The following is a 121,896-nucleotide window of genomic DNA, read 5'->3' on the forward strand; positions in this document are numbered from 1 at the left end:
TCGTGGCACTCACCCTTTATATATTTATAAACATTAATAAGGTCACCCCTCAGTCTCCTCTTCTCCAAACTAAAGAGACCCAGCTCCCTCAGCCTTTCTTCATAAGGGAGGTGCTCCACTCCCTTAACCATATTCGTTGCCCTACGCTGGACCCTCTCCAGCAGTTCACTGTCCTTCTTGAACTGAGGGGCCCAGAACTGGACACAATATTCCAGATGGGGTCTCACCAGGGCGGAGTAGAGGGGAAGGAGAACCTCTCTTGATCTACTAACCACTTGTAATAATCCCCTTGTAATACACCCCAGGATGCCATTGGCCTTCCTGGCCACAAGGGCACAGTGCTGGCTCATGGTCATCCTGTTGTCCACCAGGACCCCCAGGTCCCTTTCCCCTACACTGCTCTCTAATATGTAATTTCCCAACCTATACTGGAACCTGGGGTTGTTCCTGCCCAGATGCAGGACTCTACACTTTCCCTTGTTAAATTTCATTAGGTTATTTCCTGCCCAACTCTCCAGCCTGTCCAGGTCCCGCTGGATGGCAGCACAGCCTTCTGGCGTGTCAGCCACCCCTCCCAGCTTAGTGTCATCCGCAAACTTGCTGATAGTACACTCTATTCCCTCGTCTAAATCGTTAATGAATATATTGAATAATAATAGCCCCAGTACTGACCCCTGAGGCACTCTAGATACTGGAGTCTAGTGTACATACTGAATACTAGATACTAGAATACTGAATACTGATACTGAATACTGATACTAGATACTGAAGTCTAGTGTACATAATAGTGTGAATGTTCTGTTATTGTTTCTATTATCTTTTTTTTTCAGCACTCTTTTCCTGCCTTCTCCTTTCCCTTTCTTCAGTGTATATTTCCTGTGACTTCATTGTTACTTTGGGGCTTGAAGAGATTGTTTCTTTCATTTGCCTTTCAGCCATAGGGTGCAATTACGTTTCAAAATAGTTAAGAGCCAACAATGAGGTTTTAGGATGTGATGAGATGTGTTTCTCCAGAAAGTAGATTTCAAGGTACCAGAAAGTTTGGCAGAATCATACATTGTCAGCAATCAGAGGGAATGTATTCTCCCAGAAAGATCGACTCAGTTTGACAGGTAAATGATGCACACAAAATTGAAAAAGAATTATGGCCTTGGTGAGCCTGTTCAGGCAGCAGCCTTCAAGGAAATCACTGTGTGGAAAAGCTCTTCTATTGCAGAATTGCAGTCTAATAATTAAAATTATTTTTGCCTACTTATTGTGTTACAGGAACAAGTGAAAAATCATTCTCTGATCGCATTCTCTACATCAGCCTGGAGATTCGGTGCGTTCCCCTTCAGTCATCTTCTTTTTAAGTAAGAGAAGCCTAATCTGTTTCTTCTCTGATGCTGCTTGAAGCCATTTTGTGTCTCTCATCAACAGTGTCACCTAAACTTTCCTAGTTCTGAAGAAGAAAGGGCATAGCAACAGGATCACTAAGACGACAAGTGGATTCAAGGTGTTAACATATTATCTAAGTACACTGTGGCACAACTGTATTTTCTTAACATCTTCTAACATCCTTTGGGCTTTTTTGGCCTCTGCAGGGCACTGTGTAGGATGAGGAAGGCTCATGCGTCCAGTCTAGACCTTTTTGGAAGGTCTTTGAGTTTTACTGCCACAGTCTGAAAAGACCATAAAGAAACAATAGGCAAAGTTTTTGGCAGCTTGGAGAATAGTGGTTCTAGGGGTGGTGAAAATTCTGCTCTAGGAAGACATCTGAATGAGGTTCATGAGGGGAAAGAGGGAAAAACTAAACAAAGCCTCTTTGGTTTGGGCTAACATAGCATGGAACACAAGATCCTGAATATGAATCAAAAGCTTGAGTCTACCTCAGGCTACTCCTCAGGCCTTAAGTAAAGCTACGGTCCCAAATTGTCCTGTTTAGACTGCTGCTGCCAGAGCATGCTTGGGCCAAAGAGCACTATGGGATCAAGGATGGCCGGCACAACTCTGGTTCTTACATCTGCACTGTGGTATGTCCTGGAGGGACCTGACATGTATTAATATATGTTGTCTCCTTTTCTGCGGCTTTAGGAACATGGAAAAAATGATCCTTTTCATGCTGCTTGGTGCAGCTCCCTCACAGAGGTCAGTACAAACATTTTTTCTAAGCACTTAAAATATATAAAGTCTGATATTTCTGTTGCTAGAGGATTAGATAAGCTTCAGCAAATTGTCATGACCACCTTTTCTCCCCAGGCCTGCAGTGTCTTGGAGATTCTCATTTCAGAGGGCTGGTGTCTTCTGAAATGGGCAGCCTGAGCAGAGTAGCTGTGGCTGTGCTGCTTTCACTATAAGAATTGCATTACTTTGAATGTGCTGAATTTCCTTTTGGTTTAAATTCTGGAAAGTTAAGAGAAAAAGGAGGGGCTTCCTCTTAAGATTTTGTTTTCCTTCATCAACCAAGTTTATGTTGAACTGCCTTTGGACAAATACTTCCTGAAAGTCAGTAGTTGAAGTCCATGGTGTTGCATAGGGATAAGTGAAGGCAGTTTCTGATTAGTCTGCATTACAGGGTGTGCAAAGGGGACAGACACAGTCTGAAGTCTCAAATCACAAGTTACATTTGTATTTCTTTGCTTGTAAATGAAGTATATTTGACATGGAATTGGTGGGACAACAAGCATGGTGCTTACCTGCTGTTATGCAGCACAGTGGAACTAAACCCTCATACTCAGAAATCACAAATAGAGCCCGAAAAAACTCTTAACGCTGGTGTAAACTCGATGAGATGTGGCATTGTAGCCTACATATTGTGAATTGCATTTATTTGCTAATCATCTTTATGAATTCAGGGGTCAAACATTTTAATATCTTTCTGTAACCCCGTGGTCTAGAAAGGTACTTATTTTTCCTTTTTTTCTTTAAAATCAAAGGTGGAAATCTGATGTAATTGCCTGAGTTGCAGCTATAAAAGGGAAAGATTGCTCTGAGATTAAGAGTGCTGTCGCTATAGCTGGTGATACTACAGATTAGTGTCTGAGAAGTGCTAGTCCAGGCCCCTCCTCAGCCTTCTGGAAAACCCATGTCTTTGATTCCTCTTTCCAGTTTTGTTTCATGAGACTTCTCTCTTCTGGTTGGTCTATCAGCAACAATATACTTTATCCTGAGGACCCGGCATCCCTTTAAGCTGCAACACTTGACATACTTTAAACAAGTATCACTGCTGTGATTATGTTGTCATTATGATATGACCTTTTAGCCAAATACCCAGGGTAATGTCTAGGGCTCCTTCTGTGGAATAAAGGAAACTGTGGCTCCATCTCCATCCCAGGACTTGTGTCTCTAGGAAGGATGGCTGAATCTTTTCTAGTCATTCATACAGCTTTCCTCTTACTCCTTACTTCTCCCCAGCCCCAAAATACAAAGAGCCTGTTTTCAGATGTCCCACTGTTTTTTACTCATGCCAGTGCTGCTCTGGATGCACATCACTGGTACCTGGAGCGAAGGATGTTCTCTGTCAGTCTGCGTGGCCAGATCCCATTACGTTCTGCAGGGACTGCAGCAGTCCCTGCTTTGGCCAAAGATACAGCAAAGTCAGTTCCTCTCTCTAGCAGCTGGATTTACTAAAAGCTCAGGGTGAGATGAGTTCTGTTTTTATGACACCTGCTCAACACACTCTATAAATGAGCTAACTGAGAAACTCAGAACAAAAAAGAGCCTGTGAGCTAGTTTCTCTTCAGACAGACCTGTAGTCTTGCAGAACACAACCTTTTCCCCTGTCTTCTCAGTGAAACCCAAGCCTCCTGTCTTGGCTCAAATCTTTTCTTTTGTACAGTCAGAGTGACCTCCCACCTGAGGCTTGCCTGCCCCATTTGTAAGCCCTTAAATAATGATAATGCACACAACTTCCTCCCAAACAAGAGAACTTGTCAGATGAACCATGGGTAAAAGCACAATCATTTATACGAATGATGCTATTCAGGGGTATTGTTTCTCTTTCTCCTCAGTGGAAGGAAAAAGATTCTTGCCTCCCTCCCCACCAAATCTTATAAAGGCAGTGTCAGTGCAGTACTAGGTTTATTCAGACTCAAGGTCACTCTGCTGTAGATGTACTATATACTAAGGATGCAGCTCACAAAACCTCACTGTGTACCAGTGTCTCTTCAAGATCACATCAGAGATGGCCTGGAGAGGGGGCTAGATCAGACAGACCTTCCCTTGCTGCAACATTGCATGTGGTTCTCTTGCACTGTGTCGTAGCTAGTTTTTGCCTGGCTCTAAAGTTTACTCATACTTTATGTGAGTGTGGTGTATCTAATACAAGAAGTCTCTAATTTGAGTTGAGAATTAGCTAACCATCTGTGGAAAATTCTTCATGGAGGAAACAATCACAATGCGTTCCAGCTTCTCTTAGAGACTGTGGCTTCTGGTATCATTTTGGAGTGGGCAGCAGGAAATTACAGTGAATCTGTTACACATTGAAATCCCTCATAAGCTACAAATAATGTATATTAGAGCCCCTTCGCATCTTGGGACTGAAAGAAGGGTGTCTGCCCTGATGCACACAGTACATATAGTGGACATGCTCTAGTCTGCCAAGGGTCAGAAAGGATTGTCACTGTAAATACCTGTGCTGTTCTGCACAGTCCTTCTTTGTTTCATTGTGCCACTTCAGTTGACACAGCGTGTCATGCTTGCCATAGTGATCCTGTTGGCATCTTTTAGATTTACGTAAATTCTGATGTGGATGAATTCAGCTGCTTCCTCTTGAAAACCTTTCTCGGGTGACTTTCATGCTTCCCCCACACAGCCCTGTTCCTTGAAGTCAGTGGGAGATCTGGCTGTGGTGAAAAGTCAAGATCAGACCTGTAAATCAGATGACAAAGTGAATTAGTAGGAAATACTCTTGGGGAACAACATATTCCTCTCCCATCAGTTAAAAGCACAGGGAATGGCTCCGGAATAGCTTCCCTCAGACACATAAGAGACTATATTTCAGCAGCATAATGATCTAATAGAACTTTCTAATAGTTTGAGGACGTAAAGGCATGCTTGTACTAAATAAATTTTTCAGGCCATCTAATAAAATCAATTTCTGAAGAAGGACACGCAAATTTGTGTGTTTGCTCCAAGAATGATTTCAGACCTCTTGTGTAGCATTAGCATATCCTGTGGCAGAGCCCAGTCCCCAACAAATTGACATGCTGCATACTATGCCCAGAAATGTTTGATGTGGCTATTTGGCTATTCAAGCTTCAGGTCCTCAGCCCTAAGGGATCATATTCTGCTGTGTCCAAATATCTTAGGTATTCTGAAAGTCACCCTTATTCACTGGCTCCTCCAGAAATATCCGTGGCACATCACTGTGGAAATTATGTGCCACGTCTGTCCTTTTGTTTGCTGTGTTTATTTACTTAATATTATTCCAGCTTTCTTCCTGACTTTCTTCTCTCTTCATTGTTTCATAAGCTAGTGGTACTTAGCCTGTTGTGGGTCATAAGTCATCAAAAGGTTTCCCATGACATCATTGCAAATATAATAAAAATGCATAAAAACATGCCCACGCACGCAGAGGACCAAAGTGGAGAGATGGAAATAGTAAATGAATGTGCAGGTTTTCACTGACAGCAGTTGCAATGTTTTTGGTACTGTTTGCTCATGTGAGCTGCTCTGGCACAAGCCAATTCTTAGACTTTGTCCCCAGAAAATTAGATGGGCTTCCATTAGAAAACAGATAGAGAAATGGCCTTGCCAGTGCTGAACATCTCTGCTCATGTTGCCTGCACTTGCGGCATTTCCTGTGTTCCTCCCTTGCCCATGTTGCCATGGGTCTGCTTGTGCCACCACCCCATCTTGGGACTTTCTGTATTGCTTACAGGGCAGTGTTTGTGCAGCTGAGTGTCTTTTCATGAGCTGTTTCATCATGTTGCTTGAATCATGAACAGCAGTGGGGCTAATAAAAGAACCTTTGAATGCTCTACAGATGGAAGATGTCATACTGGGAAAATCAATCCACAGATCTGCTCTTTGATGGAATCTAGCTGCAGGCAGATGCTTTCATGTACAACAGCATCTTCCCAGACAGATTATTTCCTTGCTTACATTGTGTATAGTCATGCAAGTCCTGGGATAAGCAGCTTTGTACTGCAGCCCTTTTATAAAAACAGCTAGAGTTCCTTTCTCATCCAGTCTGCTTCCCTTTGGAGGTGTTTGGAGATGAATGAAAGAGAAAACAGACTGGCAGTGACCATCTGACTCAGTAAATCTAGTCCCAGGGTTAACAAATAGTGATTCAACAGCAGATTGCAGGAGAGACCCTTTCAAGGCATGTGAGCTGCAGCCACATCTCCACGCAGCCCCCAGTGCAATACACACTGAGATAAATGAGCAAATATCTAGCATGTCCAGTTGCTGAGAAAAGGGAGGAAGTTGTTTTGTCAGCATTTCCATCCAGTTTCCTCACAATTTTTAAGGTTAAAAAAAAAAAAAATTAGTACATCCATCTCTATTGCTAGGAGTGGAATGACAAAGATCAAATAGGAGCTCTGTTCAGGCAGCTGTGCAGAAATGGTCTGTGTTCTCATCAGAAGACAAGACACATTGAAACATGTTGTGATACTTTATTCTATTACTCATTATTGCATTTGTACCTAGAAACAGCATGAAACTCCCAACAGGCCAAGTGTTACACTTACCAAGCTCCAGAGAGCCACCATAAACAGAGAAAATGGCATCTCTTTGTACATGCAGATCTCTCATCACACACTGAAACAGTAATAAACCCAACTACCCAACTCATTACATTTTTATGAGCCTACGTTTTGGGCGGGAGTTTCTTTTTAGTGAGATTTTGTTTGGTATCCATTTCCAACAGCTAAAACTAAAAAGAGTAAATTACCATTTAATCCAACCTAAAGTGACTCAGTTACTTCTTCGAGGTTTGTTTGTTTTTCATCTCAATGCCAGTTATTGAATATTAACAGCTTTCCACAAGAGAACTTCTAGATCACAGGATCACAGAATCGACTGGGTTGGAAAAGACCTCAGAGATCATCAAGCCCAGCCCTTGGTCCATCTCCAGTCCATTGACAAGATCATGGCACTAAGTGCCATGTCCAGTCTCTGTTTAAAAACCTCCAGGGACGGCGAGTCCATCACCTCCCTGGGCAGGCCATTCCAATGCCTGACTACTCTCTCTGTAAAGAATATATTTCTAATATCCAGCCTAAATTTCCCCTGGCAGAGTTTAAGCCCATGTCCCCTTGTCCTATTGCTAACTGCCTGGGAGAAGAGACCAATCCCCACCTGGCTATAACTTCCCTTCAGGTAGTTATAGAGAGTGATGAGGTCACCTCTAAGCCTCCTCTTCTCCAGACTAAGCAACCCCAGCTCCCAGTGCCAGTTCAGAGGAAACACAGGAAAATACAGTGTAGTGTGAAGGTTTGTGAACTTTTTAAAATGAGGATTGTGGCTTGCAATGAGCATTGCCTCCTAGCACACCTTCCCAATCTATTTGCCTTTGTAATGCCCTAAACACACCTTGTGGCAATGTGAAAAGGCATTTATTTACATGGAAAAGCAACCTTGGGATAGTGCCAATATGCCTTGTCTTTGGTATGAAAAGCAAGTGGGCTTTGTCTTTAAAAAGTTTTTCCTTTTTTTAACTTTTATTTATTATTTTATTTCTCATTGTATATTTTTCTTCCTGTTTTGCTGCCCACAGCCCTGGAAGCTTATTTCCACCAGGAGATGCACCTGTGCATTACCCATGGACAAGAGAAGTTGGCTCTGCTCCACATCACGCATGAGAGGGGCTGTTAAAGAAGAACAGGCAGAGTGAAATTCCGCCTGAGGCATTTGCATTCAGCCATCCCCAAATTCCCACGTAAGTATTGCTAAAATTTAAACCAGGTATTATTATTTGGCAGTTCTGGCTGTGGGGCACAGCACTATACATATATAATAGTCTGTCCAGCTTTCTTACACAAAATTTCAGTGACTTCCTTATAACAATTTGGTCTTTTTATTGTTTTGCTGTTTGTTCTTCCAAAGTGCGGAAAGGTTATTTCACTTCAGATCTCAGAGTTAATGGCAGACAAAAGGAAGTGAGTGTGAAGTAGCTTATATGCGCACTGTGAAAACCTGGTGCCCTTTCTGTTTATAGGTCTACTTTAACTTTCATTCACTTAGTTGCTATTTTGGTATGGCAAACATTCCATCTCTCAGGGGAAGTACGTTAGCAGTATAGGTGAGCAGGATGGAGAAAACATTGGTCATGCAGACAAATATTTAATGGCCCTAGAAACCATTGCCATTCCCAGAAACCATATATAACCAAAGTGATATTGAAGTGAAGCTTCCCTTGCACAGTCATTCAGCTAATAAGCAGAGCAATGTTTCGAGGTAAACCAAAACCTTTTTAGTGACTTCATATATTTTATTAAATTTTAAATCAAAGGAATTTTGAATATTTCTGATCTCAGTGGAATAGATTTTTCTGATAAAATCAATACCCGTGGTCACTTGTGCTATGCTCTGCTTTCTGGATAGAGAGCTGGCTAACAAGCATTAAAAAGCTTTAGGTGGGATTTTTAGTCCTGGACAAGGGGTTTCCTTAGCTGTTCAGAATCTCACATATTTCTGTTACAGTGCAGCCAGGGTTGGTCGAGAGTCCATATCACCAGGCAGGCCCATAGTGCTCAGAGAGATCTGAGGTCGGGCGGGAAGGTGACCCACAGGTTGAAATCAGTGCCCTGATCAATTAAGATTATTACTTAACTTCTAACATGGCTAAACTGATATGCAACAAGTTTAATTCCCATGGTAGCACAAAGCAGAAAAGCGTGGGTTTCCAGAGGTTCGTAGACTCTTCACAAGAGAGAGAGATGAACAACTTCATGGTTGGATGGCCTATCACATTGAGCCAGGAGCTCACATTGGTTATCTCCAACTGCCCCTAACTGCTCAGCCCCAATGACCAGGCACCCATCTGCATCTGTTTGAAATAAGAGTAGTGTTTGTCTTGAAACAAGTTTATGAATAATTTTTACACAGACCTATGCTCTGGTAGCCTCTGTGACACTTCTGAAAGCAAGGGGTCGTCCCAGTACTGCTTGTTGGTGATGGTGGGACTTCAAAATAGGGGAATGCTTGGAAGTGGGTGGTTCAGAGATAAGCTGTCAGCTGTAACTAGATATCAACTACATTGCCATTGTCTGTGCTGCAGAAGGTGTGAGAGACTCTGTAAGCCCACTTTGCCAGCAGGTATGAAATTATCTGAGATAGAACTGCTGATAAAAGGGGTTCAGTCTTTGTGAGATAGGTAAGTTAGGCAGGTGTCGCTCTTGCACAAGCTGTAGCCATAGCCATACTGCATATGACAGGTGCGGTTGCAGTATAAAAGGGAAGATCGGAGTTTCACAGCAGATGGGCTGGTATGAGTCTGTTCTCAGCCCAGTATTCTGTGGACCACATTGTTAAATGGTGGACATCTGTCTCTACACACGTATTATTTTCTCTGGCCAGAGCTCTCACATCTTTCAGAGGCTAAAATCTGTTTAAGTCCTGCTCATTTCTTCAAGAGAAAATGGATAATTTCAGGTGAAGGCCAAATCCTGGCTTTGTGCTATAGCTGCCTACAGTGATTAGTGATGATGCTGTCCCTGGAGTAGGTGGAGAGTTTGCTTGTTCTATCCGCTATGCTTAAGGGTCTCTCTGCTTGAGTATATCAGTAGTCCTTGACCATACTACAGCCATACTTACAGTTAACACCTTCCTCCACATTGTCATTATTTATCAGTCATCATAGTCATAATGTCTTAGATCATTCCTTTACTTGTTCACTGGCTTGGCTGATTGATAGATGATATTCTTAAAGAACCAGAGTTGTTGGTTCCTGCTTTCTTTTCCCATTTTTATCCAATAATAGTTTTATCCACCAATACAGACCTTTTTTGCATACTGAAGTGTCTTCTCACTGAACACTTATGTTTACCTGCTGAACAGGCAGGGCTTCCTTCAGAGAAAAAGTCTGAGACATTGGCTTAAATTGAAGCAACATCATGAAGGAAAATTCTGGACATGGTCTGATGTAGCCCGTAATTCAAGGCCTTACGTGAAGCACATGTATGAGCAGGCAGAATGAAGGTTCATTGTGAATTGTGACTGCTGAGCTTGAGAACCTCAATAATACTGCAGCGCAAGCTGGGAGAGGGAACTGTACATGTGTCATCTCACTGACACTTGAAGCAGGCATTTCCAGAGAACTGTTTGCTAAACTATGGCCAATCTGAATGCTACTGAATTTAATGGGAAACCAAGAGACTTGACATGTGTCACTTACCACACGAAAAATTGCTGATATATTTGGCATGAGGACATTAGACAGCCAGGTCCAGATACTCACAGATCCTTTTATCCAACAAGAATTAAGGGTCTTACTGTCTTTGAGGATCTGGCATTTCTGCCACGATTTGGGGGTGTCCAGATGTGTTCTAACATAATGTCATGTCTCAGGAGTCACAGGAAGCTCCTGTATATTTCTTGTATGTCAGTTATTGTGGAGCTAATAGAAAGGCTAAAAAAAAAAAAAAAAAAAGAACAAAAGGAAAGAGGAGTAGAAAACTGCTTTCCTAATTCATCACCTTTACTGTCTCTTCCCTGGAGCACAGAGAGAAGTCAGCAGCAAAAATTGTGCTTTAGAAATTTCCTGGATCAGAAATGTGGAGTTTGATTCATTGCTAATAAAGAAAACCAGGAGTTATGGGAGAGCTTACCAGTTAGGGGACTCTGTAGTGCTTTGGGACAGGTACAAGCATCTGCCACAAGCATGTTTCCTTCCTATGGGAGAGGCACCTCTTGCCGCATTTTTCTCACATCTAATCCTGACTACTAATAGTCACAGGTCTTTGTTTACCAACGCTGCCTTTATAAGGTTACATGAATCATTTTAATCAGTGTTGTAGCCAGGTTAGAAACCTAGTTGTAACATAAGGCACACTGACTGCTGCTGAAGGTCTCCCTCTAGCTCAGGGTGAAAGATTTACTTCAAATGTGAACACCTGCCCTGCAACCATTTAACTGTACTCTTTATTTCAACTCAGAGTTTTGCAGGACAGTTTCTCGGCCTGTCGTATTAGCACCAGACTGCTTGGTTTCATGCTCCTTTCAGAACTTCTCCAGGTTACACTGGCATGAGGATATAGGTGCCTCCTTTACCCAACACCTATCCCCAGCTTCTACCCACCATCTAGTTCCTTGGATCTTGTGCTTGCAAAATAGTCTTTGCACCTCAGCTGGGACAAGGAGGAATTAATATCAAGCAACTCCCCTCAATCTCTCACCCCTCTTAACCCAGTTTGGGCTACAATGGCCAAAATCTGCTAGTCAGTGACTTAGTTGACTGCTATCAATACACATATTTTCTTCTGGTTATGGACACAAAATAAGAGTTCTTGTCATTTTCCTGGTAGATACTGAGGACACAAACGCAAAATGGCATTTGCTTCAAGCTATTGGTTGCTTTATGAAAAAAAAGTATACCCTTAGTGATCTTATGACCAAAAGTAGCCCCTTTCTATTTCCGTGGCAGGTCAGCCAGGCATTATGCAGGAGGTTTTTGTGGAGCCACAAGTCTCAGTTTGAAGAAAACTGAGAACCTGTTACTTCAACTTGCCTCTAATTGCATGTGGGAGTATCTGAAGAGGTGGAAAGTCTTCCACTAGATGGAACAGTAGAAGAGAGAACTTCCTTTATCCTTTTCTACAGTCAGTTTGTAGAAGCGAAGAACTTTACAAGCATATCATTCAACAGGCGTCACACTTTCTCTCCATCCTGGGGTTAAGATCTGAGGGCAGAAGGAAACATTGAGAAGAGAGCTATCCTGTGACTATAAATGAAGATGTGTACATTGATACTGACATCTCCTATGGCTTGAGCAATCCTGGACATGGGGCGAGGTCATTCACACTTTCATGTGCTAGCCAGCGAGTTGAATTCTCACACCCTTATCTATTATACTGGCTAAGGCGTCGCTCTGTTTTCTCTTCTATCTGCATAACCAGGTGTTGAGCAACTGGAATGTCATTCCAGAAATTCTGACTGGCTTGGGCGTGTGCTCCTTAAAGGAATTACTTCTGGGAATCACTCAGGAGGGCCAAACAATATAGTTTTCAAAAATTATGTTACTGTACAGTATGCATTTAAATGAATTGCATAATATAGCATTATATAGTTGTAGAGCAGCAGACTCCTCTGCCTGCTATTTCAGAAGGTTATCCATGTCCTAGGAGCTGTGTGCTATTTACATAGTTATTATGTTTATTTATAGTATGTATATGTGCCAGCAGGGAATCAGGGTTTTTTTAATATTTTCTGTTGTTTTAAAGTTGCAGCAGCACTCTTCAGCCTCCCACAGCCACATGTCTTCATAATTCAGCCCCATCATTCGTTTAACTTGGCTACAGGCAGGACACATTCTCAAATGGAAGTGACAATGCCACAGGCACAGACGTTCAGAGGGAGCAACCTTCAACAAGGTTAAACACTACTTTCTGAGCAAAACCCTGGCATTTAGAGCAAAAGACTGTATCGTTGTGAGAAAGGGGGCACAGCATGCAGGAAAGATTGGCCAGCCAGGGAGCTGCCTTCCTGCTTAGCCCCAATCTTTCTGGGTACACATATGGGGGATTCCCCCACCAAGATCAACTGCAGGGCAGTTCCCAGCCAGAGACAGAGGGCAGAATGAACCACATATCCCTCCCAGGCACCACAGCAGCATCAGAAGCCCCCCATACTGGCCCAAACAGATTAGAAGCAGCCTTTAATGGCCAAGTCTGTTGTCTGCGTTGTTGCCACACCACATGGAGTTGCCCTGGCTTTGCTTACACCGATTCAGTGTCTGAAGGCTACCTCTCAGTCACTTGTCATCTGTACTGTTTACAGGCGGGCTGGCACTTTGGCTTTCACCTGAAGCAAATTAACTCACTCTCCAGGAAGGAAAACTCACTCCTCAGAGTGAGACCTGGTTGCACAAAAGCTCCACCCTTACAAGTAGTGTGGCAGTCTTTGGCTGTTGAAGCAGCAAACCCAGAGAGAGAACAGTTGCCAGAAGGCACGTAGACATAGCTCAGAAAAACATGAAGAAGAATTCTGCCCTTTTTCTTTACTTGATAGCTTCTATTTTTAAGCTTTTTTTTCTGGTACTTTAGGGGAAGCCAAGCGATCTGACAAAGCAGCCAAGATCAGTGGGAGTCAAAGGAAGGCAAAGCTGCAAACTCTTCAGGTGTCTGTCACCAAATTGCAATGGTCATTTTGAGCACGGGTTGCTCAACAGCCAGGACACAGAGAAGTATCTTCTGAGGGAATCACCCTGTACACTTTTGCTGGCAGGGAGCAGGCAGTAGAGAGCTGTTTGCCGTTCAGTGCAGCATAGAAATGAAGAGCTCAGTCTAGCTTGTATGTACGTAGCTCCACTGGATGTTATCTGATGGCCTAGGATACAGCTGTCTTATATTATAAATATGGTCCAAAGCTTATATAAAGACAATCAAGAGCTTTTAATAGAGGCTATGGCAAAAGAAAATAAACAGGGCCTTGAAGGGGGCATAGTCAATGTTCTCTTAGCAAGACAATGGGATTTGACAGCTGCCTTGAGTCATCAGAACTGACCATACATGCAGAATACCAAAACAATTCTTTCTGCACTTGTGTGCAATATGCCAGGCTTTAGCAACTTTTGTAAAGGTTGAGATTTCCATTTTGTTTGTATGATTCTGCTTACATCTGTGGCCAGGGCTAACATAGGTGAGTGACTATGCGGTTGTCTAACCACAATGTCTGGCTCACTGCTTGTGTGGCTTCTGAGACTCCCTCTGAATATCTAACAATTTCATTGCATCTAGATCTCCCTTAAGTCTCTCCCACTTTGAGTCTTGGTGCTCAGGGCTCCCTGAGAGTTAAAGGACAACATGCCATATTTGACACTTGAGTTCCCTGTCAGTTAGGTGCAATGAGTGACCACGGCCTGCAAACCTTTCAGACTCTAGTTAAAATTAAAGCCACAACCATGTATTCTATGTGGTCCAGGAGCAAGGCAGATGCACAGCACTGGGTCTCATCCAGTTTTCGTGGAAGTGGCTGGAAAGCCTGTCCTTTGGTAAAGCTCAGCTCCACAGCTCTTAAACTGCTGTGAATTTCCTCCCTCCACCTGCAGGGCAGTAACCCTTCCAGAGGTCTCCTGAGGTTTTGCACAGGGAAAGCAATGACGAAGTGAGCTCATATCTCCTTCCAGACTATGGCCAAGTGTGCAGCACTTAAGTGACAGATTATGCTAGCGTTAGTGCCATGACTTTGTGATATCTTGAAACATGGCCCCCTTTGGAGCATTTACAAAGATAAATTCAGCTGTAACGATAAGGACAGATACTAGTTTAAAAACTGACTGGCAATCATACCTCATATAGTTACTTAGCTTACTGTACAACCGCATTTCATCGGTGTGTTATGCAACTGCTATTAGCATTAATGAATTACAAGACTAATATACTGATACTGTTCCTAGAAACAGTCTGCCCAGGAATGCACTCTTTTGAACTCGTTAGGGGAGTTGGATGAAGCAGAGGGGACCTGCATACTTTGATGCTCTGTGGGATATCTGGATCCAAATCCAGATGTGGATCTGGTCTTCAGCCATGAATTTCAAAAGTAAAAAACAAAAACAAAAACAAACAAACAAAACCACCTCTGTCTAGAAAAACTACCTCTGTCTGGGATCAGATTTGAATTCTGGTTAGGAACATCTCTCAAATGCTGATGAGTTTGATATCCAGCCTGATGTGGATATAGGGAACCAATTTAAAAGCAACTATTTAAGACCTATATGCTGAAGAGCAAAATAAAATTCATCCCCAAGAAGATAACTTGCCATGGAAATCTCATTTAATCTTTATTTTCAGTAAGATGAAAATAACTTTCAAGTTGACGTTTATAGTACTGGTGTACAGAATTACACTTAGAAGAAGCCTCCTGACTTAAAAGGAAGATCTACAAGGGCCATGAGTGTGTAGCTTCATCCATCTCTGATAGACCACTGATGTCAAGAAATTGGTATTGGTTTCTCATGACTGAACTTTGTACTTGTTGTGGGGCTAGCAAAGTAAACCTCAGCTTTCTGGGGTTGGCAGACATGAAACTGAGGTCTCAGATTTGTGTGCTCTCTCTAAAGGCTGCACTTGGGCTCACCAAGAGCTATTTGAGTGTCCAGACCAGGCAGTGGTGCAGCTGTGTACTTAGCTTCACAAACCAGTACTGATTTTGCTTGTGCAAAATGCAAACACCCTCAATTACCTGTGGAAAATCCTCACCAAGGCTTGAGATTTCTGATCTTCTTGGATGTGGCACTTCCTATCATGTGCCCTGGCAGCTGCACAGGTCTTCATTTGGAGAAGAGCCTGGAGGAAGAGGAGGAGATGATGATAGTTTTAGTTGAAAGGCAAACGGATCAAAGGCAGGTGATTAGCATCAGAGCCTCTCATCAGGACAGGGTGTCTGAGTGCAGCCTTCCCCTGTATCTCACCCCGAGAGAGACGGGTCACTCCTTTGTTTGCATCAAAGCATCTCAGGTAAGGGGCAGCCTGTGCATGGGTCACACATCAAACAAGCAGAGGCAGGAGCCCAGACAAAACATGTGGCTGAGACCAGCAAGATGCAACTGGAGATTCCCAGGACGCTCTCAGCCAAACACGAGACCTGAAAGACTGTTGGGAGGTGGTCAGGTAATCAGAGAATAAAAGCTGGGGTTCTTGAGCACATAAACAATAGAAACCACAGAACAATTGCACTTGCTCTGGAAAATGACACCTCACTTTTGGGACCAAACAGCTGGCCAGATGCTCAGGCTTTAAAGGCAGTGACTCAAAGCTAATACCAGCCCCTGATTCACTGCCTCGTGCCTAAAAGCCACGACATCCTCAGGGCTGTCACAGAGTGGTGTTGAGGAGAAAATTGTCTCGTCACATCTCTGTTGTCTGCTTTTGTGTCAAGATACTGCATCACAGGCTGCAGTGCTGAGCCTAATGCTCATCTATGGATATAGATCAGGAAAAACTTGACTGACGAATTATTCCAGAGTAAACTGGGAATGAGAAAGGAGTCTGCAGACTTCCTTCAGGTGTTCTCATACTGTTTTACCAGCCTGAGCAATCCTGTGTTCCCTAGCCAGACTGCAGAAGTGCATTTAGCTGTCTACACATAACTTGGTCTGCGGCACCCAAGGACCCTGTGCTACTTTAGGGTGCTTATAGAGATTTAAGGGCTAAGAGATAACTGGGGGATTTTCTAAAGCACCAGAGCAGGTTAGGCGCCTAGTGCTGGAGTAGGTGGTGCCTAGAGAAAACTCCTTGAGTATATCCACCACTTTTTACCTATTGCATTTGAGTTATGGGAATAATCCTCAAAAAGCCGTGCCTTAAGCACATCATCCCAGGCCTGCCTTTCTCTAATTATCTCCTTTAGGCCCCATAGGGATCATAGCCTTTTCCAGGTAGAGATTTAGCTGTTTATTGTAAATACATAGATAGGGTGCTCTGGTGTTAATCAAATTCTGCCTTCATTGCTGTCAGTGGCATCTCTGCTTTGGGGGAAGCAGAAGTGGACTACTGAGAGCGTGAAGGGGAACCTTCATCAGCATCTTTCCACCTCGCCCCTGTGCTTTTCTAGGGTGCAGTGCCAGGGATCAGATCACCCTTTCTACCATTAACTCTGGCAGTCTGTATTAATTAATGCTGTCCCTGTAGCTTTGTAGTGCATGCTTGGCACCCTAGCATTAGCCATCTGAAGAGGAGACCTCGGTGTCCGCTGATTGTCTGCTGTCAGTGGAAAGGTGGTAGGTTCACCAAGAGGGCAGTTTGTTGCCCTGTGTCAGGTAACTCCTCAAGAATGGTACTGTGAACTCTGAGGAGATGAATCTGGACAAAACAGATTGTTGTGTACGCAGAGGAGGCTGTGGACTTGCCACAAGTACTGTTTTCCTAAGATGTGCAGCGTACACAGTTTTGCAAGGTATTTGTTGTTTACAACTATTTAGAAATCATCTTGTATTCCACTGAAAGTGGAAAAAAAGTCTTCTGTAGGGCTGGGCCTGTACCTTCAGCTGCCATTTTTTATCTCTTTTCCATAGTCCTCCATACTGGGTTTAGCTGTGGGAAATATTCCCAGATCTGTATATTTATGCATAGTCAGTGTACACAGAATTGTACGTGTATGCTCAGCTCCCATTGTCAGCGAAAATAACATATGTTTAATGTTGTCTTGGGATATACGTGCTCTGAGGCACGTGTCTTTGGTCTGAAGTAAGCTCCCTCTCCACAAAAATCTGTCAAAGGAGAGTTTGACTTGTAGGTCCCACAGAAAAACCTCCATGTGCAGATGGTTTCATTCACTCGTATAGTTACTGTTCAAAGGACTGGGAAAACCTTCACTGTTTCCCAATCAAAGCAGCAGCAAAGAAATCTGCTACAATTATATCTGTCATAAACGCAGAGGAAAGAAGAAATCACAAAGAGCAGAAAGGAGAAGAGAGTTCTCCTGAAGTCCAAATGTTTGGTGTTAACACAATTTTCTTCATGCCCAATTAGAGCCTGATACTCTTTTGTATGCCAGTTTTACAGTCTTGGATGCAGCCTAAAAATAACCTGGGAGGGATTTTTTTTTTTTTTTTTTTCTCAGAGGCACAGATGAAGCTTAAAAAATGCTTCCTATGACTAGTTGCCAAACAACCACAAAACAAAACCACCCCTAAAGTTACAGGGGAAAGGGACAACTTTAGCAGAATGTAAACCTCTCTTGAGTTTTGCCCGTCTCTGGCGAAAAGAGACTGACATACTTTTCTCTCATTCTTTCTGCAGATTGGCTGCTGATGCTCTGCTCTCTAAGTAGGCCCACTCCAGCTTTGTGGAAGAGGTGAGAGTGAGTCTGCATGTACAAAACGTGTACACAACAAAAATGTGCCTGTGGTACTGTTCCATCCCAGAAAGACAGTGCTTGCCTGCCCACATTTGTATTCTTTGTGGAGCTCCTAGGATATAAAAGCAACCCTCTCTGCCAAGTAAGGAAGAAGATGATGCAAATAAAATGTGGTTAGCTGCAGGAGATAGAGAGATGTGGCCATGTGCACAGACAGCTAGGCAGAAATTCATCCTGCAGGTTCAAGCATTTAGGGCAGGGGCCACAATGTATAGTGGGCTACTTTACCTTGCTGATAATTTCTCTGCTCTACTACGCTGTCACTGCACCAGTGACAGTGAGGGACAAAAATTTCTCAAAATACTAACATTTCTTGACCTTGGCATACCAAACAAGAAACCCTCTTCAGAAAGTCTTCAGATGCACTTGTGGTGGGGCTTTTGGCCCAGGGATCCAACTGTGTAAAAAGGATGTGCTAGGGCCTCGTATATGAATTACTTCAGTCCAGATCTGCTCCTATCATGCCATGTTTGATGATATCCACTGACATAGCCACTCTGAATTTTACATAGCTTCACCCAGGTGAATGCGTCAGGGCTGTAAGGTGTATGTTTCCTCAGGTAGTGGCTAATCAAGGAAATACATGGGTTGTGATGTGAGAAAGTGCAGTAGCAGGTCTGTGGTTTCTCCAGAACCAGAAATCACTGAAAAAGGAAACAAGCTAGAGGGGTTAGGTCCAACGTTTCTGTTTTAACTGTACATTCTCTCCTCCCAGGGCAAACAGACATAGAGATGAAGACAGTGTCATTGTGCATTGAACAGGCTGTGGAAGATGAAAGATGGCAGTGAAGGCAAGTCCTCGCTTTTATCAAATCTACACTAGTAATCCTCACACCACAGTTGACTCCCTTTGGAATAACTGCACTAACAAGACCCTCCCTCCTCATACAGGACAATGACAGCAGGACTTAGAGCCATGGTTCCCAGACCTGGGGAACATCAGCTTGAAGCAGGCTGTCTTTGTGGTTGTTTCAGGTGGGAGTCTGATAATGAAGGAGCAGGAGAGTCTGCCAGAAAAAGTGCAAGGGTCATCAAACAGAGTTGTTAACCAGCTGATTGAGAAGGCTTGGGAACTGTTATTTCTGACATCACTCCTGTCATTAGTCCTCTTCTGTGGAAGTGGACAGGCCAGTTAAGCTCTTTGCAGACCAAGTGAGTTGAGTAGAAGTCTTAATTTCTGGTCTTTTCTGGGTAGTGCATTTTTTCTCTTGGTCAACAGATTGCTTAGAAAGCTAGACAGCAACACATTTAGTGAACACTCAATGATTTCCATACCTAACCCTCACCCTGCAGAGCCTATTTTGAGCTGCAACTTTGAATTTTGCCATCTGTGGTGGCAGCATGGTGGTCCCAGGAAAAGCCTGCCAACTCCCTTACTTCAGGAAGCTTTTCACAGAAGTCTCTTCCCCAAACATTGTCTATGGCTAAATTTATAGTCTAGCAGTATCACAGCATGGGGCCTCAGCAAAGGCCCTTGCATAAGTAGCAAATCTGCTGTGACTAAGTGATCAGCTGCAATTTTAGAGTGATGGTGTTTTAAAGATTAGGACGTGTTTGACTACATGGAACAAAAACAAATGTCTCCTCACTCATGGACCTATGCGGCAAATTCTTTTGCTTTGTGTCTCTTGTTTTCTTTCATGGTAATAGTTGGGCATGACTTTGTGGGTTTCCTTGTTTGTTTTTAAAGGCAATAGATGGAACTGGAAAAGGTTTTCTATGCAGGAAGCGTGAGCCTGTTGGTTTAGCTCTGAGTAAGGAGACTATAGAGTCAGAAACGTGGGGAAACCCTGTTCTGGTAGGTCCTGTACACATTCCTTCAAACTGTTTTGGTGTGTGTCCAAAAACAATGGTGGTTTATGTAAGGCGTTATGAGAGAATGACAGGAGCATGAGTATAAATCTGCCTCTCAGTAAGAAGAGAAAATATGCTTGCTATTTTGTTCTAGCTTGTTCAGGGGTAGAAAGGTTAGGCAGGCATAATACTGAGTAGTAAGGTAGGCGTTGCCAGTATCCACTGAGGAAAACAGGATGGTTTCTCACATTAGTAATCATTCCTCCTCTCATTTTAAGGTGAACAGTTCAAAACAATTCAGCTTGACAGTGCCTAAAACTTCAAGATCTTTGGGAAAGGGGTCCAGTATTATAATTCAAATTAAACTAAAATGCTTAAGAACACCTTGGATTTGAAAGGATGTGGAGGACAAGGGTGGTGTTAGCTAGGCCATTCTGGCTGCAGCTGAGCCACTTAAAGAAGCTTCTGCCCCTATAGCTCAGCACTGTCTTACCCAGATGAAAGATGTTGCCCCTTACTGGACTGATCCCTTGGGGTTGGTGCCTGATCTTGGCTCCAGGAGGAGGCAGGCTGAAAACATCCATTGCAGTCACCAGTAGGAGCCTGTCTTGACTCTAGACGCTATCCCCCAACTTCATTGTTCCATCTTCCTTGAGGAGTGAATATTGACTTTCATGGTGAAAGCATTCCCCTCTTCACAGGCATGAGTTACATCCCACATAAAGCTCTGCTTCATTCTGTGTTTACTCCCCAGACTGTCCTTTTCCCAAAACACAGCCCTCGTGGGCTCCATTTTTTGTCCTGTAGCAAATTTCCCCCCAAAAAACAGGGAGAAACTATACTACTCTCTCCTCCTACTTGCCATGTGAATGAGCAGTAATTCTGCTGATCCCAACCTCTTCCAAAGTACTAAACCCATTCCATTTGGCTTTTTGATTGAATTAGTTGTACATAAAGATCCTTTGGACTGTACTAGAGTCAGAGATGTTAGCAATACCTCCTGGGGTGTAAATCTCAACCAACCCACACCGCCACAAGTTGTCCAGGAGTTCAGTTATTCTAGCACTTTGTCATGGGGCTCTTTGCACCTTGGGCTGAAATGTCACAGTTGGTTTTGTACAGGCTCCGCACTTTGTGCCATGAGAGAGGTGCTTTTGTCGCCAGTGCTCAGCAATTCCCCAACACCTTCCACAGGGTGACTACTCCTTGCAAAGTCAAGGTGAAGACTGCCACCTACTGAGTCACCAGAGCTGCCTCCAGGTACACGTAACAGTGCCTTTGAGGTTTCTAAGCAGGCAGGCAGGCACACCGAGCCTCATTTCCAGCCCTTTGGCAACCAGTTGCTCTATTGCAACCAAATGTGAGATACACACGTCTCTTAGCACTCTGTATGCCCTTTCTGCTCATGTCACTGACCAACTCCAGAGCTCTGCAAGAAGCTGTGTTTGCATTACCCTAATCCAACAGAAACAGGGGGACATGCCAACAGTACCATAGGCACGGGTCTCAGCACAGAATTCAGCAGGACCCTTGGATCTGAATTTTTAATAAGCAGCATCAACTGCTCATCCTGTTTTTACATTTAGACACATTTCATTTGGATAGAAGGACTTTGGTATGAGTTTGCTCAATGCAGTCTTGCTTTTTTAAGAAAGAATCATCTTCGAAAGCACTGCAAGGATGTTACACCTTGTTACCAGTTCATAACAAGGGGCTCCCATGGGTGCTATTAAAAATTGCTTCTGAAAGTTATGCCCAAGACTAAATACTGGGGAAGCCAACCGCAGAGTAATTCAGATAATTACTCCTGATCTTTAAGTGCTCATGTTCTGACTAATGTGACACTTGACAGTTTGAAAGGATTGGAAAAGAAGGGCTTCTTTTCCTCCCTCTCAAAATCTTGAAACTAAAAGCATTTAGTCCCCAGGAACTCTTGCTGATCCCTGTCAGCACACACATACAAAGACCTAGAGTAATTCCTGTGTTTCCAGCTCTTCCAAATAAGTTTTTAACTCTGTGAGGAATTCATTCTACTCAGAAGGTGCCTCCTGAGAGCTGCATGCTGCCTGGTCTGATAATACAGATCATTAATTGCCTGGCTGCTGACATTTGCAGATTTCCCTTTCTGTTCCACACATATTCACGGAACTTCATACCAGTCAGGCAAATGATACTGATCTGCCAACATGGAGATTTTTCCCTGGTATTAGGATGAGGCAACAGTCCCCTTGCTCCTCTCGCATCAAATCCCACATTGGAGCAACCTTCTCTTTATTCTTGTACTTGGGTCTCTGCACACAGAAAGGTGGGTTTTATTGTAGTTAACTTTGGTAGTCTATATATTAAGCATCCCATGCCTATCCTCCTTTATAGCCAGTAGAAAGAAACATCTCCAGTAGATGATTCGTCTGGATTATTTTAGATACCTCATTTTAAATTAATTTCCCTGTGGAGGTGCCTTCTCCTTCACTATGTCAAAACAACTAACTGAAGTTTGGTACCTGTCCACTCAGTGCGAAAACATGGGGTGGGTGAACACAGCACTAGTTTCTATAGACAATTCAATACTTTAGACCTCACTGAAGTAAAAAAGGCCACAAGGGATAGACTGGCTCTATATAGCAGTGGATATTTAGCAACTGAACTCTCTAACGTGAGTGATACTAGATGCCAGATTTACTAGAAACATATTCTTAAGGCAATTAAGATCTGATTGTATAATGAATGAATTGGAGATCACCACAAAACTGAGTTTTCCACCCTTGTTTCAAGTTGCAAAGACCTGGGGTCATCTCATATAAGCATCTGTTGCAAGTACAGTTTATTGTGCCACTGCTGGGAGGATTATGATAAGGGAACAAAGCTGCAGAGTAAATTAATTAACTGGAGGGGGAGTACAATCAGGCTACAGGGTTCTCCATACCTTTCTCAGGGCTCTTGTTATTCTGGAATGTGCTCATGGCTGCTGCCATGAGCCAGAATTGACTTTGATCTGCGGCAGGCCTGCTTACAGCTGGTGGGTGTGTTAGCAGTCTTCTGTCAGGCTTCATGGAAGGCACAATTAAACCCTACTTATGTAGGAGATAGCCTTGAAACAAGAGAAGCCAGCACCCCAAGAATCACATGAGAGGACCTGCTCAAAGTTAGACTTTATGGGTGACTGAAAGGGTCTTGCTATTCAGCTTGCAATTACTGGGGAAAACATACTGTTTCTGTTTGTATTGTGAACTTCTTCAGAAAAATATGGTTTTTGTTGTTTTTTTCCAATGCCTGTTTTTAATCAATAGTCGATTAAGCTCAGACAGGTTTTTGGTTTGGTTGAATGGGACTCTAGTCTGACTACCTGCTGACAGAGGTAAGGCTGAAGAGCTCTGAGTAACATCACTGAAAAGGGAACGATAGCAAGGTACTGCCTTCGGAAACTTCAAACAAATCACTTTATCAAAGCGTGATATCACTCAGACATCACTCAGCAAGTTGCTACAGACAGCTGAACACCAAGCACATTCCAATAACTGCCTCTGAAATGAGAAGAGAACATTTATTACTCAATATTGGTCAGTATTACATCCTTCCCCTTTTGAACAGATGCGAGAAGATCTTTTTGTCTTAGCTGAGATGACAGGCCTGGAATCCACTGAAAGTTCTGGGAACTAGCAAAAATTTCTAGCAAGAAGAGCTCAACATTTTTTAAATGTGCCTAGTTATTTAGAAAAAGAAACAAATAATATTTGCAAAAGCTATGGCAGTCCAGTAAGGAGTTTGAACTTTCAGAGATGGAAACTCTGTCTCTGAAAGAGACTGACTGCTTTGTGCTCTCTTCTCCATGCAAGACCAGTCTCCACAAATTCAAACCTGAACTGACCAGAGAGGGAATCGTGGGCTGGAACTGCCCTTTGTTTCTGTGCATGCTTTCTTGTGCAGTGAGTCACAGTGCAAGGAGGAAGTCAAGGGCAGACGGGATGGACAGCCTGCCCAAGGCACAGCTCTATCCTGACTCTGGCTGCTCCTGACAGGGGACGTGAACATGAAGACCACCCTTACACACCTTCCTCTCCTCTTTGGAGAGAAATCTGCTTGAAGTTCATGTGCCAAAGTGCTTTGCAGTACAGAAACCTCACATTGCTCAGTGAAGCCACAGAAGGCCTGCAACAATGCTGCATCACAGTACAGTATCTTCAGCTTATTTTCCTAAGAAAATGAGCTTTAGCTATTGTGCAACATGTGTCTCTCTTAGTCCCCTTTTAACAACAAGCCAAATTCAGACACATATCAGGAATATCAAGGATATGGTGTTCCTGTCTGTGTCATGAATACAGCTCACTGCAAAAAGAACAAAATCCCCTAGTGCCCCCACTAAGCAGAAACAGTCAGTGCAAGCTCACCTGCAACAGCCTGCAGCATCCACCCCTAGATACTAATTCAGAAGAGACCTGGAATCATCAGTCCCTGGGGAGCAAGTGCTTTTGAACAGGCAGCACAGGGACAGTCAGAGGAGTGAAGATAAGAAAACTGTAGGAAAAAGCCTTTCTAAAGCTCAAGCCCATCCTTCCTTTAGTCTTGCTCTGATCACAGTGTTTATGCAAATATTTTGATAAACCTTAAGAAGTTGAACCAGTTGGCTGTTGATGTAAGCACTCACTGGCTGAGGGCACCCACTGGTCTGGCAGGATGAAAGCCCAGTGTGAAGCTATGATCTGGTTTAGCACCCCTGACCTGTATCAGCAACACGAACCAGAGAGAAAGCAGCAGAACTTTTCCCATCACCTTTCCCTCTGATGCCAAGACAGTGTTTTATTTACAGCTCAGGCAGCTCATCTCAGCCACAAAGCACAACTGAAAGGGGTCAAAAGAGCACAGCAAGCATGTAAAATATAAATGACTGGGCCTCATAACATTGAGACTGCACAGTAACTGTTTTATTCTAAAAAAAAAAAAAAAAAAAATTAGAGATACTTTCTTATTTATCAACTGATTTCTTGGCTTTTTGGATGCACTGAAATAATGTTTTCAATTTTTGTGTCCACAGCCCCAAGGGAATAAAACCTGTTTTAAGGGAAAAACAGCTTCATACCTTGTTGAGAAATCCACATCTTCTGGGGTCTTAAAATCTTGCCAAACTAGCAGGAACTGGTAATTCTTATTCTAATATGTCAGAGAAGGTTGCACAGATTGTCTATACACGTAATTGCACTATTCCAAGCATTTTGTGTCCTGGCCTGCTTGAAATTTACTCATGCCTGGAATAAAGTTGTCCACTTATCTCAGAGAAGCAGCTGCAAACATGGCCAATGTGTCCTGGGCATCCAAGGCCTACAAAGCCTTGACCAAAATCCTCCATCTCTAGAAGTAGACTGATATGAGGCACTTCACTAAGCCAGATTAGTTCTTCAATGCATGTCACTGGGGCCTTGTTTGTTCCCTGCGACACACGCAGAAAACCTAGTACCTTCCATTTGGAATTGGCTCACCACTAGAAATATCGGATAACCCACATGGAGCTCAGCTGTGAATTACTCATTCACGCAGATCAGGAAGTAATGCATTTTGGGCTCTGATCCTTGTGATGGCCACAGAAATCTGTAAGAGACAACATGTCTTAGGAGGCTGGTGCCCTAGTATCAGTAGAGTTGCATGAACACTACCTTTCTGTTTGTTGTTGAATCCTGCGGGAGATTTACATGTTGCACTGCATTCAAGGTGGTGCAAGCAATGCACCAGCAGTAACCTAAAGTGAGCTGAAAGCTCTGCGTGAGCAGCCCACGTAGCTGGGGTTCTCATTCACTAACTTCACAAGCAAAGAGCAGGGGCAATGTCTGAACTGTAAGGGTCCTGGACGATTGTTTAATACGTGCATTTTAGTCCATTTTGTGAGTCCTGGCAGCCTTACATATCACAGCAGCAGTTTCCTCCCTCCTCCACCAAGGTACATTTGCCTTTAAACAGCAGGCAAGATTCAAAGTAGGATGTGTAGGGTGCGTACCCCTACTTTCACTGAATGTGCTACATGTGCTATAAGACCATGAGCCAGCACTGTGCCCTTGTGGCCAGGAAGGCCAAAGGCATCCTCGGGTGTATTACAAGGGGGGTGGTTAGTAGATCGAGAGAGGTCCTCCTTCCCCTCTACTCTGCCCTGGTGAGACCCCATCTGGAATATTGTGTCCAGTTCTGGGCCCCTCAGTTCAAGAAGGACAGGGAACTGCTGGAGAGAGTCCAGCGTAGGGCAACAAAGATGATTAAGGGAGTGGAGCATCTCCCTTATGAAGAAAGGCTGAGGGAGCTGGGTCTCTTTACTTTGGAGAAGAGGAGACTGAGGGGTGACCTTATTAATGTTTATAAATATATAAAGGGTGAGTGCCACGAGGATGGAGCCAGGCTCTTCTCGGTGGCAAACAATTATAGGACAAGGGGTAATGGGATCAAGCTGGAACACAAGAGGTTTCACTTAAATTTGAGAAAAAACAACTTCTCAGTGAGGGTGACAGAGCACTGGAACAGGCTGCCCAGGGAGCTTGTGGAGTCTCCTTCCCTGGAGACATTCAAAACCCGCCTGGACATGTTCCTGTGCGACCTCACTTAGGCGTTCCTGCTCCAGCAGGGGGATTGGACTAGATGATCTTTTGAGGTCCCTTCCAATCCCAAACATACTGTAATACTGTGATACTGTGATGGGAGTGGATGTAGAGGTCATAAATCCAACTGTACATACTTTGAAGAGTTTCTCTAGAGGAGACACATTTTCTGGATCAAGTCTCTGTCCTCTTTCTCCCCCTAATTTATCAATAGCAGAAAGCAACAGCATCCTAGCTATGCATTTGGTGGGCGTAAAAGAATGACTCATTAGCTTAACAGAGAGTTATCTGGACAATAAAAACATGAATAAGAAAATGTGACCATGAGTCACCATTTGATTGTATCCCTAGGTAGAACAGATGCAGGTACCATTTTGCTAGGGACTGGTGTAGGGCAGAGTTCAAGATGGGTTCAGGGAAGGCAGGACGCTTTTTTTATAGCTTAATTACAGACCTTTAGCTGTAAGATGCAGTTGCCAAGCTCACCTGGATTCGCTTCACTAGCAGCATCACCCAAATAGGGTCAGTCTTCCTGGATGGAGAGATCTTGGAGCTACAAAACTTCATGGGCACCACCACACAACAAACAATTGCAGCTGGTTTTGGGAGTAGAGTCTCCACCTTGCAGTATGGTCTGTACCACTGCTTTGTTTGTGTTTTTCCAGGGTGTGAACTGGATTTGCAGGTGCTGCTGAAGTTGCTTTATGTGAGGCCATACAGTAGGTAGGGGCTGCAGCTGACCGGGGAGAGTTCTTGGGCTTTCTGATAAATATGAAAAGAGGACAACTAGATCTGGGGATGCAAATGTGGATGTAGGACTTCACTTCTGCATGGTTATGTTATGTTTCTTGCCTCAAGCTCAAACATGACTTCGACGAACTTGTGTGTGGCCAGTAGCAGTGGTGCTGGGGTGTCATCTACACTGGTGGTGTTAGTCCAGAATCAGTGTGCTCCCTGCATTAACACCATATTGTTTATGGTGATGCTTCCTATTGTTCACATCAGGGCAATGACATCTTTTTAGAGGATCATCTACCCCTGTCAAGCTGAGCCTAAACCCCAGGCCTACCTGAATCCCAAGCAGGAAGTAAACAGGAAGAACAATCCCCATGCAACTCTGAGCACTGGTGTTTGATATGTCTCACTTCCCCAGAGACAGCCAAATTCCCACCCTCCACAGTGATCGGGGCAACAGGACCAACAAGCAGGACCAACATGACAGTGCTGCAGGTGTTTTGACACCAAGGATTTAAGGGAGTTCACAGCAGAATAACAATCAGTACTGCTGGAAAAAATACTTTCCCCCTTTTCTAACAACTCTGGCAAAAGCCAACAACCAGTCTGAAGTTCCACACACAGGACTTGGTAATTGCATGAAATCATACAGTCACATGATGACAGGTCATAGAAGTCTTATAGGGCATATTGCTCAACCCTCTTAGCTTCTTTCTATATCTGGAGTGGCTCCTCATCCAGGGGAGATCTGCCAAGGGGGTCTAGCAAGGAAAGGCCAAACTAATATGGCTCATTGGACCAAATACTTTCAGTCATATCTCTTTATAAGATTCTTCTGTCTTGATAGAAAAACAAAGCACATGAAATTACAGGAATTACAGTGGCTGCCACTGCATCAAATTTTTCCTTTTCCTAACTGCTATCATCATATGTTGGGCACACGTTCCCAGCACTAGTCTGGAGCACACTGCTCGTGCATTCATGGGCAAAAGGGACTGCAAGCTGGCTGGGGAGAGCAGTGAACTGCCTGTCCAAGGGAACTTAAACCAGTCACGGGCAGTCCCACATTTCAAAAGCAGGGAAATTCAGGAGCACCCAAGAACCAAACTGCAAACCATATAGCAAAATTTAGCTTAACATTTACATACACGAGTGCTATGTGTGTAAATTGTAGTGTTAGTGACAACCTGTTGTGTTTTTTTTTTTTGCCCTGTGCCACACCTGTGCAATATCCAACGAGGTCAGGAAGCACTTTTATTTAGATGGTTTAATATGTATTTTAGGCTTTGTGCACAAATATAGAACTGGAAGGTAATTCCTAATGCATCAAGTCCAGCCTCAGAAGTAACAATATAATTTAATTTAAAGTAAGCTTTTCATTGTTCCCTGGAATTGTATGCCTCAAAAATTAGCAAATGTGATACTGATTTAGAGTCTTATGTGTAAGGTAACAATTCATTTTTAATGGTGCAGTTCTCCTCTCTCAGCTTGATTTTCTAGCTATTTTCTTTCTGTCTTCCATGATGGGCCCTAGTCCCCTGTGTTTGGCAGCTCATGGGCAAATTGTCTGTAAGTTGCTTGGTCTATGAAAAACAAAAGGGACATGAAATACACTTTTAATTATTATTATTTGGGAAAGTTTGTTGTTGTTGTTGTTTTTAATTTATGTACCACAAGAAGTGTTGTGGTTTGTCATTGTGGGATCTCATTCTTTCTAACTACTCAAAGAAATGGTGATAACGTTGGTAGACTGCTAGGGATCAACATTATTTGATGTCTGCCACTGGGCTGGTTTGTATATAAGGGTACAGTCTAGCTCTACTGAGACCAATACAGAAATTCATACTCACCTCCATGAGGATCTACACCAGTATTGCTAAAGACAGATTTTTTTTATGTTTCTTTTTAAAAAGATCAGGACCTAGGAACATCTATGTGAAACACGATCAACGCACAGGCAAGTAATTTGTTTGTGAACACAAATAGAAATTTAGCTGCCAAGAACTTGAGCCCGCATCACCTGTGCCCTGAGACAAGAGGGAAGAAGAAGAGGGAGAGGCCACTGCTTGTACCAGGAACATGTCCCAAAACCGGTAGGTGACCCCAGTAACTGTTGTGGCTTCTCTGGACTTCAGTCAGGCCCCTCTCTGGTCAGTGGGCACACATCAGCCCTGCAGTTGTGGACGTAAAAGAAAAATCAGGGCCCAAGCCAATCAGTTCCCCTCCTAATGCTTCTTCCTTTCTTTCCATCCTCTCCCCTAAATCCAGGTTACCCAATTCCAACATGATTTACCTCACAGCTGCCACTTCAAAATGCTTTCCTTCTGTCACCCTTGTCTGCCCTTCACTATTTTTTAACTATTCTGTCATATGCCTTGCATCTCATGACTTAATAATTTGAGACCTTGGACTAAATTTACATATATAAACAAATAAAATGATACACATCTGCAGTTGCTTTGGCCAACTGACAACTACCTGAGCAATAGCTGCATTCCTGGATCGTGACATTTAGCAGAGCAACAGGTGTGGCTTACACAAACTCCTCCTCACTGATGAGCATTTGCAGCAACCAGTGCCTTTGCTCCCCTTGGCCCTTCTCCCATGAAGATGACGCACAGTGAGAGGAAGGCCAAGAGCACCAGATCAAGTTATCTCTGCTTCTTTTTGTGCAAGCACCTTGCACCTGCTCCAGCACATGGCCCAGCAAATTCAACCAGAACTGTGGGAGTGGTTGGGAGTCTCCAGGCAGAAATTGAGATGCAGAACGATCTACGGTCGTTCACACAAGTAGCAAAGACAGGGTGTGTTCTTGCATCTTCACTGTCTCAATCCAATAACTTGCAGTGGGAAAGGAGAATTGGAAGTGTGGTATGAGAAAACAGATATATTCATGTCAAGCCCTGACTTCCTTCCCTTTGCCTTCTGCATATGGGTAAAAACCTCAGCTATGTTGTCTTTATAAACTGAGACAGATGACAGTTGTGGCCCAGGGTATCCCCTTTGTCCCTACCACATAGGGTGTTCAAGTATTTCATCTCACCTGTAAGCTTACATACAGCTTGACAAAAATACTTGTTACCATCAAGGGCCACCATCAAAGCATCCTGATACTTAAGTTTTCTGTGCGAATGTCAAAGCTTGGCTCCTGTCTTGAAAATTTTGACAGAAATGGTTCCAGATATTACAGACTCCAACTGAATGCAGCTCAGAGGCAAACAAAAATCTACTGATAGCTGTTGCACTGACAAAATCCAGACATTTCTTTATCAAGAAAAGAAAGATGTAGCTAGAGCACTGCTTAGTTTCAAGGGCACATTAAGTGCTCAGTGCTTTCTGATGAAGGATTTTGAGTAGGACCTGTGAGGAGCTGAGGTTAATAAATGATCAAACATGTATTTGTTAGTTAACATTTCTTGGCATTGTGTGAAAAATATTGGTAGCTCCTGTGGCAGAAATGAGAGTGCCCACATTTTAAGTCAGGCATGTGTTTAAACACTTGAGTCAATTAAAACTCCAGGGCAGCACAAGTTTCATTAATAATAATCCAGTGTTTCGCCACAGGATACTCTAATTGTTCCTCATCAGGAAGATGTGATCCCAGGGACAGAAAGATTAAGCTTTTAAGAAGATCAAATGATAACATTGAAAGCACTACCCTAAATGATAATGAATTGCCTGTTCATCTTGTAGACTTTGATAACAGCAACCAAAATACATGCATGTTGTGCAGCTGGTTTTGGGGACAGAGTTCTTCTGGATCACAGCAAATCACCAGATAAGAACCTATCACAGTTTGAGGAGTCACAGTACATCATGATACCAGTTCAATTTTCGTTAGACACTTGGGAGCTTTGCAACACGTTAATTAAGCTTTTCTATTGAGAAAAAAAGCATTCAGGAGCAACACAGCATCTCAACATAAGCAATGAGAAGTCTAGATGGTGGTTGTGATTTGGGAAATCCTGTGCATAGATGGTGTTGCTCCCTGATCCCAGGTGGCAACTCAAAACTTTACCCAATGTAATCTTTGCCATGGGGTAACTGTGCAGAAGGCACTGGCTGTGGAGACACCTTTGGAATTCAAACAGCAAATGAAAGCAACAGAGATCACAAGGAAGGATCAAGACTGTCTCACAAATATCTGGGGAACTTTTTCTATGTCAGGATTCATTCTCCCTACCTAATCGCTAGCCACCCTGGCCTTTTCTCTGCACTCTGCTGCTTTTGACCAGGAACTGTGCGTGAAAGATGCCTGGAACACATGTGCAGCCACACAAGAGACTTGTGTGTGGAGGAACTTCTCTGTCTTTTTCCTGACATTTAGAAAACTGCTCCCTGCCTTATTTCCTCTATCCTCTGTTGGAAAACTGACCATCCACTAGGTGCTGCAGGATGAGGTGAAGTGGGTGGATATCTGTGACATAAGTGAAATGGAAATCCAACTCCTGATCACCACAATCCCTTCTCACCATGGCCCTAGAAGGTATTTACTCCTGTTGCCTGCATGGCAGCTAAGACAAGTGGTATTTGGGACCTCAGCTCCTGTTGGTCAGCCTCTAAGGGTATGCAGGCAAGAACAGTTAAGGTTCTCACAAGCACTCTTACCCAGCAAGTTACTTCTCCAGTAGGATTTTATTCTGTATTGTATTTTCAGCTAACATGAAGAATTCTACTGCTCCTCATGTGCAGAGAGTCGTAGGCAAGAGCCATGTTATAAAGACAAAGAAGAAAGGGGAAAAAAAAAAAGGTATTTTATTGCAGTTGTGCAGATGAAAGGGAACTGAAAGCAGGGCTATGAAGCTGCTGGGAATTAGACTAATGAGCAGAGAGTTGCAGTGCATTCAGGAGCTTGGAAAGATCTCCCCAGACGTTTGTGGTGCTGTTCAGAGCAGGTTATGCAGAGAGGAGACATTCCAATGGACTGCTTACAGATCAATGGAATGAAGAAAACACCTGGTGTGGGTAGCTTCATGGGCAAAGTAATTAGCTAATATGAAAATAGAGGATAAACACATGGGAGAAGCTCATAGGAGAATATGCGACAGAAAGAAGATGAAGCAGCTTCAACCCAGATGAAGGATGATCATGGGGTCTATTCAGAGGGCTGGGCAAATAGTATCCTCTGTGTGGAGAGGATAGCCACCAGCTGCCATCTGTGTCGCCCTGAATAAAGGGGCATTCCTGTCAAACCCTCTTTGGAATTTAGCCTAATGGCAAGGCTGGGAGCAGTTGGATCAGAAACCAGCTCTGGAGCACTTAGGCTATGGCCAGTAGAGGAGCAGCTGCCTCCTGGGGTGCTGATAATGGGAGAGGCAGACCCTGGAAGCAGTAACCACCAGCAGCACCTTGGCATGTCAGCACAAAGTACTCAGGCACCTGGCTCTGTTGACTCACTGTGACAGCAAACATGCCCTTCTGCATTGAGAAAAACTTCAGGGATCAGGCCCCAAAGGCAAGCCGCTGCTGTCCCCACAGCTGTCAAGCAAGCCAGCAGCAGCCATACTGTGAACAAGGCAAGGAGATGAGCATGGAGGAAGCCAGGCAGCTCTCAGGGATCTCTCCAGACCAGTGCTGCAACAATGGAATCTGAGAGGTTTTCCCAGGGCAGGTTAAAGCCGGACAGAAGGCAACATTAAAGACAGATCCAGGAATAAAAAACCTCAGATTTACATATATTTACCTCGCCACATCATTCACAATAACACTTTGATCTTAAGTCGTCTGTTGCTATAATTACTGAAAGATTCTTGATGCAAACATACTTCCCAGTGTGGCTTGGTCACTGCAACTGGGACTTGCTAGTTCTAGCACTGACCCAAGCTTGTGTTCCCATTCTTTTATAGCAAGGGCTTCACACTGTCTGTTTTCTGACAAGTAACTATTCTTTGGATATCAAACCTTCTTGACAGCAGTCAGTTAGCCCTTTACCATGTGTATGAAGCACTCACTGTGGAAACAGGCTCTGGTATAAGGGAGAGCTATAGGCTCTTGAGACCTCATCATGGGCAGACAAACTACTAAGCCATGCCTGGGGGTAGCTCAGGATCAGACAGTTTGAGCGCTTATCTGCAGATGATCACTGCATCTTTTGATGTTCCCCTGCCGCTGTTTGGACAAGCCCATTCAGGAGCTGTTCCAGAACAGCCACTGCACTTTACATTTTTAGCAGAGTAAGACAGGATCCGATCCTATATGTAAACACACCTTCAATAAAACAGGTGCATTTTATCTTCTGCAGCTGCTTCCCTCACAGCCTGCCTCCACCAGTGAGGTCAGTCCTGCGTAGCTCCCACTGCTCCCTTGGCCTGTGGATGGCATTCCTATGGGACAGGACACAACCTGCAGGCATTTGCTTTGATGCTGCCTGCAAGCTGCAGAGGATATGCCAATGCAGGGAAGAAATTGCTGCTTCATGAAAAAGAAAGTAGGGAAATTGCTGGAAGTAAGGATAACAACAGGAGAAGACTACAACCTGTTGTGGACAAGAGAGAAAAGTGGTACTTTAGAGATGCTGTCTCCCTTGAGCTGGCATGCAATCATTAATCCAGGAGCTGGAGTTTAGTCTTAATTAAAAACAGTTGTGAACTTCAAATCATCTTCATAGACGATCCAGCACTGTCAGGTTTTGTCGTGAGATATGACTCATGCAAAATGGTTACTGTCACAGCCTTTATAAACAGCCAACACAAGGAAGAATCATCTGCACAAGCACAGCAGCATGATCTGCTAAAGGACATGTTCGCATCTGTGGAGAGTCTGCAGGGCTGGTGCTCAGACACAGGCCCATGTGTCCCTAAAGGCCACCTGAAATAAAGATAGTGTTGTTCATTCCCGAGACAGGACCAGGCCGAGATGTAAACATCTCTGGGTGCAGCATGGAAGAGAGGAAGAGGTCCACAGACACACCACTCAGACATAGGGCCTTCCTTTAGTAACCACTTGAACGTTAAAACACTTCCAGCAAAATATTTCTCTGTGTCTCAGGCTGGATATCTCCCTGTCTCAATGCAAAAGTCTTTCAGCTTCTACTAAGCATGATAAAGTGTTGCAGAGAGACTGTGCAGAGCATGGCAGCTGCTTGTACCCAGGGTGGAAAGGACAATTTGGCCTCCATTGTTTTCTGTGGTGGGGGAGGACAAGTTTTAATGAGGAGGTGGTCAGAGAGCCTGGACACTGCTGCCTTCCTAGAGTTTGGTGTGTGATATCCCACCCATTTTGAGTTAAAAATTTCCTTGGTCCTATCTGAACTTGATGCTGTTTCTCTCTTTTCATGCCAGCAGCAGGAATGACATCAGAGGCACTGAGTCATGAGTAGATGTGCCTTAGACTCTGCCACATTAGCTCAAATGCTATGCCCTCTGTTTTTTTATAGAAAACACAATCCTTCCTAAAGCATGTCTCTGTTACCGATGTTAAAGGCCACTTTACCAACATAGCCCATTGCCTACTAGTAGAGGGCTTTTATTGGTTTTATCAGTTTGCATTTTGCCATATGAGTGGTTTACTGTTTCCACCCACTATCCCTCCAGTTTCACTTGCTCCTAGGGCAGTTACAGTCAGATTATGTATGTTAGCAGTTGTCACATGGTAATTTGACTTAAGCAAATAACACGTAGCACACGGGAAATAAGAAGAGAAAATATTTATGGGAAGTGTAATTTTTGAGAAAGAGGCCACTTAGTGAAGTTTGTTTCAGATCCTTTGTTTGGAGGTTCTTCTGCTTATATGTCACATAATTTCTTAGGCAGGAGAAGGGGGAATTCCCCTGTATATGTAACTGTAAGGTTTTTTATAATAACACTGCAGAAGAGACTCAAATGGGAATACAGACTTGGAAAGGCCAGGATTTCACAAGCAGAAGATCCATGCTGAAAATTCCAAGTTAATGCTCAATGTTGCAATGGCAATGCAACTTCTAAGAAGAGCATTTTCCAGGTTTCCTGGTTTCTTTGCTGTGAATCAAAAGTAGGTCTCAGGCCCAGAAAGCCTGCAGCTTGTCCCTGTCCTTAATACATTCTTGAAACCTCAATCCTGAGCAAGTAATCTAGAGCTGGATGCGAGTTCCTCTCATTCCACCCATGGCTTGAGGGTAAATAGTTCTGGTGTTACAGCCAATCAGCCCCAGTGAGGAGGCCACGGGAACTAAGGGTAGTTGTCAGCAGTCATGTCAAGCAAATCCACAGTGATGGCAATCCAGCAAGGCCATTCACTGTACCAGGCACTTGAAACTTGAGTTCTGCTTCTCTCCCACATAACCCAAGGCAGCTCTGCCCACTAGAAATCAAAACCTATTCCTGTAGAAGATCTCAGGAGTGAGGTCCTGAGGGAAGGACTCAACATAGCACTGGACCTTCACTGCTTTCTGTTCCTCTCCTGCTTTCTGTAGATCTTCAGCCTTCCTAGGGCATCCTTAGTGCCCTTCTGCCTGTTTTCCTGCTCTGGTTGTAAGAAGACAAGAAGAATCTGTTACAGGCCCTATCTGCTCCTTCCTGATACAGCCCTTCCAACACAGCAGTTCTTCAGCCCCGCCACTCCCTTACCTCTCATCAGGTCTGTTGCCACACACAGGAGTCAAGGCCTTGCTCCCGAGAAGACAGCTCAAGCTTGTCTTCTGCATAGAAAAGAAAAAACTGAGAGTTTCAGTTCCAATCTTTACTCCTTGGGACACAAAAACACTTCCTCAAGTCAAAATGTTTTCTTGGGGCAGGAAGCTGAGATTCAAACTATAGTTTACGATCAAGTTTCAGTAGGAACATGTTCATCTTGCACATCATGGTGCACGTGTGCACCAGTGGTGACCAGGACAGGTGCATCTGCTCATCAGCCAGACTCTTGTCTTCCCAGCCACTCCCATGTGCCAGGTATTCTTCCTCTTCAGGTTTCCTTCTTATAAGGACTGCTCCTCATCCTGCCTCCAAAGACTACAATTTTCATTGATTTCTTTTGTGTTACTGTTTCCATTTCATAGTTATGTTTAATACTGTCTCAGGTATTAAATGAAATATATCATTACTGCCTTTTGACAGACTAGTATTTTCACCGTTGTCAAAATGAAAGACTCTAATGCTATGGCAACAAAGCATTTGCATTGTCAAAACAGAAAGTTCAAGTTCTTGAGGATCCCCATTCTGTGGGAAATCAGCAGCTCTGGAGTTTTGCTGGTGTCTGACCATGGGAGACCCTAGAAAGTCACTGCTGAATGAAAAGAGGCTCCAGAGACTTTAACCCTCCTGTTTTTCAGTCATCTCCAGTGACTGTTAACACAAATCATTAAATATGTGTTATATGGGTCCATTCCAATTCAACTGCAGGAGCTTTCAGAAGGAAGGAAGGAAGGAAGGAAGGAAGGAAGGAAGGAAGGAAGGAAGGAAGGAATATCTGAAATTTCTCATACCTGAAAATATTATAAATACTGTTGTACTTTGCATTAGTGTCACCAAACCGCTGAGATATTCCAAGCCAAATCTGACCTCAGTCTCTCCAAAGATCAGCCTCACTGAAGCGCATCCATGTCTAACAGTCTGGTTACCCTGGTTTCCCTGGTAGGAAAGCAAGTGGAAAAGTACTGCCAAGACAGACTTACATCACCCCCTCATCAAGGGACGATGATACAACATAGCATGGCTGGTATCCTCTATTTCTCAAGCATCCTCTGCAATAGATGGAGCTGATAAAGTGTGCCCACAGCAAATATGAGGAGGTCACAAGGAGGCATGGCTTAAGATGGCAGCACATGTGCCTGCTCCATGTATCACCGCCTCCATTGCAAAAAAAAAAAAAAAAAAAAAACCAAGATAGGATCAAAGCATCTATAAACAATTTAAGTAACCTGGGGCCTCGTGAAGGACTGTAAGGAATACTGGTTTTTAGGTCACAAAACAAGCAATTATGTGCCAAGAGGAAATTGCCTAAATATTTGCAATGCATGGTTGCTTTTCTTAATTTCACCTTCATAGTACATCAGTTAAAAAGGCTCAATTATGCTTCGAAAAGATAAATGTTTCTGTAATTATACTGGGTCCACAGTTAAGCTAAAATGTGCTCTACAGTCTGACACTTGACTATGTAAAATACTATGGGTATGGGTAAGACAGCCCAGGCAACCCTTGAGCATCCTCACCTAATGACTGCCTTTCATTTCAGTTAATTGCTGGTGTACTTTGAGAAGCACCATAGCTTTCTCAGGCTACCAAAGACCCAATGTTTCTGCCTCTGCTCCATGCCTTGATCATTTCCCAAAGTCCATCAGGGACCCCAGTCGTGGGGTGGGTGGGGTGTTACAGGAAACAGCAGAGAAATACAGTGGTGTCCTGAGCCAGAAGTTAATTTCACTGGGTGAAGAAGGGAGCATTTTAAATATCCATCGTCCTAAGAAGAAGGCAAGTGAGGTCGTATAATTGAAACAAGGCATCTCATGTAAAGGGATGTGATTCCTTTATGTTTGATTCTCACTGAACTTGAAATAGTTTGGGAAAATAGTTTGCAACGCAAAAGAAAGTTTGGCCCAAGATTCACACCGAAGGTTTTACCTGGCACACTCTGCAGCATCCACAGAAAACAGCTGCCATGTAGGAAGCTGGAAGTCACATCTTCCATCTTGTGTGTGAAAAGGGATGCAGGAAGTGTGGCATCTCCCTCCAATGTCAGCATCTAAGCAGTAAGGAGGAACTGAACCACTGAGCTCCTGTCTGGATGGCGGTTGGGGGGCTAGCAGTACAGTCCTCTCCTGGGGGCAGCAAGCCAGTGGGGTGGCAGAGCAAGAGTCTTTTCCCTCTTGTTTCTGCTCTGCCTGTTTAGTTCGTGGGTTGGGGTGGCCCATGTCCGGCCAGACGTGCACCTCACATGCTGCCCTCATTGAACGTGGGTAGTCCTGCTTCTGAAATGAGTAAGACTAACTGGGAGAGAGGTGATAAACAGCAGCCCACTCTGTTTAATTGTGACACTGGTCTTGGGAGTTGTGTAACTCTTTTCCAGCCTCTGCTTTGAGCCCTGCTGCACCAGCCTCTTTCTTCAATATTTGGTTTGTTTCTAGAGCTTTCTCATGATTCATGAGGCTATTCTGCTAGGAAACGAAGGCAGGAGAAGCCCATCTGTGGCAAAAACCCTGATGGCAGGAAGGAAGTATTCAGCAGGTGGCATTCAGAGCTCCCACTCGTAGCCAGCCCTTCCCTGCCAACAAAAAATGCTCCAGCTTTGAAGTTTATTTGGAAAGCTTTAAAAATACTTACTAATTGCCTTGACTAGATGAATTGGGATACAAAGAACACTTGCAATGTAAATATGCTCCGTTGATACACTGAGAATTAAATAACAGTACCAAGCTCATGCCTCCTGTAGAAAACATAGCTCATCACCACTACAGCCTCTGTCTCCAGAGACCTTGAGTTATTCTTTTGCCTTTTCATAGTGAGTGATTTCTGTGCTGAAAAAATTACACATGAAAATGTGTATGCTTAGTGTCTCTCTGATTGGTTTTATCTTCCATCTGTAGCACTAGCCAAAAGCTTTTCTCCCAGAGAACTCTGAAATTCACCCAGCACAGTCCATTTTTGTCAGCAGATGATTAAAATAAGTTCCCATTTCCCAAAAATAGCATATCTGGAAAGCAAAAGGAGTAGCTGGCCCTTGCAGAGATAAAGTCTTTCCCCATTCTGTTGCAGGGCCTGACCTGTGGCTGTTGGCACAGATGCATGGAGCTGGGAGCACAGCAGAGTCTCCAGGAAGACAGGGAGGTCCCATAATGCAAAAAAAAAACAGTAATGGAGCCCGATGCCAGATGCGAGAACACCCATAAAGCAGAAGATGTAAGTGATTGATTGTTTCTACAAGATAAATACCCATAATGTTAGCTGGAGCCAGTCTGGACTAACAAGGGCATGCTGGGGCAAGGGAGGTGTGTGTGTATAGGGAAATGAAAAATTGACTGCTAGAAAGAGTGTGTGGGTTTCAGAAAAGATGTGTTACCCTAACAAAGATTCTGGCCAGGTGAAATGGGATGCCAGAGGGAAAAGTATGGGGCTGTTGTTCCAGGCAGCTTCTTCCTGGTGAGTATTGGTCATGTTTACAGCTGCCTTACCTTATCTGTAAAATATGCACCTCTATCTACTGCCCTGTAATCTTTGTCAGCTTTTGAATATCTGTGAAGGAATAGGAAAGATAGGAGCAAAGACATTTTACTCCATTTTACATCCACAACCTGGTTCTACCAAGAATTTTAGCCTTCCTTCTAACTCATGGACAGAATTCCCTTTCTTCATTCCTCAGCCAGCCCTAAATGTTCTAAGACTGTGACCCAGCTGTCTATAGAGGTACTGACTGGTAGAAGTGCTCCTTTGACACCTACATCATAACAAAGTGCCATTGACTCAAGGAGAACAGAATCAGGTCTTCAGAAAGTAGAGAACCTACCAGTTAGTGGAAACTGGTCAGGGGAGGTAGCAAGGTCTGATGTTTTACTCATATGATAACATTACTCTAGAATTAAGGGAACTTTTCCTTCAGGTGTGGGCAACTTCCAGGTCCTTGCTGGGTGGGGGATTTCCTGGCTGCATTTAGTTTGTGCCTCTTCCAAAGCTTGCGGTTTGCAGAGTGGTTTGTGCCTTCCATTAACATCTGCTGGATGTTTAATTCATTTTTAATTTTACGACTGTGGAAGTGAGTCCTGACTTCTGCAACTGGCAGAATGTATCCTGGCAGCTGAGTCTGTGCTGCCTGCTTGTGCCTGCTATAAGCCAGACCATTTGCTCAGTTTTGTTTCACTGACAATTAACTTGGTAATTGGAAATGGAAACCAAATAGATATAAAGAAAAGGAGCAATGCAGGAGCATAGTTTCCAAGTTGTCTTTGTTGATTTGCCAGCAGGTTGTGCAAAGCCTTGCATTCTTTATGTAGACTCTAAAAAGCACCCTTCACCCTCCCAACTATAAAATAAAACTCATGAAATCTTCCCAATCTACACATGAAACTGCCTCAAATGTGGCCAGATTACAATGAAGGATCAAATTCCTCCAATTTCGTAAACACATGTGAGCTGCCAGTATTTGTGAGTACTCACAGACAGTGTGTATTCTGAATTCATAGGGAGTCGTCAGCTTAACCCCCCTTTTCCCCAACTCCAAATCATACAAGATCAACCAGATCAGCTACAGCAGCATTCTCTTTGGAGCAAGCATGCCACAGAAAACCACTGCCTTTCAAATGCAACCATCTGCTTCAATGAGCAGGACAGGCACTTCATCTCAGCCTATTTTTGATCAAGCAGTGTTTGCACCTTGGTGGAGCTGGAGAAACAGCATCAACTTGGAAGTGCTGCATTAATTTTTCAGTTTCAACTTCACAACCCCACAGACTGTTAACAGCTATATATAAAATACATCGGCTGTGAGTAGATACATTCAAAAAGTGGGGTTGAGAAGGGCATTTTTATTAAGGATAAACCAAAAACAAGTCAAAGAAAATACTTACCTTTTGCATCAGCCTGAAAGTATTTTTTCAACAGAGTGAAAGGAAGACTCATCAAAACTTCCTTTGCTGTTGACCAAAACATTTCCTTTTTTTCAGCCTCTAATCCTGGCTATTTTCACCATGAACGCAGAAAGTAAAAAATCCAAAGCATTTCCTTAAAAAGAAATGAAATTATATGAAAACAAAATGAAACAAAAATGAAAAGTGCCACACCCTCCTAATCCTTGACTCAGCAAATGTATTTGTCAAATCCAAGTTATAATACTAATTTCCTGAAAGTGTATTTCTTTGATTGTATCAACAATCCACCAGATTAAAATAATATTAGTTCATCCAGTGGTAGTATTTAAATACATTCTTGGCATAGTTTTTTTTCCAGTTTCATGCCACAGTAAAGATCTTTATGCTTTTTGGCAGATTTTAAACCACCGGCTTCTCAGGTCAGTGGGACCTTTTCATCAGAAGCTGTGGGTTTTGCTGTGACCCACACGTACTGGTCACCTGAGGATGTCCTGGCTGCAGTTAACGCCAGCACAGCAATATCTCTCTTTCAAGACAGATACTGAAGAGCAGCCCCTGTCAGTACGAAGTCTTTGAAATAACAGGGAAGTGCGCCCCATCCTACTGATGCTAGCGAAGATCTTAGCATGGAAGGATCTTTGAGGCATATGAAGGTATTTCATTTGACCTGCAGCCATGGCAATAAATTTTAATTAGAGTCTTAGGCAGATTAAAGGTAGAGTCATGGACGTGTACATCCATACTGAAGCAAAATCTATCTCTGAGGTACAATGTTTCCATCACATGCCATAAATCAATCTCCAGGACACATTTCAGTCCTGTTTCATAAAATATGCATTTAGTATGAATTCATATGAGGTGCTTTTTCAGTACCACCTTTTCTTGAGCTCCATTCAAAACTTTGTGTGATAATAATGATAAAAAAATGCTTCTATGAGGCCACTCTTGTAAAGAATTTTTAATAGCACAGAGAGGAGCTAGAAAGCATTAGCTAACAGTATCAACATCCTAGATACATAAATCAAAGCTGCTACATCAGATTTCTTTTTGCTAAATCCAGAGCAGGCTCACTTTGGCTAATCTGTGACTTTTCAGAAGGATAAATGAGTGCGTATATATACATATATAATGTATAATGCAATATATGTAGTTGATTTTGTTGTGTTTTTGAAAACTAGGAAGTCAGGTTTGGGAAAATACATAGTCATTCAAGTTTCCTCACTGATACCAGGTATGACTCCAAAGTTCTGGCACTTCCTTTTAGCGTTAACAGCCCTCCCCAAAGCAGAGCACAGCCCAGACAGAACAAAACTACTCAGCATGAAGCCAGAAATCCCCACAGACCAGAAGTACACCAGAGCTGCAGTTGCCCTGTGTGCCATTGCAGTCTTTAGAACTGTCAGGTCTGCAACTCTTGGGAGTCTCAGTGCTTTGAGGAGAACAAAAGCTGTGATATAGAAAGGCAAAAATGCTTCTTGTACTCTTACTCAACACTCTTCTATCAGCACAGGGTGTGCAGGATGTTAGTATGAAGCCATATCAGCTGTAAGTCTTTGTTCTGCTGGAAGTTTCTAAAGAAATCCTCCACCCTTCAGGGCTGAGACAATGGGAGAACAATTGAGTCAAAGACCAGCTCTTGGCATAGAAGTCTCCATGACGTGTGATGGATGTCTGTATGGCTGTACATGCTCAGCTTATGACAAGGCAATGTGAGGGTTGGGATGTGTCCGAGCAGCCCAGGGCTCCTGAGTGCCTTTGTTTGCACACACTGAGCAGCTTCCCCACTGCCAATGGTGATGGGACAAAATCCACACAAAACAAACACCACAGCAGAAGCTGTGATTTTACAGAATACCTCCTGCTGCCAGGATCTCACGGGAGATTGCTTGCCGTTTAGTCAGTAGACAGAGTATGTCTTTGCCCATTTGGTATTCTGCCAGGCACACTGGCTGCTGTTGCTCAGACACACTGTCTTCTGAGGTGTTACAAGAATGCAGCTTGCATTAGGCCAGCTCCTTCATCCCTACTTTGCCTTCTGCTTTGAGCCAGAAAACTCTAAGCAGGTAGGACCTCTTCTATTCTCCTCTTGTCCAGCTGAGCTGTTGGAGGGACTGGTCAGCAAGGAGCCATGCACAGGCCATGTGAATATTATTGTCCTTAGGCCACAACTGCAAGGTGGTCCCCATTTCTGTCCCCATTAGAGTGGCTTTGCCATCACACCAGCAACCCTCCCTTTTTCTTTAGACAAAAACCAGAGAGACAAAGGGTTGAAACTCTTTTGCCTTGTACTCACCTATGTCTGACAAAACTGGAAGGCTGCTGTAGAAACCACATACATGGCACATGCATGGTTTGAGACCTTGCAAGAATGAGGCCATTTAAAGTGGGGATTTCCCTCCCTCTATGTCTCTCCTGAGGGTTCTAGGACTCAGGTGTTTATTTGGGATTTAGACAGATGCAAGACATATGCACACACCTGGAAATCTGACTGGGAAACCACATTCAGAGATGTGGGGAGAAACCAAATGTTAGCTTTACTCTGCAAGAATGCTCTTCCTTCCTAGCTTGCTCCTTCCTTCCAGGCAGCACCACAGCCTGTAGCAGTTGTCAGACGTGGACACTGTATGTGAGCAGACAGAGCAGGCCCTGAGATCTTCAGGCAGCTCATGCACATTGCTGAATAACAGGTGCAACAAACATTCAGTAGCACATCTCTGCCAGCATGCTCCAAGGAAAGAGGTACTGCTTTCCCCTGGTGGCAGAGAGGACTGGATATAAGGAGCAGAAAGCAGGGATCCTCCATGCAGTTCCCCATCTCATGTTGACTTATAGCTGCTGTCCGTCCTGTCATCTTCTCAGAGATGGAAAGATGTGCTACATCATCAGTCCTGTTGCCCTGACACTTTACTTGGGAGATACTTCAGGGGAATATAGCAGCAAATCTGCAAGTAGCAGATATTTGTAGATAGGTCATTCCTGAAACAGCAGGTTCCTAGAAGCAACTGTTTTGACTAATGTCCTGTTGCAAACCATGAAGCAACAGGGAAGAAAGGGTAACTGTCACATTATCTGCTCAATCAGAAGTCGGCACAAACTTCTGATGACGAGCTGGGAGCGTCAACAGGAACATTGAAACAGGAGTTGAAGGTTGAAGAAAAACACTGTCTAGCCAGACCCATTGTAAAAGCTATGTTTCAAGGGTAAAAGCAGAAATGGGGAGGGATTTCTCACTTCATCTTTTCTGCTGTCTGCTGAGGTCAAAGCAGGAGATTACTAGAGCAAAGGGCGGATGTGACTCAAGAGTATACAACATTTCACCAGGAAATTGTCTCAAGTACCGCAGCAATCACATCAGAGCACTTCACCCACAGCACTGGGCCTTGCACGCTCTCTGTGTACAGAGCAGGACCAAGTCAGTGATTTGTACAGATGATGCAACCAGCCTGAGAGTGCACATCTAGAGCACAGCTTTAGATAAAGGGTATCTTTTTGAAGTTGTCCAATGTCTGACATAGCTGTCGTAAGTCCAGCTGCTTCTGTGAACTTGCAAAGTACACAATAAGTGCAAGTTGTGACTAACTGTCATTGACGTAGCCCTTCAATGCCACCAAGTCAGTCACAGCCAGAAAACATAGCACTGCTGGCAGGACTGCTTGATAGCATCTGTCATTCAGGGAATAGTAGTGCAGAGTCCCCATGTATGCACAGAGATATGCAGGCCATGTGCACAGTGGCACAGGCAGCTATTTGAACCTGACCTTATTTTAAAACCAAGCCAAAAAAAAAGTTGCATATACTGTATCCAGCTGCAATGGGTGTGGGGGAAATGCCACAAACACAACATACAGGTGACCAGGGGAAAGCATGATCTGCCAAGAGCTGGGAATGAACCTCCAGAGGGTCCTTGTTTACTCCATTCCCCTTTGGACATGCACTTACATGTGTGGGAAATAGGCGGACACACTGGTTGGAGAAAAGATGCCTCTAAGTCTGGTCTTGGATTAAGAATAATGTATTGAAAACGTTGTTGGAAATGAAGGTGCAATCTCCTTGCTGAAAGCTTCTAGCCTCTAGACAAAAGGTACCCGATATCCCTCTTGTACAACAGAGCAGGAAACTGGGGAGAGCAGTTGCTCTCAGTTCGTAGCAGCTGCAAGAGGAAGACAGACCTGCAAGGGCTGCCCAGAGGGTGGCAGAACTCCCAGCAATTCATGCCCCTTCAGACCTCAGTCCAAGTCCCATTAGTTTTGGCATGGCAGTCGGTCCTGTAGCCTGCAGCTACATGTGTTCAGAAATACTTTGAAAAGCAGGTAGACTGGGCCTTGCCAGGAAGAGGAGTGAGTAATTGACTAGCTGAAGCCAAGGTTTCTCAGAGTGGAAGCCTTGTATCAGTTGCCTAACCATCACCTCCTTCCTTCCCATTAAAGTGCACAGATAAAAATCAGCTCCAGACAGCTTGTGACCAAAAGTTGACTGTAGGTGTCTGAGAGATTTAAAAAAAAATCATAGAGAAAGTTTGTTCTTATCTGAGCGGATTTCCTGGAGTGATGAGTGAGCCTGGCATGTTTCTACTCTACCTTTGGCATGTGTTTGTACAGCTGGGCTTGCTGATGCAACCCTGTCCATTTCTTCTGAGAAGGGATCAGTTAACCTTAAAAATTCCCTGTTAAAGCCTGCTCTGTCCTTGCCTCTGCTGCACCAGCCAAAGCACCAGCCCCATGCACATTCACAGTGCACCCTCTGGGGCAGCTGCAATGGAAAGAACAGGGGAGAACTCACTTCCATGGAGAGCATCTTACTGCTGTCACCTTGGGGTACCCTATCTGCTGTGTTTGCATGTTGCTTTGGCCCACAGCCAACTGCCTCCTACCACAAGCAGCTTCATTAAATTGAACCTTTGGCAGCCTCATGTATTCTTGTACTTGGTTATGGCTGTGACAGGCCAGAGAAGCCCTTGCTCATTCACCAAGCATCCTAACATATACTGTCCTCTCTAGCCATGTGGGAAAATGTTTTTCTAATCAAGAGCTGTTTGACAGAACCACTCCATCTCAAAAGAAACCAAAAAACAATCCTCCCAACAAATAAACAACATTATGCATTTGAAGTTTTCAGGCAGTCCTTCCCTGATGCTTGTGTGAGCTGAGACACTGAAACATTTTGTACTGAAAAATGTGGAAGTTTAATTTTGTGAAGCACTGTTTTTATTTCCAGATTTTTTTCCCCTTTTGTATTTTAAAACAGCTTAGAAACATTTAACAAGGTATCTGAAACATTTTCACATGCTGCTCATACCCTGTGTGATCTCAAGCATGCTGATATTTCCAGTCAGATAAAGCTTTTCATTCAACCTGGGAGATTTTTTACTAACTCCATGATTTACTGAGACGTAAGTAAACAAGCAGCACTGCAGTCACCTTGCAATAAACTCAGGTACAGCAATTTAACAAAAAAGGAGCTAGTGAGAGGGGAGGAGAGAGGATGGGAGGGCAGCACAATACCCGAGCTTGTCCTCAGACCGGGAGTTAGTCGTGCCTGAGTACACACCTGCATTTCCCAGGAGCCCCACAGTCTCTTGGGAAAGGAGTAACAGAGATGCTGGTTCCATATCCACATACAGCATGACCTGCATCGCTGGAGTTTTCAGAAGCCCAGGAGAGGAAGTTGCGTGGAGGTTGAGGCAGTCACACTTCTCATCTGCAGAGGTCACACGGTGGATCAGTGGTAAAATAGGACTTTTTAACTTGGTGCAGCACTCTTCCTCTTACAATCTGTTACTTCTCCATTGAATAGTGGAAAGATGGGCATTCAGGTTTCCACATGCATCACCACAATGCTGAACTGGAGTTTGTAAGGTTTGAACCCAACCCAACACAGTGGTGGCTTCAGCCTGATACCAGATGCATACACAGGTTTCGTTCTGTCCCACCTGGGACTGACCAGCTTGTGACTGCCAGGCACAACCCTGTGGAGTTCAGCAGAAGAGACACGTTTGTTGCTTAACAAGTACACAATAGACATCTCCGGAATTCAGAGGCTACTAGGCAGGAGCATAACAACAAGTAGCCACTGCAGACATGCTGGAGCATGGAGCCCACACTAGCTGTGCTGTCCTGCAGCTGCAGGTTCACTGTGTGCATCCCTGGAGCAGGCACAGCCCTTCCTGCAGAGCCCAACCCTGGCTGTGAACAGCCAATCCCACGCCACTGTGAGTGCATTGCAGGACAGCCTCGCTGGCTGCTCTGCCTCAACAAGGCAACATGCTCCCTGCAGCTGAAGTCCAAACCTAAGTTCCACTATGAGCTCATGTTTCAAATAAACCTGTCCTCAAACTGTGCCAGCTGCTAATCCTATTTTGGGTTCAGAATTACTAGACTTGGGTAGCAGGAGAGTAAGCTACACTGTAGCTCTTACAGTTCTGTTTAAAACCAAATGCATCTGGTTAGCTTGGAAACCCTTCCACTTGCTTGGGTTTCCAGCCTGCAACTCAGGGCTGCTTTAGCTGGGTCTCTGTGCCATATGTGGGAAGACCGTGACCTCTGGTGGCCACGCTGGAGCTTGACGAGGAAAGCGTTCCCCAGGATCACTGCGGTAGGCCCAGCTGGCTACAGTGGCCGCCTAAGGACAAACAAGGTCTAACTAATTAATTATCTCAGCATCTTTCTCCCTCCTAGCTACATGAATGCCTGCCCGAGCCACTGGGAGAAGAATGCAGCCTGCAGTAAATCGCTGTCCCTTGCATCATCATTTTGGGGGCTGAAAGCACACAGATTAGAGTCTGGCGTCCTCCAGGAGGGCACGTTGAGCCACACCTTGTGACTTTGTGCTGTCATACATCATGGGTGATGACATGAAACAATATTTGGATGTGCTTTGGTCTCAGTTTAGACTGCATGTCACTGTGAGTGTTCAGCAGGCTCATACTGATAGTTTAAATTAATACGTATCTCAGGACTCCCTTAATTACTGGGGAAACCTCATTTCTCATTTGCCTTGGGACTATATGTTTATCCAGGAGCTATCCAGTGAAATGTCCAAATCCGTGATGGATTTACTGGTGTAAGTACACACCACAGAGGGAGCCTGTAGAGTTAGAGATGTGAGCATGCAGCAACCTGGCACCTCTGCCACTGAGGCAGCAGAGATCCTACCATTTTGCAACTACTTTGTGTCTTAAGCTGTGAATATGCAGACCCTTTGTTCCACTCTGCCCTTTATTCTAAAGGGAGGGGTATGACAGGCTAAAACCTGAGATAAACTAGATACAGAATGAATCAGAAAGGTCTTTCAGATAACATCCCTGGAAATATGTTAAGATACCGGTAACAAATCTGTCCGCAGGGGGAAGAGCAGGTGATCAGGAGTTCAAGAAGCAAACGCAGAGTCAGGCAAGTACCAGCAAAGTTTCTTCATAGACTTCTGTGCTTCCGCAAGTTGGCTTCCACCTGTTGGAAATCTGGGGCAAGCATGATCAAGAAGCACAGTATCATAAAGTTATTGGTTTCTTAAATAAGCAGCAGAAAGTGATCCCAGGCTTGTCCAGACCCATTTCTTATTTCTGAATTGTCATTTTAAAGTAATGTCATGTTCTGTGGCTGCTTCATGGAGCAAAGGAATTAGATAGGCACAGAAAACCCTACAGCCTTCTCAATGGGGCTACAAATTTCAGAGAGCAGTTTCTAAGGGCTGCAACTACCTATCTAGTGACAGAGATTCACCACTTGTTTCCACCAAGAGCTCCTGTGGTTTTTCAAAAATCAGTTTAGTTGGATCAGCATGCCAGATGATCTACAACATCTCATCTGGTAAAGATGAGCTGTAGATGTCACTTCCCAACACCCATTTCTGCAAAGGGTCTGTGATTAGGCTGTTTCACACAAAGCACACAGGCATAACAGTGCCATGCAGGTGCAAGATGTGATTTAGAAACTTGTCAAATGGTGTAACAGAGAGAAATAAGTAGTATGATGCTAGTCTCACCTTAAATAGCATTTGAGAGGAATAGCAAACAAATCGAATATATGTTTCACTTTACAACGGAGTTGAGCTACAGAAGAAAAGTGTACAGCTCAGCCAACCACAAGGACCTCGTTCTTGTTTTACAGTAATTGTCCTTTTGCAACTGGTATCCTTTTGCTCACAACTGCATAAGGCAGGGGGAACCCAGTCAGCTATTTATTTAAAATGGAGATGCTGTTTGGCCAACACTTGGGCACTCAGGAAGAATAGCTGAAAAGGTCCTCATTCTCCCTCCAGCATAACTTGGGAGCTGAGGGATTGCTTGGCAACTAGGTCCCCACTCAGTCTCCCATCTCTTCCCCATTCAGGCTTTCCCTTATACTTGTAATTTTAAGAAAGTGAGACCTTTTTTTTTTTTCCTAGTGAAGTATTTGCAAAAAATAATCTCTTAAGCTGAACACTTTGTTTTACTTTCTAGTAAGAAATTCACACAAATGAAGAGGGTTCCGCGATTTTTGAGCTTGCAAATCAGCATTAGGCAGAGGCTGCGTATCACAGGTAAGGCTGCTTTTGCTTCCCTGAAGTCTGTACTTTGCAAACAACTGATCCAGAAGATTGTATAGGAGCTGTCTTAAACAAATTGCAGAGACTTGCCCTGTTCAGATAATACAGCACTGGACCTTTTCTGAAAACCCTTGCACTGAAAGGATGTATATGACTGCACCCACACTGCCTGGTGGGTTATGGTATTCTACTGTTAGCATACAATAACCAGAATTAGTTGTTTCTGCTTTTCATTCCTGGTACTCTCTGCAGGTCAGCACTCCTGGGCCGCCTTTTCTGTATCAAGGTCAGTATGTGCAACAACCAAGCTAGAAACCAGGGATATATTTACCTCCTCACAATCACTTGCTTGCTTTGACAAAGAGACTATGTGGATAGGATCCAAGCCCTGCGCAGAGTGAGGAAAAATCCTCTGCATTCATGATGTCCCAGTCATGATGGGACAAGATTCCAAAGAAACAAAAATAAATCTAATTCTCACAACACAGCCAAGAATGCACAGTGAATATCCTCCAGTCAAAGGCCACCTGTTTGCCAATCATACAGTTATAATGCAGACACACCTACTAACAGCAGGAAGGTGCACCACTAGAATGGTGCAATAAAATCATCAACAAAACAGGATTTCTAAAAAGCACTTTGAACAGGCTTTTTAAAAACCTGTTTGCAATCAGTTTGTCTCCTGCACTTCCTAGACCACCTAGTTGGTTTTTCCTTCATTTTTTTTTGCCATTTCAAACATTTTGAAGTTGCTTCCAAAAGAAAGAATTTTTCAAGCATAACACTGCAGAGAATGACAACAAAAAAAAACGTTGAAGCAAACCATCTTTTTGGGAGTGGCACTGATGTCCAGGTAAGGTTGCCAGATTAACAGCTCCCAGTCAACATTAGGCCAGACCATCAATCACGTCTTGTATTTTTTCATCCTAAGTCTGTGTTTATGCTTATGAGCAAGCTGACAACTAGTATGATTCAGGTCATTATATAAAACTCATACCATAAAGTCCAGATTTAAACTTATTTTTTTCTTTAACAGATTACAGACACCATGCTTAAAGACTCTCTTTGCTTTGTGCATGAAGGAGAAACCTAGTTTTAAAGAGAATTTTCAGGGGATGATGAATATCAGCCTATATCCATGCACATAACGGGAACTAAGTACTTAAATTCTTCAGCTATTTGTAATAATGCCACCTTGTGACTGTAGTATCTGTAAGGATAACAGCATACCATTTCACCTATTTTGTGATCAGTTCTAGCACAGAAAGCTTGGGCAGAAGTTACACTTTTTATTGTTATTCCCCCTCCTAACTTCTAGCACCATACATCACTCAGTGTAGTTTGACAAGAGCTCCAAAATACCCTTGACAAAGCAAATAGCCTTCACTTCCCTCCTATGCATGAAAAACAAAATACATCAAGACACTTCATACCTTCCTTGCTGATTTTTGGGTTTGGCGGTGTGATTATTTGCTTTCTGGTGTTTGTTTGTGGGTTTTTTTGGTTTTTTGTTTGTTGTTGGTTTAGTTGTGGTTTTTTGGTTGGTTGGTTTTGGGGTTGGTTTTGTTTGGTTTTGTAATCCATGCATCTCTTGCCTTATTTCAGCTCCTCTTCTGCCATTGCTTCTCATCCTTGCCCTTTTCTCCCCAATTCCACAAAAATATGGCTAAGGACCAAGGTCAAGAGCAGAGCTTATTTGAACTACTCTTTCCAATGATTTCATATTAGACACACACCGAGAGTGTAAGGTGACTTCTATAAAGTCTTTCCTTCTTGGTCTTTCTCAAATTATCATTTAAAGAATGATTGTGTAAAAAACTCAAACAAACTCTTAGGAAGTTAAGCAGCTACTGAAGTCTACATTGTTGAAAAATGCAAAAACTAAACCAGCATCCCTATATACCCCTGTGATGAGAACCTCCAGTACATGGTATATTATTACCTTCATCTGCCACTCTAGACTGGATTTTAGACAATTTTACATGTGTATTAAAATACATTTTATTAAAACAGGACAAGATAATTAAATGAGTACTAAATGGACATACCTATTTTTATTACCAAAAAATGAAATTGATGCATTTACTATATTAAGTTTCTTTTAAAATTTCATCTTTTATTCACTTGTCAAGAGCCAATAAGTTATGTAAATCATAGTAGCTTTCATTTCCTTACTGAAGTAGTCAACAAGATTTTTACTTATTTTTACGCTGACTGGGTAGCACATTAGATCTTTAGAAAGAGTGTATTGGACTTTGTTTTTCCAAAGAGATTGTTCTTAAAAACACCATCTTGCACAGGTTTCCTTGAAACCTCTTCCACATTATTAGCACAGTATTGTGGTTCCCTCTGGGAGGTTCCAAATGCAGCCGTATCAGGTGTTGAGGCACTCCAGGCTGTACAGGTCCCTTCATGCCTAGAGAACCAGCCCAGAGGCCGACACAGCGGCCAGCACACACCACAGCCACCACCAACCATTCCACCTTGCCACTGCTCTTTCAAAGCAGCCACAAATTACACTGAAGCTCCATGCTGAAGGCAGAGGCAATTATTCTATTTGACAGATGTTAAACCAAATACTGTTGTATTTAATTATGTTAAGAGTCCTAGAAAGTTAAAACCATAGACGAATAGACAGGACTTTTGTCAATGACTGAGGCAGCAACATTGCCATCCCCATGCTTTAAACAGTGCCTGAAGCAACTTCTAAACACGTACAATTTGGGAGACTCATGTATAACTTAAACAGTGATTTTTGTTGGCTTTGCCTAACATGAACTTTTTTCAAACACTTCAGTAACTTATGACCAGTCCCACAGTTGTCATTTTCCCATCTGCTTTTCATAAGCAGATGATTTGCTTTGTATACCAATAATAGATTTTTTTTCCCCAACAGCAATGCAATCTAGTTTTCACAGTAACACACAAGAGCATTCTAGTCTTGTTCCTCTTCATCCCCATCCTCATCGTCATCCCCTTGATCTCCAGATTCAATATCATCTTCATCTTCAACCTGAAATTAAGAAAGATCTGTTGTAAACAGTAATGTCCCTTACTCTGATCCAACCTTTTGAAGGCAAGACAAATGCTGAGGGACTGAAAAATAAGCTTAAAACTAACCTAAAATTATCATGCTGTATCAGTTAGCACTTAATAAAGGCAACTGTCATCTTGTATTGTCACACAGTTTAACTTCTCTACTAAGGATGGCTGACTACTGCAAACAGCAGTCTCTGTTGAGCACCATCGGTTTTGCCCTGTAAATCTGAACAAGTTTCTTCATACACATTTCAGTTTCCCACAGAGTTGCGTGAACTAAAACCAACATTCTTGACCAAATAGGTTGAGGAGGAAAACATATCTGTAACAGTAACTGCAGCACAACAGTTGGTTATGTCCATCTTGCGGTCACACTTTCAGATGTGAGTCACAAGGATTCTTAAAGGAAACTGCCGAGAAGACAAGGCTCACAGAAACTGCCCTGACAGGCTGCAGCACTGCTTAAGACTAAAGCTTTTTGGTTATGACTCGGTATTATCTGTGGAACCATCCCTTAGGATTAGAACATGGCCATCATCTACTTTCTAGTTGGCAGCAGCAAGCCCAGGCACATGGTCAGGTATCATTCCAGACATACATTACAAGTAGCTTTCATCACAGGAGTTTGGCAAGTACCTCTCAGCATCCCTAACTCAACACTGCTTTCAAGAAGCAGTAATCATCTTTTACTGATGGATGCCAATATAAGTTCAGAAAGCAACTCTGACAGATTCAACAGCCCCCTACTTATAGAAACATGCCTCACCAGATTTACTGGATCAACTATTACCATACCCAGCCCACTCAGACCTGCCACAAACCTGAGAACTCACTTGATCCATTTTTCTGCTTACCGGTACACCAAGATCTTTCAATTTGATCTTCAGTGCAGATAGTTTCTGATCCTGGTCAGCCAAAAGCACCAGAAGATCATCCTGTTCTTTCTTTGATTCTGCCACTTCCTGCTGAAGTTTACTTTTCTCATCTTGCAATATAGCAACGGTACTACTGGATGAATCCAGGTACTCTTTTAGTGATGCTTTTTCTTCAGAAAGAGCTTTTACTTCACTCTGGCAACAGGAAAAAAAAAAATCCCACACCAAATTACACCATAAGCACGGGAACAGCTGAAACCTTGTTTCCTACCAACACGTTCCATACACTGCTTGCAACTGCTCCAGCTTCACCAAGCACCCTGTGGCCCTACTCCTACACACTTCCTTACCCAAACACCCCTTATTACCAACCAGGAGTAAGATCGGTAGAAGTCTTGAACAGTGGCTACCATCCTCCCAGCCAAACTGGATTGCTCATGTCAGAATAAAGCTATTTGCTAGGCTCTCCTTACCAACTATTTGAAGGCAGACATTTCCCAAGTGAAAATAAATGGAAGAGACACATCCAGTTTCCCTTCCATAACCTGAAACATCTACAATGCTGAAGAAACAAATTACTTATACCCCGAGCCTTTCCTGTTGTAGAAGTCTTCACTGAAGGCTGAGTATCAAGTGACTTAATTTGGTGATCCACTACCAACCTTCAATTCTTTTATTTCTTGCTCAAGTCGTCCCTTCCATTCAGAGTTCTGTGCTGCTGTTGCACTGCTGTGTCCTAACACAGGATCTGCAGTTGCATTCTGTGGAGAAGTTTGGTATCAGAGCACTGAATGCCACACATACGATGACAGCAAGCTAAGACACTACAGTCAGTTGTAGAATTTATCTTCTTACAGCATAGCCAAGATGTGACAGGTATGTATCTCCTGCACTGCAAGGCATCAGGGAACAGATCTGTGCTTCCTGGGGTCTTAAACACATATGCACATGCACACAAAAAGGCAAACACAATATGCATCCTCTATTTCACAGAAGCTGTACTGTACAGAGACTCCCCCTGACCCTCTCCAGCAGATCCTGTCTTGTACAGGCCACCAGCTTTCACTCAAGTACTTCTTACATGCCAAAGATTTTTTAATTAGGCTAAACATCCAAATTTTCTATGTGACTACTAAAAAAAAGCAATAGTTTAGTCTCAGCCAGCTCTACCCAAACTTGCTATTTCCAAACTGTGGCAGCTGTCTTTCAGCTAAAACTGCATTATGGCATTAATTGCTTCTCCAGTTATATGTGTTTAAGTCAAAGTTCTAGGAAAGGTAGACAGTCTGCAGGATGGCAGTTAAGTGGCCTGGCAACTGGCAGCAGCATAGAGCAGCTGAATGAGTCTTTGCCTCATGAGCATAAATGGCCAACATATGTGCAAGGGCATCTTAGAGCAGCTGAGACTTTAGATGGTGGAGGTTTTAAAAGCCTTCCTCTCTCAGATGATCTGTACATTAAACATTTCATGTTTTATCTGGCACAAGTCCTCTTTCTTACAATGCCAAAATTAGAGCTCTGCGCACAAGTCAAAACAAGCCAGCCACAAGCAAGAGCCTAAGTGAGTCCAGCCACCACAGACCAGCTACCCTGTCTTTATTATAGCAGAGCTGTCAAGCAGGGCACACGGGAGCTACTCTCATTATGCCTGAACACCAAACATTGTTTGCATTACCTGTGCTCCTGCAGCTCTGTAGTGGAAATGTCTGGAATGTTTTCATGCAACTCGCTGTCTAAGTGTCCTAGATGAACATTCACTGTCTAATGCCATCCACTAGTTTTGAGGACAGAATCGCATTTAGTTTTTCTCTAAGGCTTTATTAACAAATCTCTTCAACACACAGCTAAAAGCTCTGAAGCATTTGGAGGTCTGCACAGACAGATATACCTACTATTTGCCATTCAGCTGTACACAGACTTTCAAATTAGTATCCTCAGCTGTTTAGAAGAATAATGATCCCTCTAAAATACATGATATCATGCATTTGTCTCTCATGGGAGACTATTACCTTTGATTAAGGTGTAAGCTTGAAACACTGAATAGTTGGTATTCCTTGATTTAAAAATACCATAGACCAATGGCCTCACAGACAACTAATTTCACTGCAAGTTCCCCTCTTTCCTCATGAAGGATTTGTCTAGGTAACACTCTCCTTGATTTGAAACACTGTTGGAATCACTTGCTGATGCGCATTTTTAAAACAATAGCATTTTTAAAACAATAGTCTTTCCTAAAAGACAGGAAAGCAAAGTCATCAAGATTTAGTCCCCAAAGAGAAAACAAGCAAGTTTTTACTGGTACCAATACTTGTAGCTTTTGATTCTCAGTCTGAAGTTTAGAGATTTCTGCAGACTGTAGTTGTATCTGACTCCTGAGCCTTTCCAGTTCCTTTGGGAAACAAAGAAGAAACATACTTTTAAGTTAATTTGATAAAACAAGGTAATTATTCACTATTTTTTCTTAAGTTAATTGCTACCAGACCAACTGCTTCCTACTAGCATACATGAGAGGGAAGCTGTATCTTTCTCTCTCAATAAGAGCACAGCAACCATTTCTCTAGAAGCCAAAACTAGTCAGCAACAAGCACTATTTTCCACCCTGGTCTTACAAACTCTTTTCTGTAGAATGTTCAACTAAGCCACCTGTCCAAGCCTTGGTCATGTGTATAAAGGTGTTTCACACCACTAGCACTTCCATTAGCATCCTCCACCATGTTTAATCTTGGTGCAGAAACTCATTATGACTTATCAGCCCGGGCATTATTAGTTTCCTAATCACAGTATTATTTGAGTAACAGCTGCCTTAAATTATTGAACCTTCAGATATTTAAACATTTACTCTATGGGATACATCTAATACCTGGACGCTTTCATATCAATATTTAAAAGTATGTCTTCCAATGGGTAAACAGATTTTTCAAGACCAAAGCATCAGTTCATGTGTCTTTGGCTGGCTCAAACTGGCTTAGCAAAAGCAACTGATTCATTTTTGCATGCATAATCTTCATGCTCCAAGATTATTACCGTCACCACATAAACATACACCATTAAAAACATCAACATGCTCAGGAATCCATGCTCCTTCCTATCCCCAGCTACCACTGTTCACTGCAGCTTTGCTAAAATACCACAAGTTCACCTTCTGTAGTTCATTGCTGTGCTCCAAGCCACCAGATTTGCTGATCTGTGAAGACTGCTCTGTTCCCATTTCCAACTGTGAAGACTTCTGCAACAGCAACAGGAAAATCAGCCATAGAACCAGACAGACTGTGTTCTGACAACACAGTCTGACAACATATTTAAAGTTCCCAGTAGACAAGGTGCAAAAAGGATAAGAAATCCACATCATAAAGCTTTCCGATTACAACAGAGCAGCTGGATAGCCTCCTGTAAGGTGGATGTGAAAACATCTTTCACCAATTCAAATGCATAAGACACGCACACAAAATCAAAGCAGCATCATCCTGCATTTTGACAAGGAGGTCAAATGCAGGACACCCTAAGTACGTCTTAGGCATTACCCCCAGAATGCTCCTAGGAGACACCATTTTTTTCCCCACCCAAAACACGATAAAGAACACAGATTCTACAGTACAACAGGCAACTGCACAAAGTACTCTTGGGAACAACGTGAAGCAGAAAAGGCTCCTGCTCAAGCCCTCTCTCACCATCGCTCCTGTTATCAGCATGCAATAATGAGGACTTACACAGCTTGCAGCAAACTAAAATTGAAAACAGGAACTGGAAGCCACACCAAGTTCTTCTGAGACAGTTAGTACTTACTAATTTTTCAATCACAGAATCCTTTTCCCTTAACTGTCCTTGCAGCAGTTCATGCTTGGTTTTCCATTCCTCCAACTCCTCCTTCAATTTGTTAACTTCTTCTGTCTGAATGCCATTCATCTGCAATGTATCACCGTGGGAATTATGATGCTGAGTGTCCTTTCCTAAAAGACAGAGTTTATAACAAAGGTCACAAACAGGAACATCATTTTGAAGTTGGCTTCAAACACAAAGTATGTATTGACTGGCCTCCTCCGACCCCACAAGGCAATGCAAGCCATTCTAACTCAAGAACTGAAGCAGCGTGTTTAAAAATTATTTATCAAAAGTTCAAAGACCTCTAATTTACTATTCCTTCAAGGCTGTGTCTGTGTGCTGGTTTAGTCATTCAGTTCATCCAAAGTAAGTTCATAGACAGATCATTCAATACAGGAAGGACAATTGTTTCCTTACCTCTTTTAATCGTAAATAATTCCAAAGATAGAATTACTTTTTGAAATCATGTCATATACAGCTTACCACGCAACTTGACCCCAAAATTACATGAATATACTGTCCTGATTTAAACATTCCATTAGCAGTCTCTCTAATGACAGTAACAGGCCTCATATTACACACCCTGTGATATGACAATTCTTCCCTAATTCATACTTTCATTCACAGATCCAAACTTCAGTAAAGAACATGGCTAATCTGTTCCCCCTCCAAGTGTGAACATGCAATGAATATTTTGGACTAGCTTAAGAAACAAAGATGTGGAAAGCCTCTACCAGCAGTTCCCTGGGAGCAAACAGTTCCTACAGCAAGCTTCAGCTCTCACCCTTCACCAGGCACCTGATGTGACATCAGGATCAGGTCAGAAGCTGTTACTAATCCCAGTATTTCCATGTGTCTAGTTAAGTGACCTGTGGGGTCTATAGTGGTCTTCTTCAGGTGCCTGTTTTGCCAATGCACGGGCTTACGCGGCAGAGAGACCCTAGCTCATGTGCTTAAACGGATCATGCAGAAAACTGACCTGTTATTTCAAGAAACACAAAACTTGAGCACAAAGCAAGAACAAGTTACAACTCACATTTTTCAAGCTGTCCTTTTAGTTATTCCCATGCTTTACTCTGTAGTGTCAAGGCACTTAAAGCAAAACCTAGTATTTGTAGGAAATGAGGCAAGTCTGATGCTTAAACGAAATTGTTTGCAATACTCACATCACCGTGTATAAAGTGTGTTTTATCTCTCTCACAAGTTTGTATATGCTACAGAAGATACAACAGCAAGCCTGAAGTGACAGAAGGTTGTCTGCTGGAGCTGTTCTATAGCTTGCCATAAATTACACAAGCTCTGTTGCACTAGAATTTTTTTTTTAATTATTCTTTCCAGAACCTACCTAGCTGTACTTTAAGGAGATTATATTGGTCCTTATGCTGCTGGATCTGTGACACTTGCTGTGTAACTGTTGCTTGGAGCTGTTCATTTTGAGATTTTAAAATGTTAATTTGTTGTTTCAATTCTTCGAGCTCCTGGTCCTGAAAAAAAGAAAAAAATAATAATTAAAAAAAAAACCCAACACTTCAAGTAATAATGCTTTTGAATACAACAACATCAGGAAGGAAAGAACAGAAAAACCTTTACTCCACCAGTACACACTACTGGTTCATGATATTGCCAGTGTTACCTGTGAGAGATAAACAGAAAAGCCTCATGCAAACCAAGATCGCTATTTCTAGGAAAAAAGGCAGGGAGAAACAGAAGCAGCCTGTCACAGCAGACCAATGCCTTCCAAATCTTTTGGAAGAAAGCTCCAGCATCCCCTTAGCAGGGACAGCGGGAGAAAAAAAAAGGAAACACATTAAATCTGACAATAGTAATTTTTCTTCATCACACTGAAGCTGCAACACATTTGCTCCACTTCAAGAGTATTTAAAGCCTCACTGGAGGCTTCCTCATCTACTGCTGTATTTTGTGTCTATTCCATGTCCCTGGACTACAAATACCTGCTTCAGCTCCACATTAGCTAAGTTAATTAGCTTTACTCTCTAAGCTGTGGCAACAAAACAAGTTAACTACTGTTGGGGAAGAAAAATATTTGAGAGTCTAACCACAGCAAGTATACCCAGACTTCATTGACAAACTTCATTTCTTCATTCAGCCACATTTTACCTGTTATCTTTTCAAAGGTGAGAGCACAGAATTACATCTTTTTTTGAAAGGCTTCAAATACTGCAGTTCCTCATTTGAAAAGAAAAACTTAAATACAGGAAAGAGTCGATGTACCCCAGGAAAATAATTAAACTTAACCATTCTTCTAAACACTGACATTTCAGTTGAGCCAGAAATTCTTGGCTTAAGTGTTTTTATAATTGTTTCTGCATTGCTAGACTTCTTATTACTTGTTTTGGAACGTCGGGTATCAAACAGCCCTGCAGTGCCGCCAAAAGCCAGAACAAAAAACTTCTACATGCACATGTACAGTGTAACTTCCTCTTACCTGCTCTCTAATGACTTTTTTGTAGTGAGTCACAATGTTGTCATGCTGTTCCAATGTCTTCTTGACCTCCTCCTCCTTTTTATCTTCCTCACTGGACTTGTAAATAGCTTTACTTATGACACCTGTCAAAAACAGTTTGCCAGCGAAAGCCCAGTTCACATATCTCTTTTGTCCTCAAAACAGTCTCACAATTTAACTGAGTTCAGAGCATTAAAAATTCAACCTGTACTTTTAAAAAAGCAGCTGTCATAAACAAGTTTAAGAAAATTGGAAATAACAATTTCTTAATAGCAAGTTCTGCACACTTTCTGCTTTACACAGTTTCATAAAAGCAAAAGGGTCTTTTTAGTCCTTTCCCTCAAAAAAGCTGTGTTTCACTTGCATGAGGTCTCCACTATAGCTGTTGCCCAAGTAAAAGACTTAAGACTACAAGGGCAATATGCAGATGAAACATGATTGGGCAAAACCATCTTTACTGTTGCTGCTTCAAGTTTTTTTTCCTTCTCTGGACTGACAGAAGTTGGGCAACGTTATAATAATAAACAGTATGAGTTAGATGTTATGGATGATGGCAACCTCTCTCTTTTGTGAAGAACAAAAACAAGTAAATAAAGTCCCTATCATTTTCTAACAGGCCAGAAAACTCAACATTCATAATTTTTCTTAATGAATCAGTTAGAAACAGCAAATACCTATATTGCATACTTACATGAATCAAGCTCCTATGAGCATCATATGTGCTCAATACTTTAGTCTCTATGTGAGCAGAGGTAAACACACCTCTTGGACACAGTGTGATAACTCACAGCACGTATTGGAAATCATTTCACTTAAGAATATGAAGTTCTCCATTTAGTATTTTTACTAAATACTTCAACTGTGAGCCTGGGTTTATGATAATTTAAAGCTAATACTGTAACCCGTATTTGAGAATATTCCATTTTAGTATCATCACACTACTTTTAATAAGGTTACAATTAAGCGCATTTGGTAATTCAGTCATCAGTTCATCACAAACTACAGAAATGAGCATAACATCTCACCTTCCAGTTCCTTTACAAGTTTGGTAAATTCATGATCAAACATCATATGGTCTGGGCTAGAAAAACTAGGCTGTGGTTTTTGAGCAGCTCTGGAGTAAAGTTCATGTTTGCTAATAAAGCCAAGCTTCTCAATGAAGTTCTCTCTTCCAATTCTCTTCTCAATCAGCTGTTTCAGCTTCTCCCTAAAAGGAAGAGATAAATCACAGTGTAACAGCTGAAAAGAAGCAAACCCAGTCTTTCCTGAAGGTGGTTTGCCCAGTTATGACTAATTATCTGTCTCAAGTCTTAACCACACTAGATGCTTTACATTCAAGATGCAATTTTCTTTGGTGTGCCACTGACATCTGTTCTGAGCCCAAGAATATGCAGGTTAGGAGGACCTGTGCAAAAAAACTACCTGCTTTGCCTAGCTAGCCATGGGTCAGTTTTTCTGTATCCCATAAGGAACATGCATAGAAAATATTCAAAAAATAGAAATATTTTTTTTACTATGCAGGTGGTAAAATACTGGCCCAGGTTGCCCAGAGAGGTGGGTAGATGCCCCATCTTAGGCCAGGCTGGGCTCTGAGCAACCTGATCTGGTTGAAGAAATCCCTGCTCATGGCAGGAAGTTGTTGGACTGGATGAGCTTTGAAGGTCCCTTCCAACCCAAACTATTCTGTGCTTCAACTAAATATTGTTGACGGCATCACCTCAGTTAAAAGCCTCTTAAAACACCATCTGCCATTCACAGAACCTTTCCCTACTGTCCCCTTATTTCTACACCATACTTACTTCCTGTAATTTTCAAGGGAATTGTCATTATAGTAGATGGAAATGCCAAGCAAAAGTGCACACAGGCCTTGGACGAGCTGCTCCTCTTCTCCAAGGTTTTCAGCTATCTGTCCTGTGAGCTAGAGCTCTTGTTAAGGGTATTTGAGGTATTCCGTAAGCACAATACATATAACACAATTCTCCCTATATAAATTCCCAATTAAAATTATTTTCACATGAAAAAACAAGCTTAATTAGCAAGTAGGCAAAAGAGTTGATGGAATCCTCAGAAAACTAGCTCCTATTTTAAAGGACTTGAGTGGTTTCCCTGAAGCTTTTCTCATACACTGTCTGCTTAACCCAAAGCAGGTAGCTGTTCCAAAACAAACTTTCAGTTTAGACAAGGTGTCAGTTTACCCTTGTGTACTTTAGTCAGATCTTTTCCTGAAAAGCAAGCATTAGAAATAAGCTTCAACAGAAATAGGAAGCACTCTTCCTATTTCTTGGATGTCAGCATAAGTCACACTAAAAATATAAATGGGCGTGTCACAATAAAAAAACACACCGACAGAACGACATCGCTTCCCACTGTTCTTTGTTACATGCACATCTTAAAGATAGGTCAGCATACACAGAGTATTGTCAGATAGCTGATTGTATCTCTTTGCCTCAACACATTTTCTTTTCGTGTCACGCAGCATCCCTGCAAACTGACGTAAATAAATATGTGACTTGAACATGAATAATCCAAGTAATTTCTAGGCAAGCAGTTCTACTCTGCAAGCAGGTCAAGGATACAAAAGGTATATTGGCTGGATTGTGAAGGAAGTGTGTGACAGCAATTGAGCAGTTGCTTAGCCAAGTGCAAAGCAACATCAGTAGTCCAACCCTGGTCTGTACTTTGCTGCCCTGAAAAGAATAAACCCCTCCATCATTATATTTCCACAGAACTAAAAACAAACAAAAAACACACCCCAACAAACAAACAAACCAAAACCCCCAAACCAACCAACCAACCAACCAGCTGTATGGGTTCAAAACTCACACACTTTCACTCGTTTTAAAAACCACAAGTCATGTCTTTCAAAACACCCATTTGTTAGTTATACTGAACACAGATTAAGTGCTTTGATGAAACAAGTATTCATATTTAACTTTTCAGAGCAAAACAAGCAACACAGATGTGAAAAGTGACTCAATGCAAATCAGCACTGATACAGAAATCTTAACAAATTAGTTTTGCATTTATAATTAATACTAGGGTAACATGAAAGAACATACACACAACCCCAGTAAAGAAGTAACAAGGCATAAATTAAACCAGGTAAGGATTCCCTATAAAAAGAGATGCATCACTAAGACTTCCCCTGCTGACTAAAAATTGCCATGTGCTCCTATTATTGTTTTCTAAGTAACGTAAGATAATACTCAAGTGGCTTTTGATTCAGACAGTCAGCACATTAAGCCAACAAGAAGAATATTAACTGCAGTATTTGTTTTTGTTAACTAGGGAAAATGAGCTTTTATCTAAAAATTGACTGCCTTCTCAATTCTGTCCCCCTTGTCTTTGCTGCAGGTACTGTGGGCACAGCAGCATTCAAGACAGGCATACATGTCTTCCAACAGTCAACATTCAAAAGGCAACCAAGGAAAATATTCCCTGTATGGAAAACTAAATTTTAAATGCACATCTAATAAACCAGGTAAAGTAACTGGAAGATAAAGTGAAGTCTTGAAGGCAGGAAAACGCTTATAGAATGCTGGGATACCTTCAAAGGGGGGCAAGAAAATATACTGGAATGAGCAGTCACAGATCAAGACAATGGCAAAAGAGAGGTATTAATCAACAGCAAAGAGTATCTGCTGGAGAGCTATCTGCGCTTGAGACACTGAATTTCCATCCATGTCTCTGGTAACCCTTGTGCTTTAGAGCTGAAGGCAGTGTTATTTTTAACTTTAGTTAAGCATTCAAAAAACCCAACAACACCCCCCACACTAAGAAAGCCCCTGGAAGTCTTTGAATAAGCCTGTTTCCCATTGAAATAGCCAGTAAGCAGCTGTCCAGCAAGCAGCAGTCTGGCAGGCTCCCAGCTACCCCTGCGGAACACAGAACAGGCAGGAACTGAGTCCAGCAACTCTGGAAGACAATACCTAGCTCAGAAGAGACTGCCTTCAAGGACTTCCTTTTGAGTTGCTGTGATTTGCTGCAGTATACCACCATCACCAAGATGAACCATCTCCTTAAAGGAGTAGGAGAACACAGATGACAGATACTGTGGTAGTCACCTCTAATTGCTGCACACATAGGAAACGGAGCTTCTGTCCCTTTTTCCTCATGACCATCCTCATTACTGCCAGGGTCACAAGTAAACTGTGTCAGAACCACAGAGAATACAGCCATCACCACAAACTGCACAGCACCTGCCTGATGTGTTTCACTGTACTACATGCCATACTAGCAATTGTTGTTCAGTCCTTACTGTATGTTTGTCTGCAGCTTTGTTGTGACCCTCCCATGATGTTGTATAAACACAGATTATCTTCCTTGCTGCTACCCTGGCAGCTGAATAACACAACTGGTTTCCACTGATCTAGACCTCAGTGCAAGTTGCACACTCCACAAACTCTATTCTCTTTCCCCCCAACTGGCTCATTTAGCTTTCCCCATCACCACTGTGTATTTCCCCTACCCACCTCATACTTGGTAAATAGTTCATGACTTGTATGCAACACAGCACTTTCAAGTCTTTCCTCATGAGATGACATTTATTTCCAAGATAGTCTAATGACATGATATGTTTAAGAGATATTCACTATCATATAACAGGTTTATCTACAAAAGCAAGACAGGATACCAAAAGAGCTGTCTTACCACTTTTTATTATCCACAAGTTAAGGCTAAGGACTGTGTTTGCACTCCAGTCTTCAGGTTAAGCATAAATTAAGACACAAGGTCACAAATCAGAGGTCTTTCAAGCTCATACAGGAAATCATCTGCCACATCACACTGCTGTAGTGAACAGCAATAATATTGTCATGTCAAACAACTTAGCTAAAGAACCTGCTGACCACACAGGCCCTTCTTGTTATATTGAAGCCTCTAGACAGGCAATTTGCTTTGTCATTGCCATTTCACATAACTACAGGGTCACCTAGGTTGAAAGGGACCCTGGAAGTCACAGAGAGTCCACATTCCTTTAGCATAAGAGCAATGTAAAAGCACCACACCAATTCTGCCTAAATTACCTCCAGATCAGATGCAGTAACAGCCTCCTGATACTGCCAGCTATGTAACTTACCCTGCCACAGAAACCCCTTTGGGGAAACACAACCCTGACACAGCACTGGGGGATGGAGTGTCCTTGTGTCCACTGGATGGATGGAGCATCCATCCTGCACACTTGCAGCTTGACCCCACCTGCAAGTACCATTATGCAGTGGTCAGAGAAACTGCCCTTTTTCCCCCCATTCATTGCTCCTCACACCTCAGACTTGTTCAAAACTGCTGGGAATTGCTTCCCCCAGTCCTTCTGCTCTGAAGGGATGGCTATGTTCCTCAGCCTATGCTCAGCCTTAATGTCTCTAGCAAACCTGAGAAAAGGCCACTGGGCTTGACCAATTTTACCATGTTCCTCTTTCTACAAATGACACTTATGCTACACTTAATCAGTTTAATTGCTGACAGTCTGCATTTAATCCCACAGTAACCACCCATGCAACATTGCTTCCACTCTTCTGAGAGAGATGGAAGTTACTTGGAGGGACCAGAAACAGCCCAAGTGTAAGAGTTCAGACGGACTAATTACTGACAACATGGCTATGACATCCATCATCTGTGCAGAGACCTCAGTCACAGCAACTTACTGCTGTTCATCAAAAGATAGCGTCAATTCTTCTCTAACTGAACAAAAATAAATGCTGGCTTCAAACAAAACAAACGAGCAGCACTAGAAATCCATTTCCCCTCATTTACATTTACAAATAGTGGCTCTTATCATCCTGACATTATGAGCCGGTTCATACACACTGGGAATACCTGCTGTAACTGGCAGTCTTGCCTTACATCACATTGCCACACCTCGTACTTCTTAGGAGACACTGGTAGAAGCGTCACTCATTAAGATCTTGTCAGAAACACGCAGTTACTTTTGTGTGTGCTACCTGGCATTTACAGCACACATTGTCTGCCGGAAGAAATTGTACACCACATTTATTCTCAAGCACTGCATGCTATTCTGAGGTCAAACTAACAAGTTCTGCTTAAGGTTTTCCACACAGACCAAAACACCCTCTGGAAAAAAAACAAAAAAAAAAAAACAGAAAACCAAAAACAAACAACAACAACAACGAAAAACAACAAACCCCAACACAAAGCTATTTCCTCGACATTGCACAATAGCCCCTACTGAGATAGATGACAGCTCCCCATGGCTGCTGTTCTAACAATTTAGGGCTGAGAACAATAACACCATCCCTCAGGACGACTGTGATAAATGTGGTAAATAAAGCAGACAATTCCACAGCAGCAGTATTTCAAAATTGCTTTTTCTGCTGCTGATAACCACCTTAGCAGCACTTCAAGTAACACAGCCTGAAACCCTAACAACTCACTTCAGGGGTCACTTGCTAGTAATGAGATCCCTTGCTATTCACAACTAGTAGCTCCCAATGTTAAAACTTTTTGCTAGTAACTAGAACATATAAAGTGGTTGGAACACAGGTTTAACAACAGCTTTTCTTTTAGTAGTCAGGAAATAATAATCATGTTCCTACTTTAGATTGTACCAGCTGTTTCTTACAGGCCAGTCTGGGAAAACAGCATTTCTAAAAGTTTTAATTTTTCTTACAAGAAAGTACATCTGTTAGGTGAACAGATGGTGAATGAGTCTGCCCCACTGGAAAGAAAGCACCCATCCTACCCAAGATATTTAGCCCATAGTTTTGTGGAGTATCCCCAGAGAATCCCCTGGAGAAACAGAAAGAGCTTGTTACGCTAGGAAAAAACCCAAACCCAAGTGCAACACAAAGCCGTAAGTGGAAACACATCAAAAAGCTGTTAAAGAACACCTCCCCAGCAAAACCCAAGACAAGAGGAAAAGGGCTGCTTTTGGCAAGAAAATGCCAAAGCTGTGCCAAAAACATACATACCCGTCTGTCGATCTTATCACCCTGTAAGTTACACATGCATTATTTGAGAACTTTTAAGTGGAACACATTTCAGAAATGTCCCCCCAAAGTCTAAGTCCCTTGTAGTTTTTAAGACTAAAGAGCCGCAGGGAGTTTTACTGACTCAAATTTACTGTCAGCAAAAATGCCAGGAAAAGGATACAAGAGTACTGTCTGTTTTCAGGTAAAGCAGGTGAAAAGTCACATGAATGAATTCAAAATACAAGAATTCTGCCATTATTCTTACTTGCAGTAAAGTCTAATCACTGCCAGAATTACAGTAGCTCCTTATCATTACAACCATTTGGGGTACAAGTATGCATAACAGAAGTGCACATCACAAGAAAGTGTGGTCTAGGATACAGAGTTTAATTACTTGGCATTTGCAAAGCCAAGCATTAATACACTGAAAAAGTTTAAAAAAAAAAAAAAAAAGCTTTAAATAGCAAAAACCAAAAACAATCAATACATGAGCACCTGGTATTTTCAAAATGTTACAAGTTAGCAGTTACAGGCTAAATACTAACCAGGCACTTCTTCAGCAACAAAATGTGACTGGGGATCCTGCCAGTCTGCCTTTTAAATCAAGTTTAATTATAGATGCTTTAGGACCCTCTGCCTGCTGAGAGTAAGCAACATCAAGCAGCAATCACTGATGAAAAAAACAACATTTGCCGTTTTTCTCCTCCCCTTCAAGCATATGGTGCTTTAAGCAAAGCTTAAGAACTCTCATCGGGGGAGAGAATCCTCCTTCTCATTAAGCTAGCACTCGCATCTTCCTGTGATGCACCTGCAACAAGAGTAGCATTCTTCCTGGATATCCAGAGTTTTATCCCAAAGCTGGGAGCAGTCAGTGCCGTACCTGCGAGAGTATGTTGGTGCACTGCTGCAGCAGTGACACTGGTGGGTTACCGATACTCGTTGCAAGCTGAACTCTCAGGAGCTGTTCTTTCAGAGTTGCATTTTCCTGTAAAGCATGGGCCAGGGCCACAGCAGCACACCAGTTTGAGAGAGAGTCCGTGGAAAAGAGGCCCCCACAGAGCAGCTGACCAGCTGAGACAGAGTTACCTGTAGCTACCAGAATGGCCAAGAGGTCCAAGTGAGATTAAAACAAGACACAAAACCAGCAAAATATTTAAGACGTAAGCATACAGTTAAAACTCAGAAAAATGGAACTCATGAAGACTTAGGGAAATCATAAGCCAAATAATCTTGCTTGGATCTGACATTCAATTGCAGGTAAATAATTCTGCAGAAGATATCACTTGATGCATTAAACATTTGTGCTAGTTCACAACTCACTGCAGAGATGTTAGTTCTGCGTACCATCAATAGTAGATGGCAGAAGCGTTGAAACAATCTCTCCTTGTCCTTTTTGGTTTTTGTATAAAAAGCACTGGAAACAGTAGAGAACAGCACAACGTAGCACAAAAGGCTGCCTTTCATTCACCATGGACATCAAAAGCACTACAATTGCAGGCCTGTTTGGAAAGGAAAGCAAGGTCATTAGGACAAAGTTGTGAATGAAGACAACTGCACATCGACAATTTAGAGTGTATTCTCCAGGTAAATAAAAAGGCTTTTGCCTACTCCATCTATTGCCATTTCACACACTTGAATAAAGCCTTTTATTTTAATACCAAAGCTTTTCAGCTGGTTGAAACACAAAACAGTAGATTATATATGACTGCAGGGGGCCAGTGTTCCCCAGCTATATTCCTGTTTCACACTGAGTTCCCTGCTAGCTTCAGTAATAGCATAGAGCAACTTGTAATACAGAATGCTCTTCTTCTATCCTCACCTTCATATTCAAATATTGAATTTAAGTTCTCGTTAAGGTAACCCTTGCTGTTCCCAAGTCGGAATAAACGTCAATTACCTGCCTGATTTCCTTGCCTCTAAATCTTTTTGTCAACTGTCCTCTGGCTGACAGTGGCAGCTCATCCTCATCCAGGAATTTCTTAGCTATTGCTCATTCACTTTTCAGGTACCACATAATATAAAAAACCCAACAGTTCTAGGCCTCATCTCTGTGGAAACGCACCTCACAACCTACTTGCTGTAACTAACATATCCAATGTGAAGTTGAACCTGTTGGCTCCATATCATAATTACAGACTCTAAACTTAAACAATCCTTTGCATTAGACTGCCATTGTCCACACCAATACATCATTACCTAACACAGTTAAATACTTTTCTTCCTCTACCTTGGTGGATTAGAAGGTGCATTTACAGAGGCAAAGTAGTCTTGATTCATCTGGCATCCTCGAATGACCTCTGATACAGTATTAATGGTCTACAGAAAGGGTAGAAAAAAATAAATGTAGTTAGTTAGATGTAAGCCACAATCTACTGCCTAGATCACTCAAAATTGTTCAAGATCACCCTGACAGCTTGATATCAAAAAATACATACCACGTCTCAGAGATTTATTCCATAAAACCATTTGAAATTAAATCCAAGCAGCTAACAGCTGTGAAGCATGCTGAGCAAAGGTTAAGGGACAGAAAGCTCAGACAGCTCTATCGTATCCAGTTACCTCCAACTTCTTTTTATGTCAGATCAGTTCTGCTATGACAGCCAGTTAAACTGGACATTTTAGAGAAGTCAAAAAACAGAGAAAAGTCTGCAGCTCATCTTTTAAGAGATAAGAACATTGGAATGGAGGCCACGCTAAAGGAACTGGTCCACACTCAAAGTAGATTATTTTATCAAGGGGAAAAACACCTTATCCTAGATTGCTGGTGAGGCTTTCTATTATAGAAGCAAGAAGTCTCTCCTCATTGGAAACCTGCCAAGCCAGAATACTTCTAGACTCCCTCAGAAAAAAAAAGTAACAAAAAAACAAATAAATAATAATAAAACACCTACACAAAACCAGTGAAAAACATTAATTCAGCCCCTCTGCAATATGCTAAAATCCAACAGGAAAAAAAGTAAACAAATCTGAATACTTTCTGGTTGCAAAATATCATGGAAAAGACTATCTTACATTGATGTTGCCCACACAGGAAACTGGTATCTCTGCCATCTGAAATGAATTCTTAGCGAATACCATTATTTCGGTATGTCTCTGCCATACCCATGTTGCCTCTATCCCTACATCTATTTCCTCCCTCTTACTTCTGTCAGGATATCAGCAGGAACTCCAGTTGCCATCAGGATTGTGCACAGCTGCTGTAACAGCCCACAGTGAAACATTGCCTTCTGACAACTGCTGGTGGCACCAGGAGGATTCGTGGGAGACACGAGTACGCGCACAAGCTAGAAAAAAAGAAATTTTTCTGTTTCAAGAGAGCCCAAGACCTTCTGAAATGCACAATGAAACAAGTTAGTCCATTTGCAGTTTAGCCATGAAATGGAATTGCTCCAAAAAACAGACATAAAACCCAACAATTAAGCAGCATGTTCATCTCATTACTACATGTAGCCATTGGATTTTGTGTTTAGTAAAACCCTCTAAAATCTTCAAATATCTGAATCCATGGCAAATGTTGCAAGGAAGTAATGAGAAATTAAGCTGTAACTATTTTATTTGGTTTACCATTTGTCAGAACTACATTTCAGAAGTGAGAAACTACCTTCATCATTGATCTTCAGTTTCCACAAAGTAGTATAGAACAGGAAAACTTTTCATTTTTTGGAGAGGTGAGGAGAATGGAAGATGCCCAACAATCAAAAATTACGAACCCACAGCAAAGGCAGCTACTGGAACTATGTTCACACACCACAGCCATACATGAATTAATACAGGCAGATTCTTTACACAGAACCCCTCTAATTATAAACTTAAATCACTGTTACTTCGTAAGCTACAGGAAATGAAGTTACGTGATATGCCAGCTATTACAAAATCACAATTTGGAAATAGTATTTGTGCTGAAAGTAGTATATCTCACAGAATCACAGAATGTTAGGCATTTGAAGGTACCTTGAAAGATCATCTGGTCCAATCCCCCTGCCAGAGCAGGAACACCTAGATGAAGCTACACAGGAATGTGTCCAGGAGGGTTTTGAATGTCTCCAGAGTAGGAAAATCCACAACCCCCCTGGGCAGCCTGTTCCAGTGCTCTGTCACCCTCACTGTGAAGAAGTTTGTTCTCAAATTTAAGTGGAACCTCTTGTGTTCCAGTTTGAACACATTACCCGTTGTCTTACCATTGGTTGTCACTGAGATGAGCCTGGCTCCATCCTTGTGATACTCACCCTTTATATATTTGTAAACATTAATGATGTCACCCCTCAGTCTCCTCTTCTCCAAGCTAAAGAGACCCAGCTCCCTCAGCCTTTCCTCATAAAGGAGATACTCCACTCCCTTAATCATCTTCGTTGCCCATTCATTCTCATGAATTTCAGTAGCTAATACTGAGCTCAAGACAACATACAGATTTCACAGTTAAGTGTTACATTGCACTATTCTTCATTGCAAGACAGGTGGAAAAGTCCTGACACTGGTACTTAAGAGTTAGTTTAAATGTTTTACCTGCAGCATTAGGTGAAGATTAGTTACTTTCTGTGCAGACCACCCACAGTTGTCATCTCCAACTTCAAACCAAGGCTTCATTCGCTGAATGTATGAACCTTCTTTGAAGAAATTCTGATTGGAATTATTATTCTTCAACAAGTTTTGTAATAGGAGGAGACAGTCTTCCACTACTATTCCTGGTGAGAGAAAAATAAAAGACTAGTCAAAACATGACACCTGTAAAACTAACTGGTTTCTCGACGCACAAAGTATCTTCTAGATGGAACAGAGCACACATTTCTGAACTCTTCGTTTTTACAAACATTAGATTTGGCCCTAGAACTATGAAGCTCATACATGAGAAAATAATCAAAGGCCACTCTAAATTAAATGTATCAATGTTGAACCAGCATATTTCCAAGGAAACCACAATTATAGTTCTTCCACAAGTCTGAAGCACAAAAATCTTATTTCCAAAGAATATACAGTTTGTATGAATTAATTGGGTAGGAACAGGAAGAACTTCAAAAAAGGCTCACAATCGCTTTGTGTCTTGAAGTATAACTACTTCAGAGTCAGGCTACACTACTGTCTCTTTGTATTTTAAGCATTAAAATAAAGTTTCTCTTATGTTGCATCGTGATTCAAATGTAGCAATTCTTACTGGATTACACATTTGTTATCTTTAGTCACCGGCTAAATATTAAACTCATTTCAAAACTACTTTTTAAATTTTCTGGTAGAGAAATAATTCCTAAAAACAGCCCATACAACAAGCCAATTCAATCTCAACTCCTTGGACTTGTGACAGCTTTTTTTTCCCACCTCAGGTTATATTCCTGAAAAAGAAATACACATAGGAATCAGCTATGTACTCCATGAAGAAAAGAATGCTCAGACAATGCAGTCCAGAAGACAACATGAATAAAGGCAGCCTGCTTCTGATACTGCTGGGATGCCTCTAAATCTAGACTCTACAAAAACGATAAAGATTTACTCCTTCTGCTTCTGAAAACACACAAGCTGTGCCAGATTTGGGAGCAGGAGAAAAAATGGAGACCAGCTGTCACATTCCCCCCTTCCCACACCTGCTGCAAAGCCACAGCTGGTAATCCAGCCTTTGGCAGGGCTGCAGAGACAAGGAAGGGACATGTAGGATGGGAGAAGGAGACACCTCTTAGGAATTTACATACCAAGTGTCCCAAAACTATCAGCTGCCTAAAAATATCACCTTTGATTCAAAGATTCACATAATCCTTCCATGTCAGCATACCTGATTTAATTCAGCTAGGAGAGAAGCATTACATTAACTGCTCCCACAGCCCACAGAAAGTTCTTTTTATTGAAATAGATCCTGTAGCCAACTATGATTAGTGGTAAAGGGATAATGTGTCACTAAAAAATAAGAGGCACCTAGGTGCTGCATCACTAGCTTTTTTTTAACTCCAACAGGTAAATGATTTGGCAAGAAGCTGATCAGAAAACTGAAGTTATTAGTGAGGCTGAAGCAACTCTGCAAGCTGTTACTTCCCGCCACTCCAAACATCCAAGGATCTTGCAGGAGGAATGCAGATGATTAACTCTGTAAGTGGCAAGTGCAGCATACACATATCTGACACTACTGTTCAAAGCATGTACATTCACAGACATAAGCCAAGCAGAAACACACCAACTCACACACACATGCCCAGAGAAATTAAGTGATGTTTTAATTAAGTATCTCTACGGTAGTTTTCAAAAGATGTTGAAACCTTCCCTAGTTACTCAATCTGGTTTTGCTTGTTTCAGTACAACCAGGCTGTGTTTTAATCTTTCTACCCATTTACCCATTGACTTAGCTCCAATTGCATACTAACATCAGCCTGTAAACATTGTCACCTAATAGTTCATACAGAAGCACAAGACTATGAAAAAAGTCCTGGACTTCTGTGTACCTCCATCACTGTTTCCTTCTTCTGTTATGATATCCAGAAGTCTTTCAAAGGCGTTTTCAAAGGCAACAATCTTCTGTATGGCAGCATTACTTTTTGTCAGTTGCTGTAACAACAAGACTCCCTTGACAAGTTGGGGAGAGAAAAAATTAAACTTAGTTTTACTAGAACTAAATTGCTTTTCACAAGTCACAGCTCTTAGAAGGATGCTAAATCAGCATCATAACCTTTAGCCAGAATCACAGGACAGAAGTGCACACCTTTCAATTCAGCACATGTAACGAAATCAACTGTGGACACCATGCAATTGTTCCCTCACACCTCAATGCACTTAATAATAGAAGCACAGTAGTGCTAAAAAGGACACTAAGTGGCTGTACAGAAGAAAAAGGGAAGTTGTAAAGCACCTCATCTCTTCTGTAGTACTTAGAGCATTTTGCCATCTGATGAGTAAAAAGAAAGAACTGACGTGAGCCTGACAGAACGCCAAGACAAAGATCAGCTAACACGCTAGGAAAACCCTACACAAGGGTCAATGTTGGCATTGCATATACAGTAATGGTTTGCTTTCATTAAATGAATTGAGATGAGACATACAAAAGCCACCCAACTCCACTGGAGAATTAAATGTTCCCAATGAGCAACCACAACGACTTCTTCACATGCATTCATTTAACTTAATCCAAATTCTGCACAAGTACTAAACAATTCAATTGACAGTTACTATTAAGAGGATAAACTGCCTTTCTTCTGTACTTACATCATTTCTTATAACTTCCCTAGAGTCTGCCAGTAAATCCATGAGTCTGGAAACACCTGTAAGAAATGCATTTAAGAAAAAAAGAGCATAAAGACAGTGCAGCTTTTTCATGCTGGATGTCTTTAAAATACCTTGCTCAGTCCTCCTCCATCTGTCTGCCATGATGTTTGCTGAGTTTCCAGCTTCAAGTTTATCAGCAATAAAATCAATCACTCACCCATAGGGCTGACAAGAATTATCTGCTGCACCTGAGGCCCTTGCTGCTTTAAAAGAGATGTAAGTAGTTTCACTCCAGGCCAACGAACATGGAAATCAAATTCCTGCAGAGGTACAGAGGAGTACATTAAGTAGTAAATTCCTCATTATTCAACTTTCTCTTCTAGACACCAGTTATGAATAGACACCAAACAAATAAGGAACTTCATCTTGTCTGTTTCTTTATCAATCCTATTCCAGCACATGGCCAGCAACTCAAAAAGCTATCATATTCCGTGGTTCCTTTTACTTCATTATCATCAATGAGAACTCCAGCAGTTTCCTTTCCTCTGGGATTGCTTTCCTAGCTTTTTTTTTTTTTTTTAATAAAAAACAGCTAGTTCAATCCTCTAGGGATAAGCCCGTATTACCTAGAAATCCAACAGGTAAAAAAGTAAGCCTTTTTGTATCTTCTTCCTATTCCCAAACTGTAACAGCATCTTCTCCATTAAAATTTGGTCTTATCAGCAAGAGAAAACTCAAGCACTAACGAGCCCAGGGACAGACTGACCACGACCACCAAACCTTTGGGCTCCTTAGGTCAGCTCAAGCTCATTCAACAGCTGGTGACTGGACCCACTTCTCAACTGAGTCGCCTCACAGAGCTTTCTGTACTTCTAATCCTGCTGGGTTTAAAGCATCACCTTGAAGCAAACCAGCAGAAAGAACACTAACAAGCAGTCTTATTTTAACCCTGTTCCAAGTGAAAACTGAGTGTCATTCCATTCCTCAGCACCCTACCTACCTCAGCTCTGGCCAAGATACATAGCTGAACTCTCACTGCTGTAGACAGGTGGTAGCTAATCAATTTTCTATCTCCAAACAAGCTAGATGTTTTATAAAGCTTTTCCTAATGCTGACTCTTGTACAGTACAAACCCTCAATGGCAAAATATTGCTAGCAAAGAGGATGCTGGACTAATGCATTACATGTGCAGAGAAAAAAAACATAACACAAAACACAGAGTCACAGAATCACAGAATGTGAGAGCTTCCAGCTCTGCAAAACACTATATACATTTCCATCAAAAGACACTTCCGTGTGCAATTGCACACCAAGCAGGCTTTGACAGTCACACAGCTCCACCTACAGGTGTCACCTATCTTGAGGACTGATGTTTGATGTTTGAAACTTGCAGATCTCAGATTTGGATCAATAGTCAACAGAATCCTGCTACAGAGTAAGGCTAACTTGTAACAGATACATCCATTAAGTATATCTTGGATTTTCTGTAACAGATATATCAGTCAAGTATATCCTGGATTTTCCAAAAAGATGTATTGCATTTTCACATTTCAGGAGTATATTTATAAGGCAACCTTTCATACAAAGTGGTTTTATAGAATGTTCAGCCACAAACAGAAGTTTCAGAAAGATCATTTCACTAACTCACTTATCCCAGTCTACATATTTCTACCAAGGCTGAAATTCAGCATTCAGGTATTAAGCCTCAGAAATAATGACATATGTTTGATACTGCTGAGAGCATGACATAGGTTCCATATGGGAAGAGCAGAACATCATCTTTTTACTGAAGATGGACTTCCAGGAAAAAAAAAAAAAAAATCATGTTGCTCTTTTTTCTCAAACAATAATATTCTTACTTTGGAAAGAAAACTTGTAACAGCTGACAATCAAGAGGCATTCCTTGAATATAAAACCATTGGTAGAGGAGTTGAACTTAGGCTGATGGAAAGCAGTCACCCTTTCTACTTGAACTGCATCTTAAGACATTACTTTCTCATTACCATTTAATTATCATCTGGAAAATTATCCTTGCACAACTGAAAAGAGATGTTATTTGTGGAGCAATATTTTTTACCGTTCGTAAGCTAAAACACTTTCAATGTTACTCTACACTAAAAGCTGCACCAATGGCCTTCATGCACACCATAGTCTTAACTTAACTCCAACCCCACATTCAGTGTGTCAAAGAAAAAATGCAGATTTTACATAGTCTTCACTAGAAAGACAAAAACAAAGCTTTATCCATTAAGATAACCTCCATGTACAATACTACATGTCCGTCAGTATTTCAAGTATGATACTGTCACTCACCTCCACAAGAGTCAACAAGAGTGTGACATTTTCTTGCTGTTTAATGAATATCTCTGTGAACTGACTTCCCAAATCATCAACTTGTTTTGATAAGTTTTCTTCTGCAATAGTAAAAAACAATGTATTACAACACATGGTTGGAAGAACTTCAGATAGTTGGGATTTTTATTCTTACTAAATAGGGCCACGGGTGACAGAAGGGTTTAGAGGTACTGCTGTAATGGTAAGTAAATTCTTTTCAAAACAAACACTGACACAAGCTTTTTACAAAACAAAATTACATTATTCTAAACATAGCTTTTATTGAGAGGTATTTAAAAAAAAAAAAAAAGAGGAGGGAACCAACAATCTATTAAACAAATTCAATTCAGCATTAAAAGAAAAAAAAAAAAAAACACAAAAATCCTATTTCCAGTGATCATATCTGACCAGATTCACAGTTCTCCATCAGTTGCCTGTTACAGATATAAGCAAGCACACTCTTAAGTCAGCAGAGAATTCAGAGAGAAAAGAGAACCCTCACAGCAGAGGAGGAACAGAAAGCCTGCAAATGGCTACATTCACCTGCAGCTGAACTGATCCAGTAGAGAAGTTCCTCATAAGGACCATTCACTAATGTGCAGAAGTGAAGGAGGCTTACTGAGAGCACTAGGGAATATAAACTATCTAAGGCTAAATGGCTTAAACGCTTCATTTGTTTATTTTGGTTTAGCAACACGAAAGACCTAAACATTAAGAAGGGAGCATAAGTTTGGAACAGATGAGCATCAAAACATCTCAGTCTTAGCCTCTGAATTAATTTCATAAGGGGAAATGAAGTATCATTCTGTTTTTTACTCCTCAGTTGTATAGAATTAGGGTAACACAGCAGTTTCACCTTACACAATTGTCTCATGCATCATTGTTGCACACAAAAAACAAAGTGAAAGTATCACACAAAACAACAGAAAACATCCAAATCACACCTCTGCACCACTGCTGTTTTTCTAGGCTGAGTGATAATTTACAAAGCTATTTCACAAACCAATCGTTTTTAGGTACTACTGGTTGACATTGCTAAGAAATTTCAATTAAAAAATTGAGGGACAGCAATTCTAATTCAAAGGGAGTTTTAAAAATATACTTCCCTTCTGGACAGGGAGAGAACACACTTCATTCAAGTCCAACACAGCTTCTAAGACCTCAGCTTTTCAGTTGCTTAGCAATAGGTTCAAATCCAATCCCACTCAGCAAAGGCAGGAATTTAGTTGTAAATTAGACCAGTGGGCACCCATATGAAACAAGTCTCTCATCACCTATAAAAAATAGGTGGATTCTTTGCTTCGTTGTGTTCACACAAGGTTTGTCACAGCAGCACAGAAAGACAAGGGGCTAAATGAACAGAAATTAGCTACTGGGGAGCACCACAACAGACACATCCACTCATATCTAACACCAGTCAAGTACCCTTCTCCCTACAAAGCTTCCTCTCCCCAAAGAGCCCCCTAAATAACTTCCTTCTTTACCCCCTTCACACTGTTCCATGAGAGCTGATGAAATCACGGGCACAGGAACTGCTTGAAGCATAGAAAATATATGGTAATAGCACTGAATTTCTGACCAAATCTGAAGGTCCCATTTGGGTAACTGAAGGCAAAACAAGAATTTTTCTCCTAGCTTTAACTGCAGTATTCACAGCCTTATCAAAAGAGTCACTGACAAACCCCTAACGACTAAGCACCTATAAAAAGGGTCAAAGACCACACATAATCTTAAAACTCTGTAGCTTGGTACAGGGTATGGCAAAACAGAGAAATCAAGGGACTCTACCATAAAAATTTGGTTGCCAAGAAAACCATTCAACCAACCCAATTTCCTTTGAATTCAAACAGTTGGCTACAGTGAATCATTGCAAGCTATCAGTTTATAAAGCCTAATTTGTAAAGATGCCCAATACAGGAAAGAGGTTTTTACTTGGCCTTTCACATATCTGAGAATATCTGATAATTTCTCTAATGTAGCACAGCTATATTTCTCCCTTGAAGTAGGCTTATAAGAGGGAGAGAGAAGCATCACCCATCACCTGTAAATTTTTAGCAGCTGAAACTATAGAAAAAGAGGCACCTCAGCTGAGAATTGTACATGGATTGTGCTACAGCTTGCTGCAAACCAAGGGAAACACATAGGGCTATTTTGGGTTTTTTTGGTTTTGTTTTTTTCCTTTTAAACAGATTCTTAAATCAAAATATTTCACTTTGAATTTTCTACAAGCTGTGACTGAATATCTTGTCCTTTACCCAATCTCAGTTATAAATAGCAGTTGTTTGAACTATGGATTCCTCCTAATCACAGCCCTTGTCCTTGCACAAGTTCTGGGTCTTAAGGCAAAACCGCAACAGCAGACACAACTTACATAGCCTCTTAGAAGCTTGATGTAGTTTTTATTTATTGCAAAAGCTTGCCTCTAATTCAAAATGTTTTAGAGTCTTCTATAAAATGGCCAAATTAAAGTTGTCTTTTTTTTCCTCCAACTCTTGCTTTTCCTGTATTTTTACTACTAAACTTAAAAAGAGAAGCCAGACAGAAAGAAATGGGCAAAGTGAAACTGCATCTTCTACTTATGCAGATATACCACATATCTTCCAACCACACTTCTATCTGTTATCGCTCTTTAAATCTACAGTCACATGGCTAAAATGAAGAGAACAGCTTCCATCTATTATCTCTTAGTGATACACTAACATTCAGCAATGAATCTGATCTTAAAATCAACAGACTAAGTGCATTTTGACAAAAGCAGTTTAAAAAGAGAGAGCACATGAAGTGTTAGTGGTAAGCTTACAGTAAAAGTGAACACTCTATTTTAACATGCATTGCTTAAAAGAGACACTGTGAAGGATGCTTACATGCAGCACAAATATTTGTGTTGAACTTCAGGGCTTCTTGAAAACAGAAACTTTGACAATCTTTCTTTCACCCACTAAAACTCTACCAGTGCTGGGGCTGCAGACTTTCAAGACACCCTAAACAAGAAGTAAAACTGGGAAAACACTTCAGCTCCTAAGAAAATGCACATGGCAGAATGCAAAAAGCTTTCACTGAGCTCCAACGCAGTCTTTACAGTGTCCTTTTTAAATAGCAAGGAGTGTTATGGGTGTTAGTAGCAACTAGACTGATAACAAAGTGCCACATTTATATAAGTAAAGGTTCTTTTACCTTCAGAATCATCTGTCAATGCAGATAGGAAAAAAAAAAAAGAAACAAGACAAAGGTTCACAACTTGAATAGCTTTCCAAATAGCACAACCAATAGTCACCTAAGTTCAGATTTTCAAAGCAGCCATCCCCACTTTCTACAGCAGCAGTTACTCCTGCAGGTACTTCTTAGAGAAGCAGCCATAGAAAACAACCCCACACTCTTTCAACACTGGTGATCTCATATAAATAACAAGTTAGTCAGTTCTTTGCTCTTCTTAAGAAACTGCTAATAAGATTCTTGTCAAGTTCATAATCAAGGCCACCACCATAAATATGGATTCACCAGCACTGTAAAACTCTGATCTTGTTCAAAACCTCCTTCACCAAAATCAGTCAGCTAGATAAATAAGGAAAAGAAGGACGAGTAAGTAAAGCAACGATTTGAGAGATTGTTAAGAATAAGATACTGCAGAAGGACTTCAGCTTGCAAGTGTCGCAGCTATGTAAGATAATTCATTGTAGAAGGCACCATGAAAGGACATACTGCACAACATACTGGCAGAAATTTATTCAGATTGGAGAACCAACACCTACTTTCCATAAGGTTCTTTATCACTTAAGGAACCTTTGAAGAAATATCTCAGAGTAAATACTTCAGGTAAAAGACTGCAATTCCAATGTCACTATTGCCTCACACTTTGCCCATTCACAGGAGAATTTGCACTCCACTACATGTAATGGAAACTGAAAAATTAAATACAAAGGTTGTCAATAACTATAAAGACTCTTGAGGTGCATGGCAAATGGAAGGCATTATGAACCTACAGGTGTTCAGTCATCTTCAACGTAGGCTTCTGTTCACACTGTATTCATGCTTGCTCAGGGCATCTGATTTTTTTTTTGGACAAGCCTGTATGATGGGTCATCATGTTCATTCATCCAAAAGCAGAATGAATGTCCTACAACCATTTTTATTTGTTGTTGTTTTCCCCTTAAAACCTTGGAAAGCAAGTCTATGGCCATTTTGCTTCATTTACCAGTTTAAACAGTGATCAAGTCGAGACCTGATTGGCAAATCCAAACATAAGTGATTTTCCAAAGAACACCCACAAAAAGGCACAACTGAAGTGTCAGAAAGGTCAACTGAATCCCATAGTTGGCTCTACTACACCAAGTACTGCAGTTTAACAGCTGGTAACTGTTCTGGCAGTCACCTACTCAGCAGTTGCTCACTGTAATTGCATTTTCCCCAGTGAGGGAGCAGGCTCAGCAGCTGACAGACACAGCTTCTCCCAGGCCAGCACTCACACATCCCAGCCCCACTCTCTAGACACATCCTTGATGCTAAAAGGCAGGCAACTTGGACTGCCCTGCCCTCCGCACAAATCACCCTTCAAAAACCTGAAACAGTCAAGCTCAGCAGCTGTTTTACTTGTCAGAAGCATGTGGCTCTTCCTCAGTCTGGGGACTCATGGCTCTGATTCATGTTTTTAACTTTAAGAACAGTCTTTTTGCCCAAGCTTAATTTGGGTTACCGATGTCATTTTCTTCAGCATACTGATGTTTCTGTGAAATATGGTGTTATTTTTAATAGCTGCAATCATTTCATTGTCCACTGAAACCAGTTTTGATGGCCTATCAAGAAAGGCCTTCAAAAATAAAATGCAGGCAGGAGGGGCAGGGAGTTTCACAACCTAGCTGTAGAGTGTCTACTTCTCCATATATCTCAGGAAGAACAGAGTCTCTTTCTAAAATGCCACAGTAAGGCCGGGAAAGAAGATTTTCACACTTAGATAGAGCCACCTTATAATAAGTATTTGAGGTTTTATCTCTCAATATCCCTGCAAAATCATCAGTTAGTAGTATCCCATTTGACCCTAACAGCCAGAACTGTTCTTTTCCAATAGCACAGACAGACCTGATTATTTACTTACAAAGTACAAAAACACGAAAAATGAATTATCCTATTTCCAGTCTGGCTGCTGTTCACAGAACATAGATTTTAAAATGAATAAGTAAGAGATCCAGTATTACTTTAATCCAAGCTGCGCAAAAGATTTTTAGCATTGTAATAACAGCTACACAATAACAAAGCAAGTTTCAACATTAGTCAATCACATGGTATTACAACTTATAATTTGAGCAAAGCCACCAAGGAAAGCAGCTCCACAGTCAATACAGCTATTACTTGATACCAAGTGCTTACCTTGCTCCTCCTCTTCTAGGTCATTCGATATTACATTGTAGAGAGTGTCCAAGGCATAGCCAATTATTTCAGAATCTGAACTGCAAACGAAAGAACCACTTTTCTTTAATGACTTATTTCCAACTCCTCTTACAACAGTGTTTTTCTGCACAGGCAGTTCCTTTTGCAGCATTACGGCAAGTGAGAAGGGCTTTTGTTGACAGGTATCGTATAATACCGTATAATCATGAGCTGTCCAGTCCCTAAATGGAGTCACATTCATTTTTTCAGTTATGTTCCCTCAGGCAATCATGACCATAGGAAGTTTCACTGTAAGTGTGTCTTCCACTTCCTGAGTCACTCCTTCCAACCTGCTTCTCATGTATACCAGCACCAACCTCTAGGAGGGATTCAGACCCCTTCCCAAAAAGTCACCCAAGGAAGCTGCACACGAGTTTCAGCATCACCACAGGAAAGACCCTCCCCACTACCCATCAGCAAGAACGAGAGGCCAAAAGCTTGTGTTCCACTTGAATGCTGTGATGACAGCTGGGGATTCTCCCAAACAGGCCAGCCTCTGTGTTACCAATGCAGACTACACACAGTTATTAAGAGATTTGTAACTCCAAGCATCCCCAGGAAGCTGCTGGGCAGTCAATCTCACCCCAAAGCATTAGTTCACCTGCTTACACAAAGACTCTTAGTAAGCCCTGCTTTAAGAGACCTGTTTATTCTGCATTACAAAGCCTGGACAATCTGTCAATACTACACTAAAACGAAGCCATGGTACAAGAGTTTTGGAATAACTATTTTGCTGCTTGCTTTGTTGCTCATAAACCAGAAAAGTATGAATGCACAGCTGGCCAAAAAAACAAAGGAAAAGAAAACGTAACATGACAAAGGCAGGTACATCAGAAGGCAGAAGGACAAACCTCACAGCTGTTTTCATGTCTTACCCAAGCATCAGAAGAGCATGCTGTCAAAGCAAGATCTCATTCAAACTTAAGTATTTGCTTTCCCTGACCTCTAAGGCATACAAAGTAAAGCCTCCACACCAAAGACAAATTTGCATCTTAAGAAGCTACTAAGGTCAGTTCAGAGCAGAGGCCTAAAAAACAACCTGTCTAACCAGAAATCTTGAAAGCTAAGCCCTAATTGAGACCAGCTATCTCTGTTAGACCAGTCATTAAAGATGACAGACATACAGCAGTTGTCACAACTGAGAAAACTAGACACACCTCAAGGTGATCCACCAGCTTTGAAAAGACAGAAGCAATCTGTACCTACATGTCTTGTATCACAGCAAGGGCTCTAGTGGAGCCGTCAAGTGACACCTAATCTTCCTTTCTATCAATCTCACACTAAAACAAAAGCTAGAAATAATCAGGTATCAGTGTAGTTTGTTCTTTTATGTTGGGTTTTGAATTGAATCCTTGTGCTGCTGATGTCCTCCCAGTACACATGCATATTTCCTCAGTGTGTGTCACTCCATTCATACCACCTACTTTTAAACTAGTCTATAATGAAAACAAAAGGAAAAAATGATCTCCTCTGCTGAACTGTTAGTCAAAGCAAGTCAAGGAAGCTTTTAGTCCATGTAAAGAGTCTCATGCAGAAAGTGTGCTCATATTTCCACCCTACCTATATTTTCCCTTCCTTGCAATTTTAGATCTTCAACACAATACTACAAAGACTGTGGTTTCCTTTTCATGTAACTGAAACAATTCCATATCTGAAACATACATAGAAATTATTTCCTGGAGGCTTTAACAAAAACAAACAAACAAAAAAAACCCAATACAACAACAAAAACCAAAACCAAGTCTCAGCCTTAGTCTTCCTTGTAAGGGAAATCACAACAGCTACAAAAGAATAAGCAATTTTTATGTAGAAGTTGGAAAAGCAGGTCTTGTTTCTCTTGTCCAAAGAAGAACGCATCACAAAATGAGAACAGCAGCATCCTTCCGATCTCTGCTGTTCTATTTTGCTACCATCTGCTGTTCACCACATGCAACATGTTATTGATAATTCTGTTCAGATTGAAGCTGTGCAGCTTCTGCTCTATAGTTAGAAAAAAAAAAAAATCAAATAGACTTCCAGTCTCTCATGCATCCATAAAAGATGCAACCTTTATGCACTGCAACAATCCAGCAAAAGCCACCTAAGGCCTCTTCCCTCTGATAAGAGTGCTTTTAGGTGGCACTCCATCAAAATGTCAGAGCAGCACTCCATGAGTTCACAAAAAATAGCAAAGAATCATGTGGAAGTGAAGGCACCTGTGTATCATCCTGCCCAAGAGCATGCCTCAAAAATGTTTTCACCTGTTCTTCTAAAATTATAACACTTCACTGTCAGAATAGAGACAAGCATCATCTATACTGTCAAGAAAAGCATCAAAAAGCAGAGTGTTTCTATCAGGTCATCAGTGACAGCATGACTGGAAAGGAGAGCATATTGTTACCCCTAAAAATTCAGCTAATGGAAAAGCTATAAAAGGGGTACAAACACATTACCTCTTACAGAAGTTTTAATAAGAAGCCTGACAAAATTTGAAAATTTTGAACTAATATGAATAGCTGAGGTTTGTACTTTAAGAAAAAAAAATAATTCTCTCTCTCAGGTTCATGTTAGATTTCAAACTATTAGAATGGTCATACTGAAAATTAAAAACCTTGCTACCCAAGTAGAACCAAAGGAGTTAAAGATCTAGTTAACATCTCGCTCTATTGCCCTTTCCCACACCAACAGTTAAGTGGTACTGACCTATTCTACAGTCAATGCCAACATTTTCTTTCAAAAAATTCCTGGTGGTATGTGGCAACATCTATACAGCAAATCAGGAAATGGAAAGCTCTTCTAGTAGATCACAGTCCCTACTTTATCATTACAAAATAAACATATGGCATTAGAACACCAGTGTGTATAAGAGTCTGGAACATTTAAAGGCTGACTCAGGAGTGTTACCAAGCTCCAGGCTCACTGACATGCATAGCTGAAAAGCTAGTGAAAGAAGCTTGTTCTACAGAAAACTGACTTTAAGTCATCTCAGCCCAGGCAGGAGACGGAGCTTAAGGCGATCTGCAACTAAACCATATAACAAGTGGAACTCTGTGCTCATTTAAGAAACAAAAGTTGCATATTTTTGTTCAAGGATAAAGGCTGTATAAACTCTGAGGACAAAAATGAGAATAGGACACAGGAAGCACTTGCCATGTCAGCACAATCATAGAAACCAAGCCCTTTCCCTCCTAAAGACAGGAAATGAAGCTATAAATGCCTCTCATCTTGTACTATCAACTTCAGAATTAAGGAAACATCAGCATGCCTTAGAACACAAAGAGCTCAAAAAAACCCAACAGAATTTACTACAAGAAAAATGAATTATTAGCACAGAAATGAGGTTGCAACTCTACTACTACTACAGAACTGACACAGTACTTGTGCCTATCACTTCACATTTCAATGGAATGAACAATTGATTCACCAAAATCAGGAGATACACCAGAGATGAAAGCTACTTTTTAACTCTAGGACTACATGAATAACAGTTAATATAATTCTTGAGAAAATATAACAGTTGTGCTGTCATACTTCGTTGAAAAGGTTGTAAAACCAAATGACTTTTCTATTGAATACCAATTTTAAAATTAACTTATTTGGAAATAAGTTGGGTAAGGAAATAATCTCTTACCCGCAGAGTTGCTTCAGTTTTTCATACTATTACATATTCCAGTAAAAGCAATGCTGCTAAAGATCGAACAGTTGTGCATCTTGAACTATTCCATTTATTTTGGTAAATACATAATAGGAAAGTGTGGTAGCACTTGTCATTCTTCTCACATTACAGCACTCTACACCAGCTATCCATTCCACACACACTAAGGCTCTGTGGATTCAGAGACACACCCCTGCTGCTGGCTCACCACCTGGTAATTCTTTCCACCTAAACACCCCATCCCTGCAAAATAGGCTGGAGAGCAAATTAAGCATTACCTGATATAGCAGAACCAAGTCCTGCCTCTACTTAACTGGGAACTAAGAAGTGAATCCCACAGATCATATTCACATTCTGATGCACAAAAAACACAGCAACTACATGTGTGCATCCAAGATAATGAGCAGACAGATGCATGATATCTCCAGTCTGTAACATGATAACCATCAGCAGGTTCATAGCTAAAAAGCTTATGGAGTCCCCTTCTCTGGAGACATTCAAAACCCACCTGGATGCCTTCCTGTGTAACCTCATCTAGGTGTTTCTGCTCCGGCAGGGGGATTGGACTAGATCATCTTTCAAGGTCCCTTCCAATCCCCAACATTCTGTGATTCTGTGAAACTTCACAGCAACAGTCAACATACAGGACCAACATATGTAAGTCACACATATGAATACAGTGACAGCTGAGAAGACAACTTGAGTCAATAACTCTTCTCTAAAGTTGCATTGCTGCCTCTTAAAAATAATCTTGAGCAGCTGCAATGGAAAAAATAAAGAACAGGAGGAAGAAACAAGCATTTTCCATTTCAGAAAGCTTCAGGATACTTCAAGTGGACACTAGAAAGGTCCAAAGATCACACCCATAGGCACAGACTGCAACAGTGATGATACAACAGTACTGTTCTCTGTCAGACCATTGACCTCCCAGTTCAATACACCAGTCCTACTGGGCATCAGGACAGCTGAGCCTGCGACTCGTTTATCAAGCAGTTATTCAGGTGAGATGGCACTGATTTGTATTCTGACAACTGAAAGAGTCCCCATAGCCTCCACTCTACAATCACTGACACAAAATGGTGCATTCATACCACCTGTAACATGTACCTGAATGTATCAGACAGAGAAGCTACAAATAAACAGCCCTCACACAAGCATACAACATGTAGGCCAGCCTCTGTGCTAGTCCACCATAAAACATACATAAGGAAATGAGTCTACCAACATTTTGTGGAAGACACCATCTTTGTAGCTGAAAACCCAAAAAAACAATAAGAGCTATTTACTGTTTTTTTCGAACTGCAACCTGAGTTGCCCCAGACATCTGAACAGAGCTTCAGCACACATAATTTCTAAAGGAACAACAGGAGCCCAAAAAGCACAGAAAAGCTCTTAAGTCCCTACTCTCAAGGCTTAGATTTAGCATCTCAAAGGACAGGAGATCAATAGACCCTGCCTCCCTTCTCAAAGTTCAAATTAGCCTCAAGAGCAGATAAGTGGATGAAAGGAAGGTCCTTGACCTAATTTTTTGAAGGGCTTCCCCTTCACAGCCGTAACAGTTACTCCTATAACCTTCCCTTTTACTGTTTTCATCATACAAGTTCCATGCAGGCCAAACGTCCATTTTTAACTACCCAGCCAAAAGAATAGAAATAACATGTACTTATCTAGACACCAGCCCCACACATTCTTCCCAGCTGGCATAACTGGCCAAGCAAGGAAGGCCACCAACAGCCTTCAGCTGAGCACTGAAAGGTTTCTTGTCCTCTACACATAAGCAGAGCAAGATGCCTTCTTCTAGACATTGAACTGCTACTTTCCTAATTCCTGTTTCCCATGTATGCACATGCAAGTACTCCACACCTGCCCTTATTTTTATTTTTTTACCAGTTTAATGTTCAAATCCAGACTGAAAAGCAGCTACAGAACACTTGCCTACCTAAGCACCAACAATGTGCAGTATTTGAAGCTTAAATCAGAGCACAGCAAACATGTTCCAAGTTACATCACGTGAGTGCTATCAAGTACAGAACCACAATCACTTGCAGAAAGAGATAGACAGCAAAGATACTTTAAATTCTGAATTGCATAAATGTTACATTCTAATTCACATAAAGTATTCAGAATGCTGTCACACCTTAACAGCAGCCCTTTCTACATGGAGTCCAGCTCTCACATTAACTTGAACCCTTCAATATAAGCACCTGCACTACTCCCCAAAACAGATTCATTCTACCAGTTCAACTGATGACAACACATCTGAGAAAAACATTTGCTGACTTCATTCATTTCCTCTTAATTCTGTCTAGTTCACTTTTTGTGCAGTAATAGGTTAACCTGGGTTATTTCAAATACATTATTTAGCTAGCCTTCTAACTTTGGATTTACCTTGCCCTGTTTCCACAGTAGCAGAAACTGACCACTTGGGAGCATTAAGATACACTTTGGTACCACCTTTACTCTAGAACTGGTCTTTCTGTCCTGCTCATCCACATTTCTAGAAATCTGTTCTTTTCACCACTAACTATGCTCCAATTCAGTTTGTCATCATAAAAAGCCACCAGGACAGAAAAGCTGTTAAAAATCCTAGTATTATGTATGAAGTCTGTCAGTTTTAGCAGCAGAGCAGGGTCAGGTTATCAGCTGAAGGTCATCGCCAGAGGCTAGCAACATCCTTACCGGTCTGTCTGAAGAACATGGATGAGATGTTCCATAGCTTGTATGCCCACCTCCAGTCGGTATTTCTATTTGGAGAAAAATGGAATAGCGGTCTAGCTCGAAGTCCAAACAAAGCTTTTTAAGCAACACATCTCAAAACTACAAAAAATCCATACAACTCTTCAGGAAAATCAGTACTTACCTTTGATAACGATTTAAGAGCACGTACGGCATCCCTCCGGTCATCCAATAAAGTCGAAGAAGCTACACGGTCACACAGCTTCTGAATCTGGATATGTACAAGATACGTGGTAAAAGACAACATGCCACAAAGATGTAACTGATTCCAAATCAGTCCACAAAATAGAGCCCCGTTTCGGCCATTGCAAGGCAAAGCTGTTAATTCCTCAGATTCAACGATAACTTATCTGAGCAGAATAAGGCACCGCACATTCAGACTACCTGAACAAAACCAAAACTGTCACAGCAAAGCAGACAAATCCAGGCTACTTGCAGAAACCTAGGACAGCTTCCAGGACCTGCCTGCTGGCAACAGTAGCAAATCGTTTTCCCAGCCGCCTGCACTTCCCAGCCCGGGAACGGAGAGGCGAGGCCGTTCCCCGCCCCTATGCTGGCACTGCAGGGCACCAGGCCGGCCCTGCCTGTCTCCCGAACACTCGGCTGACGCGGGACACACAGTCACCACCCGGCGCCGGGGGCAGCTGGAGGGACTCTCACCGCCGCGACTCGGGGACGCTCCAGCAGCGCCTCCCCCACGCTGCCCTGCGGGAACGACCACGGCAGCGCTCCCCTCTGGTCCGGCCGACCGCGGCCTGCCGAAAACAAGCCGCCGCCAGGGTCCGAGCGGCGCCCCGCGGCCGCCGGCTCCCGCCGCAGCCCCAGTGCAGCGGGCGAAGGACACGGCGCACCGGTGCACCCCTGCGCCCCGACTCCACCGGGCCACCCGGGAGCCCCTAGGCCCCGCCCAGCGGCCGCCTGTCCCGCTCACCGTCTCAGTGCCGGAGGGCTGCGGCCCGGCGCTGGGGCCGCCCATGACTCCCCGCAAGAAGTTCATGGCGGCTCGTCTGGCGGAGCTTAACCCGCGTCCCCCGGACCTCGCTCCGGGACCCGCCGCCTCCCCCCGCGACGGAAGCGGCCGCCGCGCCTGCGCCGCGACGTGGCGCGTACGTGGCTGGTGGTGAGGGGGCGGACTCGGAGGGACGCCCGGCCCAGCGCGGCAGTGCCTAGGGCCGGTAGCGGCAGTGGCAGTGTCTCCATCTGGTCCTCCTCTGCCTTATGACATGGCGCACCCCTCCTTGGGTCCTACAGCTGCACCCTGCGAGCCCACACAGGCTCCACAGCGCACACGGGGGACGAGGCGCTCCCGCTTCAGGTTGTGTTGAGCAGGACCCCTCCGAATCCCACACCTGTGACCCGCAGCCCTGTCACCCCATCCAGCGTGCACCCACTGCCTGTGCTGTTACATTTCTTCCCACCCAGAATTAGTGGAGCCGAAACAATCTTCCTTCCCATAATTATCAGCCTCATTAAGCTTTTTTAAAAATTTGGTAGAACACAAGATCAACGTTCACTCCCACGTCAACCCCAGCTTACAATGCTTTTCGCCATGATCAGTTGTTACCCACATTGCTGCCTGCGTTTGTCACTATCAAAAAAAAGACACAAAAAAGGTAGGAAACAGGGCTGAATACTAAATGAGACAGTAGAACATTTTGCAGATCCACAGGGACTAGGGGCATTAACCTGCCCTAAAAACTAAAACCAGCACACTCCTGTAAGCAGTTCCCCTCCTGGTGTCTCAGGAGTTGGTGTGCCCAGAATAACCCCAGCACACCCTAAGGCTTGGAATTCAAGAACTGTTTGCTTTTAAAGGAAAAAGAATATGTGATAAAAACTAACTAGACGAAGAAAGCTGCTGTATTACATTTTTAGAAGAGAATCAACTCAGTGAGAAACAGCTTAGCCAGATACCACTTATGGTTAAGTCTAAGAGAACATCAATAAGTAGATGAGTTCCTTGCAGGTGCTGAATTTCCCTTCATTTGATGCTACTGCAACAGTCTCCATATTCCCACCAAGAAACAACACCCAACAACCAGCCCTCCAAATGCTGCAGACACCACATCTGCTCATCAGCTTTGAGCCTGATGCAGCCCTCCTGATGGTTACCAAGAGAATTTGTGGTTTTGTAATATTTTGTTTTTCTGCATATCAAATTACAGCAAATTTCATAGCAACGGTAGCAAATTAACACAGAAAGGAACTGATAATTCTACTTGGGACTAAAATTATTTCATTTCCTTCCAATGAAAAAACCCATTTCACATCAAAATTTAATGTAAGAGTTTTGGAGATTTTATTTTCATAATCAACTAAAGAATTTTTTTTTTTCTAACTAACATATGTAACTGAAACTAAACATTGTCAGTATTCTGAAACTAACAGCTTCCTCCTCCATCTAAAGACAGACACCAAAACCAAATGCATTTACCTAAAACGACATCACAAAAGTCAGTAAAAAACCAAACTTTTGTCAAGCAGTTTTTGATTTATAACTGCTTTTCTTCTGGAGTCCTGAGCACTTCCAGTCCTTAAGAAGCTACATAAGCTTTTAGATGCTGTAAACCCCTCAACCTAATAAAACAATGCAGAACAACTACTCATTTCTGTAGAACTTCACAAACACACACCTGCAATTCATCTTTAACCTGCTGTGCATTCCGCCTCTTTTAAGTAAACACTTTTTCTAAGCAATTGCCTTTTCCAACAAACTTAATCCAAAACTCTCAGAGGGCTCTACTGTACCTCTAAAAACTTCTCAAATGCCTCCTGCTGGCCATGTTTTTCCTTTTCCACTGACCCTGCTTTCCACTGCATGGCAACAACCTGGCACACAGCCCCAGAGCTTTTCTACCTTCCTGAACAGCAAGCAAACCTTCAAAGATGTTTACTTGCCAAATTACACGTTTACAGCAAACATGGCCATGTCAGCAGTGCTCATGATCCAAACCTGGACAAGCACAGGCTCTCTAAGTTTTCTGTATGCTTTCTTATTGCCCAGTATCAGAGAAACAGGTGCTATTATTTTAAAAACCACTTTTCCTAAGTAAAAGGGCTTTGGATACCATAGGGGTTAAGAAAGGATCCTTCCACCTTTTCCAATGGGAATGCTTCAAGGTACTTAGCTTTCTGGACCAGTGATAGGCACAAACACCAGAACTCATCAGAAACATTCAGTCTGGGTATAAGGAAATACCAGGCCATCTCTACCAAAACAAATAAAAAAAAAAAAAAAAAAAAGGAAAAAAAACACAAACAAAACAGGTTCTCCCACAAAACACTGAATTCTTTATTTGAAAGTTTTCCATCCACACACAACATCAGTGAAAAGCCATTTACCTTTCAGAAAGATATGTGATGTGTCCCTACTGATGAAGGCATCCACACCTCAAAAGTCAAATTCTTTAAAAGTCAATGGGACAAGCCAGAGCCCTCCCAAACAAGGAGTCTGGACACAGAATACACTCCAAAGTCCAGCTATTGTCACATTGGGAAGTAATTATCTGATAGCTACTTGATATTTAAACCAAAACCATTGATTATTTTAGAACTTACAAATGAGGGTGCCACACAATTACACCCATTTTAAACCAACTGTGATTACACCCTTCACTTTTCAGGTTGCTGGAACTAAGCCAAAGATATGTAAAGAGCAAAACTCCATGTGTGACCCCAGTGACCTCCCTTCTGGTGATCCCGTGTACTGCTGCAGCTCCCAGCCACGCTCCCACCACGGACACCCGTGTCCTTTCTCCACCACAGCCAAGAGCATGATAAGACCTCACTACGAAATCGTACCTTTTACAAGCCTGTAAAGCAGAATAAGATTAGTTAAACAAAGAGCACAGAGCTTCTGCGCTCCAAAGGCAACCGGTGGAGCTGCAGGAGTCGAGGGAAGCCACTATGGGCACCCGGAGCCCCCCAGCCGCCATCCTTGAAGCCCAGCAAAGCAGCGAAACAGACAGCCGAAGCGTCTTTTAAGGGTTTCTCCTTCGCCAGTTAACGGCCGCTTGCCTTGCCCCGCCCCGCCAGCGGGCACGCGCCGCCCGCCCCACCGCCGGTCGGCGGGAAGAGGGCGCCCTAGCAGACGTCACGGCGGGCGGGCGGCGGAGATTGGCAGAGAGCACTCAGAGGGCGGGAGAGCCCGCGCACGCAGAGCCCAGACAATACGGGGGGCGCGGGCTCGTCCGCCCCCTCCCCCCCCGGCCCCGCCCAGCTCCCTCCTTTCTCCGCTCCACGCACGCGCGCACAGGCACGCGCGCACCGGAGCCCTGGCCGCCCCTCCCCCGCCCGGCCGTGACATCGCTGTCGCCGTGCTCCGGTCGCTCCGTCCTGCCCCCCGCTGCGGGACGCGCCGAGGGACAGGCTCGCCGCGCCCGACAGCGAGCAGGTCCTGGGGAGGACGCGACCAGGCGCCGCGCACTGAGACTTCTTCCCTAGGTGAGCGATGGGAGATCGGGGGGTTAGCCCCGCGGCGGTTCGGAGGGGTCAGCCGTTTAACGGTCGCGGAGCTGAGCGGAACGGCGCGGGAGGCGCGCACCGGGCGGCAGCGCCCCGGGGCCTGGCTTTGCCGTTCGCTGCTTGCCCCGCCTCGGCGCGGCCGGGCCTGGCCGCTGACTCTCGGCCCGGTTTCTCGCCCGGTGTGGCGATGGGGCGGCGGAGCCAGGGCGCGGAGCGGGCGGGGGGGGCTTTTGTTCGTCGTCACCTTGACGGCGTGTTGCCCGTCGACGATCGCTCTTACACCTCGTCCCGGGCGGTGGGGGGAGGCCCGGGGAAAAACCGCCCGTTTACTCGCCGCTTCCAGGCGTAACGCCTCGAGCCCTGCGTTACTTGGTGCTTGCTGCAGTGTTCGGCCCTGTTCTCTACCCCTCATGCGTCGCCTCCCTGAGGCCTCTAGAGGTATCGGGACTTGGGCACGTGCAGGATGCTGCTTTTTCAGTCTCGTTTGCACTGCAGATGCAACCTTAGCTTTCCATCCTCAGCTCCCTGAGCCTTTCTTTTCTCTTAGGAATTGGTGTTGCGATAGCATCACTGGCAGTAAAATCTCCCCCAGCTCTGCGGACTTTGCCTTTCTGTGCTTCCTCTTTTCCCTATCACAACCTGAGCATCTGTTTTCACATATAATATGGCTGAAGTTGTTACGAGCACCTTTTATTTTGCAAATCTGTGCTTTCAGTGGATCTTCTGTGAGCTTCTCTAGTTTGGCTTCTGAGCTGAGCTTGGTGTGTTTTCAGGCTTTTGCTCCCCTTAACCTCGGAGAATTAAAGTAAAGGTCGTTGCAGTTCCAGTGTGGGTGCACAGGAGCATCCCCAAAGCAAAGATTTAAGATTTCTTGGTAGCTGGGTGACCCTAGATCTTGAGCTTTGTTCCAACTAGTACCACCACATGAAAGAAGTAATGTGGTAGAGAATTAGAGAATATGAGATTATTGTTTGATTTCAACCAGAAAGACTTAGTCAATCGTGTTGAGTTTTTTAAATTGTGGCCTTCTGTGTGGGTTTGGCAATTCCTGAGCCCTCTAGGCATTTCAAGTTCAGTGTGCAAGTGTTCTGCTTTGTTTCAGAAAGAAGTGTAAAGATACCCAAGATACTTTTGATCTGTTGAGAAACAGAATAAGTTATTTTGTTCCTTGCTCAGTTTTTGTGCAGGTAGAATACTTATATTGCAACCTGTGTTTTTAGAGCTAATATTCTTTGATCTGTAATGGGATGGAGGAGTGTGAGGGAAAAGATAACCTCTCTTAGTAATAATTTATTTTTTGTGTAAAGTGCTCTCTACTGCCTCAGATAGATAAGGGTTTTTTCATTTCTCTTATGGACACTTTTAATTAGGGAGGAGTAGCAGAATAAGATCAGCGACCAACTTAGAAGAAATGGTTGCTTAATAGTATAGGCCATGCTGTCCTGCTTGGTGCTGTGTGGCAAACTTGAATTAATATGGAGCAAGCACTTCTATGTGTACCTAAGTACCTCAAAATAGTAAAGCTGTATTATCATAGCACTGTGAGTGAGTATAGGGTTTGTCAACTTGCATTCTGAGCCGAGAAGGTGGTGTTAGCAAGGGACCCTTCCAAAGTTAGAGATAATTTATCTTTAAGGAGGCATTCTGTCTTCATTGTGATTGTAAGTATGCCTATAGGGCCATACCTGCCCTAGGAAGGCCTCTTCATTCTTAAGGAAACAACATCCCGCTGAACTTGTGGGCTCTGGTTGCTTGGATGTAAGGAACATAATCCTTGTTTACCATTTGAAATGTTCTTGTAATATATTAATTGGCAGATGTGGGCTTGCTGTATGGAATCATGATCTATATCATAAGAATTTTTCAGTACCAGAATTTTTTTTTTTTGCTGTGACAGCTTGCTTAAACTAAAGAGAAAATAGAATGAGCTGACCGTCCAGTCTACTTATCTGCCAGCTCCCGAACAAAATGTTTTCCTTTATGAAACTGAGGTTTTCAATTATACATCTACTATGTCATTTAAAGAATATTTTACAGTGCTGAAAATATGCTGAGGAAACACAGTATCTTAACACACAGTGTTGGATCTTCCTTCTTATTGTAGTAGTTGTGACACTGGATGTCATTTCTTTTGAGACTGCTTGACAAATGAAGAACAGCATTGCAACTCAAGGAACATGTGAAAAGATTAATATGTCAGACTAATAGGTATATCTGATGAGATATGAGAAGAAAGGCACTGAACCTGGCATTGAATGATGGCACAGTGATGTAGTGGCTTCCCCAGGTGTGATACCATTGACTACAATTGCTGTTGTTATTGTTATTTGGGTGGGTGTTAGCCTTTTCGGATAGTGCAGTTTAACTGCCCAGAAGATGGTCCCCTCTAATAGTCATTTGCCTAAAATACAGGGTGCCATTAAATTCCTCCCTCTTAAAAAAAAAAAAAAAAAAAAAAAAACAAAAAACCCACAAAACAAAACAAAACAAAACAAAAAAAAACACCCAAACCAAAGAAACAACACACCAGCACCCAAGGCACTGGACTGCTTAATTTGAAAGAGCTGCATACTGTGCCTTGCGGCTCAGCCAGTTCAGATTGTAGCGGATTAGGTGAAGCAGATCATAAAGTAAAGGGATTATGTTAGTTTATACAGGTTTGCTGGCCCTTACTGCAGATGGAGGATGATTTGAGTGCTTACCTTGGAGAGCATGAAAGAGAGAGAAGGTAGTTTCAGTACTGAACAGAGTTGTTTGGAACTTCCAATTGCTCTTTTAGTATTTTTTCATTTTAGTCGATGCTTATTTTTACTTTACCATGGAATACTTGCCAGCCTTTGCAGAGCTGTATGACAGATGCCCTAGCTCATGCTAGCTGGACTGTCAGTTGCAGTTTGGTATTTTAGCTTTATTCAAGGTGTGGCTACTCGCACAGTGTGTTGCAGTAGTGGCATCTCAGAGTCATGGTTATGGATTGCGATAGCAAGCACACTACTTAAGGCATTATTTGCTTGTCTGTAGTAGGAAAAACAGCTTAAAAGTGGTAATTTGGATTTAGGAAAAATGTGTCCAAGATAATTAAAGCTGTTCTCATCTTCCTTTTTTTTTTTTTTTTTTTCTCCTGGCTTCTGTGGTGTGGGAAACACCAGAGTGTCCCTCATGGCATTGCTTCATGTGCTCACTGTGTGAGGAGCATCTTTCCAGTTTGCAAGAGCATTTTGCCAAATTTTATTTTCATTTTAGGTGGTATATTCGAATCTGATCAGCGACTTGGACATGAGTTGCAGACTTGTGGATTTCAGAACAAGCCATGCTGTTGCAGATGTATGTGAAACTGTAGTTTGGTGTCTGTGTGCTTACAGTCACAGACTAATTGGTCTGTGGAAGAATTGTTCAGAGGATGAAATTTGCTTGTCAGTAAAGCAAAATATTTTACTTGCTCATGGATTTTTAGTGAAGCCAATGGAGAGGCCTGCATCTTCCTCCCAAAGCTTACAAGTTTGTCTTGATGAAGGTTACCTTCAAGTACAGATGATGCTTTCTTGAGCTCCTTTCAGAACTCAGTTCAGCTTTTTCTTTTGACATAGAATTGGTGGGACATCCTGGCAATGTCACTGTTGTTGGTCTGTCTTGAAACATGATGGAGGTAGGTTTGAATTACCTCTTTTTGTACAGTCAAAGACTTTGTGCCAAAGTTTATTCTTTGGACACCTAAATTTGAGGGTGTATGCCACCATACAGTAATTCAGTTGTCACCTCAGGTAACTTAATGCCTTGCCACAGATGACTATTTACACTACTTTTTCTATGGGTAAGGGAAATAATAATGAGAAGGCATACATATGTTTTAGAAAAAAAGCTTCTCTGATGTGAGAGCTGATTATTGAGCAAGATGTACGCCAGTGAACATTTTGACTACTCAGCACTTAGTGGCCTTCAGTACTTCTTCAAAAACACATTGCTGCTGCCCTCCTGTGCAAACTGATGGGTGATAGTTTGGGTGGGTTTTGTATTTATTTGAAGAACTGTCAAACACAGCTTAATAAATAAAGTTATAAATAAAGTATAAAAATGATATGGGCTGAATGAATTTGCACACTTAATTTGGTGTGGACTTGAGAAATTATTGTGGCAGTTGATTCCCACATACTTCAGCACTAATATCCCAAAGTGAGCTATATCTCAGCCTTTTATCCCTTAGCAGTTTCATCTAGTTGCAAAGTCTGTCATCTTCCTATATTTGTAATGGCTTGCATTGGTTATTCCTGGCCATGAAAAGATGATTTTTGCAGAGCTGAGGAAAGTCTGTAATAATCTTGTATCTGAATCTAAGATAATGTAGCTTTAATGTTGTGACAAGGTTAAATTAATGTTACTATTTATTTCAGAACTAGCAGTTGCACTCAGTGTTGTTCTTTGGAGGAAAATAACCTTTGTGCTTTTGTTCATTTGCTTATCTTTGCATGCAAATAACAAATTTCTTTCTGTGCTAACTCTCCCTTTGTTTTTGTTTTCTTGAAAGAAGTGAACATGGCAATAACTCAAGATAGGAACTTGGTTGTTTGAGGTAACAATGACAAGCTTATCCAGTCCTGGCTGTGGGCTTAAGTTGTTGTTAAATTGTTATGAACTTGAGTTGTGCAAATTGAAGTTGCAAGAAGTATTGCACTGGTGCATGTTACTTCAGGTTTGGAGTCTGCACCCCCAGGTGGGTGTCTCTGTGTCCCTTACCTTTGAGCCTTGTCTGGAGAAGAAGAGAATTCCATGTTCCATTGGGTCCTCCAGTTTGAGAGTTTATTACAAAACATATCATGTGGCTGCCAGTTCTCCTTGGTTCAAGAATGCACTGCAAATCCAGGATACCTTTCTGGCAGCACAGGAATTGGAAGTACTGAATATGGTGGAAATTAAATTTTGTTAGGTGATTGTTAACATCTGCTTGATGTAGGCAGAATTACTTGTGGACAAGCAACAATTGCACGGGTGTTAGCCTGTCTGTGTAGCTTATGGTTTTTATCAGTGTGTGTGATGGAGGGGCATTCTATAACACAACAGTTGCACCGTAAGGAAACTAGAAGATAAATTTTCTTGATTTTTGGTGTTTGCCATCTCAGTTTCAGTATTTTGTTTCTGGGTAGTATGTACTCAAGTGTCTCAAGCATTAAGTTCTCATTAAGACACTTTCCCAGTGGCTATTCAAGCTGAGCTAAGAATGTGGCTCATTTCATTGAAGTGAGACAAGTGCTCAGATTCTTCTTTCTTAGCTGTTTACTCTTTACTCTTTAGTACTCTTTACTCTTGAGTATGTACCAATGAAAACTGGAAAAATAAGTATATGTATATCTATTATCTATGGGGCTTCCATTAGTGCCTAGCAAAACATAGAGATACCATTCTTTGTGAGTTTACACTATTTAAATTGTTGATGCCAATGCCTTGGGTTTTTGCTTAAATTTCATTGGTGCCTTTACCTCCAAACAACTCCGTGACCTGAAGAAGGTGCTGTACTAATTGGGATATATGGAGATGTTAATCCTTTTAAAACCAGCTTTCACAGCACCCATGTTGATAGCAAGGAGTATTGGCACTTTCATTTTACTGCCTTTTAATGTCTTGGGGACCTGAACAATTCATTAAGCCTCCACTACCCCATATTGATCTTTGAAGAGATAATGAAAGGAAGTAATACTGAGACAGGCAAAGAGTTTTACTGAAACATCCTGTAAAATACTACAATTTTGTGATGTAAATCAATAGTGCTATCACTTGAAATATGGACAGAGGTGGACTATACTAATCTCTTCGAGCATGTAAACCAACTTATGTTTCAAGTTGTTAGGGAAGAATTTACTTTGTGTGATTATTGCTTACTTGCCTTTCTCAGTTTTTCTGAAAGGTTTCAGCAGCCTTTCCTGAAATAGCATAGCTTCCAGTGAAGATCTAGTAAGATACAGATCTGATGTAGTGTAATGACTTGTCACAGATTATTATGTTTTGTACCCAGAGGCATATTCAGTGTTCCTTGTGGCATGCCAGCAATTTGTTAACATATATACTTTTCTTATTGCTATATTAGTAAGAATGTGTGTTGGCTATGATCTGCTTTTTAATGGTTTCTTTAATAAAAAAACAAAGGGATGAAGCTCTGTCCTTGTGTATTCTCACAAGTGCTTGTGGTAATGACTGTATCACCAATTTTGTGTTCATCACCTGCTGATGGGCAGGGGAGCAAAAAAATAGCACGCTCTCACCTGTAGAAACTGAGGTTCTTTTAAGGTTGGTTTTTAAGTAATATTCCCATGTGTGTGCCATTACTGTAGCATGAGTCATGTTAGGAAGATCCCCAAATAGCTCAGTTTTTGTTTCTTTGAAGGTTCCCACTTTGAACATGAACAGAGCTCAAGCCCTTGATGTCCTTTAGTGTTGTTGGTTGTTGGTTTTGGGTCTGATTATCAAAATAACTTCCTCCAGGGGCTTGCCATGAGTCCCTGCTAATACTGTGTTTCAGAGTCTTGGAAGGTTATAACAAAAATTTTGGATAATCTTAAAGTAAGTTTTCTGGGTTTTTTTGTCTCCAAGTTCAAAACCTGTATTCCAGGCTTTGCCTGCTGCCTTGCCTACAAGGTTTTCAGGCCATTGTTTCAAGTGTGATTCCTGGCTAGCCATATTTGGGAACAGTTTTTAGTATTGTTTTGTGGCTTGGATTGCTGGGTTGAGATTATTTTGACAATCCATTGAGTGTAAACTATTTCAGCTAAGTACTTGGTTTTTTTATTCTGAGTTCCCTTTTGATGCAAGATCTGACACATTTGTGGCACTGTTCCTGTGTATATTTTATCTTTATTACAGGCTCTTCTTGAGCTGAGGTTAATCTCTCAATTTCTCTTCATGTGCTTTATGTCCTGGCCAGGTGTAATTGCAAACAGTCTTTTTTATTTGCTGTTGAGTTGAATTGCCTGGCTGAGGTTATTTTGGTAATAAAACTAAACTCTTATTCTAGGATTATCTCCAAGTTTGAAACTTGGATTTTTGACCTGGTATTCTTTGCCTGCTGTTTTACCTACACATTTGTTTTTTGAAAGAGAGAAAGTAGATAAAGCTTTCTTTAGAGAACGGGAGGAAATCTCATGGTTGCAGACCCTGGTATTTATGAGTGAGTTCAGCCTTCCTGACATGAACTGAAAAAAACATCATGTCAAGTTCTGTCAAGCCATCAAACAGACTCCTACAGTGCTGAAGATCATTTTATGACATGAGTGATCTGTGAGACAGGATGGATGGGTGGGAGCATAGCAAGTGAAGAAGAACCATTTGAGGCAGGAGAAATTGACAAGTTATAGTTGGTCCCTGGAGCGGCTTATAAAGCAAATCTTGGGTGTTCAGGTCTCTGAAGGACAAGGTGTTTGGAACAGCCAGAGTGAATATACCAATGGCAAATCATAAGTAGCTTGCCCTCTGATGACATGAATGGCTCAGTGGAAGAGGAAAGTACAATGAATGTTTTTATGATTGTAAATGTGGTTTACCTTAATTTCAGTAAGGCCTTGGTTTTCTGTAGTACCCTTGAATCCAAATTGGGCAGCTATCCTATGAGGTGGATGGGAAGCTGGACAGCCAGAATCAAAAAGTTGTGGTGATTGATACAAAGTCCAACTGATAGCTGGCTGCTAGCAAAGTTTCTCTGGGGGCAATACAGGGGCTGATGCTGTTTAATGCTGTTTGACACTTTTCTTATTACCTGGATGGTAGGCTAGAGTGATCCACAGCAAGCTTCTGGAGGGATAGCCTGGAGAGATAGGCTGACAGGAACAGCACAAAGCTCAGTAAAGGCAACTTACCAACTCCTGTGTGTGTGTGGAAAAACTGCATGCAAAAGTGAAGGCTGGGACATGACTGGGTAAGAAGCAGCTTTGCACAAATGGACCATGGTATCCTGGCAGAAAAGCTGAATTTGAGTCATCAGCGTACCTTTGCAGTGATGAAGGGCAGTTGTGTTCAGGGCTGAACAAGCAGGAGCTTAGTGAGCAAAAGTCATTCTTCCCTTCCACGGAGGATTTGAGTACCTGGAGAATGGAGACTTTGAGAGGGCTGGGCTTGTTCAGCCTGAAGAACAGAGGAGCAGCATGGGGAGGTGATACATTACTGCTGCCTTCAACTACCTGATGATAAAATGGCAGCCAACAGGCACAAACTGCCAATGGGAGTTCTGTTTATGTGTTAGCAAATAATCTTATCCAGAACTTATTTTAATGAACAACATGTTAGAAACTGGCCATGCTTTGCACTTGGAGTTGAACCAGGTGACCTGCAGAAGGCCTTTCTGAACTAAATTATTCTATGACAAATGTGAAATGCAGTGAGCTTGGACAAGGAGTACCCAAGATTTTGGTCATCTCTGAGGTATAAAGGTTTCCCTTCTCAGTCTACAGGGAATGTGAATCCAGCTCAAATAATAACTTCAGAATATTGGTGCTATCACCTGTGTGTTACAGATGTGAGAGTAGCCTTTTGAAGCAGATACACTTTGACATAAAGAAATATTACTGTCCAGCTTAGGAAAGTATACTCCTGTTTGTTTTGCAGTGCTGTTGAACTTGAATTTTTAATTGCTCATCTCTTTATTGCCAAAGTATTACATAAATGGTGGTAGATGTTTTTAACAGTTTGCTTGTTTGTTTGTTCCTTGGTTGGTTTGTGTTAGTTTTATTTTGTTTTGTTTTTTTAAAGTACCTGTTCTTTAAGGGACTTATTTTCCCCTATTCCCTCCTTGTTAAAGTAACACATGAATTGACTGAAGTGTTTCTGTTTACTCAAAGGAGGTGGGAGAGGTTGTCCTGAATTCGTGGAGAAGTTCCATGTGAATTAACTTCCTACTCACATAATTGTTTCAATTCTAATATCATTATGGTCACCCTTTTATGAGGGTTATCTTCAAACTAATATGAATGTTTTTAATTACAGCATTTGACACTGCATACCAAAGAAATGGTGATGGAGAAGCCAAGTCCCCTGCTCGTAGGGCGGGAGTTTGTGAGACAGTACTACACTCTGCTAAATAAAGCTCCTGACTTCTTGCACAGGTAACACTTGCACGTGCAAAGTGACTAATGTTTTTGTACAAAAATGTGTATTGTTCATTATAAATCAGATAAATATTCATTTCTGAGTATGGCATGAAACAGACCACACTAACTTCTGGGCTCTTAGAAAACTGTTTCATCTTACTGAAAACTCTTTAGGCTCAAGAACCAAGTCTGACCATATGGTTGTATGGCACATTAGCAAGGTATTTCTTGTGTGGAATAGTGAGCTGTTTCTCAGCTGATAAAATGGTAATGTGGACGTATTCCAGAAATACTTGCCTAAAAAGATAGAAAAAAAGGAAAGAAAATGGAAGCACTTACATTTAGTACCTACAATAAGCATGCTAATTATTTCAGGACACCATATTTTGCATTGTCTCTTAGAAGTTTTTCCCCAGATTATGATTGGAGATTTAATTGGAGATCTAAGTATAAATGTCATGGCCTGGACAAGGTAGGTGGAAAAATACAGTAGTTTTCTTTACCTGTGTTCATTGTTTAAGTGGTGCTCTGAATGTGTTTCTTCCTTTTTTGTTGTTGGTGGTTTGTTTGGTTGTTGGTTTGTTTTGGGTTTTTTTTTCCCTTCTTTTTCTGGTTTTGATTTGCTACATGCAGTTTGGCACTTAAGATTTTGCATTTCCACATTCGGACTTAGAACAGCGCAGACTTGTAATAAATAAGGGTGAAAGTAGCTTTGCCAGTGTATAAAAAGGAAAAAAAGCAATCATTGCTTTGGTTGGTCTTGTCTGAAATCTTGACATAAGGTTCATGGTGAAGAATTGGACTGTCTGATGGAGAAAAAGTTAGAGCTCTCAGATGGCTTACCTAAGAATTCAGTGTTTTGAATAATGCCTCTTTTCATCTATAGCTTTGAGTTAAGGAAAATGAATGGTGTCATTTTTACTTAAATCACTGAACAACTGTGGAACCATGTTGTTTTCTGTATTTAGTTTTTAAGGCATCTAAGAATCTATGTTTTGTAATCTAACAGAAATTGAAAGCAGGATTTTTAGCAATTGCAGAATTTTTTTTCTCACCCCCAAAACTTCAACAACTGAGACAGATCAAATTAACAACTGGGCAGATGTGTTCGTGTAACACATTGATACCTGGCATACAAACTGTCAGCTCTCTCTGACCCAAGAACTACATTCCTTAGGTGCATATCACAGCTGGGTGTTCTCCCCAAATGGCCTCGGAAAGGACCTCTGGCCTTGGAGGCACCTCTTCGACAGGTCCATCAGAAGTTAGCATCTTGTCGATATGCCTAACTATCCATTGTCTATAAAGGTCAAGCAGTTGAAATTCTTTTAACAGACTGTACCAGTATTTCAAGGCAACAGTTATGTTGTGAGTGATAATGCAACAAAAATCCTGTTATCGAACAGCAGAGTCACTTTGGAATGATAGAAAAGCCCAAGTTATTAAAACAATTTTCTTGTTGAAGTGTGCTGTCATTTTTCTCTGTAACCCAAAAATTGTTTGTGTAAACAAAGATACAGGGAAGAGTTTATGAGGGCTCATTAGACCATGTTTCCCAGCCTGATGTCAAAAGTAGGGCAAGAATGCTATCAATTCTTCACTGAGATTGTCTTTTGTAAAATTTATTTTCAATTGCAATTAAATTGTATGGTGGGGTAAATTGCCCATGCCTCAAACCTGGTGTTGAAAAGAGTCTCTGATTTTGCTCGTAAGAATGGTTACCTGTAATGGTTGTGACTCTAACCTTGGTAGGATTTGAAGGGTGTGTGTGCATTTTGATTTAAGAAGCAAAATACTGTATGATTTTCCTCCCTGACTGTTTCAGTCCAAGGCCAGCCAGCTGTTCCAGGTTTACCTTCCCTCCGCCTTCCCTGAATATGGAAACATTAGGGAGCTGGTGTTACTGGTACATTTGGGATGTAGACTGATGTTTCTAGACTGCGGTGATATGGCATTAGCAGAAGTCTACACGTGAGGAAAAATGGTGTCTCTGGAGACATTTGGCCTGTTGAAGACAACTTTGGTGCTTTGTAGGAGGTACTAGATATTGTTCCCACCCCTCTAAATCTCAGGCTTGACTCAACTCTTGAAAGGCAGCTTTCCAAATTATGCTGTATGCCTGATAGGCTGAGTGGGAATGGGGAATTGTCCATAGAGTCTACCTTCTTCAGGAAATTGTGTTTTCGTCAAGGGCTCTAGTCCAAAAACACTACAGGATTGTTCTTCGTTTTTAAGATGGAGGTGCTGTTGATGACTGGTTGGTTAACTGTCTCCTGGAATGGCCCTGCTAAGGTTGGGGGAGCTGGATAGACACTCATGAGGCAAACTCCCCTGGTGCAGGTGGTACTCTGGGCTCAGGAATATTCTCTGTCAATTTGAAAGGTGACACAGGTGTCACTGAAAATAGCATCTGTGAAATGTCTCTTAAATACCTCTGGACAGAACTGTCCTAGAGGTTTTGATGTGGTTTGGTTGAAGAAGTTGTTAAAATCATAGCTGATTGTTGAGCTGCTTGTAGAAAATGTCTTCCAGCCATCTTTAGTCTCTGCCACTGCTTTCCCTTTTTTTGGACCACGTAGGTGGCTACTTTTTACTAGTAAGGCTCAATACAGAGGACATTTGCCTTTCTGTTCTTGGGCCCCACCAGTGATGTTCGTCTGAGAGGGCATCTTATCTTCCATCTTTCTCTTCTTGTTAATCTGAACAGCTTGCTCACTGCAGTGGAAGGATTTTTGTTTTCATGGTTTCCTGGTGCTTGACATACTCCTTCTTGCAGGCAGTGAGTTTGAACAGCAAGTGTTGAAGTTATTTGTTGACAGCACAAAGTATCCTGTCACAATTCATTATCTAAAGCTTATCTGTGAGTTACAGGTAGGCAGAGATGAGTGTGCCCTCCAGTGGGTGTTACTCAGTGTAGTTTGCATGCACGTTGCACTTCAGGTTAATTTGTATGGCTTTCCTGGCCCCTTAACTTCAAATCTATAATTCCCTATACCTGTGGATTCAACGTTTACTCCTTTCTTGATCTGCATTTCCCACGTGTTAAGTTTTCTGCCTACCAAAGAGTTTGAAGGGTTCCTTAAAAGTGAGTTTAAACTCTTGGTCTCCCTGTGAAAGCACTTAATAAGATATGCTGACTGTCAGAGATTCTACTTTGGAATTTAAAGAGCAAAAATATGTTTTCCTATCTCCTTGTGCGCTGCCTTAACTGAACTTTTGTTTTTCTGTGCTGTTAGGAAGTGCAGGACCACGCTCAAAAACGTGGTTATGCAGTTGGTACCAAAGAAAACAATCTTATTTTTCCCAAACTTTTTTTTGACATAGTCATGGGAGTTAAAACCTTGGGTTTGTATTTTCAGGAGAGTAGAACTGGGAAGAGTTTCTAGGTTTAGAAATGCAAATGTGGAAGTTGTAGTGTTTAATTCCTTATGTTAAAACTGACCTTTTGCATTGGCTTGTTTAGCTAGAGATAAATGTTCAGTGTCCTTGCCAATCTGTGTGACAGTGAGTTTATGAGAAGAACTTAATGAAAATTTTATTTCATATATACAGTACAAGGGTAGATAATAATGGTTATCCTGTAGAAGTAAGACAAGTGTTAGGACTGAGACAATCACTTCCAAGGCAAAAGGTGCTTCTAAATAAAAAGGGGTGTGATATTATGTTTTTACCTGATCTTCTGTTAATTTAAATGCACGTATATTACATATAAAAATATAACCTTTTGAAATCCAATGGAGAAGCTTGATCGAGAAAGGATTTTTGTTTTGGTTGGTTGGTGAATTTTTTTGTTTGTTTTCTGTTGTTATGGTGTTTTTTTGGTTTGGTTAGATTTTTTTGAGTGGTCAAGAGGTTTGTGCTATTTACAAGACCAAAAAGACACTGCTACTTGTTGGGTAGCATAAACATGGAATGTTAGTCTTGTGTCAAAAGGTACACAGTGGAGGCTGCTGTAAGTAGTAATTCAATTACTGTAAAAAATGTTGCAATTAATACAAATGAAATATTGTTCACTGCCTAACTGTAAGAAAGATAGAGAAAATGCTGCTTTTGAGCTACATATACTACTGAACTTATCCCTTGGCGTGGCAGCAGTAAGATGTAGTTTTGTTTGGCCTTCTTTCATTTGCTGTTTTATAACACTTGATTTCAGACAGCATTTCTTGTGGAGGCTTTTTATTCAGCTATGGTGCTGAAAAGAAGAATCTGGTGTTTTCTAATACTTTGGAGGTTTGTAATGAGCTCTTTGGTCATTGTTTCTGAGAAACCTGAAGTGTGAAATGACAGACACATACAGCAGAATAGATGAGGAGGCTGCATGCCTGGATAGACAAGTTGTATAGACTGAATCCAAGAGAGAATCCCTCGCTGCTGCCACAAGCTTTGAAGAGAAGGGCATTCAGAGAGGCACACAGGTTGTTCCTCCATAGGCTAACACATTGCCTGGGTGGTGTAGCTTTAACACAATCAGGTGATTTTGATATTGGGAACCTTCAAGCCACCTTCCTGAATGGAAAGAAATCAAAGGCTGAGGTTGATGTAGGAGCTTGCTATAGATATATATGTATTAATATATATATATATGGCAAACTGAAATGCTGACTATTGAGCTTGTTTGTTCCTGTATTCTGGGAGCCTTGGAAGTGGAAAATATATCTTGAATTGCTGTTTGTGCTGAAATTCTTGATGCATTCATGGAGCTGTACAACTTTTGGCTAAAATTTTTGCTAAAATATTTTCACTGCTATGACCTTTACATCTCTTCACTTGCAGGTTTTACGGCAGGAATTCTTCTTATGTCCATGGAGGACTGGATGCCAGTGGGAAACCACAAGAAGCAGTGTATGGTCAAGCTGTGCGTATCAAAATGAGTCCTGTGGTCCTCAAATGTTCAGAACTTCCTGTATAAATCAGTCTTTTTCTTTAACCAACTACTTTGACTTTCTTATCTGGTAAATAATGTCTTGTAATACTGCCTTCTGTTCAGAGGCAGATAGGAATTTGCTGGCTTGACTTTTTTTGCTTGATTGTTACTGTTTTTACTGTGGGTTGTGTTTGATACATTGGCTTTGCACCTAGATGGCGGAAAATACATTAAGGATGGGAAACAAAATCAAGAGGACATGTTAGACTAGCGTAACTTCAGTTAGAAGTGGTTCCTTGGGAAGGAGACTTTGATCTTTGTGGCTTACATTGAATTTTGTATGTTATAATACCAAAATCTTCAAAAGGAATAAAAGTGAAATAAGTCCAGGAAACACAAGTTTTTGCTTTGGTTGTAGCTTTTTCTCACAATAATGTCTGCTACCTAGGGGCATCTGTTCACATGATACCCACATCTTTGAGCAACATTGCTCTAAGCCCAGGGCAGGTTTGGTTTCTTCTCCTTTTGCCAGGTGAACTTGGGATGGCAGTAGGAAAATCTTGGCAGTGGAGATGTTACCCACTCCTGTGATGTTGGGGTACTTCATGGATACACAGACGGTTGGGGTTTATGTTTGCAGGAGTGGTGGTTGTTTTAAAGACAAGGTAAATCCTCTCCCTCTTAAAGGCCCTTTAAAAAATGAAATCCTTAAAATAGGTCCTACGTAGTAATACAGCAAGAAAAAGTAGATAGCATGTTGTAAGCTATTTGACTACTCTGAGAAGTACTTCAACCCTGGTGTAAAACTCCAGAATAAAAATTACATGAGCTCAAGTAGACTGTCATCAGGGAAAGACAATTCCTTGTTCCTGTATTTACCTTTTGAGCTTCAGTGGGGTGCTTTTTTGTGTTACTCAAAAGTGCTTAAAAGGTACTTAAAAGGTGTAAAGCTCTGTACAAAATTCAACGTAGCTGAAATGTAACTCTGTTTCTAGGAGATACACAAGAAAGTGATGTCATTACAGTTCAGTGAATGCCACACCAAGATTCGTCATGTGGATGCTCATGCTACTCTGAGTGATGGGGTGGTTGTGCAAGTCATGGGAGAGCTGTCAAACAACGGGCAGCCAATGAGGAAGTTCATGCAGACCTTTGTACTTGCTCCAGAAGTAAGTATATGTAAAAGTGTTTTAAACTCCAACTAATGATGATGGAATCCTGACCTGTAGCTACAACTTGTCATACTGGGGCAAAAGATATGATCTGGATTTTAGAGCTTGGCCCAGAGGCTGTCATTAAATGTGTCACAGTATGTGAACGCAGAGAAATGGGTATATTGGACCCATCCCAAGCTGGTTTATTTTTTTAGACTTGAGATATTGGAGCAGTAGAGCAAAGCAAATTGGAGCTTGCATTTGGGAGCTGCCATTGGCACAAATAAATTAAAAACAAACAAAAAAAAATCAGCTCTGCAGATCCAGTCTCTAATGCAGTTTTGTACTTTCTTAAAGTCTGCTGGCACATGTGAGTATGGGTTGATGCTACACAAGTTACTGCTCAAATTTAGCTCCTAGCAAAAGAAGAGCAGTGCTATGGTAAAGGGTGTTTTATGTTCTTTATAGTTCTTTTCCTCCATCACAAACTATTGTGTGGCTGGTCAATAATGTTTCAGAGTCTTCTTGAATGTCTTTGTTGTTTTCCTATGCAATGCTGTAAGCATACAGCCTCCCTGTGAAAGCTCATTCTATTTTTTTATTGTAAGTTTTCATAATAGGGAAAATTCAGATTCCTTGATGAAACTGAGGGACTTTAGTTAGAACCTATGATGGTCGTGACTTAGCAAAAGTGTTTTTCTTTTGCTTGAAACTTTTTCAGTTGAGCAGGAGTTAGTGTTAGATTGCTTGCTTAGAGAAGAGGTATCACTTGCAAAATGGCATTAGTGAAATAGTCTTCTTTCAAAATGTTGGTGTGTACCCCAAAGTTTATATCTCTAATCCATCCGTGTTGTTGACTGCTAGTTTATAGGATTAAAAAAAAAAAAAAAAAAGCAGCGTGTTGCTCTTTTACAGGGTTCTGTTCCAAACAAGTTTTATGTCCATAATGATATCTTCAGATATGAAGATGAAGTATTTGGGGATTCAGAAGGAGAACTTGATGAAGGTGAGAAGAACTGTACTTGTGATGTGGAGTTTGTATTGTTCTTGTTCCTCTAGCACACATGCAGAGCTTTCAGAAGTGTACAGAGGAGCTGGAAAGACACAACCTATATTGCATTCTCAGGGAGCATTGTAATTTGGGAGGGGACTGAGGCAGGCAGTATAGCTTATGTGGCTGGGACTATCTGCTGGTCCAAAACATTATGTCAAATTAAGGTGGTGTAGTTGTACCTTATTCCTTGAAGGACCATACTGGCTCAGGGTGGGTGAGGCTTGGTACAGAATGGAAGTAACAAGCAATAACAAGTACTTTTGCTGCAGCTAGTTTCATCAGGTAGCCTTGATTTCTCTGCTCAGTCAAATTTGTAGGTCAGGTGATTTGAAGAAAAGAACCTAATTGGCTTTTAGAATGTGAGATGTAATTCACATTCATAGCATCATCACATTCATCAACTAATTTCTACTCACAAGCTGAACTTGACCTTACTGTTGGGGTGGATCTGTTCACTGAGACAAAGCAAATCAAAGGAGAGTACAGCCAGGATGTATTAACATGTGTTCACCTGATAGTTTCTGGACGTTTTTCATATTGGTTCTATGGAACAAAGCATCTTTGGCAAATCATCCTTGTATTTGAGGTTAATCATAGTTTTAGGTACTGAGATTTATGAGTTAACAATGCAGTCTTTCTCTTTTACTGCCACCATATGAAAAACATGTGCTGCTTTCAAAGACCCTTGAACCTTCCTCCCAGAAGCAGTGTGTTTCTAGTTTCTCCTTTTTGTGAAAATAGTAAGAAACAAAGCCTCTTGAACGAGTGGAAGGGTCTTCTGCCTTTCCTTGCAGCTGATTTTGCCTTATTTTGTTGATTAAGCTTTACTTTGATTACCACTAGTTTGATCGCCTTTTATTTTAAGTGCAGCTTGTGTATGCTTGCAAAGGTGCTTAAGGAAGGTTTTCTTTTTGTGTCAGAATCTGAGGAAGAGGTGGAAGAGGAGCAGGAGGAAAGACAACCATCGCCTGAACCTGTGCAAGAGAATGCAAGCAGTGCTTACTATGAAAACCATCCTGTAACGTAAGAAGTCAATTTTATTCTATGAAGTTGCTTTTTTAACAAAACCAGCAGAATTGCTTTAGCTTTGGATTCTGGATGTGATTTAGCAGGAAGTGTAGGAAACTGCATTTAACTTGATGTGGATCTATGTTATGTTAACATCGTATTATTTTGAAGCACTGATTCTTGAAGGGAGAGAGGAAGTGGGGCCTGTTGCTATCTTAGTAAGTTATTTTCATTTCTGGTTTCAAATGTGAGGTGAAAGGTAGCAACCATATTTGCATACTGACTTAATTTAGTCTTTGTTATATAAGCTTAGTGAGTTGCATGATGTAATTTATAGGAACAGGTGGTTTAACAAAGGGGTGGCTAATGATACATTACCTCTCAAATTTGGGTAGCATTTGAAGTTGAGAGGAAGGTCTACTTTCTGAGGAACTGCTGTACAGCTACATTGGAGGAATGGGTGTATGCCCCAAGTGTCTTCAAAACTAAAGAAGATTAAAGGAAAACTTTGTTTTTACAAGAAAAATACATTTTGTTTAAAAACAAAAACCAACAACAAACAAAACCAAACAACACCAAAAGCCTGTGCTTTTTTTTGAAACATAGGAATGCCTTTTAAATTACTAGAACTGATCACCTGCTTTCTTTGTTCAAAAAAAAATTCCGACATCACTAGATGAGGTCTTACCAGCATCATCGGTAAGACTAAATGCAGGTCACATAAAGCTTTTCCTGAGAAATTTTACAGAAGAGGAGAGTCTGCTGGAATTCTGGCAGTGACTTGGGAAGTTTTTGGTGCCTAAAAGAGTTAAGTCATGTTTTGGGGTTACTGTGCCAATTGGAAAGAAGTTGTGAAGGCAAGATTCATTAGATAATCACTTAGACATAGGCTAACCCATGGCAGGAGTTGCATAGGCGTAGGTGGAATTTGGTAAACTTTTGGGGTGACTGAAGAGAGAAGTGAAGATCTTCAGATCCCATACATTTTGCACACACAGAGTGGAGAAGTTATGTGCGATTTTCAATAAACAAGACTTGCAACTCCTTGGGCAGTGAACTTACATGGTGTTTCTGTAAATCAGCTACAGGTTTCATTCCAAAATTGGCTTCATTTTTGTGTATAGCTGAATCTCCATTGGTCTCTCTCCATGTTTCTATTATTTTAGGAGCAGCAATTCTTAAGTACCCAAGGGTTTATATGTCTGTGTAATTTTCAGATTCTCTGCAGAGAATTGTAAAACGTGTCTTAGATTCAGCAGGAATAAAGTTGGCTTTGTACGCAGCTACAAGGCTACAGCTTTACTTGCCACAGCATTGTCAATGTGGCTGCCATGCAGTAGCAACTGAAAGCAGAACCATCTTTTTAATACCAACCATTACCATAGCATAGCTTATATAAAAAGTCAGAAAAGACAAAGCAATTGATGAGCTGCATAAAGTGCATTTGATTATTGTAGCAATGGGATAGAGGAGGCGCTAGAGGAACCATCTCATGAACCTGAGCCAGAACTGGAATCAGAAACAAAAACTGAGGAGCTGAAAGCTGAAGGAGAAGAGAAGACCCTTGAGGAGCTAGAAGAGAAGTCTCCATCTCCACCTCCTGTAGAACCTGTTTCACTACCACAAGAACCACCAAAGGTTAGTTAAGATTCATGTCTTTGCTTCTAGGTGCAGATGATAAACTGGAAGATTTGGGTTTGAACTTAGCCTTTTGAGTGGCCAAACTCTTTTCAGTGTTATGTTTTATGAACAGTGAGACCTTGAACTTGTGAAAATGTGAAGTTTCACTCAAAAAGGAAAGAAGGTTAAAGTGCTGCTCAAGTCACTATTGTAAATAGAATGCTTTTCTTGTAAAGTGTGCATGTGTTTTTCTGTGTGTATAAAACTTTTTAAATGTGGAGTTAATTTATTTTGAGAAAATACCTCAGGCTACCACCACCAAAAATCTCATATAATGGGAACCACTGCTCTTCCTTGAGAAAACCTGTAATGCATTGACACTTGCAAAGTTGCTGGCAGTATACATTCAGAATCAATATGGGGTCATTGAAAGGGGTCTTATAAGAAAAATGGGGACAGACTTTTTAGTAGGGCCTGTTGCCATAGGACAAAGGGTAATGGTTCTAACCTAAAAGAGAGTAAATTCAGACTAGGTATAAGGAAGGAATTTTTTACACTGAGGGTGGTGAAACACTGGCCCAGGTTGTCCTGAGAGGTGGTGGATGCCCCATCCCTGGAGGTATTCCAGGCCAGGCTGGACGTGGCTCTGAGCAACCTGATCTGGTTGAAGATGTCCCAACTCATTGCAGGGGGGTTGGAGTAGATGAGCTTTAAATGTCCCTTCCAGCCCAAAGTATTTTATGATTCTATGAATTACCGTCTCCCTTAGAGGCAGGATGCCTAATCTTAAAAACCGTCATGCAACCCATGTATCGTCCGATGTAGTTACACTTAGGTAGTTTGAAAGAGATGGGAGGAACCGGTGAAAGCTGGGGAGGGGTCATTTTCTAGCTCCAGCATGTGTTCTCTATCTTTTTTTTCAATCCTTTTCCTCTTCATTTTTACTTCTGACTTCTGGCATCCACTTTCTTTCTTTGTGTAGAAGACATGTAACGCTACAGGGTTTTCAGTCCGTGGTTTGGTTACATCATGGAAAGCAGTAATCTGGGGATGCTGAGGGAACCAGGCTCACTCAAGTAGTGACAGTGGGTATGGTACATACTTGCTCGATACCATTGGAGTCCACAGACAGCTCGAACTGCAAATCTTTGTGTATCTTTGTTGTAATGCTTGCACAACAATCATTTAATAGTTCAATATGAACCAAAAGTGTATTTTCAGCAGACGAGTTTCCCTGTAGGAAAATCAGTGGTTTGCGATGATTAGTAGTGTAGGTGTGTTGCCTTTCCTGCAGGCTTTCTCTTGGGCTTCAGTGACCAGTAAAAACCTGCCTCCTAGTGGTACTGTTTCTTCCTCTGGAATTCCACCCCATGTTAAAGCACCAGTCTCACAGGTAACCCATCTGTGAACTTCGGATTGTCTCATTACTTCTGCAAACTGCTTCAGTTCTTAAATTAACAGAGCAATTTGTTTGACTTAGAATTGCACAGATTAATTGTGTCTTAAATGTTAATGCACTCACCTTGTTGCAAGAGAAGGCACATACATTTAACAGGTGTAACTGGATGATTGTGACGTTAAAATCTGTTCATGTGGAAACAAGTAATCACTGCTGAACTTTTTTGATTTATCTTAATGGAATATGGTTTTGTTTACAAGGAAAAAAAAAAAAAAGGAGGAGAAAGAAACCCTCCCCACAAAATGGTAGTTTTCTAAAGTGTGTTTGACGGGGGTATTTCGTTGGCAGAAGTGTGCCAGCAGTGAAAAATGATAGCACCATTTCCAAGAAGGTGCAAGTGCTCTTGTAATGCTAATGTCTACTGAAATACACTGGATTTCATTATCGGTTTATAATTAACTTGTCATAGAACCCTGTACCAACTTATGACTGTGTGAGGAATGGAAGGATTCATATTTCCTTGCCAAGACAATGCTGTCCTCCCATTTCTAGGTTGGTTGGGGAAGAAGGAGAAAGAGAAAAGAAGGTCTGACTGGGTGATTGCTAATGTCATGCACATGCCAAGCTGGTGTGAGATGGTCTGAGACTCTCAGTTCAGCTGCCTCCATGTTATAAAAATCCTTAAAATAAAAATTTGTGCTTTAATCTCTTCTACTGATGCTGCACACTAAAGCACTGTGTGTTGGAGCAGCTCACGTCCAACCTGCTTTAAAAGACTTCAGTAGAGCAGCAGGGTTACTGCATCTGTTGGTTTTGCACTGATGTTTTTCTCAATTTTTTACTGACAGAGAAGAGCCTGTCTAGGATTGCCCTTCAACCAAATGCAGGTTAAAAAAAGAAAACACAGAAAAATATAAAGGGGGGAAAAAACCCCACCACCCTTGTGTGGTGCTACTTCTGGTTTGTCAGGGCTGTCATGGAAATCAGATAATGGCTGTGTAATGAGCTGGGAAGCCTGTCTGTCTTCATCAGCTTCAAGAGGGCTTTGAGCATTGAGATAGTATTTGAGCAGTAAAAGCTGTGGTTTTTCCAGGACAGAATAGATTTTCCTTATGCAAAACCAAAATTGTTTTTCTAGTTACGATTGATTTGCAGGAGAGAGGGTTGACTTTTGTAATATGACAGCAAGAATAATTTAAAATCACCTGTACAGGAGAGTAGAATGTAGCTTAGAGCTGTCCACTTAAAACTCTTTTGCATTGCCTATACAGCTTGTCATGTTTTCTGCCTTTTCAATTACTTTTGCTATGACTGTATTTAAGTAATTCTGCATGGAAGTTTCTGAATGATGCCTAAGTGGAAAGAATTTAAAGTCTTGGCTCTTCTGGAGACAGAATTAGTCAGTTCTCAGCTCCTCTTCTTGCACACTTCTCAGACATGGCATAAAGAAAACTGGTAGAAAAGGCACCTGAACAATTTCTACAAGGGGTCACAAATCAGTAGTAGATTTTTCATGTTCTGGATCTATTAATGTCAGATACTGTGCATGTAAATGAGGACAGTAAGTGGCCCCAATGGATGGGTGGCTCCTTTGGGCTGCTGTTCTAACCAACATCTGTGATGTTAAAAGGCTGCTGTTAACTGTCCTTCTCATTCCTTTCTCCACATCACTCCCAATTTTTCCACCTTTTATCAAGTTAAAAATATAGCCTCTGTAAGTACTAACTCAGCACCCCTCTAAGGATGTGCACATACTGCTTTGGTTAGAAACCAGTTCCATTCCTGTTTTGGTACAGCTATGAAGTTAAACGAGTCAGTGTTTCTTGCTCTTTTTCTTCTTAGAAATCAACAGGGATGGAAGAACTGAGTACTTAAACCTGATAGCAATAAGTATCTAAGAAATGGGGGTCTGAATGTACTGAGTTTCTCTTGAAAGGTATAATTTATAATGCAGTAAAGATATGTGAGTAAGAGATGGCAGGAGAGCTCCAGTGACCCATGAAGTGGTATGATGAAAAGAGATTCAACAGGAAGGCTGATTTTTCTAGTTTATTCTTGGAACTGAAAAACTGATCCTAGCAATGCTTGAAGCACAAGCTAATGCCTAGCTGTGTAGAGCATGAGTGATAAGAGGGCTGAAACCTTTATTTGATACATAATACCTGCATATTTCCTGTAAAGTAGTCTTTTTACCCCAGTGAGCTAGTCTCTGGCTGGAACCGTCAGTTGTCTCAAGTCCTTAAAGGAAAATAATGGAGGTGTTTCACATAAAACACTTCTCCACAGCAGTCTGGGCCTATAGCCATTCTCCTTGTGTTTAGTGTTCCTCAGGAGTTAGTGTTCTTTTTTTCCGCTCCTAAGGATAATTTTGTTTTTCCAAGTTAAGAACCCAGCACAGCAGCAGCTGCTGGACTGTTATACAGAAAATGGAATTTAAAACACGTTGAAAATTGCTTAAGTAACCAACAGGCTGTGTAGAAATATTTTTGATTGTTCTGTCTCTTTTTCCTCAAATTATCTTTAAAAGCATTTTTTGCTTGCAAAAATTGGAATAGGTGTTTTAGTTCCTGCAAACTTGAAGGATGTCCTTTGAGCATCATGGACTTGACATCAGGAAAGCTGAAGACTCCACTCAGCAGGTAGTCTGTAGAAATTGTCATTTCAGGTGGCTTTATTGTATCGGAAATACTTATTATACTTCAGAAGGCTTTTGCTTTGTTCTCCTCTTTCTTCGTGGTAGTTTCCCTGTAGTTTTTCTGCAGTGGAGGAAAGGAATCCTTCAGAGTCTTGGAGAGATCTCTTTGTGTTCATCTCACACAACCTCTTAATATGTGAAGTCTGATCTTGCCATGAGGAAGCTTCAGTTGATCAATGTGGGCTTTTTAGTCAGGTTGAGGAATTCTTGAGTTCCAGGGCATTGGGGTCTCAACACCCGGTCCAACATGGAAAATTCACCTTAGCTGTGTCTTGTGGAGATGTTCTGATTGAGGGATGTTTGCTTTGAACACTGCAGTCCTGGATTGGTACAGAGGAATTTATAGAGGTAAAAAAAAAAAAAAAGTATTCCCAACCACATTGACATGGATATATCTCTTCTGGAGTTAGTTTTGTGCATGCCACTTATCTGTGTTTTGTGTTATGGGTTTTGTTTTTGGTTTTTTTTTTTATTTGGTGAGTTTTAGGGTTTTTTGTTTTGTTTTTTTACTGACCAGTATTTAATAATGCATATTCTGCTCCTGTTTTAGCCAAGAGTTGAAACTAAACCTGAAGCTCAGTCTCAGCCTCCTCGGGTACGTGAACAGCGACCCAGGGAAAGACCGGGTTTTCCACCTCGAGGACCTCGACCAGGTAATGTGGATCAGCATGTGTGTGTCCATTTGGGATTAGTTAAATAAAAGTGTCTCCTTGAGGGATCTTACCCATACCTGTATTGTATTTGGCTGTTCCTGCTGTCTTCAACTAGAAATGAGATAATGTGATCAGGAGTCCAAGCTGGTGATGAGTTCTTGGAAAGCTCAAGACATTATTTCCAAGCTTCTTTTTTTCATAGTCAGGCTACTAGCTTACGTGCTTAAGTACCTTTCACGTGGCTTGATGCAGTTCTGAAAAGCTAGTCTGTAAATGTGATGTTTTTTTCCGTGTCCTCTGATTTTGCTGAACCTTTGAAGGGTTAAATGCCTGTTGTTGCTCTTTGTTTTAGAAGAAAACCTTCACAACGTGACAGGCTCAGTCAGCTGATAATTTTATACGTATTTTTCCATCTTGTGTAATTGTCTAAAATGCTGTTCTCCATTTGACTGCCTCATATTTGTCTTGGTTTATTAGCAGGCAGTTCTTTTTATTTTCTTACTCATACCAAGTATTCAAGTCTGCAGGATGGTCTGGCTAGAAAACGTGCACGTTTCCTGACAGCCATCACAAGTGGTGTTATGATGTCAAAGTCTTCTGCATGGCATTCCTCAGTCCAGCCTGATCACTTGGCCAGCCTCTGTGCACAGTTGGACAAAACCTGTCTAGTCAAAGGCCCAGAATTACAGGTTGTTGATGTTCATCATCTTCCCTACGCATGAAATGAAATCACAAATTTTAAGGGGAAAGTGGTGTTTGTGACTATCCTGAAGGGCTAGTGTAAAGCTGACAGGGTTTTGGCAAAGCACTGCCTGCAGAAGTGGTTAAGCCTCAGTGACTGTAAGCCTCTGCACCAGCTTTAGCTAAAATTGGCTGTAATTAAGGTTTTCAGTAAGTGTATGCCAAACTACAGTACAGACTGGGCTTAAAAGTGCTTTTTTTCTTTTTGCTTGGATGATGCAAATATATCTTCACTTGGGGCAACACTGAAACTGAAAGGATTTAAGGCATCAGGAAAGAACCATGACGTGTTAGCAGTTAACATGTCTTGGGTTTTTTTAATGTCATTTGTACCAAGGAGCAAAAGCTACAACTTGTGGTTAAATGAAGTTGCAAATCTGCATTTCTGCTACTCTTGGATGCAGGTGCAGCAAAACTGTAGTGCAAGTCCTACAGAGAGCATGTAACAGCTCCTGAGTGTTTGCATTCTGATCTTATACTGGAAGGTACCAGGGGCAGGGGAGAAAAAGCTGAAATCTCAGTTGAGCTTCAGCCCTAGAATCTCCTTTTCAAAGGAAGTCAGTGAGCCGTTTTATTTGTTTAAGGAAAGATTTCAAACACACTAGCAAGCTTGTTGTAGATGGGCTTGTGGAGGAAGCCGAGGAGATAAAGAAGCACATACCTATGCTGTAATACTTTGGATACAGAAGGGGTAACAGTGTGCTGCTGTCACACTGCAAGGCAAGTAATGATTTAGTAGGGAAATACAGGGAAAGATTTTATTTTGTGTGCTGCTAACCATACGTTGGTTGAGCTAGAGAGAACATGAGGAGCTCTCTTGTATTTGGAACAGAATGGTGAAAGATTAAAGCCAGAAGGGGTGACTAGCAAACACTGGTTTTAATGTGAGTGCCCAAGTAAGGATAGTGGTGTTGTGCTAAAGAATTGATGAGGAGATGACTTAAATCCAAATCTTTGAAAAAGTATGTTGTAGTAGGTGGCGAGTTCCTCTTCAGCATCATGATTTAAGATATAACAGGAACCTCTTACAAACTTACCTGATATGTCAGATGTTTTAGTTGACATGGATTTATTTAACTTAACCAGGGAAAATCGATGAATAGAAAACAAATACTTTTGTGGTATTACAGAAAAAATGTGATAGAGATGTGCTCGTAGGTGACAAAATTGTCAGGACTGTACGAAGAGGAAGATAGTATCCTCCACCCTGTGTCACCCATGGTGAATATCAGCTCAAGGGCTGAAGGTACAGAATTGTTTGAGTGCTGTTTGTAGATGCATTCATAAGAGTCTACATGCATGTCGTAACCTCAGCGGCTCTACCTTCTTTCTGTTGATCGCAGGGAGAGGGGACACGGAGCAGAATGAGTCAGATAATCGCCGAATAATTCGCTATCCAGACAGCCACCAGCTCTTTGTTGGGAACTTGCCACATGACATCGATGAGAGTGAACTGAAAGAGTTCTTTATGAGTAAGTAACAATTTCAGCTGCAGAGACTAAAAGGAAAAACTCTAGAAATAGCGTTCACTTAGGGCCACATGGGGGAACTTCTACACAATGCGACTCTACAGCTGTTGTCTGGAACAAGCAGAGGGGTGGTAGCGCTGGCACGGTGGTTTTAAATGACATGGCTTTTCCCTTGTGTTTTCCCAGGCTTTGGAAATGTGGTAGAACTCCGCATAAATACTAAAGGAGTGGGAGGAAAACTGCCTAATTTTGGTTTTGTGGTATTTGATGATTCTGAGCCAGTCCAGCGAATTTTAGTTGCAAAAGTAAGTATTGGCATTGAGTAGATATCACAAAATGGACCAAATACCCTAAACCCCAAGGAGTGTGGGCTGTCCCCAGTTGTGTTGCTGTTGTTCCTGGCATTCATTCAGGAATGACAGTTGTAAGAAAAAGATCATTTTGGCTTAGATAAGCTGTGGCAGCATTCCTCAAATGGCATCATAGGGAATTCAGGTTTTTTAGCTCTGCACATAGACACTGCATGGATCTCAGTGCTTACTTTTAGAGATCCTTTTAAGCTGAAAGCCAGGTATGTGACATTTTGAAGGCCATTGCATGAATCTCTGAATTGTACATCCTGGGGCAAGAGAAAGGAGTGAGGTTATTTGTCATTGTGACATGAGGAACTGGAGAGGAGGAAACAGCAGTTTTCATTTCTAGTATGTGGGAGCAAGACCTGGTAGAGCAATTCTTCAGGAACATTAGCCCTGAAGTGTAGAGTCCAAAGGCAACACCTGCCCTTACTTGAGAAAGAGATTTTAATTCCTTGCATGTCAAATGAATTTTAAAATGCTGTTCCATTTACTGTGGACTTCTAGGGCTAAGCTTGTGTATTGCAGGGAGCCCTTAACACTTAATTTTTGTCTTTGCCATGTAAGTGAAGGTAGGCTGTAGCATGCAGCAAATGCAGTGTTTTCATATGCCTTGTGTAAACGGACTTTGTGAAATGGTGACTAACATGTGCCTTGAAAATTTTTCCCTATAAGCCTATTATGTTCCGGGGTGAGGTGCGCTTGAACGTGGAAGAGAAAAAAACAAGAGCTGCTCGTGAAAGAGAGACCCGAGGCGGAGGCGATGATCGTAGGGATATTCGACGCAATGATAGAGGCCCTGGGGGTCCCCGTGGAATAGTGGGTGGTGGCATGATGCGAGACCGTGATGGAAGAGGACCCCCTCCAAGAGGTGGCATGGCACAGAAACTTGGCTCTGGACGAGGAACCGGGCAAATGGAAGGCCGTTTCAGTGGACAGCGTCGCTGAAATCTCCACTGTGGGCAGACAGTCGTGGCAGTGGTACATTACCCATCGTGTTTGCATTCTTGTTAATTTCTTTTGGCTTTGGAATGTGACACAGCCCTTCTGATCATTTCTTTGACGTGAAAGCATCCTTTGGTTTCCAGTTTAAATTGAGGTGGACGTTCTTTCCCCAGTTTCACAACAGGAGTCACACTGTTAATTTATAAATGTAGACTTGGAGAATTGAGGACTGGGGAAAAAAAAAAAAAAAAGACCGGTTAACTAACTGCAACAAAAGTGAACTTAAGGACATGCCCAATATAATTCAGGTCCTTTCAGTCAAAAATCCTCTGCTGCACGTTTTGTTCAAGTGTTACTGTTTCTGCCTGTTACTGTTGGAAACACAGATAGTGCAACTGGTGCAATTGGAGAAGCTTGCCTCTTTCTTTTTTTCCTTCTTAGAACCCTCTGCTCCAAACTAACTTATGTTTACGCACTCATCAAGATGCACTAAAGGGTACTCTGAACTCATTTATATTGACATCTGCAGGAGGCATCGGAGGAAAACCTTCATCCTCTTACTCAGACAGAATAGCTTGTGAAACGGTGCAGGCATCTGATCTGCTTGCTGTGACCAACATATGTACACACACAAACCTTAATAAGACTACAAGTTTCTTCCAGAAGGAATCCATTTAGCTGTAAACTAAACAGAATCCAGAGTTTCAAAGTCATAGTCCTGAGTATGCACCAAGTTTGATAGCTGATGTGAGATTTTTCTATCTGCCCCTCTTCAGTACACTGATGGCTGCTCAACATGCTCCTCCTTCCCCTTCCCTTTTCCCCTTCGATAAGCACTGTACAGTGAAATTTGTCTTGACTGTATTTGAGTTCTCTGGTAATGTAATAAGCATGATGGTGCCTTCTATGAATACATCATTCCAGTCTCGCTGGTGATTTTATACAGTATAGTGTATGAATTACTGTGCTGCAAAGCCAATCAGCTGCAAAGCATTTAAAGGAAATAATTGCAAAATTGTATTTAAAAAATTGCAGTATCTTTCAATCAGTAAACGTTGCTAAAATTATCATCCCCCTTGCTCTTCAATTAACAAGTTTGCCTGTTATTTTGCAGAGGGGGGGAAGGGAGGAAGAAGGCATCCAAGTAGACTCCAGGTTGTCTCTTCTCTTTAATTGAAGAAAATGGAGTTGAAATCTCTCTTGGGTGTGAATTTCAGAAGTCAGCCAAGAAGGTTGAACGCTTTTGGCCAGCTCATAATCGGTAGAACTCAGCATCCTTTGTGAGGGTGAGCTTGCCAAAGGAGGATACTGCAATTTTCAGAGAAGAAAATAGCAGCTCTGAAGTATTTGCATTTTCCAGTTGCGCTTTTTTAAAAACTTCCTCATTTTGCACATAACTCTCAGCTGAAGTTGTTGACACTTCTGTGGCTCTGGACTAAAGGATAGTGTGATGTGTGGGTTTTCCCAGCAGAGAGGTCCATTTCTGGATGATGTTCTGGAGTACAGTCCTGTAACTGTGGCTGCAGCAGACGGGACGTTTTGGCTTGATGATAATTTGGCATGCAGCAAGCGCCTGGCCCTGAGGTGTCAGGAGTAAAGGAAGGAGGTGTGTTTGTGTGTACGTCTGTGTGAAAGCGTGACCACTTGAAGCTGCTTCTAAGCATGGAAGACCTCAAATTTCAAGTAAAATCAGATAGGGCATCATAGCAATCTCTCTCTGGGTTATGCAATCATTTGCTGTTTGCAAGTACATTGGGAGATTTTGCACGTGTTTTTCTGATAAGTTAGGCAAAGTCAAGTGGCATCTGTCTGTTTTCTCCCAGGCTTGAGGTCTTCTGTGTTTGATGGTAAGTCTTGGACTATTTTCATACATGTTTTTTCCAGAGCACATTTTTTCCAGTCTCTGTTTTCATATTTCAGGTTTTTGTTCAAAGTCTTGCATTTTCAGCTGTTACCTGGAAATCTGTAGTACTGGAACTGCTCACCACACCACAACCCCACTTAGGTTTGAAGCCTTTGGACAAATTGCTGTCATCAGTTAGCAGTTTGCCACCAGTGTGTTTTGTGTAGCTTTTTTTTTTTCCCCCCTTTTGTAGTGATGTGGTGCTTTGCTGCCACCTGATCCATTTGTATGGCAAATGGCACTGGGAATAATGTCAACAACAAAAAACGGAGTGTTAAAAAGAGCTACTGAGCCATTCTGCTTTTTGGCTTGCTTCTTAAGTGACGTGAACAATCATTGGAACGTCATCTGGAGAAGTTTGCATGGTGATAGCTCACTTGCTGTACTGTGGACTCCTTCCGTGTTCTCGACCCTCTGGATAGTAAATGTACCTCTTGGGGCAAAGGAAGGGATTCACTGACCATTATTGTTAGTTGCTGATTTGTGGCTGGTGGGAGTGTTTTGTCGTAATGGTTCTATTTCAATACACTTGGCTGACCATCTTGGCTTTAGTAGGTATACAAGGCAGTGGATTACCATCTTTATTGCTGTAACATGTCAAGCATTATATGCTAGTAGATTCTAGTTTAATTGTTGCAGGTGGAAAGTATTTTTCCTTTTAAGTTTCCATTCTGAATGTGTTTTGACTAAACATACCAATAAACTACTGATGTCTGCAGCATTTATCCATGTCCTTCATTCTCTTGAATGCAGGTTGCTGTAGAGCACTGGTTCAGACCTTGCTATCTAGACATTTTTTTTTTAAGAAAATTGCTGCTGGCTTGTCAGATGACGGTGGGAAGCCATAGTAGCACAGTGTCACATACTTTAGTGTCATATATTTCAAGTGTCTGACACAAGTCAACAAGCAGCGGTTTGTTGTGGCTGTATAAATTGACTTCCTGGGGCACTGGCTTAAAAAAACACAGG

At 41.9% G+C, this 121,896-nt stretch overlaps 2 protein-coding genes and 1 long non-coding RNA gene across 12 annotated transcripts; 2 read left to right on the forward strand and 1 right to left on the reverse strand.

Moving 5' to 3' along the window:
- The first annotated feature begins 7,514 nt into the window (after window positions 1-7,514).
- On the forward strand, window positions 7,515-18,795 carry LOC110359882 (uncharacterized). The gene is made up of 3 exons (XR_002415369.2): window positions 7,515-7,867; window positions 17,886-17,940; window positions 18,719-18,795. It is a non-coding gene; the product is annotated as an uncharacterized LOC110359882 (long non-coding RNA).
- Window positions 18,796-51,139: 32,344 nt separating this feature from the next.
- On the reverse strand, window positions 51,140-88,638 carry USO1 (USO1 vesicle transport factor). Of its 9 annotated transcripts, XM_065061675.1 has the most exons (26): window positions 88,472-88,638; window positions 87,665-87,751; window positions 87,484-87,548; window positions 81,111-81,190; window positions 78,924-78,935; window positions 75,729-75,829; window positions 73,633-73,735; window positions 73,416-73,471; window positions 72,659-72,779; window positions 70,743-70,921; window positions 69,383-69,523; window positions 68,467-68,555; window positions 67,584-67,738; window positions 67,120-67,331; window positions 66,240-66,260; window positions 61,890-62,000; window positions 61,113-61,231; window positions 60,339-60,520; window positions 59,296-59,417; window positions 58,195-58,333; window positions 56,814-56,977; window positions 56,170-56,256; window positions 55,333-55,419; window positions 53,693-53,791; window positions 53,010-53,225; window positions 51,212-52,129 (listed from the first exon to the last, which is right to left on the reverse strand). In XM_065061675.1, exons 1-26 carry the CDS (start codon window positions 88,535-88,537, stop codon window positions 52,052-52,054), a joined length of 2,892 nt encoding a protein of 963 aa, XP_064917747.1. In that variant the 5' UTR covers window positions 88,538-88,638; the 3' UTR covers window positions 51,212-52,051. The 9 variants fall into 9 exon arrangements, with proteins under 9 accessions (XP_064917754.1, XP_064917750.1, XP_064917755.1 ...); XM_065061682.1 differs by lacking the exon at window positions 78,924-78,935 and having other exon boundaries at window positions 51,140-52,129; window positions 81,100-81,190; window positions 88,472-88,629; XM_065061676.1 differs by lacking the exon at window positions 78,924-78,935.
- A 3,099-nt stretch (window positions 88,639-91,737) lies between these two features.
- G3BP2 (G3BP stress granule assembly factor 2) lies at window positions 91,738-121,648 on the forward strand. Of its 2 annotated transcripts, XM_065061684.1 has the most exons (12): window positions 91,738-91,983; window positions 100,966-101,084; window positions 105,843-105,924; window positions 106,929-107,102; window positions 108,003-108,093; window positions 109,062-109,164; window positions 110,607-110,787; window positions 112,064-112,162; window positions 115,414-115,516; window positions 117,601-117,729; window positions 117,913-118,031; window positions 118,755-121,648. In XM_065061684.1, the coding sequence occupies exons 2-12, from the start codon at window positions 100,990-100,992 to the stop codon at window positions 119,025-119,027; spliced, it is 1,449 nt and encodes a 482-aa protein (XP_064917756.1). In that variant the 5' UTR covers window positions 91,738-91,983; window positions 100,966-100,989; the 3' UTR covers window positions 119,028-121,648. The 2 variants fall into 2 exon arrangements, with proteins under 2 accessions (XP_064917756.1, XP_064917757.1); XM_065061685.1 differs by lacking the exon at window positions 112,064-112,162.
- The last annotated feature ends 248 nt before the right edge of the window (window positions 121,649-121,896 follow it).

The sequence above is a fragment of the Columba livia genome, chromosome 4 (assembly GCF_036013475.1).
Source record: "Columba livia isolate bColLiv1 breed racing homer chromosome 4, bColLiv1.pat.W.v2, whole genome shotgun sequence".
Classification (NCBI taxonomy): domain Eukaryota; kingdom Metazoa; phylum Chordata; class Aves; order Columbiformes; family Columbidae; genus Columba; species Columba livia.

Bases quoted from the DNA above. Each gene is read 5' to 3' on its own strand.
- G3BP2 (XM_065061684.1), top strand. From the start codon at position 100,990: ATGGTGATGGAGAAGCCAAGTCCCCTGCTCGTAGGGCGGGAGTTTGTG. The intron at 109,165-110,606 runs GTAAGAAGTCAA...TGATTATTGTAG, and splicing joins TATGAAAACCATCCTGTAAC to CAATGGGATAGAGGAGGCGC. The intron at 118,032-118,754 runs GTAAGTATTGGC...TTTCCCTATAAG, and splicing joins AGCGAATTTTAGTTGCAAAA to CCTATTATGTTCCGGGGTGA.
- USO1 (XM_065061675.1), bottom strand. From the start codon at position 88,537: ATGAACTTCTTGCGGGGAGTCATGGGCGGCCCCAGCGCCGGGCCGCAG. The intron at 72,780-73,415 runs GTAAGTACAGAA...CAACTTGTCAAG, and splicing joins GGGAAGTTATAAGAAATGAT to GGAGTCTTGTTGTTACAGCA. The intron at 55,420-56,169 runs GTGAACTTGTGG...TGTTTCCCAAAG, and splicing joins ACAGCAATGAACTACAGAAG to GAACTGGAAAGGCTCAGGAG.